This window comes from Eurosta solidaginis, chromosome 1 (genome assembly GCF_040869045.1).
Source record: "Eurosta solidaginis isolate ZX-2024a chromosome 1, ASM4086904v1, whole genome shotgun sequence".
Taxonomy (NCBI): Eukaryota; Metazoa; Arthropoda; class Insecta; order Diptera; family Tephritidae; genus Eurosta; species Eurosta solidaginis.
The window spans coordinates 360,604,944-360,709,209 of NC_090319.1; the positions used below are offsets into that span (position 1 = coordinate 360,604,944).

General features: G+C 35.6%; 1 protein-coding gene across 6 annotated transcripts; it reads left to right on the top strand.

Moving 5' to 3' along the window:
* Nucleotides 1-7,119: 7,119 nt before the first annotated feature.
* Nucleotides 7,120-95,529, top strand: LOC137238143 (mucin-4). Of its 6 annotated transcripts, none has more exons than XM_067762800.1 (4): nucleotides 7,120-7,200; nucleotides 8,882-9,067; nucleotides 86,997-89,376; nucleotides 91,140-95,529. In XM_067762800.1, exons 3-4 carry the CDS (start codon nucleotides 87,028-87,030, stop codon nucleotides 93,360-93,362), a joined length of 4,572 nt encoding a protein of 1,523 aa, XP_067618901.1. In that variant the 5' UTR covers nucleotides 7,120-7,200; nucleotides 8,882-9,067; nucleotides 86,997-87,027; the 3' UTR covers nucleotides 93,363-95,529. The 6 variants fall into 6 exon arrangements, with proteins under 6 accessions (XP_067618901.1, XP_067618900.1, XP_067618896.1 ...); XM_067762799.1 differs by having other exon boundaries at nucleotides 7,120-7,167; XM_067762795.1 differs by having other exon boundaries at nucleotides 7,126-7,687.
* Nucleotides 95,530-104,266: the final 8,737 nt, after the last annotated feature.

Consider the following 104,266-nt stretch of genomic DNA (forward strand, 5'->3'; position numbering starts at 1 on the left):
ATCAGTCGCGTTGGCCCCACAATCAGCTATTTTCCTAAATGTTAATCTTTTACTTTTTAACCGTACAAATCAGAAAAGTGTATCTTCAAATTAGCACATTTTTATACCTTTCATGAAATGGTATATTAACTTTGTCACGAATCTCAAAATTGTAAGTCCCTAAGGGAAAATAGATAGATCCACCAATAAGTATACCGAAATGATCAGGATGGAGAGCTGAGTTGATTTAGCCATATCCGTATGTCCGTCTGCCTGTTTGTATGCAAACCAGTCCCTAAATTTTTGAGATATCTTGATAACATTTGGTGAGCGGGTATATTTAGGTGTCCGACTAGACATTTGTCGGAACCGGCCGGATCGGACCACAAAGCATATATCCCCCATACAACCGATTTTTCAGAAAAGAGGGTTTTTGTCATATCTTCCTTAATTTATCAGACTGAAGCTTCAAACTTCACCGAATGCTTTCGTATATAGCAAGTATTTTTGTCTAAGAAAGTCAAAGAGATCGGTAGTATATATAACATATGTCCCCTACAACCGATTGTCCAGATAAAAAACTTTTCGTAATTTCTGCCGCATTTTAACAGCTAGAACCTTAAAATTTCACCATGCCTTCGTATATAGCATATATGATGTCTGAAAAAATCATAGAGATCAGTGGGATATATATTATATACATATAAATTGTAATTTCTGCCTCCTTTTTAATGGCTAGAAGATTTAAATTTCATCAAAACAGTATGTTTATGTCATGGTCAAAGATATTTAATGCAGACCACAAAAAACGTTAAACTTTGCATCCTCACACAAAGTACCTACCTATTTTTATACTCAGTTGAGCAGAGCTCACAGAGTATATTAACTTTGATTGGATAACGGTTGGTTGTACAGGTATAAAGGAATCGAGATAGATATAGACTTCCATATATCAAAATCATCAGTATCGAAAAAAAAATCGATTGAGCCATGTCCGTCCGTCCGTCCGTCCGTTAACACGATAACTTGAGTAAATTTTGAGGTATCTTGATGAAATTTGGTATGTAGGTTCCTGGGCGCTCATCTCAGATCGCTATTTAAAATGAACGATATCGGACTGTAACCACGCCCACTTTTTCGATATCGAAAATTTCGAAAAATTGGAAAAGTGCGATTATTCATTACCAAAGACGGTTAAAGCGATAAAACTTGGTAGGTGGGTTGATCTTATGACGCAGAATAGAAAACTAGTAAAATTTTGGACAATGAGCGTGGCACCGCCCACTTTAAAAAGAAGGTAATTTAAAAGTTTTGCAAGCTGTAATTTGGCAGTCGTTGAAGATATTATGAAGAAATTTGCCAGGAACGTTACTCCTATGTGTTTTAAATACAAATTAGCAAAATCTGATGACGCACACGCTCACTTTTTAAACAAAAAATTTTAAAAGTTAAATTTTAACAAAAAATTTAATATCTTTACAGTATATAAGTAAATTATGACAACATTCAACTCCAGTAATTATATGGTGCAACAAAATACAAAAATAAAAGAAAATTCAAAAATGGGCGCGGCTCAGCCACTAAACTTAGTTCAAGTACTTATCTGAACTCACTTTGTATTGGTGTAAAAAATGGCCGAAATCCGACTATGACCACGCCCACTCTTTCGATATCGAAAATTACGAAAAATGAAAAAATGCCATAATTATATACTAGATACGAAAAAAGGGATGAAACATGGTAATTGTATTGGTCTATTGACGCAAAATATAACTTTAGAAAAAAACTTTGTAAAATGGGTGTGACACCTACCATATTAAGTAGCAGAAAATGAAAAAGTTTTGCAGGGCGAAAGCAAAAGCCCTTGGAATCTTGGAAGGAATACTGTCCGTGGTACTAAATATATAAATAAATTAGCGGTACCCGACAGATGATGTTCCGGATCACCCTGGTCCACATTTTGGTCGATATCTCGAAAACGCCTTGACATATACAACAACGGGCCACTCCCTTTTAAAACCCTCATTAATACCTTTAATTTGATACCCATATCGTACAAAAAAATTCTAGAGTCACCCCTGGCCCACCTTTATGGCGATATCTCGAAAAGGCGTCCACCTATAGAACTAAGGCCCACTCCCTTTTAAAATAATCATTAACACCTTTCATTTGATACCAATATGGTACAAACAAATTCTGGAGTCACCCCTGGTCCACCTTTATGGCGATATCTCGAAAATGCGTCCACCTGTGGAACTTAGGCCCACTTCCTTTTAAAATACTCATTAACACCTTTCATTTGATACCCATATCGTACAAACAAATTCTAAGGTCAGCCTTGGTCCACCTTTATGGCGATATCCCTAAATGGCGTCCATCTATCGAACTATGGCCCACTTCCTCTTAAAATAATCCTTAATACCTTCCATTTGATACACATGTCATACAAACACATTCCAGGGTTACCCTAGGTTCTTTTTACTACATGGTGATTTCCCTTATTTTGTCTCCACAGCTCTCAACTGAGTATGTAATGTTCGGTTACACCCGAACTTAGCCTTCCTTACTTGTTTATTTTATATTTATATTAAAATCGCTTAGGTAAGTACATTTGCTCACTATTTATTTCTTATCTTATACAGCCGATTATTTGGATATTACGAGCGGGATAAGATTATTGTTCAACCCCATTCATGAAAGGTATGAAGTCTTCGGCACAGCCGAAGACAGTCCCCTCCTTATTTGTTTTTTTATTTAAACTAGCCAATTGCACGCAAACATAATCGTATCACCTGAAAGTAGGGATAGCGGTGCATAAACGTAATTTTTTCTTTACTAATTTATTTTAAAGAGTTGTGTACATACAGCAATATAAGCATATAAATAAATACATTTGCTTCAACGATAATTGTAAAAGAAAAATTTGTTTATTACCAAACCTCTACACAAATAAACAGAAAATATAAACTTCTTAAGGACTACCTTTACATGAGTTGATCAGAAAAACGAAAAATGTCTCTTGAAACAAAGACATAATCTTGTTCAGAACTGCTCAACCTCAATACACTTATAGCACTTTTGTTTTTGTTTTGCTCTGAAGAATAGACACCTTGTATCTGTGCACACTTTCAATATAAAAAAACTTTCCATAGCCCTCCCATATGCCCTCATATATAAATTCGATTAATATGAAAGTCCCTGAATTTCATATGGAAGTGTAAAGAAAAAGCACTTCCATATGAAGTCAAAGCACTTCGGTATGGTATTCATATTTACACTAGCAAACTGGCGTCAAATATTTTTTTCAAAACTATTGTAACACTAAGAAAATGTTTAATTCAAAATTTATTTATTAAGAGGACCATCGAAATTCTTTAAACATTCAAAATTATTTGTTTTTTTTCATTTTAAGTTTTGTACTTCAATATTTAAGTTTTTGAACAGCCCTGATCTTTTTGAATTTTGATATTCAAATCTTAGCATAAAAAGTTTTTATGAGGAACCAAAATATAAAGTTGAAGTGCAGTAAATAGACTTTCGATATAATCTTTATCTAAGTTCGGTAATGTGCTACACTTTTATATTTTTGTTCCTCATACATATTTTTACAGTTGTTGCGCTAAAGTTTGAATATCAATGTTCAATAAGATTATGTCCGTTGGTCCATTTATATAAAGGAAGTATTTAAAAATTATTTATCTTGTTTTTACTTTCTAATTTTCTTACATTGTCAAGGTGACCTGAACTATGTGTAAGGTTTCATGTTTTTAGCTCAATGAGTAGTTACTTAAAAATGGATCGCAAGATTCCAGAATTCTAAATGGATTTTTTAATACCTCTAAATATCTCGATGCAGAGTTTAACCGCTCTGGAACAATATTGTATAAAAGCATTCAGTTACTGGCGCATGTTGATGACATTCACATCAATGGCCTGAATTCCAACGCCGTAAGTTCTGCCTGCTCCAAACTGGAAAGAGAATCGAAAATATGAACTTGATGGTGAATGAGGACAAAACGCTACTGTTGGTAGCCATATTTTCGAAATAGTAAAAGACTGCGTTTATCTAGGAACCAGCATTAATACCAACAACAACATCAGTTCCGAAATCCAGTGAAGAATCACTCTTGCAAACAAACGCTACTTCGTCAAGGTAGGCAATTGAAAAGTAAATTCCTCTCTCGGCAAACGAAAATCATGCTCTAAAAGTCACTTATCGTACCCATCCTGCTATATGGCACAGAAGCATGGATCATGATAACATCGGATGAAGCGGCTCTTGGAGTGAGTGAAAGAGAAGTTCTCCGAAAGAATTACGCTGATGATGCTCCGGCTAAGACAGTATTTTCTTCGGAGGCCACCTATAGAAGCAGAGGAAGAGGGCGGCCTCCTGGAAGAACCAGATACAAAGCGATTTAAATTCCCTTTGTGTGCCTAATTGGCGCCGGTTAATCCAGAGAAGAAGCAACTGGCGCGCCTTGTTGGACGGCCATAGACGATTAAACGGTCAAGCGCCAATGAAGTAAGTAAGTAAATATCTCGAAACCTCTTTTATGCTTAATATTACAACCTAATAAAGCCCGAAATTTCGTTCAAAGTTTCAGGTTAGTTTCAGATTACCGAGAAGTTCCTTATAACTTAAAAACAAAATTCCCAAGTTCGCGCGCTTTTTTGAGCTTTCACTGTCCCTGAGCCAACTAGCGAAACACTTTTTCCCTGATATTGCATTGTAATGGCGTACTGAAATATGTTCTTAGGTTGAAGAATTTAGCTCTACGGGAAGTTACTCAAATAATAATCAAAAGATTCCACATGTTGTAAATATACTTTATAAATACTTATCTCGATAACTGTCCCATCGAGAAAACTTTTGTATCCTCAATATTATAACGTTATAAGTTTACCTAATGCTAATCCATCACAATAAAAGCAGCTATATCGTTGCATTCCTATTTGCTTAAACTGCTCATGCAATTTTTTGCTGGGTATGTGCAAAAAAAGAGTTCATGAATAGCGAAACATTTAGACCGTCATGCCCAATTGTATAAACTATTCTGTTTTACAAATTATGGAATTAGGTTTCAATTATGGTATTCAGAAAGTGGGTGATTGCACTTTCGTTACACCTAAGAAAGGGTTATTCGTCCGCTTAGAGAGTAAGAGGCAAGAAGAAAACATTGCGCGACAGTAATAATAATATGATAAATGTATAAAACTTAACCTAATTAAGTTGAGTGAGGAACGAAAGAATACTTTCACTTTTCTTAAGAACTCACTGAGCTCTGGTAAAGAAAAATATGACATCGAACTTGTCAGGTATCAAAGTAAATTTACATTCGCTTAATTTCAATGCTTTACAACAAACAAAAAAAAAAAATAAAATTTTCAAATATCACAAAAAGGATGGAAACCTTATTCAGCTAGATAAAATTCTTCTTGGCTTGCGAAAAATTTTAATGAGTCCTATTCTTGGTTCGGCGGAACATACACTAAAATTGGTCAGCAACCAATTCCTTAAGCGACACAACATTGTACTCAGAAGTTGATGATATCCCCAAAGAGAGAACACTTAAGGCTCTTAATGGGCAAACCAATCGCACGGTGCCTTCTGACGCCACATGCTTATGAGTAAGACCTCATCTGTAACAGCAGATGTGGGAAGTGCCAGTTGCAGGAGGAGCAGTGGAGCACATTCTGTGTTCGTGACTTGCGCCATCCAGGTCAAGGCTGCAGCTACTAGGGGCGGTAGAGTTGCTAGATCTTGAGGCAGTAATTAAGCTAGGTCCTAGAAAACTTCTAGCATTTGCCAAGAGTCGGAGTTATTCTATAAGATAATTTCTGGTGCCCAATTGGGGTTTTAAAACAAATTCTGGTGACATTGTGGACATATTCGTTCTATGTGAGGTATTTATTGCCCCGCAAATTCAATTTAACCTAAGTTTTACTCAATTCTCAAAAAAGTAGGAAACTGTGTCAAAGCTTTATCAATGCTACTTACATAAACCAGGTACATCAACGAACACAAAACTAGCATTGGCAATTTTTATCGAATTTCGCCAACTAAACTCTTCTTGTTTTCGCGGGTTCTTGTTTTCATTTTCTACAATTTAATAAAAAAACTGCTATGGACTGGATTTCATTGCCGAAATTGCGTTTTTCATTTTAGCTACTGTGAATCTACCATCTAGCAAATTTCCATTCTGCGCGAAATCTTGGAAAAGGCTGTAGAAACAGAATTGAAAAATCACCTGTTCGTCAATTGGAAAGCATCTGCAGCCGTTTGGCGGCGACATAAAACATGTAGGTCCTGTCCCACCAATTTTTAGGAAAAATTAAAAAGTAAATAACGAAAATTGAAAGAGAAGCTCGGACAAATCTTGCGCCTTGTATTTACTTATTATTTTTAATTTTTAATTTAGTAGTTCGAAAATGGCTCTGAAGATGGCACAACACCAAAATAAATCGGGTTTCGTTCAAAGCAAATTGTGCAAGTAAAATCTTTGCAGTACACGGCAGGTAGGAAATCAAGAAAACAAGTCAATTAAAGAATGAGCTGTATAAGCTTAAGGAAGCAGATGAAGGAGGACGCCTTAGCTCCGTCCATCTATTGGTTTGAAAAATCGGTTATTTCAGGAAAGAAATAAAAATTACTACATAACTAAACCTCTGTTAACACTTAACAGTGAATGCAGAGCATTAAAATAAAGATATAAAATGTTGCAGTAAAAGCTTTACAAAATTTCTCACAATCAACACCTCAAAGCTCTTTGCAAACGCTCAATGACTTTTTGTGCAGACTGAGCGCAACTTCTACAAAGCACGACTGACAAGCAACGAAAGTCAAAACATCATTTAACTAAACGATCAATAATGAGGGGGGCAACTGCAATAGCAGCTACAGCAATACTCCCAAAAGCCCATAACAATAACAACAAATATATCTAGCAAGAGTGGTAGTGGCGCTAATGTCACGTTGCTGTTGAGCTTTGAATATCTTTACGAAGATAAGGAAGCGAGGAAGTGCTGCTCTGTAATGATTGCTTTCTTTTCCTTGATTTTCGTTTACTTTTTCTTTGCTTTATTTATTTGTAATCATAAAAATTTCTTTTGTCGCAATGCAAGTTTCATTCAGTGGTAGACCAGCCAACGAGGAGGTCGTAGAAAAACGTTTAACGCTGGTTTTAGTTGGTAAAATGAAAGAACAAAAATAATCGTAGACGTGTGCGTTGTTTGCTTTTTTTTGTTAAGTAGCGGAAAACGGAAGGAAACGCGGGCACGTGCATTGCATGCAACTTGAAATTGTTGCAAAAAGACAGAAATTGAAAATTTCGATACGGTGAAAAACAACCCAACAACAACGAAACAAATAAGCTAAGCGTTAAATAAGAACAAAGTTAATATGGAAATAGTTATTGTGTAGCAAAGAAAATAAAACAGAAAAATAAAAAAAAGTGCAAGCATTGAGGTTAATTGAATTTAAATACAACTGTACATATGTGTGAGCAAAGGAAGACGGTTACGCACGGTTATTCGCTGATTTTACTATTTATCAGCGGATTGTAATTGCATGTGTGCACCCCACTGTAAGACGAAAGGGCTAATATGAAATTTGTGGCACACTTAAAAGATTGTGTTCAAAGTAATTTAAAAAAACTACCTATGGAATAAAACTTATAAAAAAAAAAATGTTTAAAGAAAATTGTCAATGGTATTGTTTTCGTCCAGCACAATAAATAAAAACATCAAAAAAGAAATAAAAAAAGTTAACTAAATTCTAATAATGCACAAATAATTACTTCGCAATATTTGTACTTAACTTCACGGATGTTTTCTAAACAATGGCTCACGTTTTTCTTACCAATAAAAAAAGTTAAACAATTAAATTAAATAAAAATATTGATTACTTCAATATGATTTATACATTTGTTTGTTAAATTTCTCCGAAATAGCTAACGAGCTATACAAATCCTTATACTTAGACTACGTTTCCACCAAGTCCAAATTCTATATTTGCCAACGAGATGAAAGATTTCTTCCGACAATTTTGGATGTGTTTTAGTAATAGGTCGAAGCTGGCCAACAGAGGGTTTGGGCTTGATGGAAACGTAGTACTAGGTTTTTGGGGTTAATGTCTCTACAATTCGTTAAAATAATTCAATAAATACTGAAACAAACGCTAGAACTGGGCTTCAAATTTGAAATGCGAAGCATTTTCCCGTAAATTGACAAATAAAAACAATAATTTAAACAAAAAAACAAATAATTTACTCAAACTTTTTATTTATTTGTTATATTGCTTATTTCGAACTTGAAGAGTTTTTTTGCAGTTTCACTAAAATGAATTTAAAAATTAAAGCAACTTTATTTATATAATGTCATTTTATGATTTCAATTTTATATGAAACTAGAAGACCCGGCAGACGTTGTCCTGCCCTAAATTTGGCTTATCTGCATACATTTTAATAAGCTGTTTCCGTATCTCGAGACCCTAGAGACCTATCCTATATTTCAAGTTAGATCAAAATACACACGGGGTGCAAAACAAATTCAAAATGGGTTCAGTAGTTTAGGAGTCCATTGGCCTCAATTGTGTGACACGTGTTTTTTATATATTAAGATAAATATAAATATAACAAACAAAAAAGAAAATCATAAAATTAATAAATATTCTATAATAAAAAAAAATTACTGCGAGCCTATTGCAATTTTGAAGTTTCAATGTACTTTCTTAATTGAAAAAAAAAAAACAAAAAAAAAAATAAAAATGTAGGCAGAATTTAAAGAATACTAAAAATATAATAAAAATATGTTAAAAATCAATGTCACAACGTTTTAAATAGACACAAAAGCGCACAAAGTCACTACAAATATTTTTTAATTTTTTTTTTTAATTCTTAAAAAGTTAAAATACAAGATTTTTTAACTCATTCACTTATAAAGAAGTGTTCAAACAGAAAGCGAAATATAACGAATTTGCGGTATTCAAGCAACTCTTCCCCGCTCTACAGGGACAACAAAAAAAAAACACATTATTGTTTCAACTTTGACTTGGAGTAAGCAGCAAACGAAAAACAAAATATCTCAAAAGGTAAGCAGCAGCGGTGTTAATACTTTTGCTTATCGATTATCTACAACTTTCTTTTAGTTTTTACTATGCAATATTTGCTCTGCAGCATATTTGCTAAGTTACTCACATTACGGTTGCAACGGTCCAACAACAGTTTTCTAATTAGGGTCAGCTTGCTATACATAACCATGCACATATATATCAGTTAGTATGTGGTCATACTTACTCAAATGTTGTTTACATATACATACAGTAGCGAGCATAGTTAAGCAGTGCAAACTTTTAGCAAATTTTATTAATTTTATTCTTCTTTTATACATGCAAACAAATCTCAAGAAAAATCGGAAATTCGAAAAGTGTGCATGAAAATATCGATTTTTTCATTTAGAAATTTCATAATTTTTTTGTTTGAGTATGCAGTTTGGTAGTCAATTTAAGTCCAACAAAGTGGGTTCAGGTTCTCTAAGCTCGCATTGATTCTTGACAATTGTTTCCCGTAGGGTGTTTAAGATTTTGTTCCATATATAAAATGAAATTATGCGTACTTCGTATGGAAGGAAATCAAAAAAACAAAAATTGCATACACATCACTTCTTCGCCGGTTTTAAAACCGATTTCGACAGCACAAAAAAGAGCTGTACGAGCTTTACACAACCATCAGCATAGTCCAGCGAATTAAAGCACATGCAAGATGAAGGTATTCTTATCGGAACCCTCTTACGGAAGAGATGAAGGGGGCGGTTGTATAGTCTCATTTACACAATTAATCGAACTTTTTTCTCAAATTAACGAATACAAAAGAAGAAACAAATTTATACAATGTGCTCAACATTTTTCCTGCTATTTGCGTATTCGCAGCTGTACATACGCATGTTTAATATACGCAGCCCACAGTACACATTAACATTGTTGTCTATAATTAACATTTCTTTTGAATATACAAACAAACATAAACATCTTTTTTACTTTTCACTTTTTTGGTTATTATTTGTTTACCATTTATACATTTTGCCACGGGGCACTCACATTTCTATTGTCATCATTTTGCAAGCCAAACTAAAAATAGTCTGTAGTCTGTAGTCTGTTAATGTGTAACATTGGTCAAGCTTGAGTTATTTGCCACAAGCAAGTTCGTTGCTTAAGTCTATTGTTTTTTTTTTACTTGCAGCGACCGTGGCGAGTTTGTGTCTTAAGTCTATTGTTTGTTCAAAGTGCAATTTTGCTTTCTTTTAAGCAGCGATCGCTTATCTCACGTCATAAAATAAATATGTTCGCACGAGTATTTCAGAATCATTCAAATCGCTCATTGCATTTTTTGGAATTTTTCTTAATAAATTTTTTTTTGTTTCAAATATATGTATGCTTTTTTATATTTTTACTGAAATGTTAGTCGTACATTTAGTTGGCAGCAACTTCACATACTCACATGTAGTGTGCATGTGAGATCCACATATTCTTATGTACGTACATTCTTCTTCGATTTTTTAAAAATATTTTTATTTCTCTTCATGTCGATAATTTCTTCAATACACACAACTACTTTGCTGCCAGGCATGTAAATTCTTTTACTCTATCTCTACCTCCTTTTTGCATACTTCGTTGTACACTGTGTATTGGTCTCATACCAAATAAAAAAATTAATATATATATGAATATGCGGCAACTGACCTAGAAACTCAGCCAACAATCAGCGCAAGCGTCCAGTTTCAGTTACCTGACAGCTGTTGCTACGGTTAATGAATGCGCTAATAATGATTGAAAAGATTTTATGATTTCACAAATTTTATGTCTAACTATTACTACTGTTACTAAAAATTGCTGTGGGCTTTCAGTCTTAAGTCGGCTAAATTTTTCTGTAATACACAGAGCTAAAGATTTGATATTTTTTATTCATTTTTATTTCGGAATTCAAAAAATTATTATAAAATAAAAATAAAATAAAAAAAGCACTTCCTTTATATGAATGGACAAAAATCAGCGAAAAATTTCTCCTTCTATAAAGACATATTCTTGCTAAACTTTGATTTTTAAATTTATAAAAAAATTATAAAAATATAAAAGTGGAGCGCACATTACTTGGATTGGAAAGTTGGTAGGAAAGGAGATATTATTAGTCAATCAATTGCGCTCCACCTTTATATTTTTACTTCTCTTAATCCTTAATACCTATTTAGAATAGAGTTTAAATCAGAGATTATTGGCAATAGCTTCAACTCCAATTCCGATACGTTGGAGCTTCCGGTTGATTTAGACCGTCCATTTCAATTTCGATCCCGACTATTTGGAATCGGATGAATAACGCAAGTCGATTAATGGAAAAGTTAATGGAAACGATGCATATACAAGTGAGTCTTTTGATTTATGACCTGTAAATATTTAATCTTTCATTTAACTATTAAAAGTCAAAATCGAAAAAAATTTTAACTCCTTTTCTCTACTTATAAAAATTCAAATAGTATAATTAATTAAATAAATGTAAGGCGCGACAACCTCCGAACAGATTTTAGGCAGAGCTTCTCTTCCAATTTGCGTAGTGATCCTTTTAGTTTTTCCTACAAATAGTTTTCACTGAGAAGCTTTTCATGACAGAAATACACTCGGTATGCTTGCCAAACACTGCCGAGGAGCGATCCCGCTTAGAAAAATTTTCTTCTAATTAAAAAAACTTGTTTCTATTTGATGTTGCTTTGCCCGGGGCGTGAACCCAGGATCTGCGGTGTGGTAGGCGGGGCACGCCACCATAACACTACGGTGGCCGCCTGGTATAAAAGAGCGCTGCGTACATACAACGTACACGTAAAGCTAGTACCATTTCTTGATAAATCATGTTATATTTATATTTGGTTCCTATTATTTTATTCGTCATATTCTAAATCTTTACTATGTAGATATTTGCCTCTTGTGTCCTGCTTCCCTTTTCAAGTTCGGTTTTGATTCCGAAAAAGCAAATTGGTTTTGGTTTAATTGCGGTTTCGGTAAACCCAATTCCGTTGCATCTATTGTGTGTCTAAAATCGTACCTTAAATTGTGCAACTTAGCATAGCATATGACCTTCTTTTTCAAATTATTTTGTTGTAGTTCTTCTTCTTCTTCTTAGTAATCAGTGTTCACTCTGGCATTAAATACTATTCTAAATATAAGTACCACCGATTGACTAAGAAGTGGACTATATCCTTACATTTTGAAATCACAATCAAAGAAGAAATCTGTAGAATATTTCATTTTATGTCATGGACTGGTTAACTCATTTTGAAAGAAGCCTAAGTTTAATAGTTATTGTGTGTTGTCGGTCATAAGTCCAAGAATGACGAAACGCGTTATAATCGGAAGCAGTTGGCATTAAGGAAGCTATGAAACCTTTCCTATGGGACTTCAGTTGGCCACTTACTGTGGCTTACGTATGAGCATTTGCATCAGTTGTGCAAGAATCGGCCGCTTCCAGCGTGGTCAGAAGCTTCTAGATAAGTGTGAAGTATGTGAAAATCTTAGGGGCAGTAAAGGTGCACTTATAGTGGAGCCTCGATGTTAGCATAGATACTTAGTGGAGCTGTGAGTCAAGCTACGACTCAGGCGTAGAGTCATCCCAGATGTTTATATTGAAGCTGTTTCTTCGAGTCCCCAAAGACCTACTAAAATATCAACGCCAGATTCAGTTAAACAAGATCTTTGGTATTTAAAATCGAAGGCCTATGTGGTAGCATAAAACTGTGGTGTCATATGGAAAGATTTTTATATTAAAGTGAGCTCCTCTAAGTAATTAAAATTTATTTAGATATCGGATTATACAATAACAAGAGCATATTTGCTTTCCCAAAATAAATTGAAAATGGTCCCTGTGCTTGGGTCCATCCAACTATGAATCAGTATTTCATCACGTTATTACATAACTTCCTTTCTAAGTGAAATATTCATTAGCTTAAATGATAAACACAGGTGCGCGCTTCAATGAAAACAGTTCAGATATCAAAAAGCAAACTACCTTACAAGAAACTAAACCGAATGCTTGGGAGTCTCATTTTATCGGTTAAGCGTCAATTAAATAAGAGTATCTTGTACCAGAGGCTGCTAAATTTGCATTTATTTTGCGAAATACGATGTTATTCTACGACATGTTAAGTGGCCGCCACTCAAGAGACACATCACAGATACGTAAATGGCTACACTGCAGCAGTAAGCTGCAGTGCTCATATCAGAGGCACTTCTGCTCTACAACTTAAAGACTCTAGAAGTTATGCTTAACCTTCGCCCGAAAAATACTTTACAAACTTTGGGTGAATTGTATATCAATTGCCCTGAATGCAGTCCTACTCTAAAGTACGTCAATTAGATTATACTATTTCGGCCCTCTCTCTTGACAGTAAGTTTTACATATGTATCATAGAGAGACAAAATCGGACGATATCTCTACTTTATACCGTTCACTGATGGCATCAAACCTAACAGAGTTGTAGGCAGTATTATTTCCTGAAAATGTCTTTCGCTTTTCTTAAGTATCGGGTTGCTATTGCAGCGTGGTTAAAGTGGACAGTAGCAGCCATGTCACGTGACAATTTAATTATACAGTCCAGGAGCCACCAAAGCTCTTCAGAGCAGGCACACTTGATTAAACGTGACTAAAGATTGCAGACAGTTTCTAAACGAACTCACCTCTAGGTGTGTCACATATATATATGAATTGTTAATACATTTTCACCAATACAGCATGTATTTCAAAAATAATGAATTTTTCGTTTTCATTCGTATAGCATACATGTCTACACTTTTTCAGTTTATATTCACAAAATTTCAATTCATTTTCAGAAAATTACAAATTATATTCAGAAAGTTACAATTCATATTCAGAATTTCCAATTCATATTCAGAAAATTACAATTCATATTCAGAATTCCATTTCATATTCAGAAAGTAACAATTCATATTCAGAATTCCATTTCATATTCAGAAAGTCACAATTCATATTCAGAATTTCCATTTAATATTTAGAAAATTGTAATTCATATTCAGAAAGTTTCAATTGATATTCAGAAAGTTACAATTGATATTCAGAAAGTAATTCATATTCAGAATTTAAATTTCATATTCAGAATATTACAATTAATATTCAGAAAATTACAATTCATATTCAGAAAATTTCACTGTTCGCTTGCAATTTTTATGTTGCATACATACATAGTAGTTTATGCATAGATTTTATTTCAACTGCTTATAGTTGTGAAGAGCAAAATATATTTTTGAAGAAAATTTAACTAAAAAAGAAATATTATTTTAATAGCTCACTCCAATGTATGTATACATATGTATCTTCCAAAGCACTTTTTTGACTCTAGGTGTATAACTGTTATTTGAAAAATATAATTTGCCTCGGTCGTGGACAAGTCCCACCCAACTAAATCGACTGTATCATATCAAAGTAACGGTACCGTCTTGATTGCCAATAATACCACCATTTTTTTTAATGTTCCTCTGACCATTTTAGTATGACTTGCTGTGACGAAGCATTACCAAAGCAAATATCTATAAGAGATTTTCTACATAAAAGTGCATGCAAGGTGTAAAGACGTGGAAATTGGTATTGATGCAGAGATGACTTCATATTTTAGAAGCTCTTAATGCATTGTCTGTCACTTCACACCCAAAATCAGTAACGCAACATTTCCTGCGGTGTAATTGCTAGCAAAGGGTGTTGCTTTTCGTATAAATTGGTGAACTTCAAAAGTTTATGTAGCCTTAGAATGGAGTCTGCTAAGGCATATGAACTCTTTTGGTGATAAGCTTTTCGTGACACAAATACACTTCGAGTGCTTGTTAAACCATCCCATATAAGAAAAATGTTCAACTTTATTTTGCTAGAAGCGAGTGATGATGAGTAAAGACTTAATGAGAGGGTTCCAAATCCTACAACAACTCTATCAAAACTGTTCATTAAGTTTGAATCTTCCGGCAGTTGCGGTAAACTCTGCACCTGAATTAGTAATTTGAGAAAATTGATTAAACTTCTACATTGATAGCATCAAAAAAGGAGGCGGAGGGTTTAGTAATTAGAGTCTACAAGAGGCTTACTCAACTTCGAAAAGCTTTACCGCCCTGCTAATTTGTCTAATTTATTTAATTTGAAGATAACAGGCTTTAATAGCAACTTAATTGTAACCAAAAAAAAAAAATATAAAATTTTACAAGAGAACGTTTTTAAGTTGCCAGCCAGCCCATGTCTCCAAGTAAAAAATTTTGGGACCCTCTCACAGCATGTATAGTAACATGATATTAACTGTTTTCTTTGCAATAACTCATCTAATGCTGTGCACCTAAAACAGCTTTCTCTGAAATTTTTATTGATCTTTACACTAAAATTGATGTAAAGGCTCAATATAATGGTCTGAGAGCAAAAGTGACGAGTGAGTATAACTGACGGTGAAAGAAAACATTCCCTTAAGATCATTTCTGAAGCTCAATCCAATATAAAGGAACTATTTAACATAGGGACCCATTTCAATAGTAATTTTTCTTATTCGATAAAATCCGGGTTTGAAAGCTGTTCTGGGTGAAATTTTATGGGATGCCCATAGCATTTTCACGACGAATCATTAATCCTTTTTATTTTTCGAACTTTTTGTTTCTTTTTTCAAATCCCCGAATTAAAATAAATCCACAAATAAACGTAAAATTATTTCCTGAATTCAAATTTTTAAGTCCGCAAAAATTTATTATATCCTGACTTATTTTTTAAGGACAAAATAAAAGTCTGTCTTCACAGCTAAGGAACGGCTCATCAAATGAAAAGAATTGCTAAAAATCGCTTCTCTCAAATATTTGGATATGAAACATGTAGGGACATTTCAAAATATTTGTTACTAAGACTAGAAATTTGTCATTGAAAAATCCATAAGAAACTCTCATAGTGCTATTCTTATACATTTCCATAGTAAACTTGCACCTGTTTTTTTGTGAGAAAGTTTGTTCCAATTGAGATACGAGTATTGCCTTCAAATTTATATACTGCTTTTGATTGAAACAAGAAGCATTATGTATTACAATAAAAGCGTTTCAATTGGATGAGGACTTCCATAGATACAGGGCCAGACTCTTATTCTGTCCCTTAAAAATAAAAGTCCAGATTTCACTTTTATTTTGGGCTTATAAAATAAAAGTCCTTATCTAATAATATCTTTCGGACTAAAAAATAAAAGTCCGGAAACAGTTTTTTCTGAAGGGCTTTATGGCAAAAGAATAACAGTTTGGGTGCCTGATTAAAGTAAAATACCAAGCATTGCAAAATATTTGTGCGTTGAGTGACCAGATGGTTCTCATACCAGGTAAATTGCTGATATTCAGCTCGATCGAGTGGCTTATATGTTGGGCGTTATATTTGCCTGTGTCCTATTGCTGACAAAAACGTCCTATGTAAGATCTCATACATCGCAACCAGCTGAAAAAACAACCAAAAAAGAGCTAAACAGCCGAGAGCTACAATATTAACTGCTCAGAGTAACACAACTTTTTACCCCTTCTATTTAAAAATAGTTTGTGGGTCTTTTGTATTGTAACGATTTTACTTGCAATTCCTCTTATTTGCAACCTTCTGCTAAGTTCGAATCACTAAACTGTTGAATAAATAACTCCAATATTTAATAATGCAAAATGGCCTTCAAGTACTTCACAATAAATAACTCTAATATTGCCCGACAGATAGCGTGCTTAATCGAAACTGATTTCAGCGCCTCTACTGTTCATGACTTTTATATTCTTTGATTTCCTCGTTTCATCTTCTACGCGCTTCTGTTCTGGAATCTACTAGTTGGTTATCTGCTATAATTATAACTACAGATGTACATGTATAGGTCTCATATGTGCGTGTGTTTGTGAGCGACACTTCCCCAATTATAATTGCATATCTCAGATAAGATATCTGCATGTGTTTGTACGTTGCTTCTCTGCTGCGTGTACGTACATATGTGTAGTCATAATGATTGAATTATTGATGTGACTTGAATCACTGCTTAGCATCGGTTTAGAGATGATAGAATTCCTTAGTGATGCTAATATTCGTTACAGTATACTTTTACACAACAATTAATATAACTTTACAAGCCTAAATGTAACACCCTTAAAATATATTTTTCAATACTCTTGCTTGCTTGCGTGTATCTATTAAGCGAAAATGTTTATGGCACACATTTTCGAAGTGCACTTGAATTTGTGATTATGGCTTCCGCTAAAGCAAACCTTTATGGAAAATTGTGCTACGAAGCATTTCAATAATTTGATGAACTCAAATGAGAATTTTTTGGTAATAGGAAATTTTTTCACGCCACTTTCTTTGTAGCACTTTTGGGCTGTAATTGGAAATTTTGTTATGTTTTTTTGTTGCAATACTTTTATTTTTATTATTTTTTTCTTGAGCATAAGTTTGGCCTTCCTTGATGACATGAACCCTTGCATAGTTGCTGTCATTTAAAGTTTTCTTATTGTTGTTGTAATACACTTTATATACATACACGTCAATAGAAATTTCAGTCACGTGCTATGCTTTTTAATTCAGAATTTTCTTGCTTTACTACAAAATTGTGGTGGTATGTACAGCAGCGAACACGAAAATTGCAGTGGAAATTTTTATCAAATTATCGTCAATAAAATATTAATTTTTTATTTTTGGTAGTTTGAGAAAAAACATTCGAGTATGTTGTAACTGAAACTATGCAAACTTTTAAAAAATCCAAAATTGGATAAAATTTTGATTCAAGTTTTCTGAATTTTTTTCGTGTATGTAGTTTAAAAGGCTAATCAATTTTAGTCTAAACAAGTAAAGGTGTCTAAGTTCGGGTGTAATCGAACATTATATACTCAGCGTGAGCTTCAATTGTACATTTCATTTCAGATAAATTACTTTTCTACATAACACGTGGCACCGTCCGTTTAAAAAATATGTCTCCCCATTTCCTTTTACAATAAAACTTGATAAGTGAAATATCATTGATTCAAAACTATTTTTTGCTAAGTTATATCTTATTATTCTAGCCTACGACTCTTTTAAACTTGTTTTGTATCTAAGTTGCCGTGGTCTTTAACCGATCCCGTCCATTTTTTCTAGAAATATTTCCTGGTAAAGGGAAAACTTTTGTACCCAATTTTATTACGATCCGTTAATTTTTATGAGTTATGGCTCCCGAAATATAGAAAATTGCTTAGTCGTAAAAGGGGCGGTGCCACGCCCATTTTTTTAGATTTGAAATTTTCCCTATTTATTGTTATAAATCCAGTTGGGAAATGAAATACCGTTGATATAAAGCATTTTTTGCAAAGATATAGCTTATTTGATTCGTCCACGACCCTTTTAAAAATCTTTTATATACAAGTGAGCGTGGTCCTTAACCAATTTCGTTAATTTTTGTTAAAATCATTCCTTATGGTAAAGGCAACCTCTCTGCCGAATTTTGTTACGATAGGTTTAACGATTTTTGCTTTATGATTAATAATATTTACAAAATTGATTTTATCACAAGTGGGTGTTGCCACGCCCATTTTAAAAAATGTTTTCAAATTTTTATCAAGAATCTCAATATTAGTCCACACGTCAAATTTCAAGATTCTAGGTGTATTATTTACTAAATAATCAGGTTTTTGTGTTTTCCAAAATGTTACATATATAAAAAGTGGGCGTGGTTTTCATCCGATTTTGCTCCAATTTCCACACCAATCTATTCTGGATTCATATAAGCTCGTGTACCAAATTTTGTGGAGATATCTCAATATTTACTCAAGTTATCGTGTTAACGGACAGACGGACGGACGGAATCAAATTTTTTTCGATACTGATGATTTTGATATATGGAAGTCTATATCTAGCTCGATTCCTTTATACCTGTACAACCAACCGTTATCCAATCAAATTTAATATACTCTGTGTGCAAAGCACGCTGAGTATAAAAATAAGATTTAGGTAACGAGATTTGATTAAAATTGCCACTGCTGTTTTCGTGATCGCTGCTGTATGTATGCATGTTTGTATTATATATACATATAATAGTGCATATACGATACATACTACACCTTACTTGCTTGCATTCTTTTCGCTCTAGCCTAAATATCTTGGTGCTTAGACAGCCTAATTTTTTAGCCAACTATGTATACATATAATTGAAATTGAGTGTCTGCCCATCTATGTAACATATTGTCGTGCTTAAATTTGTTCATTTTTTATGCGCTTGCTTGTCCGTCCGTCCACCTGATTGATTGAGTTATTGGCCTATTTTTGGTTTTTGTTTTCAGTGAAATCTTTTTATAATTATGGCATTCTTTCTAATGCACTTATCGCTTTCTTATTCATAATTCACTTTTTATTTTTCAAATAATTTTCAACTTTAATTGCTTTCCACTTATGCTGTCTAAATGCTATATTTCTTTATAAGGCTTTACTTTTCTAGAATATACAATCGATACTTAGATATAGTTATGCACACACTCATACATATGTACGTATCTATTTTATGTGCTGTAAAAATGTAAAAGTGAAAGTGTAAAATGTTTAGAAATTAATTAAACTATTTTATGTAGATTAATAAAAGTTATACAAGTCACACAGTATTTAATGAACTCCGCGGTGGATCGTTATTGAATAAATTTCATTAGTTATTTATTAAAATTATTTAAATGGATAAAAAATATCTTAAATATCTATTAATCATACTATGCCAAATTTGTTGTGAACAAATCCAAATGTTTCTGCAGTGTGACATGTAAATGAGGTGGAAGAAAAATATTTTATTGCAGGTTTATTATCGAAAATTATTAATCAGTCCGCATTTTGGTGTGAAACATAAAATGCAAGTCAGCTAACACCACCTGGAGTTAATGCTGACCGGCACGTTACATACTTACTTACTTCATCGGCGCTTTACCGTTTTGACGGTTACGATCGCCCAACAAAACGTATCAGTCGCTTACATCAAAGGAATTTAAATCGTTTTTTCACCTAGTCCCTATAGCGGAGCGTTGCCGCCCTCTTCCTCTGTCATCTTTCATTCGCTTAACATGACCGACCCAGCGTAGGCGCTTTGTTTTTTTAATTTGCTCATCATTAACATTTTTTCGTACTCACCGTCGCCGAGGCGTTTTTTTTTTATTTATTTAGTTAATTTTGTCGTTTTTTCTATTTGCCAATAGTGAAAATGTAGTTGATGGTAGATCTACCAAATCTGAAAACGCATTGATGAGGTCTAACACAATACGCTAAACAGGACCTTATATGCGATATTAAGAAAGCTGATTACGTGATACTTTGCGCAGTTTACAGGATCTCCCTTCTTGTTGACTTGGCAAAGAATACTTAGATTCCAATCGTCGGGCATGCACACGTTCCACCATATTTTGTATCCCCTGGACGCCGGTTACTAGGTCACCGTTTGTCCCAGACTTGAAACCTTTATATAACGGAAATCGTTCGGCAATTTACCGACAAAACGGCCGGTCACCGCTAAGCGTCGTTATTTGAATTTTCATAGGATTTCGATGCAGAAGTTTGCTTATACCAAAATGAAGTTTGACATTTTTGATGTCCATATAACTCTGTCTAGATATTTTTGTTCTTGTTTTAGCAGAAAAACATATTCGCGAAGATATTAAAAAGTCCTGAATGATGGTTTTTTTCGGAATATGGGTTCGTTATATCTTCTCAATTACCAGCACCTTCAGCTACTAATCCGACTGTTGTGCCATTGAGTTTAAATGTCCGTGCTTTGTACGGTATTCCTAGTACTAGATATATTGGCTTTGCGATTGATATGATGAGACGAACACGTGAACCTCTCGACTATTTACAACTTGGGCAGACGTAAAATTGATTAAAAAGACACAGAAATCAGTATAACAAATCTTCGACAGTTTTATACTGCCACCCTAAAAGAGAACTTGAGTAAAAAAATTTTTATTGAAACTGGCGTACTGAACTTAACTTGTTTGTGACTTTCCAAGATATGCTATTTTTTATGAAAATATGTATTTTGGACTGTTTTGGATTTGATCTTTCTATTTATGCAAAAAATGGTCAAATTTGAATTCCTTGTACGCGAAATTTACGCCTTTGTAAATGGCTATCTAATCTTGGAAAAAAATGCAGATACCTACATTCTTTATGCTTAAGTTATTATACAAACTACATACGTTTGCACATATATACTTTCATAACTGTTCATAAATGAAATCAACATTTTAATCTATTATACAGCTTAATAACACCTCAATTTTCAATGTGGACTATAAATAGGAAATCATTATTATGCTGCCAATTATATAATTACATTAAAGCTAATGAAAGTCAAGCTCGTTAATCATACGACAATTGTTAAACCGGAAAATATTTTGAAGAAAGTACACAATTTGAGAAAATTTGCTGGTAAAATAAGCTGGCTAAACTACCAGTTCGCAATATAATGCTAACACAAAACAAAGACTTAAGACACAAACCTCGCCTTACTATGCCTAACTGCAGTTAAAAAATTAAAGGTGTAATTTAAATTATTTTCACAACATTAACGGCACTAATTTGACAACTTTCAATTGTATGGTTGTCAACCGAACTCAACTAACCGTGTTTCATTGGATTTTTCATAGTTTTGTCTTAAGTAAAAGTTCAAAGGAGCATAATAACTTTTACTTTCAAAAAATTCTGCTATTTACTTAAGATAGCTCGTGCGTGAATTGTTATTTGACAAGAAATATTGTAAGTATTGCAGCGAGTGGCCGAAAGGAAAAATGTAGTTAAATGTAATGGTGGGAATATTTTATAGGAAAATAAATCAAATTATACTTTCAATATTATATTTATGTCTACCTAATGTGACGGAAACCATGTCAAATTCACAAGTTCGTTAAATTAGCAGTGACCTTCAGATGAACTTTCGAGAAACTAAGAAATTGTTGTACAAGCATTCAACACTTTTCCTTACGGTGGTCTGCATAGTGAAAGAGACAAATTTTTGCGCCTCCTTTGTGTGAGGCATCTAATGAAAAGTGATGGTATTCAAATGTTTTACGGTGAGCTGAGATGAATTTCTTGTATAGGTTATGTAATAGACTGGTCACATCAGAGTCAAATGAAAGTTGGTAAGATTTGAGTACCCCTGTATCGAATCTCTTGGAGCGGAATCCGTCCTTCTATCCGTGGAATAAAAATCATCTCTTTGCCCCTTTCCATTTAATAAAGCGTGGCTATCAACATTCTAAATAGATATCATTTTTTAAATGCCATCTGCTGTTCCTGCTTTCAGGCCACGCTTTTTTTTCTCAGAGTGTAGTTCCTACAAAGTTGCTAACTTGCTGTCATTCTGGGCCGCTAAACATTTTCTCCGTGACAGTGATTTGGCCTTTGCTCGACCATTTTTCGGTTCTCGTACTATCAGGAGGTTTAGAAAAAGGTGTGCTCATCATTGTCGTCGTCTGACAATGTGGATGGCCATGCAGCTATCCCGCCATGCCGCCGGCCTTAGCGATAGGCTGCAGATGTATACTGGCGGCGATAGACTGGATTATAAGGTGGGTAGCACCTCAACTAGGGTGGAATCTATCATTTAGCCTAACCGATCATTGCAGCGTCTTTCAGGCTATTAATGAGGCCGCTATTAATGAGGCCGCTGATCACCTGGGGAAGGCTGCTCACGGCTATAACCAAATTTGTATTTACTCTGACAGCCAGGCTGCACTAAAAGTACTTGGATCGGTCACACGTAAGTGCAGGACAGTAGAGAAATGCCGCAAATCTCTTAACAATATCGCTGAGCAAACTTCCATCAGTCTGGTATGGCTGCCTAGACACTCGAATATACCGGACAACGAGATGGCTGACGAACTTGCAAGAGGGGGCATATCCGATCCGCTTTCGTCGTCCTGGAAGCGATTGAGCATCCCGCTCGCTACCTGTAAGCTCATTTTGAAAGGGGTTTTCCTTAGGGAAGCGGGTGTAAGATGGAACAATCTTGAATCCTGCTACCATTTCAAGCTCGTGTGGCCTGAATGGGACGCGAGACGCACAAAAAGTCTCCTTCTCCTTGGTAGAGGGGCATATCTCTGTTGGTTGGATTTATAACCGGCCACATAGCAATCGGTAGGCACGCACAACGGCTGGGAGCTCCCTAAATTGATTACTGCAGGAGCTACAAAGAAGAAGAAGAGATAGAAACAGTCAAAAATTTTCTTTGCGATTGTCCCACGCTTTGGCACAAGAGGAAGAAATCTCTGGGATCTCCCTTTTTGACGGTCTTTGTGATCTGGCTAAGTTGGAACCTAAGAAACTCCTGACGTTTGCTGCATCGAGCTGTTGGTTTGAGTAGGTGAGAGATCCACGTGGTATCACAATGGGACCTTTTTGGGCCTAAGTACACTGGTGCTCGCACCGGTGGCCACTCTAACCTAACCATTGTCCCCGTCTGGATATTATGTAGAACTTAAACTCGCAGAGAATCTTTATAGCGTAGTGGTTTACCTTCTTAAAACTTCTGATGCTCCATGTTTTAACATCTATAATTGGTTTCGCTGTGTATCCCTCATTGTATCTTATTGTGAAACTTTCTAGCTACAGTCTAAACCTCTTTTCTCTACTTTCTTGCGCTTTTAATGCGTTTGCTTTTTTACTTCACATAACCTTCTTCAATGCAGCCCTGATAGGACAATAGGGATTGTTGCTGTGATCATTTCGACGACGGCTCTAACAGAGTGCATTAAGCGGAAACTACTCTCGAAGCTGTTCTTCACTTGCTGTGCATCTTACTTTGATGTTTCGCCGGCCCTCTGAAGTTTGTTATATAAGGATGTGATCACTGATAAAGGTCATGCAGACGCACTGTAGGTAGCTTCAGATTCGGAATTGACATTTTTATGCAGTCAGCATGACCTGGCAGAAGCTCACCTCACCTTTTGATGCAGCCTTTTTATAACATTTTTGATATCGGTAATGTGATTATAAGTCCAGCGGTGATTGGCTGAGGCATCTGACATACGTTGTCACCCATATAGTGCATGCGGATTTGCAGACTTCCGCTCTATTTGTAACCCGATATAAGCAAAATCTATGTTTTTTTCTGCGTATTAAGTTCTTTGTTCATTACTATAACAGCAATTTTGACCGCGGAGTCGATGATCTTTGTTTCTTTAGATGACTAAAGCTCGCAGAGTATATCAACTTTGTTGAAATAACGGTAGCTTATAACGACATTAACCAATCAAGATTTATATGAACTACCATAAATGAAAATAGGAGTTCAGCCATCCGTCCGTCAATGAACACGTTAATTTGAGTCAATTTCAAAAATGAGCGTTGAACCTTCCACTACAAAGTCAATTTTTCAAATATTGTTGGTCAAAAATCAAAAATGGTATTTGTCATCACAATATTCGGTAAAATGACTAGTTCGGTCATAAGGAATAACTCCAAAAACAGTGTACCAAACTTAATGAGAACCACGCCCACTTTTACATAAAAGGATATATTACATATTACATTAATGCTAGTTTACTTCTAAAGTGCATTCAAAAAAAGCAAATGAATGGAGGAGACTTTAAATAAATTGGCGCGATAGCGCCCCTTTTCAGCAATAATTTTTATATCTCTTGAAGGCCATAGCTGTAAGGCCAACTGTCCTATCGTGAAAAAACTCAGTGCAATTATTTCCTTAATAAAGAGGAATCTATGTATATATGTATATAAAAATTAAATTCTGTGTGTGTGTGTTCCTTATGGAAACGTATTTTCCACAATTTAATCATCACCAAATTTTGGCTATAGGTTCCTTCGATTTTTTTTATATTTCAAAACTAAGAATTTTAAATTAAACATTTTTTTTTTTCATTTTCATATGCGCCACTGGGTGGTGCGAAAAATTTTGTATGTCAGCAAAAGTTACTCATACGCCATGTACGTACTTAAGTACAGAAATTTTGTTTGGTCATAGCATTGAATTCAGAAAACGCTAAAGTGATTGCATTGAGTGATGTAAAAGTTTTTATTAAATTTAAGCATTCCATTTTAAAAATAACTGTCGATATGAGATGATAGACAAAAATTGTGCAGCTAAAATATTTTGATTAAATTATGAGATTTTGAGAATGAATTGTGTGTGACAAAATAAAATTTGAAAAAATAAAGCAAAGAATGATAAATTAGAGGAATGAGGGGTCTAAGAAAAAAGGAGAGATGTAGAGTGTGTAAAAAAAGAAGATGAAGAGATAAGGAAATTATAAAAGGTAAGATTGTGAAAAATTGGGATTTGAAGAAGATCAATAAAATCTTATATATTGATTGCTTGACTTCGAGTAACAGGAAGGAATGCGTTAAAATACACCTTCTTATTAAGATTAGTATCTGCTCAACTCGAGCAACGTCGGGTACCCCGGTAGTGTCTTTTAAATTAAGAGGTTACAATTTCCCTATTGTCTCCAAGATGTATAGTAATGTCCCATAATTTGTATGTTATAGTTCTTCGGATAAGATGCCAATGCTGAAAAATCCATAGGACTAGGTAAGAGTACTGAGATTTTTCTAACGAAAAAAAAGGCTGGGCGAATATCACAGACACAAGCCGATAGTTTCGCATAATTTTTCCTGCCGAAAACTGGTTTATCTTCTTTTATAAAGTGAACCTCGCTCGCCTCTGCACTCTCTATCACAGTTTCTTCTACTTTATCTTTCCTTTTTATACTCAGCTGAGCAGAGTTCACAGAGTATATTAACTTTGTTCGCATAACGACAATCCGTAACGGCATAAACTAATCGAGATAGATATAGACTTCTATATATCAAAAGAAAAAAGAAATTCATTTAGCCATGTCCGTCCGTCCGTCCGTCCGCCCGTAAACACGATAACTTGAGTAAATTTTAAGGTATCTTCATGAAATTTTCTATGTGGGTTCCTGGGCGCTCATCTCAGATCGCTATTTAAAATGAACGAAATCGGACTACAACCACGCCCACTTTTTCGATATCGAAAATTTCGAAAAACAGAAAAAGTGCGATAATTCACTACCAAAGAAGGATAAAGCGATGAAACTTGGTAGGTTGGTTGAACTTATGACGCAGAATAGAAAACTAGTAAAATTTTGGACAATGGGCGTGGCACCGCCCACTTTTAAAAGAAGGTAATTTAAAAGTTTTGCAAGCTGTAATTTCGCAGTCGTTGAAGATATCATGATGAAATTTGGCAGAGGCGTTACTCCTATTACTGTTTGTGTGCTAAATAAAAATTTGCAAAATCGGATGACGAAAACGTCCACTTAAAAAAAAAATCGGTTGAAGCCACTCCCAGTTTTTATACACTTGCCACCGCCTGTCCTTCCGCTTGGCCGTTAACACGATAACTTGAGCAAAAATCGACATGTCTTTACTAAACTTAGTTCACGTACTTATCTGAACTCACTTTATCTTGGTATAAAAAATGGCTGAAATCGGACTATGACCACGCCCACTTTTTCGATATCGAAAATTACGAAAAATGAAAAAAATCCATAATTCTATATCAAATATGAAGAAAGGGATGGAACATGGTAATTGGATTGGTTTATTGACGCAAAATATAACTTTAGGAAAAACGTTGTAAAATATGTGTGACACCTACCATATTAAGTAGAAGAAAATGAAAAAGTTATGCAGAGCGAAATCAAAAGCACTTGGAATCTTGGCAGGAATACTGTTCGTGGTATTACATATATAAATAAATTAGCGGTACCCAACAGATTATGATCTGGATCACCCTGGTCCAGATTTTGTGCGATATCTCGAAAACGCCTTCATATATTAAACTAAGGGCCACTCCCTTTTAAACCCCTCATTAAAACCTTTAATTTGATACCTATAACGTAGAAACACATTCTAGAATCACCCCTGGTCCACTTTTATGGCGATATCTCGAAAAGGTGTCCACCTATAGAACTAAGGCCCATTCCCTTTTAAAATAATCATTAGCACCTTTCATTTGATACCCATATCGTACAAACACATTCTAGAGTCACCCCCGGTCCACCTTTATGGCGATATCTCGAAAAGGCGTCCACCTATAGAACTAAGGCCCACTCCCTTTTAAAATACTCATTAACACCTTTCATTTGATTCCCATATCGTACAAACACATTCTAGAGTCACCCCTGGTCCACCTTTATGGTGATATCTTGAAAAGGCGTCCACCTATAGAACTATGGCCCACTCCCTTTTAAAATACTCATTAACGCCTTTCATTTGATTCCCACATCGTACAAGCACATTCTAGAGTCACCCCTGGTCCACCTTTGTGGCGATATCCCGAAATGGCGTCCACCTATAAAACTATGGCCCACTCTCTTTTAAAATACCTTTTAACACCTTCCATTTGATAGCCATGTCTTACAAACACATTTCAGGGTTACCTTAGGTTCATTTTCCTACGTGGTGATTTTCCCTTATTTTGCCTCCAAAGCTCTCAGCTGAGTATGTAATGTTCGGTTACACCCGAACTTAGTCTTCCTTACCTGTTTCTTCTTATTACTGTCCATCCTTAATTACACTTATCTCCATACTACGCCCATTCCACTTCCAGTCCGATTCCTCTTTCAAATTTTAAACGTTTTTCCTACTGACGTGATACGACACCGAATATATTAATGTTTTGAATTCAAAATTCATGCAGAAGGGAATACTTTATTCAAATCAAACTAATTTAAAATACTAAAATACCAAAGGCCTTGCTCTAAGTACTTTATAATTTAATTTTATTTACAATCGTTTGCCACATTGCCAGGAACTGGAAAAATCGAGCTACAAAACCAAATGCAAAAAAGTTCAATGAACAATTTATTGATGACAGCCAAGACTCACTAAAAAGAAGACACATTTATTCTTGTGGCAAGTTAAGAAAATGTTTTAGCAATAAACGCGGCTTCTTGAGTATGAGTTTGGTATGCGGCAATCAGATTGTAAACGGAAAATGAAAACAAAATTGAAATCAAAACATAATACCAAAATAGATATATCCAACACATCGCATGCGTGAATGTATTTTAGCGCCAGAATCTTGGCTACTCTCCTGGTAATGAAAATATACATACTTACGTACCTAATGAAGCTATTGAATCAAGTAGGCAAGGCAAGCAAGTATGTGTTGTGCATAGGCATTGAAATCACAAGTAGAGCTCAGCAAGCAGTTCATGTGACTTAAAAATCATTTCTGCTGCAATCATCAGGTAGTCAAGACAGCAGCAGGCAAGAAAGTCACATTTTGCTACTTTCACTTTTGCCAGTTGATCACAAATATTTATGTATACATATTTATATACTGTATGTATGTATTATTTCCTCTTTTGCATCGGATTAACAAACTTCAAAGTGTACGTACATATGTGAATAAGGCTTGGTATATATTGAAAATTTTGAATTTTTTATTGTATATCGATTTCTGATTGTTGTTGTTGCAAGAACCGTTTATGTTCAATCATTTGGCTCATATGCATAAAAAACTCTTTGTTGTATTACTTATAGCCATACGTACTCAAAACTGTTGCTATTATCTTTTTTAAATAAATAAAAAAAAAAAAAACAAAAAATTGCGCATAGCTTTTAATATCGCCTTTTTATAGGTACTAAATTATAAAACCTCTGTCCATATAAAACTTGTATGGAGGAAAATCTAACAACTGTCGGGGAAAAAATCAATCTTAAGAGATCGAAAACTTGTACTTTGTTACAGTTACAAAATTAATGAAAATTTTTTATAAGTATCGAAGAAAAGAACTGAATTGACGAAATTTGAAAAAAATATGTAACTGCTATTTTTTGTACGCTGTTGTAGATATTACACATTTTGTCACATAAAAGCATTGTTTATTTAACTATGATCTCTGGACCCTTCCAAAGGAGTGAAGCGGTCAGTTTACTGCTAGTTTCTTCTTCCTGTAATCCAAAGGGTTTTGGAAGTTTTATCGTTGTTTATGGTCCTCTGTTCGGTATTTATCCGGTACATTCCGGAAAATAGCACCATAAAAGTACTAGCCGAACCGTCGAACGATTTGATATGGCCACATTGAACACTCTTCATCATCCAACCACCTCCCTTCATGCGGGGCAAGTGGTTCACACCCTGGGCTGCTAAATCAACGCTATTCGCCACGAGAAGGTGAGGCTGACAAGGGTTGGAGAAGTTATACGTTGCACCGGCAAGCCATTGAAAGAGTTGCGCTACAGAAAGATTAGCAAAGCTCTATCCATCATGCACTGCACTGTTTGCACTAAGCAATATTGAGAGGCTTCCCATTGGTTGAATTTAAGTTGTATACCTGTAAAAAATATAGAAAATACGTTCTCGGCAACTTGTAAAACCAGCGAAACTAGGCTATGTTTTCTTAAATTAATTTTCAGTTTTAACCCTTGCAGTATGGTAAATACTTAAAAGGTAGTAGCTTACTTACTCAGACTAGAGTTCATCAAGAGGTAAGATTTCAATCATCACATTTAATTTGTTTAATTTTTTTTATTTTATCGTATTATATCTTATTTTATTTGATTTGATTTCATTTTAATTTATTTTACAATTGTTTTTGTTTTATCGGCCTATTGATAAAATATTCGAGGTTCGAAACGAGCTCAAGGCCAGAACAAACATTTTTTGTAATTATTATTGTTTTTTTAATTTTTCTATAATTGAAAAATTTTATTTTATTTTTTGGAATAGTAAGTAGAAAGTTTTTCAGACAACCTGCCATAGCTTCGTAGATAGATCCATTTTGAAGGGTGCTAAGCTTTAATCATCAGTACGCTTTAGGCACGCCACGCTAACCATTTTAGCTATACAGCGGTGGTTTGTTTGACTAACAAATTGCTACTTCTATTCCTTCTTACCAACTATATTTATTCAGCGTTGCGCCATCTGTTGCAAGATACTGATAATGTTGGATTTGTTTATTGTCAATTACTTTGTTTGAGATTTCCCAAGCGCTCATGGTTTATTAACAATTGTTTTTGTTCTATCGGCCTATAGATAAAGGATTCAAGGTTCGTAAAATTATTGTTCTGTCCTTGAGATCGCTTCGAACCTTGAATAATTAATTTATTTTTTATTTTATTTTATTTTATTTTGTTTTGTTTTATTTTGTTTCAATTTATTTTATTTCATTTTATTTTATTTTATTTTAATTTATTTCTTTTTATTTTTTTTATTCTATTTTATTTTGTTTTGTTTTATTTTGTTTCAATTTATTTTATTTCATTTTATTTTATTTTATTTCATTTTGTTTTGTTTTATTTTAATTTATTTCATTTTATTTTAATTTATTCTATTTTATTTTGTTTTGTTTTATTTTGTTTCAATTTATTTTATTTCATTTTATTTCATTTTATTTTATTTTATTTTATTTCATTTTATTTCATTTTATTTTATTTCATTTTATTTCATTTTGTTTTGTTTTATTTTAATTTATTTCATTTTATTTTAATTTATTCTATTTTATTTTGTTTTGTTTTATTTTATTTCATTTTATTTTATTTTATTTTATTTCATTTTATTTTATTTCATTTTATTTTACTTCATTTTATTTCATTTTATTTTATTTTATTTTATTTTAACTTATTTCATTTTATTTTAATTTATTCTATTTTATTTTACTCTGCTTTGTTTTATAACATTTTGCTTTATTTAATTTTAATAAATCTAAATTTTATAATCAACAATAATCGCTGATGTTTCTGAAAACACTTTGAATATCAGCAATGAAAATTACACTTTTCTGATATTTTGTGATTCTAGCGCTAGACATTCAACAAAGAAACTATGTACACGCTCTTCCTGAGCATTTGCTCTGGGACCATTTGCTCGTACGATGAAGTCCTCGTACTAGTTTATTTAAATGGGGCCGACTGGTTTTCTCAATACACCAACATGGTCCCAAGCAAAATCACTTGGCGTTCGTGGTGTGCGTATCAACAGAATATCATAGTTTGACATTTGTAGTGGTGTAATTTTTAATTAAATGTCGATATATTTAACCTTTTTGAAATTTTTTGTAATAGCCTACACTGCTTGTCGAGGTACAGATATAAAGGTTTATACCTTATAATTATAATTAGTTTGTCCGTAAAAGGGGCACAAAGTTTTGAACTTCCCTGTTTATATACAGATAAAGTCATACAATTTATAACTGAATATATTCCTACATTGTGCATTGAGTGAATATACATACATTTACAACAAAGTACCACTCATCGCAACCAATGATTTTTTTTTATTGATACGCTCTTACGTACACCGACCCTTTTCATCTATTCTTGTCAGAATTAAGGACATGACCGTGCAATTCAATTTACGTATACAAAAATCACTCTTACACTATTTAATCGGTTTTTGAAAATAATTTCAGTAAGGTATTTTGCAACCTGGTTGAAAAAATCGTGACTCCTATTAAATTTACATACTCAATGCAGTAAACTTTTTTGGCAGCAAGAAAAAGTGGTCAGACTAGAATATCCAAATACTAAAAAAAATTTAAGCTATTCAAATACAGCTATACAAACAACCACGTGACTATTCAGAAAAAAAATGGCAAACTCTTAAATACAATAGCGGGCTTAGCACAGTTTTATCTGAATATTTTTTTTTTTTTTTGCGCACATATAACGATTCGAGCTTTTGGTATTTCTGTGCTCCATATTTGTTACTGCTGCACTTTTGTTTGTATTCAGATATCTTTTGGGCTGCGATTTTGACTTTACTTTCTTTGCTAACTTTTTGGCTCACTGTCATAATTAAAACCAGTGAAATTGGTTTTGAGTTATAATATGCATGAAAATTTATGGGAACATACAAAACTGCAATTAAGATAAAATTTACAGCTGACTATAATAGATGTCTTATTTGTGAAATTTGTAATTTTACGTTGTGGACCTGATTCAATCGATTAACTCGAGTATTTAAATTTTATTATCAAATGATTTTCTGCGCCAACGAGTCTGCATAAATAAAGATCGATTTATGTGGTCATAAAAACTTACAGTGTGGCCCGCTAAATATACGAGGAACTTTGAAAAATAAGTGACTCATATTGTCGGAGGAGAGTGTGAACCTGCTATTACGATAAAAACCAAAAAGTCACCAATGTAACATGTAGCCCTTGTATATTCTCAAAAACAACTTTTTGATGCAATTTGGCGGAAGAGCAAATGAGACAAACGGCATAAAAACTGCGATGGCTCTAATTTACGTCTACTGTTTGAGGTTGGGTGTTGTTCTGTATCTTGGTAACTGATGCAATTAGCCTTCATCCCAAAAGAGAGGAACATTTCTCTTGTCACTCCCTATGACATTAGATCAATTGCTTGCACTGGTACTCAACTATTTTTAATACAAAATATCCCATCACCAGTACATAAACAATTGAAGTGAGCAAGGCTCCCTGTAGACACTTCACAAAATCACTAGCGGGACTAAAAATGTTGTTAAAGCTTGAGTCTCGAAAAATGGAAACTGATTACCCTTTTGCGTACGCAATGAGAGCACAATTATGCTCTGGAAACCAGACACCTGTTTTAAAGTTTCACGGCTTCCCAAACATCACCAATCTCACCTACGAGCGGCGAATTCTGTTACAAATAAAACAAGTAAGGAAGGCTAAGTTCGGGTGTAAACGAAAATTACATACTCAGCTGAGAGCTTTGGAGAAAAAAAGGGAAAATTACTATGTAGGAAAATGAACCTAGGGTAACCCTGGAATGTGTTTGTATGACATGGGTATCAGATGGAAGGTATTAAAGAGTATTTTAGAAGGGAGTGGGCCATAGTTCTATGGTGGACGCCTTTTCGAAATATCGCCATAAAGGTGAACCAGGGGCGACTCTAGAATGCGTTTGTACGATATGGGTATCAAATTAAAGGTATTAATGAGGGTTTTAAAAGGGAGTGGCCTTTAGTTTTACATGTGAAGGCCTTTTCGAGATATCGAACAAAATGTGGATCAGGGTGACCCAGAATATCATCTGTCGGGTACCGCTATTTTGTTTATAAATGCAATACCACGAACAGTATTCCATGATTCCAAGATCTTATGATTTCGTCCCTTCTTAAAAGTTTTTTCAAAAGTTATATTTTGCGTCAAAAAACCAATGCATTACCATGTTTCATCCCTTTTTTCGTATTTGGTAGAGACTTATGGCATTTTTTTAATTTTTCGAAATTTTTGATATCGAAAAAGTGGGCGTGGTCATAGTCGGATTTCGCCCATTTTTAATACCAAGATAAAGTGAGTTCAGATAAGTACGTGAACTGAATTTAGTAAAGATATATAGATTTTTGCTCAGGTTATCGTTGTAGGGTTCCTTTCAATATATATTATATTATATTTTAACTGTATATACTTTGTGAATTCAATTTGTTAGTTTATGCAATAATTTCATTTTCATTTTTTGATTTGTAAGTTTTCAAAAATTCATTCTTGTCAGAAATTTATATCTCTTCAAATGTTAAAAGAATAATATCTTAATTTTTATAATTACACAAATAAATATTCTATAAACAACTTAAAAGCGAATTAAAATATAAGGATCTACAACTGGCGATCCTGCTAGGAGGCAATTGATAAACCAAGCACTTGCAAATTCGATACTCAATACGATACCATTTATCAAGATCTTGTAACAAAAGGCTGAAGCAAATTGAATTCACAAGGCATATAAAGTTAAATGTAAAATTTATAATACTGTAACGAATTTATTGCAATTCCCCTTATTTGCAATCTTCTGCCAACGTTCGTATCGCTAAATTGTTGAATAAATATCTCCAATATTGAATAATGGAAAAAGGGCCTTTATTAAAGTACTTCACAATAACACTTATACTTTGCAACTAGCTGGCTTAATAACCAAAGTGATAGCTTAAATGAAACTGACTTTCAAAATAATACTGCTATGGCTCGCTAGATACCGTCTTAATCGAAACTGCTTGATAGCTCAAATCAAACTGAATTCCAGCGCCTCTACATTTGCTGCCTTTTATACTCTCTGATTTCAACGTTCGCATCTTCTAGGCGCTTCCATTTCCAGAATCTACTAGATGCCATCAGCTCTCAAACTTCTCAGCTGTAACTACAATTGTAGGATTTTATAGCTTCTCTCATTGCATACTTTCAGGAGTACCTCAGATATATGCATGTGTTTGTGCATTGATTCTCCGCTGCTCGTATACGTACATGGTACATATGTGTAGACGCAATTATTGTTTCGCTTATGTAGATACATAATGATTGATCTATGGATGTGCATGATATCACTGCTTAGTATCGGCTTAGAGATAGCAGCACCCCTTAGTTTTGCTAATATTCGTAACAATACATATATTAAAAGGAACCCTACAATCGTGTTAACGGCCGAGCGGAAGGACAGACGGTCGACTGTGTATAAACAATGGGCGTGGCTTCAACCGATTTCGCTCATTTTTACATAACAGTTATCGACATAGAAGCTATGCCCTAACTAAATTTCACAAGGATTGGTAAATTTTTGTTCGACTTATGGCATTGAAAGTATTCTAAACAAATTAAATGAAAAAGGGGGGCAGCCACGCCCATTTTGGAATTTTCTTTTATTTTTGTATTTTGTTGCACCATATCATTACTGGAGTTGAATGTTGACATAATTGGCTTATCTAATATATAAAATTCTTCTGTCACGGTTTTAAGAGGCTGAACTCGTCCGAAACGGCTGAACCGATTCTCATGAATTTTTGCGAGCATATTGGGTAGGTCTGAGAATCGGCCAACGTCTACCTTTTCTTCGCTATGTGTCTAGGGTCTTGAGATCAAAACGTGGACCCGGGTACCCCTAGAATGTGTTTATACAATATGGATATCAAATGAAAGCTGTTGATGAGTGATATAGTACAGGATAATTTTCATACAACTGGGAGGCTAGGGTCTCGAGATATAGCCCAAAACGTCGACCCGGGTACCCCTAGAATGTGTTATACAATATGCATATCAAATGAAAACCGTTGATGTGTGCTATAGTACAGGATAGCTTTCATACAACTTGGAGGCTAGTGTCTGGAGATATAGCCCAAAACGTGGACCCGGATACCCCTAGAATGTGTTTATACAATATGGACCTCAAATGAAAGCTGTTGATGAGTGCTATAGTACAGGATAATTTTCATACATCTGGGAGGCTAGGGTCTCGAGATATAGCCCAAAACGTGGACCCGGTACACCAAGAATGTCCTTATACAATATGGATATCAAATGAAAACTGTTGATGAGTGCTATAGTACAGGATAATTTTCATACCCCTGGGTGAATAGGGTCTCGAGATATAGGCCAAAACGTGGACCCGGATACCCCTAGAATGTGTTTATACAATATGGATGTCAAATGAAAGCTGTTGATGAGTGCTATAGTACAGGATGGCTTTCATACAACTTGGAGGCTAGCGTCTAGAGATATAGCCCAAAACGTGGACCCGGGTGCCACTAGAATGTGTTATACAATATGGATATCAAATGAAGCCTGTTGATGAGTGCTATAGTACAGGATAATTTTCATACAACTGGGAGGCTAGGGTCTCGAGATATAGCCCAAAACGTGGACCTGGGTACCCCTAGAATGTGTTTGCACAATATGGATATCAAATGAACGCTGTTGATGAGTGCTATAGTACAGGATAATTTTCATACAACTGGGAGGCTAGGGTCTCGAGATATAGCCCAAAACGTGGACACGGGTACCCCTAGAATGTGTTATACAATATGCATATCAAATGAAAACTATTGATGTGTGCTATAGTACAGGATAACTTTCATTCAACTGGGAGGCTAGGGTCTCGAGATATAGCCCAAAACGTGGACCCGGGTGCACCTAGAATGTGTTATACAATTTGGATATCAAATGAAAGCTGTTGATGAGTGCTATAGTACAGGATAATTTTCATACAACTGGGGGCTAGGGTCTCTAGATATAGCCCAAAACGTGGACCCGGGTGCCACTAGAATATGTTATACAATATGGATATCAAATGAAACCTGTTGAGGAGTGCTATAGTACAGGATAATTTTCATTCATCTGGAAGGCTAAGGTCTCGAGATATAACCCAAAACGTGGACCCGGATACACGTAGAATGTGTTTTTACATTATGGGTATCAAATTGAAGCTGTTGATGTATGCCTTAGTACAGAGTAAGTTTTACACCGCTGGGTGACTACGGTCTCAAGATATAGGCCAAAAGATGGACCCGGATATACCTAGAATATGTTCTGATATTATATAATACAGAGTAAGTTTTACACCGCTGAGTGACTAGGGCCTCGAGATATAGGCCAAAACATGGAACCGGATACTCCTAAAATGTGTGTGTATTATGGATATCAAATGAAAGCTGTTGCTGAGAGCTGTAAAGTTCATTGTGATATTCGATTTAGTCGAATCAACCTGGCAAAACTGATAAATATGCATGCGAAGCCGAAATAAAAACAAGAATTAATAATACCCACATACCTATTTACATACGTCCTATTCGATTTGCCGGAAATTTCGTATATAAATTTGCCTATATTAATATTTACGATGCTTTTTTCCGGGAAGTATACCAGAGACGGACTGGGACTGGGATTAGGACTAGGACTGGGACTGAGACTGAGACTGGGGTGGGGCTGGGACTGAGACTCGGAATGGGACTGGAATAAAATACATACCACCCTCTGGGACTGGCAATAAGAGATGAAGAAGAAGGAGAAAAACTTGAGAGAAGAGAAAATAGAGAATTAGACTGAGAAAGAGATAGAATGAGACGAAGATGGAGATGAAGCGAAAAAGACGGAGGGAGGAGTGAATAAAAAGATTAGGAAAAAGTGTAGAGGGGTAGGGCAGAGTTAGACGGAAAAAGCTTATTAAAATTTATGCAGATAAGCTAAATTTAGGGCAGAATAACGTCTGCCGGGTCTGCTAGTATACTGTAAAGATATTCAACTTTTTGTGAAAATTTGACTTTTAAAATTTTTTTTTTTTAAATTGGGCGTATTCCATGATTCAATCACAAGAGGTTTGCTCGACAGACACGTTTTTTGACAATTGCAACCATTTGGCTCCCAAATCGAATTGACATCCGTTAACTGTGTTGTTTCTTTGCGAATTTTCGAAAAATGTTAATAGTAGAAATAAGAAGCAATCAGTTTACAAATACCCGATAAGTACTTAACTGCGTAATTCCTTAGAACATTTATTTTAATTTTATGATGAATTTATTAACTATGCCATTATCTATTAGTGTGGCTAAACATAGGTTTTATGAAAAGTACGGACACCAAGGAATCGTGCACTCTCGTAAACCCACATATGAACATACGAAACCTAAACCAATTCAAAATTCATCGTTCAACGTCAAAACCTCGACTATTAAATCAATTCACGTAAAAATGTCATTAGTAAATAATGGAGATACCATAACGAAATGTACTCATTGGGCATGTTAACTTATTCACGTAAAAGTCTAGAACCGGAGTCTACTGCTAATACGCGTCCAAAAATATCGAGAGAGGGGACCTCGACAACAATAATCCTAAGGCGGAAAAGAAAAATTGCATCTCTGTCCGGAGATATTTGCAGTTGAAGTTGGCAATTTTCATGTGGTTGTTGTAATATTTTTATGCACTGAAAAAGATTTTGTGTACAAAGAGATTTTGCACGCATTTAATTTTGATTCCACCTCAATGGTGGACCGGCCAGGGTGATTTTTTATAAGTTCGGTTGAAGGCCGCCAACGCAACCCGGGGTAATTTTTCGGTTTTTCGTCAATATCTTTTGAATGAGCTAAAATATTTATTTCCGCCTTCGAATTATTGTTATCGAGGTCAATGCGCGTCTTTTGACACTTCTCTCAAAATTTTTTGGCTCGTATTAAAAGTCGACCTTCTGTTCTATTAATTCCGTATGTTCGGAACATTCGTCTCCATTTAAGAATTTGGAGAATCGGTTTATATTTGGACTATTATGCATATTCGGACCTCGTGAGGTAGTATCAAATGAACGTAATCCGAATATTTTAATTAACGGTATATCCGGATCGCTTCTATGAATACTTAACGGAAAAGAGCTTTCCGAAATTTCAGAATAAAAAGGTGAATACTCCCTGACTCCCTGTGTAGCACGACCGCACAAAATCTTAACTCTTCTTTCAAAGTCAGTTCTAAGACAATAAGCTATTTAATTTTATTTTTGTTTTTGTCAGTTCATTGCGGCTGCTGAGTAGCGTATCACCCTATGTCGGCTGCCTGTTCAAAATCATGCTATCTCAAAATATTTTTCAAAAATTTCGCAATTCAGGATTTGTAGCAAAACCGCCCTATATTAGAGTTAGATTGAAGAACGCTTCATCTCAAAATGCTTTTCGTTAACACCCCTTATGACAAAATACATTGAACTTATGCTCATGTAGGGAGTTTTGGAAACAAATTTTGAGATAGTGCATTTTTGAATAAAATTATAACGTACGGCAAACAGTTTCTGAAAGAATGACCAAACGAACATAACTTTATCAATTCACGAAACATTTAGTAGACAATGAATTATTTCCCCAAAAACTTTTGGCATTTACAAATTTGTTATCACTACTAATATACTACCAAAGATATTTGTCTACTACAATTTCACTGAAGGGGATTGAATTATTCCCCGTTTTCCTTACTTCGTAAAGTAACTCGTCCAGATTTTTCAATTTGGGAGTCAAAGATATGTTATCATTGAAGAACAAACCTCTAGTAATTGAATTATGGGCATATTCGTTATCCGATTTTGCTAATTTTTTATTTATTATGCATATAGTAATAGTAGTAACGTTCCTGCCAAATTTCATTATGATATCTTCAACGACTGGAAAATTACAGATTGAAAAACTTTTAAATTACCTTCTTTTAAAAGTAGGCGGTGCCACGCCCATTGTCCAAATTGTTACTAATTTTCTATTCTGCGTCATAAGGTACCAAGTTTCATCGCTTTATTCGTCTTTGGTAATGAATTATCGCACTTTCGGTTTTTCAAAATTTTAGATATCGAAAAAGTGGGCGTGGTTATAGTCCGATTTCGTTCATTTTAAAGAGCGATCTGAGATGAAGGCCCAGGAACTTACATACCAAATTTAATTAATATACCTCAAAATTTACTCAAGTTTTCGTGTCAACGGATAGACGGACGGAAGAAAGGACATACCTTAATGAATTTACTTTTTCGCCCAGATCATTTTGATATATAGAAGTCTATATCTATCTCGATTAGTTTATGCCGTTACGGGGTACCATTATGCGAACAAAATTAATATACTCTGTCAGCTCTGCTCAGCTGAGTATAAAAATACAGGCGAGGCGGGCTCATATTAAAACATTCCCGAAATGGTCGGTATAATACTTTAATGGTGTTTTTGCCGCACGATTTCGATTGTCCCTTACTCTCAACTTCTCCACCATTAAGTCAGCCAAACAAGAGGTAGGGAGTCTAGGTTTATTGCCCACTTCTTAAATTTTAGCGCTCGTTGGAGATATAAGGCTTGACTAAAGCTGATATACCCATGTTAATTAATGCAACAAGGTACTGCCCAAAGCGAGTCCTTGCGGTGCTAATAAACATTCTGAAAAGCCCCAGCTGTATGTCTAGATAACTAATTTTTTCAATTACATCATTAAAGCACAAAAGAGATTACTGTACAACATTGATATCATTGGCCTAAATACTCAAAAGTTCTATTTTGTCTAAACTGGAAAAAGAGGCTGATGAGATGGGTTTGATTGTGAATGACGACAAAACGAAGTACCTGCTGATATCGAGCAAAGAGCCAGCGCATTTGCGCTTTGATAAATTTTCGATAGAAAATCGATAACTTCTCGATAATAAATCGATAAATTTTCGAAAGTTCATGTCTAACAATGCATTTCCCTTGTATCAACTTTACCACGTACATATATTACGGTGAAATGTAGTGACTACACCTACGCTTTCATTCTGTATTTCTCCATATAACATACCACTTCCAAAGGTTACGCCTACACTAACACTTACCATTCGGTTACATTCTGGATTCCCTCGAACGTACATCCCTAAGGAATTGGAAAAAGTAATCAATTCCTTTTCTCACAGCAAAGGAGTTGATTATACTTCAATTCCTCAAAAAAATACCAAAAGCAATCTCCTTTATTTTAGGCTCAAGTACAAAAAATGTTTTCTTTGTAATTGAAAAAAATATTTTGGGCAAATGTAATTTCTGGCCAAGTACTTTCGAAAGGAATTGAAAATTTATTTGAAAGTTTTTTCAATAACTTTACAAGAAATTTCAAAAGTAATATCGAATGTACCATCCCATTCCTCAAAGGAATTGTGAAAGTCATTCAAAAACTACAAGTTAATTCGTGTATAAAAACTTACTCCGGTTGATGTGAGTGATTTTTCGGGTCACACTTTTCATTGTTTAATCAGATTTTTCTTGTGAGCGGCAACTGAAGGCATTTGGAAGTATCAAGGAATATAAAATGAGCATCCTCTTCATTTTCCCAGCTAAATAATGGCGTCCTCTACCCTCCTCTGTTACCGGAGTTTTTCGGCTTGCTACATCTCTTGCTCTGAATATAAATAGAGCATAGAGCAGGGCCATATTAAAAAATGTGATAGCATTCCTCTGGATCTGCTATGCGTTACGTCGTGTTTTAGAGCGGAGCAAATAGCAGAATAAAAACTGCGAGTTCTAACGGACTGCGTGCATAGAAATGGTCTTGGGAACTGTGTAGGGGGCATCTTTGGGTGTCACTTTGGGATGATTTTGGGGACTCTTTCGGGGTACTCCCTGGATCATTTGGGGGGTAATTTCAATATGTTACTGGAGGTTCCTGGCAGCCATTTAGGGATGATTTTGGGGACTGCTTTGGGGTCCCCCGGGTTTATTTGGTGACCACTTTGTTGTTATTTGGAGGTCATATCGAATTATTTTGGTGACTATTTCGGGTATGTTGGTCACTTCGGAAATATTATGGGAAATATTTAAGATATAAAAATTGGGCGTGGTTATCAATGGATAACGCATACTTCCAAAAGAAGTCTTTCTTGTGACGAGAAGAAGAAGTGCGCAGAGCCTGCCCCAACTCATCCCGAACATACTCCGAAGTGATCCGCAACTAATCTTTTAATAAGCCGGAAATGAGCCCGAAATAGCACCAAAAACGATACGAAATGACTCCGAAAGGATCAAGAAATGCCCTCTGAATAATTCACAATACCTTTCCGACACTACCCCGAAATAGCTCCAAAATAATTCCGAAATTAACACGAACGCCCAACAGACGGCCATAACCGCTTAAACGGCTATGGGAAAATTAAGTAAGAAAGTACCTATTTAAGTGAAACACCGTAAATACCCCCGAAAACTTCTTTCCTATAAATTTCCAGGATCATCTTACCAGCTTTTGATAGCAGCCATGCCATAAGAGGCTTACAGAGTTTTAAATTTGGTCGTAGCAAATCTTTACTTTCCCATTTCCTATCCAATCTATAGAACCACTTCTTAAAAGCTCGCTAATTAAATACATATGATTATATTGATATAATAGTAACAGCGGAAGTATTAAAAACAAATACTGTAAAAATCCGAACAAATGTTACTAAGCTTTCAAAAGCGCGCCTAAAAATCATATCCACACCATTAGGAATAAACCACATACAGAGTGTATGTGCCTACATGGTGATCAAAAGGAATATAATCAAAAAGGCAACTCTTAGAGACCAATTGTACAGCGAACAACGGGACATTCATATGGCTTAGCAGCTAAAGGCTTGCACTGATATGAGTGTTGGAGATTCGAGTTCAACGCTCAGCTCCCGAAAAGCTAGCTGATGAAGAAGTGAAATTCAGAAACATGTCCTAGTAACCATCGCCGTTTGTAAACGTAGAATTTTTCTCTAATATCATTTCAAAAACCATTGTATAAAGCAATATGAGCAAAGCCCGCTAATTAAATACATATGATCATTTAAGTAATTTCGCGATAAGCTACAAGCTTGAAACTTGGAATATAGTTCAGAACCTGATGACAATGCAATAATAAAACAAGTAAGGACGGGACTGTCTCAGCTGTGCCGAAGACTTCATACCTTTCATGAATGGGACTGAACAATAATCTTATCCTATTCGTAATCTCCAAATAATCGGCAGTATAAGATAAGAAATATATAGTGAACAGATGTACATACCTAAACGATTTTAAGCTAAATATAAAAAGATGGCAAAATACCCCCTTATCTGAACGATCGGTTGCATGGGATATATATTATATATAGCTCCGATCAAAATGATTTTTACAGGAAATCTTCTATGATATATTAGAATATATATCACCAAGTTTCACGTTTATACTTTCTAAATTGCGGCAGGAATGACCAAAATCGTCTTATCTGAACGATCGGTTGTATGGGAGATATATGTTATAGTGGTCCGATCCTACCGGATCCGACAAATGTCTAATATAATACAAAAATACATCCTTGTGTTAAATTTCATTAAGATATCTCAAAATTTGAGGGACTAGTTTGCGTTCAAACAGACAGACGGACGGACAAACGGACATGGCTATATTAACTCAGTTCATCGCCCTGATTAATTCGGTATACTTGATGGTGAGTCTGTCTTCTATATTTCTCAACGTTGCAAACATCGGACCAAAGTTAATATACCATTTCATGTTCATGAAAGGTATAAAAAAAACAGCGATAGGTGGCGCATGGATCGAAATATTTCAAAAAATCGTATTTTTGGTCCGATTTTGCTCATATTTGAACACATATTACATATATGAATAGAAAGCGACATAGGAAAAAAGTCGCCGCCAGGTGGCGCAAGGATCGAGATATTAAAAAAAATCTTATTTGTGGTCCGATTTGGCTCATATTTGGAACAAATATTGCATACATACAGTGTTAAAATAACCTAAGTTTGTACGGCAGCCATAGTTCTGAAAACTCCCATTTGTAGGGAAGGTGCCATGCCCTTTTTTCCTTATTCCACATTTTACCGGGGGTGTTAGGGTTGACCTCATATAACTCCTTACTGAATTTCAATCTTCTGGCATGTACACCTTCAGAGTTATGCAGTACAAAAGATTCCATTTGTATGGGAGGTGCCACGCCCCTTTTATATATCGAAATTAGTTTTAGCCTAACACCTTTGTGTTGATCGAAGGAACGTATAGCCAAAATTTGGTGATGATTGAAGTGTGGGAAATACGTTTCCATAGCGAACATACACACACACAGAATTTGATTTATATATATATATAGATTAAGTAATAATAATACTAAAGGCTAGAAAATAATTAGGTAAGTCCTAGGTACTAGTCATCATACTCCTCATCAATCTAGGGCGTTGATCAGACAAATAAATAAGAGCATGGGTCGCGTCAAATTTCTATTGATAGTCATAAGTAAGACCAACTGAACCTTAATTAGGTTATGCTCCGCCTCACATTTTTAGAAAGTTCACGCGCCCAACGCTTTTATTTAATTGTCTGTCGACGCCCTAGATTAATGAGGAGTGTAATGACTAGTACCTAGGACTTACCTAATTATTTTCTAGCTTTTAGTATTATTATTACTTCGTGTAAGTATTATTTTCCATAAAACCGTTTAACTTAAATATTTTTTTAAATTATTTTATTTTTTTGAGAAATTGAAATGTAATCAATTCTTTTGCTTTGGAGGAAAGAAATTGATAACTTTCCTCAAGTACATGTACATGGAGAATTGACGGTAATTTTATACCTAAAGTAATCATTACTACCTAGCTCTGAGTGTAACTAACCATTAATGTTACTCATACTCTGCAAAAATCGTTGGATCATGTGGTACACTGGAGTATTTACCATTATACTCCACTGTAATGCAGCAATGGACCAACTCATGTTTCTACACGAACACATTGTAAGCCGATCATTGCTCGTTTTTAATGATTGTAATCACTACACGATGTTTATTGGACTGTGGGTACTCCATGGATTACTCTGATGTAATGCGAAGCTGGAGTATATGGTCCAGTCCTAGGACATCGCAATGTTAATTGGACCATATTTTTTGTATGAATTGTGGTTAATTTTGGAGTACTCGGTTGGTTCATAGCGAGTACTCCATACATGCATGCATGGAGTACTCTCGATTTTTGCAGGGTACGCACTGAGACTCTGTAAGATTTCAGCCATAAATTTAAATTAGGATACGCAAAAACGCATTCGCAGAATTTTAATTTGATGAGTTCATGCATAAATATGTACAACAGCATTTTGTTAAAGTCCAGCTGAGAGCGAAAAACTTTTACTTTCTTTAATTTGAATCATTTAGCTTTAAACTAAAACGCATCATCTTTTAGGCATGCAAAATATGTGAGTTCGTCTCACAAGTCGAAGTAAAAGTAAAAAGAGGCATAAAATTTAAAGAAATATAATGTAAATATTTAACACAAACTTTGTATTTACAAGACGTTTTATGACCACAAAAACCAAACATGACTCAGTAAAATTCCAAAAAAGTCCTAAGAAGTGAATGCGATCTTTTATGGACTTTTTTTTGTGGTGCAAAAAGTGAAATTTTCTGCGTTAACTCTTTAGATGACCAAACTTCATGCAACAACAAATTTGTTATATCTTTTAATGCAAATTTGCTAATTTAAATCATTTCCATGTTTTCGCACTCTTCTACATTTGCTTTCGTTATTTTTTTTTTTAATTTTTGCTTGGCCATACAAATAACACTTTATCTTTTTAAAATGCGGTTGAGCATTTTACCACGGCACGCTTTTGACGTTTCATGTACGTCATCAAACTGCGCTAAAAGTCCCGTCACATATAATTTTTGATGCAGCATCTTGCGCTGACAGATGAATAGATTGCATGTATTTGTTTGGAGGGCGACAAAAAGCGCATCACCAGCGCCATCTGGCGTGAAAATGTAGCCAACTTCCAACATTTGTGGCAAGCAAAGCACAGGAAGAAGAATTTGACATGTGTTTTGGCTATAAGTGCATTCAGATATATTGGAGAAACAATATATTAGCAATTATTTTTCTAGTATAGTGACAATATTTATAGCACTGCTTCGAGTAAATTTTTTTGTGGATAGCCAAGCCGAAATAAGTTTCAACTGCTAGGTCTGAAGCTCTTTTATATTTACAAACACAACATTTTGCGCGATTGTGAAGATGTTCGCTTTGAACATGAGAATTTCTATTGTGACGCGGCCATAAACGTGTAGGTAAATTTTTTTTTTGCAGACGAATTTCTGTGTCTTTCAAAAAACATTCAAATTCATAGTTTACGTGCACTTTCGAATATTTTTCTTTCTCGCATTCAAACGAAGTTTTATGAACTCTGCGTATAGTTAAAATAAACAAATCTCATGGCTTATGTCAATTACCTCAGCAATTGCTGTTAAGCTTTGATAAATGTGCAAATGTCTCGGCATAGCACGCGCGTCAAAATAATGTGTGATCTTCAACTGAGCACAGCGTGACATGGCTAGCATATTCGAGATGTGTTAAATTGTAAATGAGATAAATGAATAATTAATTCTGAATAGTTTTGGTTGTGCAGGTGCAGAGTTTTTAAAATGCTTTCAATGTGCAATATTCGAATAGTTTTATATTTCAAGAAATAAGGTAAATACATAGCTGGGTATGTATAAAGGCTGCGATCCAGGTCGGCCAAGTAGCTAATGAAAAGTCAATTTGATATCGTAACATCCGTTTGAACCTATTGAGTGCAAAATTGGGCATGAAGTAAGCTCCTCCGTGCTGGCGAGACCATACTATCAACATGGAGGAAATTTTCGGAGCTACTACTTTAAGGCTTTTTTTCCTAGGGCTGAGGTTCAGGTACGCCCCCCTGCACAGTAGGTACCTATGCCTACACTAGAAGTCGGAGAGCTAGGGCATGCATTTGGCCTAGTAAGCTCTAAACGGTCACGGGGGGTTGATGGGTTCAACGGAGAGATATGCAAATGCTTGTGGAAGTTGATCCCGGAATACTTGATACTTTGGAAGCCGTTTACGACAAATGCATATGGAAGGGATACTTCCTGTTGAATGAAAGGAAGCTGGCGCTGTCATCCTTCTGAGATCGCCCGAAAAAATAAGGTCTGACTCCAGATCTTATCTGGGAATAATCCTCCTTCCAGTGCTTGGTAAAGTACTGGAGAGGGTTATGGTTAACCCACTTCAGGAGCTTATCGGGTAAAACCATTCGCCTAGGCAGTTTGGGTTTAGGAAAGGAAGTAGCATAGAAAACGCCTGGATGCACGTTTAAGATGTTCATCTCTCCGGAGTGTCAATGAATATGTCCTTGGCATGCTGCAAGCATTTGTGAATATCTGTACCTATATTTCCCTTCTAAATTGAATATGTGGTGGAGCAAAGCCGGAAGTTATTGTTGTGTGAAGCCATACATTCAGCTTTCCAGGATGCTTTTAAATTACTTTGTATATTTCGTTTAAGTTCTTCAAAACTTTTATAGAACTATTGACGATCTCAGAAGCTATGAAAATATGAATAGAATAACTACACCCTCCCTGGATAGCAGAACACATGCACAAATGGATACTTAATGGCAGATATACTTGTAAGATATAGTAAGACTGAGAAGATTCGTACTCAGATAATGCGCCAGTGTATGAAAGGTTGGAACTGCACACACCTTTTAACCCATGAAGTAGCAATGCATGTCTTTGATATGACTAAAAAAAAAATAAGGTAATGGATATATCAAATTCTTTTCTTCTATTATCTTAGTTGGCATATGTTTGGTTTGAAAGTAATTCGTTGACCGCAAAGTTATGTCTTTTTTGAAGTCTTAACTATTTGGCTGTACTAAATTTTCTATTTCTGATTTCATTTTTTTCATGAGGATATTAAGTACATATATAAAAATAAGTTCCACACAAGCTGGTAACTATTTATTCAAATTCCAATTTGGAAATTACTTTCATTCAGCTGTACTCCCTTTTTCGAAGCCGATTAATAAGTGTGTGCGTTACGTAAATACTTAAGAATGCTACGTTTGCTTTTACTTTTGACGAATATCAAAAAAATTTAGGTCAGTAGCAATTTTAATAAATTTAAGGTGCGACAACGCTTTTGAAACGGCACAGAGTCTATTTTCGATTAATTAGCACCTTTTAGCTGTGCACGTAACTGTGTACGTTACTTAGAATTTTTTTTGAGTGGCAGCAGCATAACTTTATGGTTTGTTATTGGGTGCTTATTTATTGGGAGAAATGTGGATGCCATTTGTAAATTTAGTAGAATAAAATGCTAGTATAAATAATGCGTAATGAGTGTGTTTTTATATATTGTGACGAATATTAGCATCTCCAAGCGATATCACCATCACTAAGCCGATCCTAAGCAGCGACTCGTATGTTCGTAAACAAGTCAATCATCATCTACACGCATACATGAAAGGAGAGATACTCATAAACACATGTAATCATCAGCCGAAGTAGTAAGCACATATACACACGCATATGGCTATGCGAGAGACTATAAACTACAAATACACACGCATATAGCTGGTAACCAAGTAGGAGGTTCTAGAAGGAGAAACATCTAGACATTTGCAGAAATTTGCGGACAAGGCAGCAGAGAGTATAAAAGCAGCACAAGCTGAGTAGTCAGTAATCAGTTTGATTTAAACACGCTATTAGTTGCGAAGTGAAGTATTATTGTGAAGTATAATTTTACTACTCCCAAAGTAATCTAACAAAGACCATTTGGCACTACCGAATATTGAAGTTATTTATTCAACAATTTAGCGATTCGAACGTTTGCAGAAGGTGTAAAATAAGCGGAGTTTCCCTAAATTCATTAAAATATTTTAAAAGCTTGAAACTATGCGCTGTGAAACTTCTACAATTTTATAAAAGAGATCATTTTCTCGCTTCCACTCTATCATCGGCTACTTGTTAGCCGTCTTCTGCTGTATTTGAGTTTTTGTTAAATTTTTTTCCTTTTTTTTAATCTGTTTCAAGGGACGATCGAAGCACGATTCCCGAATTTATACAAAAAACATTTCGATAAGAACCCCTAATTTCAATGATTTCGCTACAGTCCCAAAGTAATCTAGGACTAATCACATAACAGAGCTGAATTTAGATATTTAGGCTTAAGTTAAACCTTTCATCCTTTCAAGCGAATTTTAATGTTTAAAAACATTCAACTTACTAAGTTTTTTTGAAAGGCCAAGTAAAAAAAAATGAAAGAGAAAACGAACAAAAATTTCAAAATAATTAGAAAGTGATTTATTATCGATGAGTTATCTGTTTTTTACCGACAGGTTAAGGGCGAGTTATCCACGGGTTATCGTATGGTTATATATGTGCTCTTGCCGAGGTATAGACGAGCTATCGAAGTATAATAAATGTTTTATCGATAACAAAGATTGTCAATGAGTTACCCATGCTCAATCGACTAGCTATCCAATTTTTATCGATTCATTATCAAAAAGTTATCGAATATTTATCAAAAAGATTTCAATATCTTATCAAAAAGCTATCGTTTTCTCAACAAAAAGTTATCGAACTGTCATAAAAAATCATCGATTTGTTTCAAAATAGTAGCGATATCCTATCGGAAAGCTATCGATAATTTAACCAAAAATTGTCGATGATTTATCGAAATGGTATATCTTTGTAATCGAAAGTTGGGAAGAGTTTTATTCCCTTATGTTATATTGACATCGGGTTTTGAAGTATGTTGCAAGTTTCAAGACTCTAGCTCCATGAGAAGAGACATTTTAATACTAAAACAATATTAATGGCCGTTTTCTCATGTGAACTTGCATTGTAAACAAAAATTTTGTTCACAAAAATATTTTTATCGGGCAGATAAACCTTAAAGTTTACTTACTTGCCTTCTTTGCCTATTTCTCCTTTATTTTCCTTTTCACGAACAGACTTCTCGAACAACTGCTTATTTATTTCTTATTTCTGTATCTGAAATTCACGGTTGTGTGTGTGTTATATGCGTGAATATGTGTGAGCAGTAACTTCTACTCTTATCATCACCTAAGAGAAGAAGTTATTACATGACGTGTGACTGTTTATCTTTCTTCTTCGCTCTTAAAAATTGTGCTTGCCTAATAAGCTAAAGGTAAAATGTTAAGTAAAGTGAAGTTGACAATCACCGTTACTGTTGTTCTGTTATGAAAAACTTCTCTGCAAAATACACGTGAATTCCAGATGCTGCTTGGCGTCGACATAAAATATGTAAGTTCCGGCAATTTCTAGAATGAAATCTAAACTAACACACCCCAAGTTGGAACAGTGGCGCGGTTTAAATCACCTCGGAGATAAACAAAATCAAGCCACTATTACTACTATGAATACGGCTCGCAAATCTAACTTCTAAAAGAGTTAAGACAGCGTGGCCCAAATTAAAAGCGTGAGACATTCTTCTTTTTCCCTTCAGTATTAAACATCAAAATATGTGTTAATATAATTTAAGCAAATAAGAGCTATTACTTATAATCTCAATTTGCAAAAGAATGATAAATTGCTCGATTTTATGCCAATTTGCTAAAAGGTTTCTCTGCTTTTCTCTTTTCCATTTACATAATTGCTTCTACAAAATTTCCAATGCATTTTTCACTACTTTGAAATAGAATGAACTCAAACTTAAAAGCATTTAACTAAACATATGCAGTGTGTTCATATATTTGGAAATATGCATAAGCAAGAAGGAATACGGAAGAAATTGCTCTAAAAAGATTTACATATAAAGCAAAAACAAAATCACTTTCAAAAACAACAACAACTATATATGCTTTTACATACTTACTTGCGTTGTTAGTAACATGCCAACTTAACAAAAAAAAAAAAAAAACAAAAACAACTAAAGCAAAACTACTGTCGAAGAATAAGTGCGCCGGCATTAAACAAGTTTATTAAAATGTGACCCAATTACCTACATAAATATTAACCAGCAAGTTTGTTGCTTAAGTCTTTCGTTCATCGTTTTACATACAACACTCATGGTAAGCGTTATTTTCATGTGACAACTGTTCCAACAACAAGTTTATAGCGCATGTATTAACAACAAAATAACATTAGCTAATAACACTATTCATAACAACTACAAGAGGTGAACTGCAGTAATGCAGCAATGAGAAAAGATAATGCAGAAATAAAAGCAAAAATAAAAATAATCTGGAAGTAACATTGATAGAAAATAATGTAAAGAAATTGTAGACGATAGCATGAATTACTTGTTGTATGCAAAATGCAAATATTGTTGTTCTTTTCTTACAGCAAAAACATTTGTGAGTAGATGTGTATATATGCTTTATGTATTTTCGTTTGAAGAGCATGCCGGCAGAAGTTCAACATAAATTTAGTTAATGTGCCGTTAAGCAGAAGTTAAATAAATATTCAGCCCGTAAGGTTGCTATGAACTTCTGATGTTTGGTATTTAGAGTACACATGTTTTTATAAGTGTTTTTGGGTAGATGTAAACAAAAATGTACATGCATACCATGATTTGATCATTGATTTACAATTCAAAGCATGTTACATGAACTTGTTGCAGTCATGTTAACATTTAGAAGTATTGCTGAATAGACACAGTAATAGATACATATAATTAAAGTATTTATAACCTACCTTTGAAAAAAAGAGAGGACTGTAGCCTCATGACGGGTATTTTGACTTAACACTGCCCTCTGGCGTCAAATGCCTTTAAATTAGGCATGGTCAGTGATAGCAGATGTAGGAAGTGCGGGTTAGAGCAGGAAACGATCGAGCACGTTTTGTGCTCGTGATAGGGTAAGACTACAGCTATTAGGAGTGGTACAGCTGTCAGATCTAGAAGCAGCAAGTGGATTATGGCCTAGAAAGCTTCTAGTATTTGCCAAGAGGACGGAATTATTTTATAACATATGTAGGTCCTGGTTTTTGATAGGGTTTTTCAGTTTGGTCGTTAAAGTAGACTTCTGGTAGGTTAGGTTGGACTGGCCGGTCCATAAGGATATCACATAGACCGAATGAGTCCGTTGTGTTACCAGAAGTTTGTTTTAACGACCACTACGGACTCATTCAGTCTATATGAATCTAACCTAACCTCCCTTTGAAACTTTATTTATTATTTTATTATTGGATTACATGCACACTAGCCTCACTAAATTTCTTTGCTTTGTAGAGGAGAGGAAAGGATATAGTGGGAGTCAAAATCGTACCAGAACCGAAATCGAAAACTGATGGAGTCGGGAAATGGGCGTGTTATTCATTTCAAATCGATGAGTTATTGGTTTGTTGTCGATATATTATCGACAAAGCATAAATAAGTTATCGAGTTGTTAACGAAGCATTATAAACTTACTATCGATAACAACGTTTATCTGTGAGTTAACAGTTTTTTATCGACGTACTATCGGTTTTTTAACGAAAAGTTTTTGATTTTCAATCGACTGTGAGACGATAATTGGCGTGCTATCGATTTGTATTCGAAAAGTGTTCAGTTATATATTGATATCGAAATATTGTCGACATGTTATAAAAAATGTATTGACTTGTTATCAAAAGGCTACCGATTTGTTTTAAAAAGTTATCTATTTGCAGTCAGAAAGCTATAAGTTGGCTTTTGATTTGTTATTGAAAGTGTATTGCTATCAAAAATTTTTCGATTCGTTATCAAAAAGCTATCAATTTATTATCGGAATGTTATATATTTGTTATCGAAAAGTTATTGATTTATTATCGATGCACAATTTTTATCGTTGCGTTATCGATTCGCTATTGACGACTCAGTGTTTCTTTTATGACACAAATACTGCTAAGCCAGTAATATAAAATCGATGACACATGTGTAACTCGCTGATAACAATCCGATAAGAAAAATAAGGAGCTTTCAATATTAAAAACAAAGGTAAGACACAATACCTCCGAATAGATCTCAGGCCGAGCTTCTCTTCCAATTTGCGTAGTGCTCCTTTTAAATTTCCCTACCAATTGGCGGTACGGGACGTACATATTTTGTGCTGGCTCCGAACTGCATCTGCAAGGCAGATGAGTTTTCACTGAGAAGCTTTTAATGGCAGGAAAACACTCGGAGGCCTGCCAAATCACTGCCAAGAGGTGACCCCGCTTAGAAAAACTTGTTTCTAATTAAAAAAACTTGTTTATAAATTTTTGATGTTGTTTTGCCTGGAGCTTGAGCCCAGTGTCTTCGGTGTGGTAGGCGGAGCAAGCTACCAGCACACGACGGCGACCGCGATAATAAGTCGATAATAAATAACAATATACAACTTGTCGGTATTGGTAGTTAATGATAAGAAGCCGATGAAGCTCTTCTCATGTAGGGCGAAATTACCTATTGACGGTGAAGTTACCTCTGTTGTGTTGTTGATAACGCTGACTCCATCTGATTGTCCTACACTTTCATGAGTCGAAGTAGTTGCTGAACGCTCAACACCTAGAGTAGCGGAGTGATATTAGGGCCTATTACTATTATGTTATGAATTGGTAGCCTGAGTAATACTCTAATAGCCATGCGTTGATTCGCAGGTTCGTCAAGGCCAAAGAAATTGCCTCCAGAAAATTGTCAAATATGACATCAAAATCACTCAAAATTTCATAGTTTTGGCCCTGTTTATTATTAAGAATTTTATGTTAAGAAAGTACAATGAGAGATGTATTGCATCATTGTATAATCAACTTTCCATAACCAATTAACATAAATCAAATTACCATACTTAGCACGAAACACAGAAAACCAATCAAAATTTTCTCTCTGCAGTAATAAAAAAAATTAATTTGTTCATTATTGCTTTTGTGTTTTTTTTTTTAAATTTATGTGAGAATCTGTGAAAGTGAAGACGACCAAATCATAAACATGAGATATTCCTCATTAAGCCAATGAAAATTATTATAAAATTAATACATTTACATATAGCCAAGTATACATATAGCTCTTTTGGTATTACAGACATACATATCTGCATATCTCTATGTGAGGAGAAAAAAAAAATATGTTTGGTTTTTTTGCTATTCACACAACATTATTATGCCCATGAAATATAATCTACATGCAATAAATTAAAGATATATATGTTTGAGTCTTTGGTGCCATCGGCAGCTTCTTGCATATATGTCTATATGTAATTATATTTTATATGACAAGGCAGGAATAAAGTCGAGAGTGAAAGTGGACATTTGTTACAACATTACTCTTATGATGACATTAGTGAGTCATAAAAATGGCGGACTAAGCTGCTTCACCCACATACTTGAGCAAATGTATCGTCAAGAGTGAGCAACCAAATAACTGAGAAGAAAATTTAGGTTACTATCAATTCCATGGTTTCTAATTATGCCACTTTTTGAACTTTATTTAAAATCAGCTCTATCCGTTAAGATCCAGCAGAGCAGGACTGCATTATAAAAATGGCATGAGTACAAAGTACTCATAAAACTTGATGTGTAAACATAAAGGTGTAAGTCTAGAGAAATAAAATTTTTAAATTAGCTAGAGTTCATCCAGGGGTTGAATTTAAACCACAACAGCGGTAGCTTTCACGGAAACTAATAATTTTGGGCTTTTTAAGAAGAGAGAGAAAGTGATACAGCTATCGGATCTAGAAGCAGAAAGTGGCATAGGTCCCAGAAAGCTTCTAGCATTTGCCAAGACGACGGATTCATTTTATAACTGTAATACCAGATTTTGAAATGAAGAATAAATTACTTTATTGGTACAAATTAATCGTGTGCGATGTATACAAGTTGATTGCTTCAAAAAATCTGAATCTTAAAAATTTTCATTAATGACAAATCGAATTTCAAATTAAATAATATTCAAGGTCAACATAATTTTTTTTTTTTTTTTGAATATATATATTTGCAATCTATTCATAGAACAATAAGCAAATTATTTAACAATTGGAGTTTGACTTGTATTATTGATCTCCAGTGAGGTCAATAATAAAACAGTGACAAATGTACAACGTACATATACATATGATAACATATACATATTTAGATGTAGAGAAAGAAAGAATCAATTAATTAGTAGTTTGATTATTATTGTTTAACTTTTTTTTTTTTTTTTTGGTTAGTTTCGAAACGGTAGGTCTAGAACATGATGTCTTTTAAGCCTTATGATTTCGTTGGTTTCATCTAATAACGTAATAGCCAGCAGGTTGTCATGATAGCTGATTCTGCGTAGGTATGCTGCACTGAATCTATTAATTTCATTTTTTATAAACGGAATATTTAGATCTGAATGGATGGCTTTATTTGTGATGAACCAGGGGGCATTTGTGATCTTAAGGTTTTAGACTGATATCTTTGTAATATTTCTATATTTGAAGTTGATGTTGTACCCCAAAGCTGTATGCCATAAGTCCATACTGGTTTTAATATAGCTTTATATAATAAGAGTTTAGTCTCGAGATATAGAGGTGAATTAGGTCCAAGTAACCAATATAGTTTTTTAGTTTTAGTTTTTAGCTGCGTTCTTTTGGATTGAATATGACATTTCCATGTTAGCCGCTTGTCTAAATGCAAGCCTAAATATTTGACGCTGTCACGTTTTGGAATGGTATTACCATAAATACGACAAGGGGGCAGTCATTTCGCCTTAATGTGAATGTGCATGTGTTGCACAGACTTATTTGAGTTGACCTTCATTTTCCAACTGTCTAACCAGGACTGGATCTCATTTAGTTCCTTATGGACTAGGTTGGAAGCTTCGATTGGAGATACATTGGACGCTAGTACAGCCGTGTCATCGGCATATGTAGCAATAAATACATTTTCAGTTTCTGGCATGTCGGATGTAAAAATTGTGTAAAGGACTGGTCCGAGAACGCTTCCCTGAGGTACGCCTGCTTTAATGTATGTTAAGGTAGAGGTATCATCATTAACTTTTACATAATAGGATCTATTAGCAAGATACGACTTTAGAATCAGATAAATTGGTTAGGGGAATCATTTTTTAATTTTATATAGCAAGCTATAGTGCCAAACTTTATCAAATGCTTGTTGTATATCCAAAAACACAGCTGAACAGTATTCTTTTCGTTCAAAAGAGTCAACAATGAAATTTACAACTCAGTGGCATTGCTCAGGTGTACCATGATATCGTCAACATAATTCGTAGAAATATAACAAGAAAAGTATATCGAAAGACAGTAATATGATAAATTAACCTATATAACTTTTGTTAAGATTTTTCAGTTTGGTCTATGTGAGGTCTTCACGGAGTGGCCAGTACAATCTAACCTAACCTTAAGAAGAGCTTCGTCAGATTCCTATTAGCAACAACCGATACTGACAAGTTATTGTTTTATTATCGATAGCGGCTATTATCGTCGATGTATTCATCATCGGCTTCTTATTGATATCATCGATGTGTCATCAATTTTATGTTGAAATTTTATAGGTATCTATTCGAAAGCATGTGAAACCGATAACACGCCAATAATAAATCAATTTCTTTTTATAACATATCGACAAGTTTTCGATAAATAATCGATAATTTTCGGTAATCAATCAATAACTTTTCGAAAACCACTCGAGATAAGACCAACATTTTGTGATAACAAATCGATAATTTTTGATATTATATCGATAATTTTTCGAAAAATAATCGATAGCTTTTATACAGTAAATCCTTTAAAATTTTTGCATATGCGACCTGTCCTAAAGACGAGGATAAAGGAACGAGAAAAAAATAAGAAACTATTCGGGAACGCTGTTCAAGAATAATCTAGACCTTGGGAGAAGAGTTGTAACGAAACCAGCAGCTCTGCTACAGAATAAAAATCATCAGTTGAGTATTATAAATAACAGTTAGAAATTACATAACAGTTAGAAATTACATATATACATACTACATTGTTAAATAGGTGATCATTTTTGGTTTATTTGATTTTTTTTGTAACGAGTTAAGATAGGATAAGACAGTTTTCTTTATGGCAAAACGTGAATCCGTTATATGAAATGAATTAAAATGAGTGTTAAAATCATGACACAAACATCGAAAAGGTTCACTTAATTCGAAATTAAATCTACACTGCCTCAAAAGAAGAGGTTTGTAAAGAAAGGCTCGATACGCCAACCTGCGCACACGGCGGAGGCGATTTGTTGTTGCAATCAAAAAAATTCAAAATACTTATAAACAATAGACAATTTCAGCGTTGCCAAGGCTGATCAATCGATGAGTGATAATTTCCCGAACGCACCGTTGAGTATTTTGGATTCATCCAAAGGTTGAGATTTGATGTCAAATTAGTGAGCATAAATATTTTTAGCTACGTTTCTCAACGTATTTAAATGGCCATCTGACACTGCTTTGAAATTTTAAAGTATTTGTTATGAATACATTTTTTCCTTTCAAACGTGACAATTTTTATTTATAGGGGCCCATCAAAGGAATTTGCCACGGACCTCTATGGTATAGTTACACCACTGCGAATAGTTAAAAAATTGTTAAGCGAAGCGTCCATACCAATTTACAAACGAAGGACCGAGAAACGTTACATGGTTTCAAATACTAAATAAATATATATTGTAACGATTTTACTGCAAATCCTCTTATTTGCAACCTTATGCTAAGTTCGAATCACTAAATTGTTGAATAAATAACTCCAATATTTAATAATGCAAAATGGCCTTTATTAAAGTACTTCACAATAAATAAATCTACTATTGCCCGACAGATAGCGTGCTTAATCGAAACTGATTCTAGCGCCTCTACCTTTGGTGCTTTTATACTTTGTGATTTCCTCGTTGCATCTTCTAGGCGCTTCCAGAATTTACTTAGTTACTGCCATATAATTATAACTACAGATGCACGTGTTTAGCTTCTCATATGCGCGCGGATTTGTGAGCGACACTTCCACAATTACAATTGCATACTTTCGGGAGCATCTCAGATAAGATATATGCATGTGTTTGTGCACTGTTTCTCCCTACGTGTACGTACATATGTGTAGACATAATTTATTGATTCGTTTGTGTAGATATATAATGATTGATTTATGGATGTGCATGCAAGTCACTGCTTAGCATCAGCTTAGAGATGGCAGTACCCCTTAGTGTTGCTTATATTCGTAACAATATGATCAAAAGTTGCTGTTTGCTTTGGCATAGGGCCTAAATTTTCCATTATATTTGAGAAAAACTCCTATATTTCTGAGGCACATATTTTTCACATATTTCGGGCTCATATTGGATTACTAAATATGAGTGCTGCTTGAATGCTTGGGGAAGGTTTTATTTTTTATGATTTTTAACGATGCAATATATTTTACCTAAACTTTGCTTTTACAATCTTGTGCATGAATTGTCCCTCATGCCATCTGCAATAAAAAGTAAAAAGAGGAGTAGCTGCTACCGCTTCGTCCATGATATGTTCCTTGAAAAAATTCTGATTTTGCAGGGCCCTCATCGTGTGTTACAATCCGTATCGGAATCCATTCTTCACTCAGTTAATAAATATGAAACTGTCAAACTATTTATACAATCTATGATAATCTATGATAAATTATAAATCCAAATATTATGAGAAGTCTCTTGTTCACATATGTCGTTATTCTGACTCAAGATTTCAGAGCTATTTTGATTTAATGTTTGAGTGAAAACATGATTTCGATACGAATCGTAACACACGACACGATATTAAATTTGAGTATAAGAAGTATTAGTATAGCTTTGAAAATGTGTGATTTTTTTTACTTTTGTCGAGTTTCGTACAAAGTTTGAACAATTTTAGTGGAAGTAAATTATTAAATACTAGCTTTATCCGGCGTACGTTGTAACGCCCGAGATCGAATGGATGTTGCGTTATTTTTTCTGTTTTGTTTGTTGATAATTTAATTTATTGTTCTGTAAATTGAATTGAATTTTGTACACATATTTGGTGAAATTTTCTGTTAAGATATTTTTTTCTTGTATCTTATTGTAATGCATGTGGGTACACAATAGTTTTGGTTTATTCGTTCGGTGCAAAGATAAACAAATTTTTTGGTGTTCCAACTCTAGAGCAAGCAACATATAGCTGGCCATGGGAAAAGCACGGACTCTCTAAATTTAAGCCTGCAACAGTAAGCGATTGTCCTTGTGCTTTGATGATTGTAATTGCAAAAGCAAAGCGTACAGGAAACTGTAAGCGCTTAAAATTGAATGGAAAATCTGTAGGAATCATTGGGATTCGTGGTATGAGCACATCTTCACATTTGCTTTTACCGGTGATGATTGTTGCTTTGATTACATTCCATTGCACAATTTTGGTGGTTTAAATTCTGAAGAAGCATGATTGGTGAGCCAATTTTCAAAGTTGATATATGCGCAGGCATTCCTTTTGGTTCTAAGGAGTATAGAAATTCATTTGGATAATTCACAATTTTATGTTCATCTGTAACTGTGTCGATCGATTTATATTTCGTCACTTCACCGGGAAATTGGTTTTGAATGCGATCATTGATTTTGTTAACATGATCATTTTTGGGAGCTAAGATAGTTCGTTCGCATAGCCAAAAATCAAAAACATTTAAGTTTAAAATTCTTAGGGCCTCATTCTCTATTACGAAAAGAACATTCGTGTCGCCTCAGAGACGAATCGATAGTGTATTTGCACTATGTTAAACGATGGTAACATATCATTTGACTATTGATTTCGCCTTCCTGTTTGACATAAAATAATAAACGTAAAGGCCGAACGAAAACGATAAAGAATACCATTGCTAGAGGCAATAATTTGGAGGCCAATCGTTCGTCTGAGCTATGGTTCGCAATACAGAATGAAGCCCTTAATTCTGAATTATAAAAAATCTTCATCTTGATCGAAGGAACCTAGAGCCAAAATTTGGTGATGATCGAGGTATGGCAAACACGTTTTCATAGGGAACACGCACACACACACACACACACATTCACAGAATTAGATTAATATATATATAGATGTGGCGGCCACGGTCGTGTGATGGTAGAGTGCTCCGCCTACCACACCGTATGCCCTGGGTTCACACCCCGAGCAAAGCAACATCAAAATTTTAGAAATAAGGGTTTTCAATTACAAGAAATTTTTTCTAAGCGGGGTCGCCCCTCGGCAGAGTTTGGCAAGCGCTCCGGGTGTATTTCTGCCATGAAAAGCTCTCAGTGAAAAATCATCGGCCTTGCAGATGCCGTTCGGAGTCGGCATAAAAAATGTAGGTCCCGTCCGGCCAATTTGTAGGGAAAATCAAGGCCTTAGATCTCTTCGGAGGTTATCGCGCCATTTTCATATTTCATAATTATTTATTTAAGTCTACAGTACCAAATACCTTACAGACTAGAACAATATATTTAGATAAATCCCAAACAGAGAAGTAAATATTATATAAAATAATACAAAACACAAGTTTTTTACTAAAAAATTGCATTAAGTGTTTTTACAAAGTGTGATTTTGAGGAAGCAAAGTCAACATGGTTTGTGATTGAAAATAAAGCATTCATTTCACGCAATGCCCGAGCAATAGGCGCCATACTCGCATATTTTGTTTTAAAATTTTCTAAATAAAAGGGGAACATTGTACGCAGATTTCTTCGCGGAACATTAAAACTAATACGCTCAAGTAAAACTGGACAATCAATTACGCCATTAATAATGTTAAACAAGAACCCAAGTGAAAGAACTTTCCGTCGCTTTTCAAAGAATCCAAATTTATTACCATACGTCGAGCGTCATACGACGGAACTTGATCTTCAAACCGAAGGGGACGTAATGCGTGTTTCAGAAAAACTTTTTGCACACGCTTGATCCTATTGATCGAGAACTGATCATATGGTCGCCAAATAAAGACTGCATACTCCAAGTGTGACCGGACAAGTGACGAAAAGAGTTGTTTATGGGTATAAGGGTCGGCAAATTCAGACGAGTCGCGACGAATGAAACCCAAAAGAGAATATGATTTTGAAATTATACCATTTAAATGACTGTTGAAATTAAACTTTGCATCAAACACAACTCCTAAATCCTTAAATTCTGCAACGGATTGTAGCACACCAGTACCAATAGCATACGATGTACTCAGATTGTACTGACGCTTGGAAAAAGATAAGTGGAAACATTTTTTAATATTTAAAGAGAGGCGCGATTTCACACACCATCTATAAAGATTGTCGAGATCCTTCTGTAGGTTCATCGCGTCAACTAAGTTTCTAACATTACAAAAAATTTTTAAATCGTCTGCATAAAGCAAAAACTCTGCATGTAAGAAACAATCACTTATGTCGTTAATAAATAGTATAAATAGGAGTGGTCCTAAAATACTACCTTCGGGGACCCCCGAAGAGGCAACAAATTGGTTAGAAGACACACCATCAATCGTAACTACGCAGCATCTATTCATTAAATATGAATTGATCCGCAATAAGAAAGATGAGTGAAAACCTATGCAGGCCAATTTACTAAGTAAAATTTTGTGCGAGACTTTATCGAAAGCCTTAGAAAAAACTGTATAAATACAGCCAACTTGGAGTCCAGAAGAAAATGAAGAAGTGCAGAATTCAGTGAACACAGCTAAATTAGAAACTGTTGACCGACCTGACACAAACCCATGTTGGTTGGGTTTATCAAAGTCTTAACAGCAAAATAGATTTTTTCTTTGACTATGTATTCAAAAAGTTACATGAGAGCTTCGCTATCGGCCTATAGTTGCGAACATCACTCTTGCTTCCATTTTTGAAAAACGGCGTTATGGTAGTCAGTTTCCAATCATTTAGGAATGCACCTGCGGATAGGGATTTATTAAAAATGATGACGAGTGGACTAACTAATGCTGAACAACTTTTAAATAACTTAGCTGGGAAACCATCGATATCTGTCTTAGAAGAAGGGTTAAGGTATGCTAAACCTTCAATAACATCCTTTATTTATTTTATTTATATAGATGTAGATGGACTGAAGCTAAACAATTTTATTAACAGTGGCAGATTACTAAAAGTCCAAAAGGCATAACAGCCAAACTCAACAATGCAGTCAAACTTTAGGTATTAAAATAACTTAAGTTTGTACGGTAGCCATAGTTTTTCCCCATTCCACATTTTACAGGAGGTGTTAGGACTTAACGTCACATAGCTCCTTACCAATTTAAATTATCCTACCATTACGACATCCAGATATATGCAGTATAATATATTCCATTTGTATTGGAGGTGCCACGCCCCCTTTTTCCCAATTCCATATTTTCTTGGTGGTGTTAGGGATTGACCTCATATAACTCCTTACTGAATTTCGATGTTCTGGCATGTATACCCTTAAAGTTATGCAGTACCAAATATTCCATTTGTGTGAGAGGTGCCACGCCCCCTTTTTCCCAATTCCGCATTTTCTTGGTGGTGTTAGGGATTGACCCCATATAACTCCTTACTGAATTTCAAAGTTCTGCCATGTATACATTCAAAGTTATGCAGTACCAAAGATTCCATTTGTATGGGAGGTGCCACGCCCCTTTTATATATCGAAATTATTTTTAGCCTAAAACCTTCCCGTTGATCGAAGGAACCCATAACCAAAATTTGGTAATGATTGAAGTGTGGGAAATACGTTTCCATAGCGAACACACACACACACAGAATTTGATTTTTATATATATAGATTTGCGAAGAAAGTTTTATATGAAAAACGTTTAAAACACTTGAAAAGCTCTTTGAGTGTTGTGATGCCATTCCAAGTACTTTGATATAACAATGGTGTAGACGCTTTCATCATTAATCCGCAAGAATGACACGAGTTACTTTAGTTAAAAAAAAATTTTATATAGATATGTTAATTATAAATTTATTACTCAATTGAACCCTGAATTAAATTGAAGGATTGGCTTGAAATAAGGCCAAAAGTTTTAAAATTGCTAAAAAATTGTGTGTCGGAAAATGTGAAGTTCACTTTCCTTTTATGACATATGGCGCAACAATATTGTATATATATATGTGTATATATGTACTTTCAATTTTATAAGCAGAATTGATTAAGTCCAATTTATTGTTGTTATTCCATTTTACTGCTTCTAGTATTACATATATTCGTAATTGCTGACGGATTGTATTTTATTGATTGCTTTAATGCAGACACCTGTATGTGGCAAATACATATCCAAAACCATATCTTCGTACATACGTATATATGTATATGCACTGCAATTGTCATATCACAAGGTGAACAATATTTACCTTGAGCTATCGCTGCTACGTGTTGACATCTGTGTTGCTGACAGCTTTGTAATGCGTGAAAAAGAATTTCGAATGAAAGTGCGTTTAATAGCCACATTGTTGCAGTATTGTTTTTCTTGTAGTAGCAGCAGCAGCTGTGCTGCATGTTATGTGTTGTTATCTTAACAGATGTTGCACACTGGTAAAGTCACTGCTACATAATCAATGTGCTTGTGCATTCATTATACTCAGCTGAGCAGAGCTCACAATGTATATTAATTTTGTTTGCATAACCGTACTCCGGTACTTCTATATATCAAAATGATCTGGGCGAAGAAAGAAATTAATTTAGCAATGTCCGTCCGTCCGTCCGCCCGTCCGTAAACACAATAACTTGACTAAATTTTGAGGTATCTTTATGAAATTTGGTATGTAAGTTCCTGGGCACTCATCTCAGATCGCTATTTAAAATGAACAGATGTGATCATGATTTAATTGGGCAGAAACGTTACATCTATTACTATATGTGTTCTAAATAAAAATTAGCAAAATCGTATGGCGAACGTCGTATGAGCGTCTTAAAAAAAAATTTTTTTTTCTAAGTAAAATTTTAACAAAAAATTGAATATCTTTACAGTATATAAGTAAATTATGTCAACATTAAACTCCAGTAATGATATGGTGCAACAAAATACAGAAATTAAAAAAATTTCAAATATGTCTAGAATACTTTTAATGCCATAAGTCGAGCAAAAATATACCAATCCTTGTGAAATTTGATAAGGGCATAGCTTTTATGACGATAACTATTTTCTATGAAAAAGGGTGAAATCGGTTGAAGCTACACCCAGTTTTTATACACAGTCGACCGTCTGTCCTTCGGCTCGGCCGCTAACACGATAACTTGAACAAAAATCGATATATCTTTACCAAACCTAGTTCACGCACTTACCTGAACTCACTTTATATTGGTATTAAAAACGGGCGAAATCCGACTATGACCACGCCTACATTTTCGATATCGAAAATTACGAAAAATGAAAAAAATTACATAATTCTATACCAAATACGAAAAAAGGGATGTTGTTGTTGTTGTAGCAATGATCGCCCCACCTAATAGCCGCGACCGATCACAAACTGTCATCAATATCCTCTAACGGGAGTCCAAGGAAACTTGCCGTTTCAACAGGGGTGGTCCATAAGGAAAGGGGTGTTAGAGGCGTTGGTTCCACATTACAATTAAAGAGATGGTTGGTGTCATGTGGGGACACATTGCAAGCGGGGCATACATTTTGTATGTCGGGGTTGATTCTGGATAGGTAAGAGTTTAACCTGTTACAGTATCCAGAACGAAGTTGAGCAAGAGTGACACGCGTTTCCCTGGGGAGTATGCGTTCCTCTTCCGCGAAAAAAGGGATGAAACATGGTGATTGGATTGGTTTTTTGAAGCAAAATATAACATAATAAAAAACTATGTAAAATGGGTGTGACACCTACCATATTAAGTAGAAGAAAATGAAAAAGTTCTGCAGGGCGAAATCAAAAGCCCTTGTAAGCATGGTTAGCGGTACTCGACAGATGATATTCTGGGTCACCCTGTCCACATTTTGGTCGATATCTCGAAAACGCTTTCACACTCGATTTAAAAACCCTCATTAATACCTTCAATTTGGTACCCATTTCGTACAAACACAGATATGGAATTAAAATCCACTTATAAACCATGTACGAAACCAACGCAGCTAAGGTCTCAGCTGAGTATGTATTGTTCGGTTATACCCGAACATAGCCTTCCTTACTTGTTTGTATTGACAGCTGTATGTATGAATATAGTTACGTCTGTATATGTGCAACTGTCACATTTAGCAGGTTGTTTGCAATTATGTTGTTATTGTTGTACGAATATACCACGGAGCTGTCATTATTGTCTATTGGCGCTTCGAATGATATTTGATTGTTTAGTGAAAAATGTAGAAAAAATGGAGATGTTGTTTGGTATTAATAGAAGTAACAAAAAAAAAAGCCTGATGAAGAGATGAAAGCAAATAAAAAGTTACAAAAAAAAAAAAAAAAAAACGGCTCATCCCATTCCATTTCCTTTCGATTTCAATTTTAAAGTTTTCATCTCACCTTTGCCTGCGTTGCTCTTCATTACATTTCTCTCATCATCGTGTCATCTTGTCGCATTTCATCATTTTATTTCGCTGTACATTTGGAATGCTCAAACTTTCATTTTATTTTGTTTAAAGCAAGCAACAACAAATTTCAAGATGTACATTATTATAAAAAAATCATAACAAATACAATAATTGACCACTTATAGAGTATAATATCTAAACATTTAAAATTCCCTGGTCAAATATTCAATTCGATACTAAACTTATAGATAAATCCACTAAAACTTTGTAGGGTAGTTTCCGTCGAGGGCGGACGTAATCAATCCAATGAAGAGAAGGCACCTATTTCTTTTCTAAATGAATACACGCTACTTTGTTGCTCGAATTTGGGTCAGACGTACACACCGCGGAAAAGAACCATATCTAGTCCAGCCGCTGAAACCTACTGCCGGTAGGATGGACAGCTTGCGGTTGCTGGTAGAATTGGTGAACGGTGATCGGCTTTCCGTGAACGGTTTATCTGCTGATAGGGACGGGGCTCGCAGTGGACCCGTGTCTTATCGATCAGTACTGCGGTGGTTGGACAGGCGGTTGACGAATCGGTAGACCAGTTCCCAAGCAACGGTTGTTTGGCAGAATCGATACCCGGCGAGTCGTAGATGACGAATCGGTGAATTATTTCAAATATTTTTAATCATAAATCAAAAATCGTTAAACCTATCGTAAAATTTGTAAAATGAAAAATTTCACTTATCAAGTTTTATTGTAAGAGCAAATGGGGAGACATTTTTTTATAACGGGCTTATGTAGGAAAGTAATTTATCTGAAATGAAATGTAAAATTGAAGCTCACGCTGAGTATATAATGTTCGGTTACACCCGAACTTAGACACCTTTACTTGTTTTATTTGTTTTTGTAATAAATTAAGACTGTACCCGAAGGTTTTTGGACTAGTCAGTAAGCAGTTTGATTTAAACACGCAATAAGGTATGAAGTATAAGTGATATTGTGAAGTACTCTCAAAGTAGTCTAATAAAGACCATTTTACAATACAGGGTATTGGAGTGATTTATTCAACTGTTTAGCGATTCGAACGTTAGCAGAAAGTTTCAAATAAGCGGAAATTTGCTAAATTCGTTACAATTTATACAGAGCAGATATATGTAAGTGACATTTTCCATAAATCTCATACTCAGTTGGAATCCCCACAGTAAACCTGCAGTCTACTTGAAATAGCTATGACCATGAACCTCTTATCTGAAAATTCAGTTGTATGTATTTGTATATGTTACCGATATTGACGATCATGTCACCGACCAAATCATCGACGACCTAATTTACGACATACACAAAGCAAATGCCGATCTTATTGGACATCGACATCGATGGCATTACGCCAACGACTGCCTTACAGCCAAAAATACCGGGTGTGACGTTCGAGCAGGATCTAAATTTTGGCGCGCATGAAGCCGCCATTGTACCAAAGTCTAGAGCTGTAAAAAAAATCCTCTAGTCTCTTGCAGGCAGGATTTGGGGCAAAGATAAAGAATCGGCTGGCTGCTTGTATGCTACGCGTCCCCAATATGGTCGCCGAGCCTAAATGAAACACATTGGAGGATAATGTAGGCCTGTCAAAACTCCGCGCTTAGAACTGCCAGGGAGTGTCTTCTTATGTCTCCAGAACATCATTCAAAATCATTCAAAAGGTTGATAAGCGCAATATAAAGCTTTATAGCTATAGAGCTTCCGCAAACCAATTGTCAACCTCACCTACGCGAGGGGAATCTTGTTACAAATAAGAATGTCTCATACACATATTTAGTAGACGAGGTTTTGGCCGCCCCAAGTTCCTCATGGATCTAGCAGTTGGGACGGGATGGCATAGAAGTTTTAATGTGGTCATATTTATCATTCCCGAGATGGTTGGGCTAGTATGTATGTAGTACTAGGCAAAGAACCATCAATATTGACAAGAACCCCCCCCCCCCCCCCCCCCCCCCCCCCCTCCTCTAACCATCGGGGAAAAATCTTTATCGTTAATACAACAACAACATAAAATACAGAAATAAAACACTGATCAAACAGACAAGACATCTGATGTATAAGGCCCCGCCTCCCAGGAACCTAAGAAGTTATCTCCGTAAGAACTATGAAGAAATCCGGCACCTAAGGGTTCAGATGTAAAAAGAAAAGGGGCATAAAAAGGTCATAAATAGGCGTTGGACTACTATGCCAGAGATTGTCCGGTAAATCCTGTTGTTATAGAATATACATATATAAGAAATACCAGGAACTCGCAGTTGAGGAAATCAACCCCCCCAAGGAGATGCGCGTCACTCAACGCACAACTTCGATCTGAATACTTAACAGTTTCAACTCTTACTTATCCAGAATCAACTCCGATATACTGATTGAATGAAACCCCAAGGAGATGCTCGTCACTCGACGCACAACTTCGATCTGAATACGTAACAGTTTCAACTCTGACTTATCCAGAATCAACTCCGACATACTCATTGAATGAAACATCACCTTTTTAATTGCAAAGTTGGATTAAGGCCTCTAACCTCCTTATTTCTCTATAATACTAGATCGGTTTTTTCTGCGTTCGCGGTTAACCCGACTCCAGATGCCGAGGCACGTACATTTCGAAGCGTCTGATCCATCAGAGTGCTGATTGTTGCGAGGCATCTGTCACTTATGAGGACTGAAACGTCATCTCCATACGCCGTGCCTTTGACTGGTCGTCTGTTGAATCTGAACCTAAGCATTTGTTTGATGACCCCCGTCCACAGCTTTGATGATAATACCCCACCTTGTGGCGTTCCTCTGCTTACAGATGTTGTGGCCTTGCATATACCCTATTGCGACCCTGTCATTCTGCAACTTAACATGGAGCCTAACAAATTTGTTAAGGCCGGATATTCACTTCAACCAAGTAAAGACTGTCGATGATTGCTGGTCTTGTGTCATTGTTGAATGCTCTGGCAATGTCCAAAAAAAAAAACACCTATGGCATATTCCAGGGATTTCTCAATATTCATGGTCACCCCATAAAATGCAGCATCAACTGGCTTGCCTTTGGTGTAAGAGTGATGTGCTGAAGGGAACAATGAGACATTTATCGATTTACGTTTAATTCTAATCGCGGCTTTTTGCATCCGTAAATATTCATGAAAACAATCTCAAAAGTTATTGAAATCCCTTTTAATCGCCGCTACATGAAGGTTGTCATTCCGGAAACATTTCCTAAATGACGCGTTCCTGAAATTACGATTTTACCAACTTTATGCAAAATTTTGTTCTCGGTATGATATAAAGCTAGTTTTTTCTTTAATTTGGTATATTTTTTCGTGACTACCCATCTGGTATATTGGGAATGATACATGATTTCAATATCGATGCCTTCCAAATTAGTGTTACCAGAATGACGCACTAATTTTATACTACATTATGTTATTTTACTTTATTAGATCAGTCAGTTTAATTTCCATATGACTACTGATTCATCGGTCGAAATAATTTTAAGAAACCCCTATTATTGAAATTTGCGCTTTCAGTAAAAGCAGTTTTGTCATGTGTTTTCTGTGTTCACGAAATGACGAATTCACACACGTATACATTTTTAATCATGTCCATACCTCCCTTTTTATGTGTTTTTAACTCAGTTGAAATAAATTTTATGCATTTGAGACTCCCATCCGAAACTATTTGTCGAGCAGTTTTCTTATGTTTAGGGATGAAGCGATACTAGTAAATATGTATAACTAGATGTCGATACTTGTTACCGATACCAAGAAATTTTGTAGTCGATATCTTTCCACCGAGTGGATATCGGAAAAAATAGTTGTACCGAAACACGACTTACTTCGAACTGTTTTACAAATCCGGTGAATATACTCTGGAACAGATTATATCTATTATTATAGTCCTTCACCGTTTTGAGTTTCGCAGATTATTCCAGCTGATGTTACATTCTATTTTTTAAATTACAACCTTAGAATGATATAAAAGAATGGCGGGTAAAGAAACTATAAATGATTCTTAAAAAATTTACACTTTAAACTCGAAGTCGCGCTTTAAAAAATAGCCCTAGGTGGGCCCAACACCGGCAATGCGACTTCGCGAACACCTTTCTGCATGCATGTATGTTATTGCCGGATTTACATAGAATGATTTGCTGCTTTGCTTCGCCTGGCAGAGGTCAGTGTTAACTTAGGGCATATTTACATAAACGCTTTGGTCGCTTTGCTTCCATCGTTTTGCATCGACCAACTAGTTTACTTGAGTCCAGGTTTAAATTAGGAATATCTTTACTTTACACTCTCTTTATATTTCCAAACTTAGTGTAGTAAGATATATGTGCGGAAATATATTAAACGTATCTGTCAGGCGAAGCTTTGCATGTAAGTCCGGCTTAAGTCCGCCTTTATGGTGGTCTCAAAACGCCAAAGCAAAGCCTTTGTATGGTCAATAAAAGCATAAAAAATACAATAACCACACAACAGTGCTCTCTACTGTTTTTTACAAATATATTTTGACAAAAGTAAATTTTTGATTTTCGTCTTCGGGTTAATAGTACCGATAACAAAATGTGTCTTTTAAACTTATCCGGACAAATTTGGACGTGTATAGCAGTCAGCTCCTCTTTTAAAATATGTATTACAAAAAAAGTACTGATATAAGTAAGAATCGATACTATCGGTTCGATACCTAGTAGGCATCGATACTTCTTTTCGATACTACTCCCAAGTAGAAGTATTGATACGTTCATGGTATCGTTTTATCCCCACTTAGGATAAAATTTGAATGGAAATTAATTTAACGAAAATTCTTAAATATCTTGCTGAATAACAGTTCCGTTAATCGGAAAGCGAGATCATACTTACGATCTCCACCTCGAAGATTTTGTTCCTTATACAGTAATTCGTTTGAAAATACTAAAAAATACAATAATATTTCTATTTTAAGTAGCTAACAAATCCAATAATATTCGCCCCGATAAATGTAGGATTTAAATACTGGTACACAACTTCGTATGCGTGAAACTTTGAACTAAAAAATCTTTCATTTTATTTTTGGATTGGACTTTGGTAACATACAGACCGACACGACAACTGCTGATTTGGGCTCAATGGGTCCAATACGAACCTCTTCCATCATTTTTTCTGAAATATCTTCAATGTACAGACATCGACCTGCTAGAATTTTGTTATATGTATATATTAGGCAATTCACAAGGTCTCCTATTCGTCGTATAAGAAATGGTTCAATAAAATTTTATTCAATTTGAATTTGATTGATTTGCCGTGTGATTAACTTATGTGGAATTGTAGTGGACGTTTTTTCCAAATTTAAACTGGCCTTCGGAAAAAGGTCACATCATTTCTATATCCCTAACTTCAATACATGCCGGCGAATGTAGTTTCGAACATAAAAATGTACTCAAATATTGCAAACATTATAATAAAAACTTATTTTAAAGCAGGAAAATAATCAGGAATAACGGAAATCATAGTATTAAGACGGAAGTACTAAAACGGGAAAATGATTGTTAGTGTAAAAACAATAAAAAAGAGGTAAATTAAAAAAAAATATTTAAGTGAACTGGAAGCACAGCTTCCAATAGAAGAGATACATATAAACGTAAAAGCAGGCATATGCACGATGGTGAACTTGTTGAAAATTGATAAATAACAACATCATTTAAGTAATCAAAAGTTTTAATAGTAATTCGATAAATTAAATACACGTATGTAGCTATCCATGATATTTCCTGCATGCAGTTGACAACGAGGATGCTAAATATGTATATATAAACATTTTTAAATAAACGCTTTTTAATTCGATTTTACACATCACAAATCTGACTGACTAATTACGTACAACTGATAAAAAGTTAATTACTTCACGTAAGTAGTTGAACGTTATTGTCAGTAGTAAATGTTGAGTCGCTGTCAAACAAGAAACGTACGCATGCGTGTGTGTCTCTCTCTCAAAAGGGGTTTGAGAAGAATCAATAATATATAAACTCGTCATACATATATCTACATATGTATTTGTATATGATTTCACTTTCGTTAGATTGTGATTACTTTTGTTTTGGGTACACTTTTGTTGTTTGTCACTGAACTCCTCCTAAACGACTGTACCGATTTTGATGAAATGTTGTGTGTCTGTTCAAGAGAGTTTGAGGATGCTTTAGATTCACAATTTGATCCCTGAAGTGGACCAGGGACCGACCTATTATAAAAAATCTTATTAATGGTGCGATTCGGTGAAATTCGTTGCAGGGGTACCTCTTTTACAAATATAATGTATGAGAAGCTTTTCATTCAGGAAAGTGAACCAGGGGTCGACCTATTCTAAATAAAATAGTGTATGGCGCAATGGGCTTGAAATTTATTATGGGGGTACTTCCATGACTTGTTCATTACTTGAGAATTTTTTCTTTCCGGAGAAGTGGACCAGCGCCTCACCTATTGTAAAATCGTATTTATTGTGCGATTTATTGGAAATTTAGTAAAAAAAATTCTTTTCAAAAAGTGTGCGAGTGCTTGACCTTCTGTAATAATTCGTATTCATGTAGTGATTTGCTTAAGATTTGGTACAGGCGTACCTCTTTATCTAGCTTAATATTTGAGAAACTTTTATTTCCGGGAACTAGACAAGTTTTTAAGTTCCTCTTAGGCAAGCTATATACTTTTTTCCGGCATGTGGGCCAGCGGCCTACCTATTCCAAAAAATCTTATTTTTGGGGAAATTTGTTCGATTTTTTGAGTACCTTTAAATACTAAGCTCACACTACTTGATTATTTATTTAATTGGCGCTTAGCCGTCTAAGCGGTTATGACCTTCCAACAAGGCCCGCCAGTAGCTTCTTCGCTGGGCAAACTGGCGTCAATTGGTCACACCAAGGGAATTCATATCATTTTCCACTTGGTATTTCCAGCGGAGTTTGGGACCGCTTTCTTCCTCTGCTTGCATTGGCGGGCTCCGATAAAAATACTTTCATAGCCGGAGCATCATCTTTCATTCACATTACATGGTCTAGCCAGCGTAGTTGCTGCGTTTTATTTTGCTGTATTATGTTGATATCTGCGTAAATCTCGTACAGCGCATTATTAAATCTTCTTCGGTACTAGCTGTCACCAATGCATAGAGGTTCGTAAATCTTTCGAAGAATTTTTCTTCCGAACACTTTCCACTTTCCAACATATAACAGCACGGGTACGATAAGTGATTCGTAGAGCATGATCAATTGGCTACATAGTCCAAAGGGACATATATTGGCAAGAGTGATTCTTCGCTGGATGTCAGAGCTGATTGTGTAAATGTTGGTTCCCAAATAAACGAAGTATTTCACTATTTCAAGATTATGACCGCCAACAGATGCGTGGTTGCCAAGGCGTAAATACGTTGACTCATTTGCTCGATGATAGCAGGTATTTCATTTTGTCCTCATTCTGCATCAAACCCATCTTTTCCGCTTCGTTTTCCAGTGTTGAGTAAGCAGAACTTCAGGCCGATGATATCAATGTCGACAGCATAAGCCAGTCATTGCATGCTTTTATAGGATACTGTTCCAGGGCCGTTAAGTTCTGCAGCTAGTATAATTTTCTCTAGCCTCGAGTCAAAGAAAACCTACGATAGGGAATTATCCTCTATTAAACCTCGTTTAGTTTTGAATAGTTGAGGAAGGTCCTTCCCAATTCTGGCTGAGCTGATAGGCAGCTCCTTCTCGTGCTGTAGAAGGTGGCTTTTAAATCGACGAAGTGGTGATTCTTTTGTCCCAGACTTTTTTCAAGATTTGGAGCAAATTGAAAATCTGCACGATGTTAGATTTACCAGATCTGAAGCCGCACTGATATGGCTCATTCAGCCGATTCACAGTGGACTTCAATCCTTCGCACAATATGCGATATTAAGAAAGCTTATTCCGCGTTATTTGGCACAGTTTGCACCAACTCATGATACGGTACACTTTAATGCAATTGCATAGTTTAACAAGCCATATCAAAATCCTTTTTATCAATAAAATTGGTTTATTGGTTTATTCGAAAAAAATTTAGTAACTACTACCAATTTGTTATAAAATATTAATTTTTTGTCATATTTACTCAGATGAAAGTTTAGCTAATTATTTTAATCAGCTCAATGTCTGAATGTAAACTGCTCTTTTTTGTTTGAGCATTTTCTGCGTATACAAATAAACGGGATGGTTTCCCAACTCGTGAGCCAGTGACGCCGAGTTAGCTGTGTGAGAAACATTGTTATTCCAAATTGATTTCGCAAACTTTTAGCAACTGACCTTGGGGCTTATTAGATTATATGCGATTACAAACGCAATCCGTATCGGAAATTGAATTTGTTTAAAATAAAATGAAATATCTTTTGAAGCCATTGGTATTTGTAGAATAACTATATCTTCGCCTTTATATTTACAATGAAGGACTGTTGATTCCGTGAAATTGTTTAATAGTTTCTTAACCGAGAATCTGGTTCCTCGCAATTCAAGTGAGCTTAGAACTAGGTTGGGTAATTAACGGTATCCTTCTGGTTCATGACTGCATCCACCGATTTTACTTGTAGCTACCACAGCTATTACTACGGCTTCTTCAACTTTTTTGTGGCTCGATCTATCTTACATTTAATCTAATAGGATTATGACTTCGGAGAAAGTATAATAATCATTTTGGAGCGAATATAACTATGAGGGATGTCAGGCCGTACCTCTCTTCAAGTGGTGGAACCCCATTTTTAATTTCCGAATGCGAGACTATCATGCATTTCGTTATAAGTATATGATTGAAGCCTTGAGCCTACATCTTGGATTGTTTTAAATTCTTACTTTTTTTTTAAATAAAATTTCAAATAATAGGAATATATTTTTACTATCTTAAATATCATCTTCATTTCCTTTTCATACTGGAAGCTTGTTATTAAAACTACTGAGAATAAACTGTAGTAAAGTGTTGAACTTAGCTTGGGCAAGTACAAATTTAAGCTTAGATTATGTAAGTTATAGTTTAAACTTGCGTTGATAAAATAAGCCTTGTATATATGTATATTAGAGGGGGGCAAATATTTTTTCCATCACGAGTATAGCAAAAACGTGATCTACAGATGATTCTAAGAAAAATTGTTCAAGACACCATAGCTGTAAGTCCGATTTCGAGCCCCCGACTTTTGTAAAATAGATATTTTGCCATATGAATGTAGGGTTTGGCCAAAAAATCTTCATAGCTTCTGATAGAATGATCTTAATATTCCAATGCATATACAAGGAACAGAAAGATATGTACAGTTGTTAACATCTGTTTCCAAACTTGTTATAGAAAAAAAAAAGGTGAAGGTGTTATGGCTGTTACAGCAGAAAGTCGTGAAAAACAACCACGAATGGAGAGCAAAAAAGATTTAAAAAAATAATAATATAACATTATTTTTATTTTGAAAAATACCTTAAAATGGCTGATTCTAAGTGTGTTTTTTTGCTTATTACTTGAAAATATAGGTTTTTTTTTGAAAATTTTTTCTACTAAAACGAGTTTGAAAAAAGAAAAATTGTCTGAATGAAAGTTGTTGGAAATATTCTGAACTTACTTTAGCTGTAAAGAAAAAAATAATTTTCCATAAGAAATTTGTTAAAAATGATAATATCGTATTTAAAAGTTAATTTTAGGCTAATTTCTCATGATATCTCTACAGAAATTCAAAAGCACTATAGATATTAATACAGATTCTTAAATGTACGTAAAATGCCTTTAAAGTAAGCCTAATATGATATTTTTCCTATAATTCTAGCAGAGGCTATGAAGATTTTTTGGCCAAACCCATTCATATGGCAAAATATATATTTTGCAAAAGTCGGAGACTCGAAATCGTATTTAGAGCTATGGCGTCTTCAACAATTTCTTTTAAAATCATATGTAGATCACGTTTTTCTATGCTCCCGATGAAAAAAAATCCATCCATATAATTCAAAACAATTCAAATATCTAATGTATATATACGACTATACTTTGCTTCATACACAAATACAATAGGGGGACTCATTATAGCATATAAATTTATAAGGTGTAAAATTATATCCATTTACACACGCTGTTATATGAACGCACCTAGTAATATTCTTGATAAACTTAATTGTCGATCAGCGGTATGATTGCCAAAAAAAATGTTTGTTTTGTTATACAAATTAAAAAATGTCAAGATTAAGTAAAAAATCAAAACTAAAATATCTTTACTAAGAAATTCTTGTAAATGACTTGCTGATGTCGGAGATTTCTGATGAAAAGGACGGCAATTATGTTTGCAAAGTTGCATTCCTTTGAGTTTACCGCGTTTACACCATTAAATGATCGCGTAAATTTATACAAATTGAGTAATAGATTTTTCATACAAAATTTGACAGTTCGTTTACGCACTGGATAAATTTATAAGTTTACACACTTTATAAGGCATGTATAAGGTTAAATGAGTCCCCCTAATATTTCTTAGATCAAATTCATAGCTCCACAACAACAAAACTGTAATTATACCAATAATGGTAAAAACAACATGCTACACACAGTTGCAAGAAATAAATGTAACAACAAAATAGTTAAGCTGCCAAAGCATTTCATGCGACTGTTTCTAAATAGTACCAAATTCAGAGCAGAAAAATTATAGTGTAATGTAGTTTTAATAAACTGAACTTGCTGATGACTAAATAAAGTTGAAGTTGTTAATATGGTTAGGAGCAGCCACAGTGGTGTGATGGTAGCGTGCTCCGCCTACCACGCCGTATGCCCTGGGTTCACACCCCGGGCAAAGCAACATCAAAATTTTAGAAATAAGGTTTTTCAATTAGAAGAAACATTTTCTAAGCGGGGTCGCCCCTCGGCAGTGTTTGGCAAGCACTCATATACACACGGTATTTCTGCGATGAAAAGCTCTCAGTGAAAACTCATCTGCCTTGAAGATGCCGTTCGGAGTCGGCATAAAATATGTAGGTCCCGTCCGGCCAATTTGCAGGAAAATCAAGAGGAGCACGACGCAAATTGGAAGAGAAGCTCTTCAAAAGGTAATACCAAGAACGGAGACATCACACAAAAATGTTGGTCCCGATTGGAAGCGTCGAAGGGGTGCCGTATAATAGTTAAAGTTTACATTTAAATATATTGAGTTTTAAAAGCGTAATTGGAAACTGAACCCCTGTACAGCACGACCTAAACATTTCCAAAAGGCATGCTAAAAGTGAATATTAGGTTAAGTGTTTTTGAGTCTCCATTAAAAAATTTATTTTAAATCCTGTGCTATAAACTTTTCCAGTTGGGACCAAAATTTATATGTGACTGAAGTACCCGGCAGATTTGTTCTGCCCGAAAATTGGCCATATTTCAAAAGTGAGCCTCGCTTCCCTTCTTCACTCTCTATCCCATTCTACTCTAATTTATCTTCTGTTCTTTTTCTTATCCAGTTCTTATTCTATTCATCTTCCTCGCATTCCGGAACAAATTTTCACTCCCATCTTCTATTCCACTCCTACCCCTTCTCCCACTCCCTCTACCTGTCCATATATGGATTCTTTTTCCTCTCTCTATTTTTTTTTCTTCCCACTCTTCTCCTTCTTATCGTCTCAACTCCCACTTCCATCTCTTAATTCCATTTCTCTCTTTTTCAACCCTTATCGTTTTGTATAGCTCTCCCTTCACCTCGCACTATTCTTAACCACCACAACTTGTTAAAACCATTATTATCCACATGCAGCGATCGCTCTGGTTCACATTTTGTTCTGCTACTAAGAAATGGGTCCACGTATGGAACTTAAAACCCACTTACAAACAACCACGAAATTTTACGAAACTAACGCAGCTGGCATGCTCAAAATTTGTTCATCCGATCTTGAGTTATAAAGTTACCAACAAATTTTGCGTTCTTTTTTATATACAAGATTAACCTTATTAGAAGACTATCTTAATAATACATTTCAATCACCATCTTGGTTGCCTTTCAGAAAAGAAAAGTTTCGTAAATTTTAACTTAGCCAAAGAGGTACCACAGTAAATTATTTTTGTTTTAGAACAGGTTGGTTTATTTCCGGTAAAGATAAAAGAGAAAACGGACAAAATTGTGTCTAAAGCATCCTCGATTCCCCATGAAAACACACTCAAAATTTCATCAATGCAAGCGAGGACACCCTAATATACATACAAATATGTTTATAATAAGGGGCGTGTCAACGACAAGGTGAATTAATATCGAATTAATAAATATGTTTAAACGATTGGTAAATTAATCGAAAGTGACACGACGGCAATTGTTGTTGGCACGATAACTGATTCAGAAAATAAACAAAAGACTTAAGCCACAAACCCGTGAAAAGAAAATAAAGCAAAGCAAATAAAATGCTTCTTATTGTACAGCTTTTAGTTTAATAGATAATTAAATACAATAATGTTTTACAAGAAGCCTGCATTTGTATATCTATAAGACAAATCTAGCGATCTATAAGACAAAAGTTAACCGAATAATCAAGGTCAAATCAAAAATAGTTATGAAATGAAAACCACAGGTCGCTTTGGTGCATTCAATACTTTCTGAAGATGACTGCAGAATGAAATCGAAATATGGATATTAAAAAACTGACAAAAGTTTGAATGTTTGTATAAAATCATTTTGTGGTTTTCATTTGCATTTGGTTTGGCCTTGATGATTGATTTAATATTACGATTACGATAAAGAAACGATAACATTTAGTTGAGTAAGTAAATAAGATTTATAGAACAATTTAGTGCCTCTAGTTTCTACAAAATCAAAATATAATCATTGTTAGGTTGTTCCCTTTATTTTTTCAACCCTCAAAACCTTCCGCTTTCTTTTTTCTGTTGTTGTTGTAGCAGTGGTGCGACACCTCCCAGTTGAAAAGGTTGACCGCATCCCTTAGTTGTGGCAACACAAGTCTGAAATTACAAAAGGGTTGAAGAGACTGATTGAAATTCTTTTTTCTGTGGTCTTGCTTTGCTCCTACTCTTACTGCTCCTCTTTCATTTTATCTTCCTTTAAATTCTTCTATTGTTTTTATAAGTCCTTTTATTTTGCTTTTTCCTTTTCTTTCCCTCTTCTTAGCTCCCTTACCACGTACTCTCTCACGTCCGCTGTGCGTCAATCTCTATCCTACCCCCCCTTTTCGATTATTCTTCTCCTTTTTTCCACCCGATGATTCAGCTCCCCTTTCTTTTTCCACTCATATTGTTTCCCCCTTTCTTCTCCTTTCCCTTCTTTATTCTCTTCTTCTTTTTCTTGGTCTTTTAAACAGAAGAGGGCCACATCAATCTTTCACCTACACCTTAAGGTATGTCTAGCATATAATCATAGTATAGGTTTACAAGTAGGATATGTGTGAGAAGGAAACAATTCCTTTCTCTTTCTAATAAACTGCCGTTTGACACTTCGGTCAGTGTCAAACTAGCGTGGAACATGAGCTTGACACTGAAAGAAGTGTCAAAATTACCGGTGTTGCTGTCGTCGAAAGCAACGCAGGGAAACAAAAAAAGGAGCGGAAACCATAGCTGATTGCTGTGATGGTAAATTTTTTTTGAACGAATTTAGTATGAAAATATAAAGTGCACCTATATGGGTCCTATAGAAAATTATACAAAAGTCTTCAATTGGGGTATCTGAGGACGCGTAGTTATTCCAGCATTAAGGAGACAAACACGGGTGCTAAGTTTCTCTACCCGTTCAAAAGTTATCCGCGAAAAACTGTTTGAAACCGTGGTCGACTGCAATAAACTGCCCAAAAATGTGGAAAGAGATATGAAAAGACGCGTTTTGTCCTGGTATAAATAATCTAAAGGCGAAAAAGTCATCGAATTATTGGCAGCGAGGCAAAAACGCGTCTAATTATACCTCCCCCGATGGCTTTGGTCGTGTTTTAGTCTCCGGTAATAAAGTATCACTTTTTTTGTACCTATGAAGTACAACAGTGCCAAATCATGCCAAATAGCATCCACAAAAAAACGAACAAAAACAAACATTTTTATCAGGTGAGCGTGGCGGTGTGTGTGCGTGCTGCTACATGTCCTACTTGTAAACCTTTATAATGTATATAATTAAGACGAGCCGGACCCGTGCGCATCTTGCGCAACAAATATAAAGGTCTCATATCAAATGTCAACAGAAATCAGCTGTTCTATCAATCAAAACATCTATAAACTTATATGCGCTTGCGCTGTCATCTGCAGAATGTTAGCAACTGCTGGTAATGCAGTGTTAGTTCTAATCAAATATTCACAATAGTGCCATAGTATAAATAGATTTCTTTGTGTGCTCACAATCGTTTATTTTTAACAAAATATTTTAATAAAATATAGCTAAACAAAAGCACTACGGCCAATAATGCCCAAAGCTCACTAATAGCACGAATCCCCATCTTTACAACCAAAACTTTATTTATAGATTTGGATTCCAAATAAGAGCGAAAAAGGGACCGTACATAAAAACAATAATTAGAAATAACAGTAATAGAAGATACTTAAGTACTTACCAAGTTTATTATTTTCACCATATATATTGTTATCGACTTATTTTTTTACTCTAACTCATACCAATAAGTATGTACTGATTAGTTATTATGGTACTATGTAAACATATGTATATAATGGAAACACATGTTTGCTTATTATAGTGATTAAAAAACTGGCAATACGTGACAACAAAAAAGAGTATAGTAAAAGAAAATCGATAAGGTAATACTCACATGGACCAGTTAAGTGGCAATTGTAAATCATAAAGGCGCTACCAAGTTTCATTGTTGATTGCTGCTTTTGTATTGATGATTTAATCAGTGCATAATTGATGACGAGTAGAAAATGAAATTGAAAGATTGTATCTATTTAAGTTACAAATGATCTATTTCGTCTATGTACATTATAAATTCGCAATTGATGACATAGCGGGTTATAATAATAGGCATGCAAAAAAAGCAAATAAACAAAGTAAAACTAAAAATAAAATTGGAAGAAAATAAATACTGTAACGATTTTTTGGGAATTGCGATTATTTTGCACCTTCTACGAACGTTCGATCCGCTGAGCTATCGAATAAATAACTCCAATATTCAGTATTGCAAAATGGTCTTTATTTGGACTGCTTCGGAGTAGTACTTCACAAATTCAATTATACTTCAATACTAGCGGGTTTAAATCAAACTGATTAGTTGTTCCTCAGCTTGCGCTGCTTTTGTACTTTCTGTTGCCTCGTTCGCATATTTCTCCTAAGGTCTGGACTTTTCACGATCATGAAACAGTTGTATCGCATACTTGCTTATTTAGCTATATGAGTGGTTATTTGTGAGTAACAACTTCTGCTCTTAGCTGAGGACTACATATGTAGTGTATGTGAGATAATTTCTTATACGCCAAATACACGGCTCAAGTATCCTTGTGCCAATTATCAATTTGCACAAGTATTCGCCCGGTGTGTGCACTGGTTGCGTTATTTGCGCAGAGAACTGCGCTAAAATCAAAACGATTTTGATATTTACGCATGTCTGCAAATATTGCACATGCTTTTTTCTTCGTGTGTGGTGAATCTTACACAGTTTACCTGTGGTTCCTGATAATATAACATCAGCAATTATTGGTTAAAAATGTTAATATCGAAGGCGTAAGGACCATCTGTAGCTTGCAACAGGAATTCACACAAATTTAATAATACATAATAATTTTTTATGCAATTAGAACACATGTTTCATTTGTTGCGCTAGTTGAAAAATGAATATTGCTCAGTGCTGCAATGAGTTGAGTTGGTCTTGCAATTAAAATAAATATTTTATAAATACAATGGAAATTAAACGCTTCTGGTGCAAGTTTTTCGACTTATACCATGAATTACCAGCATTGTGGAAAATAAATAGTGATTTTTCATACAATTATTGCCTTTTTTATACAATTAAAACACTTGTTTCATTTGTTGCGCTACTTTAAAAATGAATATTGCGCAGTGTTTTTGAGCCGTGTATGTCAAAATTTTCATTTGTACAAATTCCGTCGTTTTATATTTGCGTATGGCTTTTGTGTCATGTATGGGCCGTCTTAGCTTTAAGCTGCTGGTTATGTGTTTGAAATATTCTTCGTCTCCTTCTATGTACATGTGTAAATGGCTTACTTTGATGTGTTCATGTACACAAGTGTGGCTGCTTGCTTTATTATTGTTGTACATTTATTTAGTAGCAGCATAGTTATGTATAGATAATAACCGACAAAATACGTATCGCAAAGTTGTTATAGGAAGATTTGAAATTTCAACTTACGTTTTGGCTCAACAGAATTAAATTTATTCTTCCGTCAACAAAGTCAGTTTCCTGAGTGGCAGTAAAAACAAAAAAATCAGGAGAGCAGATTGCCGATTGCCGCCACCTCTGAACATGAACAGAGTAAAGAGCATAGCCATAGAATATTAAAAATTTTGTAGTATTTCTTAACTTGTCGAAGCAAATAGCATTGATATGCAGAGCTTTGTCTTTCGCTTTTGTTGTAAGAGTTGTAGCATTGTGATGTTGTGGTTTTTGTACTTTTGGTTAAAATTTTTGGTCTTGAAATTCTTACTGTTGCTTCTTGTTTATGTTGTTATTGTTATTGCATTGGGACACTTACCTCTGCTCCCACGTTTCACTGCAAGTTGTTGTAGATACGTAGTAGCGCGACAAAAAAACCAAGTTCTGTACAACAATGCCCAACAGAGCAAATAGCGTTAATTTTTTTTTTTCTTTATGCTATCGCTTATCTACAAATAGCAAATCCTCCGTAGTTTTTATTCTGTTATTTGCTACGCTCTGCAATACGAAGTAGCTCAAAGCAGAGCCTTAGAAATGCCACCACTTTTTTAAGCTACGGCTCTGCTCGTTGCTCTGTTGGTGCTCAGAGTGGGAGCATTTCAATCATCTTTTTTTCTTTCAAATCGTTCCTTCCCAAATTCGTTTCGGTTAAATCGCTTTTGATGACAAAGAAACCATTTGTGCCTAGAATTCGTGAGCTTCGATGTGTAAACAAACAGATGTACATCTAGGAAACTAATGCGCGAGCTCTAGCGCACAGGGGTTGAAGCTAAATCACAACAGTGTTAACTTTACCAGAAACAAATAGCTTCTGGCTTTTTGAGAAAAACTTCCTCTGCTTCTTATCGGTAAAAACAGAAACCGTTATTTTTTTAATATCGTTAAATTATCGGTTTGTTATCGGCTTCTCGTGGCTGAGTCATTGACTTCTAATTGGCCTGTTAAAGGATATTGCCAAACTGCGATAAGAGATCAATAATTTTTTGTTATCAATCCGATAATTTTTTGGTGACAAATCGATAAAAAAACGAAAACTTTTTGACAATACATCGATAACTTTTCTATAAACAAAGCTTAACTTTTTGGTAATATATTGATATTCTTTCGATAAATTTTCTATAGCAAACTGATAACTTGTCGATAAATTTCCGAAAACTTTTCGATAACGTTTCTATAAATAATCTTTAATTTTTTTATAGTAAATCGATAACGAATCGATAACTTTTTGATAAAAAATCGATAGCTCTTTGCAAACAGCTAGATCTTTTTCTTATAACATAACGGTAAATAATCGACAACTTTTCGACAATTTATGACCAACATAATTCAGCTTTAAACCTCAAAGTCGTCGACAAAAAATCGAAAACATATGTCTTCGATATCAAATAACACTTCGGTAACAAATCGAAAACTTGTATATATTCCGTCGATAAATGACCTGTAAAAATGGATGACATGCATTGCCTTTCCGTAAATTACAGAATTGTTCTCGTATAATCTGTTGTATGTGGAATACAGATTCGAGTACTTTGCTCAATAAACTAGAGTATTCGTATTCGCGCAAGTACTTCTGCAGGAATCGAATCGGCTTTTCAGTATCGGTGCGAGTGTCAGGTTTGATTTAAATTCCGGTTTAAGTATCAGTCACGATTCCGATTCTGTTCTGGGTTAGAATCCTCGTGCCTATTCGTACGTTCCATGATCCTATAACCCGTCACGTATAAACATGGTTTTCGGATTATAACATACGTGGTCGTGCTCCTTGATTCGCATTCGGTACCTATGATGATATAAGTGAACGATTAGTTGAACATAATCGCTTAATTAATAATTTTTTCGTATATTTATAACAAATTCAGAGTTATTATGCCCGCTATGACCCTACAATATGTTTCAATGTACTATTAGTCCTAAAAAGAGCAATTCATTCAATATAAATCGAGATTTTTTGCTATCGTATTCCATCCGTGATCATATCTTACGATTTGACCACTGGTTTTCATTGTTTATAATGGGAAACTCCAGTTTCAATTTTAGTTCGCTTTCGAATTTTCCTCCGGTTTAAGTTACGATTTTGTTTCCAGGGGTTGGATTCTGTATGTGTGAGTTTTATAAGGTGAAACTGTTCTTCATATAATCTGTATGAAAGAAAAATATTAATTTCAAAACTCACCTTACTGAATGTAGCTCCAATTTCCCTTTATTTCGCTTTAAATATGTGTTTCGCTTTAGGTTTCGGTTGCAGTTTTCATGTCTGGTTGTTCTTCTTTCGACGACAAAAGCTCCTACCAAAAGTTTTTGGACTTTTTCCCAATACTAATACAATACGTGACGTAAAGAAAAATCAGCATATCGATAGTGAGAGATGAATCTGGGACCGTATTACGCTTTACGATCCGTGATCACAATAGCTCTAAAATGGTGGATCGAATTAATGGCATATGTGAACTAGCAACAAATGGTACTCGTTAGATTCATAATTCATTATAATTTTTAGAAATATTTTGATAAAATTTAGTAGCCTTGAATGTTGCAATTAATTATATTAGTTGAGCTGAAAGGCCACGGTTAATGAATAAAACTTCCTTTTGGTTTGTTTTATATTCATAAATTTTAATTTTGGTCGATATTTCGACTTCAATCTGAAGTCATCATCAAGGACATATGGATCGATTGTCGATCATACATGTCCATATGTCCCTGATGATGACTTCATATTGAAGTTGAAATATCGCCAAAATTAAAATTTATGAACATAAAACAAACCAAAAGGAAGTTTTATTCATTAACCGCGGCCTTTCAGCTCAACTAATCTAACTAATTTTTAAAAATAGTTTGACAGTTGCGCTAGTTATCATTTGAGTGAAAATGGTTTCTATTCACTAATCGTTAAACGTAATATGGGCCCTGTTATCGATGCGTACTTTTCCTACAAATCGATGAGATGAAGCTTTAATGCTAATTCAGAACTGCCAGAACATATGAATTTTTGATAAGATGCTTTCTTTTATACACTACTAGGCACTGAAGTATCCAGTTTTGCGATAACTGACGCCAATTAGGTGCAGAAAAAGATCAAGTAATCCTCCACCATTTTCTCCCAACTAAGTTTATAGCTCCGCCTTCGACTGCAGACGAACATCTACTCATTTTAAATTTTCACTTTTTACTCTCCAGTCCATATATCACATCTGAAATTTTTTTCGATGTAAATGCTGGTTCCCAGAGAGTGTTCCCGAGAATCAAGTTAAACAAATCTTCCGAAATCTCCGTTGGATATTTGCCTTAGAATATGAACGCAGGAGTGCTGAAGTAACTTAAAGTCTAGCCTAAGGCCGGAACACATACGACTTATGCGTCGTTTTGGAGTTAGGTTGCATCAATAGCTGACTTTGAACCCATTCCGTAATTGATATTTACTCAATTTCTAGGCGACGCTAAAGTAATGCAAAATATATTCAAATCGATATGCGTTGCCAGTCCATTTTTAACACCCTTTTATTAGCTTGGCCTGTATGTAACGGAATCTTTGAGCTAATTTTCACCGGTTTCTAGAAGTCTGATTAATTTGAAACTTTGCATACGTATCAGAGACCGATGACAATGCATTAATGTGGTGGTGTGGTGACATCAGGTCAACGGCCATAAGGTCAATTGGCCTTATTACCACTTTGAATGGCCATAAGTTTGATCGAAACTTTGCACACGTATCAAGGCTCGATGACAATGCATTAATGTGAAAGTGTGGTGACATGAGGTCAACGGCCTTAAGGTCGATTGGCCTTATTACCACTTTGAAAAGCCATATGTTTGATTGAAACTTTGCACACGAATCAAGGCTCGATGACAATGCATTAATGTGATGGTGTGGTGACATAAGGTCAATTGGCGTTATTACCACTTTGAAAGGCCATAAGTTTGATTGAAACTTTGCACACGTATCAAGGCTCGATAACAATGCATTAATCTGATGGTGCGGTGACATAAGGTCAACGGCCATAAGGTCAATTGTCCTTATTACCACTTTGAATGGCCATAAGTTTGATTGAAATTTTGCACACGTATCAAGGCTCGATGACAATGCATTAATGTGATGGTGTGGTGACATAAGGTCAACGGCCATAAGGTCAACGGTCATAAGGTCAATTGGCCTTATTACCACTTTGAATGGCCATAAGTTTGATTGAAACTTTGCACACGTATCAAGTCTCGATGGCAATGCAATAATGTGATGGTGGGGTGACATAAGGTTAACGGACATAAGGTCAATTGAACTTATGACCACCACAAATGACCATAGATTTGAAACCTTGCACTTAATGTGAAAAACGCATTTATTAATGATAGAAGTGGATGCATGGCACATCTACGAAAGAGCATACTGGAGCCCTTTTTAACATGCCGTTTCACCTTTTGAAGGATTTTAAGATAGGTATTTTTAGCTAGTGCAGGCCACCAGACCAAGCACCATAAAGAATAATCGGGCGCACAATGGCTGTGTAAATCCAGTAGGTCACCTTAGGGGAGAATCTCCAGGAGGTGCCAATTGCCCTCTTGCAGGTGAACAGCTCTGCTGCTGCCTTCTTGGATCGCTCCACTACATGACCACTCCATAATAGCTTCCTATCCAGAATGACTCCCAAATACTTGACTTGATCTCTAAACGCTAAGAACGTACCCCCAATTCTTGGCGGTGTAAGATTTGGTAATTTCTACCTCCTCGTGAAGAGGACAAGCTCGGTTTTATCCGGGTTGACTTTCAAACCTGTGGCGGGTTGTATTCCTGGAGCAGGTCCAGGATGTCAGCTGGGTCCGTTAGCTTCACGGGAACCCAGGCTCTAGCCCTTGGTCGTGAGGGGATATCACGCACCTCCACCTTGAGGCGCGCGCCCGGATATACCACCCCTATCAGCGTGACGGCGGCCCTATAGAGGTTTACCGACCTGGCGTCGTCACAGGCAATGGTATTGCCCTGGAAGCACCCTGCATCGGTGTAAGATGGCGGTGGACCAGGGTTGTCTTTCTTAATCTTAACGGCCACCGTAGCGAGCGCGGCCTCGATCCACTTCCACTGTTATTTCGGGATCCTGCTATCTTCGCTGCTCTCGTCTATAATGCCAATGATCTGCCATGGGGTGCTTGATATTGAATGTTACAATTATTCTATTGGTAGCTATCTAAGAGGAAAGATATGAAATGTAGTCAAATGCACCCCACGCTTTTTACTGTGAATTAAATTATTCTGTTAATAACTTAAATTTTATTATAATTTTATTTTGAGGTGGTTAACTATAAACGATTGTTTGACCTTCTACTACTGTTATATAAACTCTTTTTAATTGAAAATTATTTTCTATTTTTTAGTTCGGTTTGCTATGAAAGCGTGTTTTTTTAGTTTTTTAAACTATTATTTATTTAGGATGTCTTCCAACTGATAACAAATTTTAGTTTTCTATCTGAAAAAAAAATGTTATTCTAATTTTTACTTCACTGAAAAAAATCAAAATGTGAATAAGGCAGAAAAACTTTCAACGTGCGTTATTTCAAGATCAAATGTGTTCGGGGCATTAGTTGCAAAGTTCTTAATCAGCAAGCAACGCCAAAGCATACAAAATGATTTCGTATCGGCCTTAAGGCCCAAACACATTCGACTTCTACGTCGTTTTGGCACTTGCGTTGCTTAAACAGCTGACTTTGAACACAAATAGGTAATGCAACGGCTACGTCAAAGTAACGCAAAATAAATTCAAAAACTTTCGTTATGCTGGCGTTGTCAATTCATTTCTTTGCAGCTCCTCCATTTTACCGAATTTAATTTTTTATTTTTTTTTTTCAGTTAAATTTATTCAATACATAAAAATAGTTTCTTACTTGACCTAAAAAATTAGTTATCTACATTTGTTGAATGACCAAAAATCAAAATTGGAGCTTTCCTTTGAGTTCATTATGGAAGGAAAACTTTCATCGTGCGTTCATTCACAGTTACGCCAGCGCCAAAACGATGCAAAAGTGGAATGTGTTTGGGCCTTAAGTTATTTTGCATTCGCGCTGTAAGGCATTGTGAAGGTTCACAATGCTGAAAGGTTAAGGCGGTCCTTAAAATGTTTGCAGAAACATTTTGCAATTTCGCTGCTTTATACTTTAAATATATAAGTATATTCATCAACAATTATTTGCATACTACCCCTTTCTGGAAAATTATGAATCTCCATGTTAACGTAAAATACTAAAAATTTGTTTACGGTGTTATAACGCTTAACTTTTTTATAGTTAAGTAATTATTATTTTCGTTTACAAAAAATCCATAAATGTACTAATTTTGGTCCTCTCCTCTTTTTTATTTCATAGTTGCAACAGCTGCAGGTGCCCTCCTCCAAAAATGGCTAATTATCATTTACGGCTAATGTTCATAATTGCGCTTGCCGCCACAATCTTTGGAAACATCAATGCGGCGCCTGAAATAGCTTCCGCTGACTTACCGCTAGAAGCAAGAAACGGCGGCGACTCACTTGAAGATGAAGATCTAATTGCAACCACTTATGTCTTACCCAATCAGATTTTTAACGATGGCAAACCATATTATGCAAGTAAAGATCCAATTTCGGGTCAGTTGGATTTTAGCGCTAAGAAATTAGCAGGTATTGAAACGGCTGCAAACGAGGTAATCGACCCCAAGGAAAAGATTGTGCTTAGCAGTAATGCGCCAAATATTCACGATTATTTAAATTTGCCTACGAAATACTCTTCCTCAAAATTTGTCTATCCATTGGTATCAAGCTCATATGCGAATTTGAAATATCAAGGCAGTAATAAAAACTATATAACAAACAAGAAACCCACATCGGTAGTGGCCACACCAGTCACACCTTTACCGAGCCATAACTATTATACAGTGCCGACAACTAAGCTGATAGCGGTGCCACCAACGGCTCCAGGACTTGAAAGTAGCGTCGTATCTACTGCAGGTACGACCTCGACTTCTACGACTACAACTACGACAACAACAACTTCAAAAAAGCCCACAACTTCATTTAAACCAAGCACCACTCCTACACCATTGCCTATCAGCACAACTACCACAACAACCAGAAGCTCTACTGCAGCCACTGTCCCATCCAGTTCATCTAAATATTCCGCTGGTACGCGAAAGCCGTACGCGCCTTTTGGTCCAACAAGCATTCCCACGCAAGTAACTGACAGCACCACGCGTAAGAAGTTCATACCTACAAAAAAATATACACCAACAACATCAATTACCACTGCTACTGCTCCTACAACTATGCGTTTTCCGGATCAAGCGGGGTCTCCAAATACCACAACCGCATCAAGGCCAACAACGGCCGATACTACTTCGGTTTACACAACACGTCCTACAACCATTAGTTCTTCGACAAACAATGTGAACTTCATACCAAGCACTAAACAACCCATACTTTTTACTGAGGACCCCAATGGCCAATTAACATCCGCTTTGCCATTACCAGTTAGCTCAAACGTACCTGAACTCGACATTGCCGATGTATATCAGACTCTTGGACAAAAGAATACAGAGCAGAAAATCGAACAGAAACCCTCAATGTCACTTGCCGATATATTCAACAGCCTTGCAGAGGAAGAATCCGCTGTAGCTTCACAATCACAGGCGGGCCAGGGTTTTGATGCTCAAGGCAATTATATGAAACCGATTTCGCTCTCCAAACCAGCACCATTTGCTACACAGCAACAGCAAGTAACACAGCCCTTAACACGTCCAACATATCCCGCGTACACCACAGCGGGACCAACTACGCCTCTGCCAGGTAACAACAACAGCAATAATGAGCAAAAAGTGATTTCCGGCAGTCAAGAGAATTACAGCGGCGAGTATGTATCGTATCAGGTGCAGCAACCTAATGTTATGCAATATCGTCCAATACCGGGTACCATTAACAATGTTGTCATCTCGCCTGGACAACATTCAGCCTCTTTCGTTTTGGGTAGTCAACAGCAAGTTGGTGCAGCAGCTTATGGAACGGTACAAAAGGAACCGTTATTCTCAAAAGAGCCACCAGTACAATATGGTACAGTCATAAGCGAGAATATCAGTGCACTAAAACGACCAGCTCAACAACAAACTAGCGGTACACAGCCACCCCCACAAAGTATTTCAAATTTCCAACAAAATGAAAATGGTAATTTTGGCATTAGTTCCGTAGGCGCGCCAACACCTCCTTATGCACCACAACGTCCCCAACAGAGTACAAGTGCACCAAGTTCCAATTACCCAGCCGAAGAGCCGCCGGCACCTCCATCGCCATATCAACAATTACCGCTAATCGGTTCTAATATGCGACAACGTAAGCCAGTCAAACCTCACGCACTGCCACAAACGGGTTCAGGAAATTACCATCAAACAGGATTGGCACAAACTCCTGCGACCCAAATTTCAAGCGCATCTACGGAGAAGAGCAATATTCAAGATACGAAAGAAATGTTGGTTTCAACAAATATACGTTTTCCATCAAATGAAGAGCAATTTAATGAAGAAAATTCTGCACCAGTAATCTCAGGTCCACCGGTTGGACCACAAATTAATGGCCACGCACAACCATTGAGCTTGCAACAGATACAAGGTTCCAATAATGTTGTATTCCCGAAGGCAGGCGAAGACGATGGCACTCACTCTAGGGGCGATATACAGATTCAAAAGCATGAAGTACTCACTATGAATCAGCATAAGCAGAAATTGGTAAGTCATTTTTTTACGCTCTTCTTCCTATCTGTATTTTCATTCATTCGTTCATACTTCTTTCCGCACATATTTTTGTGCAACAGCCCATACTTTCGCCATTTTGTTTGGTAAAGGGGCAGCTAAACCAGAGCAAGCGAAGCTCACTTGGACAACAGATAACATAAAGGTCCATTGTGGTACCACATAAGATAACGGTATCGTGTGCAGAAAATCGTGTCTTAGAAAATCGTTGTTTAGCAACGATATATTTTCGAATAAGACTGATCAAGCATCAAGTGACTCGAAGATTCCACCCCATTATCCTCCATGTAGCAGAAGCAGGAGGTGCTTTCTATCACTTCCGGCCATCCGAATAGATGTTGAATGAATCTAACGGTAATAACAATGAACATCAGCACATCCCCCACATCCTTAATCACGAAAGCTTTCTCTTGTAAAACATTACATTGATCGGACTACTTAAACTTGCGGTTTGCATCAAAATTCAGACGGCAAATCCACCTTCCTTTTCGGCATTCCTTCAGCCTTCATTCACAAAACCCATCGTTCATTCCTCGATTGGAGACACACACCCCACCTCCCTTACTCTCGTTTTTCCGTTCGTTTATCAGGGTGCACATCGTTCCGCCCATGTGCATATATGCTCCTCAGTTCGTTGTTTCATCCGCGTTAGCTTACGCCTATTAAATCTTCTCGAAATTTTTTTCTAAGCTCATTTTTTACTTCTCTCTATGTTCATCCACCTTCTCAAATTTTCATCAGTTTCATCTATTGGTCGGAGTGCCACCCCGATCTCTTTCCACCCTAGCATAATGTTCTTCTCTTTCGGTCAATCATTCTTTAATCCATAAGTTGTTCTTTTTTTCGCTTCTCCCTTTGTTAGTCGGTTCGTTGATATTTCCTTCAATTCCGTCCATTCTTAAGCATGTTTTTTCTTCCGCCGATTCATCTGGACCCCTGTAAGCTGAGCAGAGCTCACAGAGTATATTAATTTTGTTCGCATAACGATACCCCGTAATGACATAAACTAATCGAGATAGATATAGACTTCTATATATCAAAATGATCTGGGCGAAAAAAGAAATTCATTTAGCCTTGTTCGTCCGTCCGTTTGTCCGTAAACACGATAACTTGAGTAAATTTTGAGGTAACTTAATGAAATTTGGTATTTAAGTTTCTGGGCACTCATCTCAGATCGCTATTTAAAACAAACGAAATCGGACCATAACCACGCCCACTTTTTCGAAAGCGAAAATTTCGAAAAACCGAAAAAGTGCGATAATTCATTACCAAATACGGACAAAACGATGAAAATTTGTAGGTGGGTTGACCTTATGACGCAGAAGAGAAAACTAGTAAAATTTTGGACAATGGGCGTGGCACCTCCCACTTTTAGAAGAAGATAATTTAATCGTTTTGCAGCTGTAATTTGGCCGCTGAGTATGTAATGTTCGGTTACACCTGAACTTAGCCTTCCTTACTTGTTTTTTTTCGTTCATTGATTCTCGAATCCATAAGTACATTGTTCATTGGTGTTATAATCTTGATACGGATATAAATTCAGGTCGTACCAAACCTTCCTTTTTTCGCACCTCCCCCTGTTAGTCCAACTTATCATATTTTCTTCACTTCCGTCCATTTTTAATAATATTTTTCAATCACTATTTATTTATTCCATAAGTCCTAAAGCAGTTTTGTCGTGCCCCAATCATCGTTCCGTTCATTTTACCAAACAAATAATCCCCTTCCTTTCTTTACAGACTTTCCCATCAACTCAACAGGATCAGATTACACCATCACAACATATGGAACCACCACCACGCTATCCTCCTACAATTTCCAATGCTATAACCGAAAACACTGAGATTAACAAGCGTCCTCAGCCACCTAACCGTTTACTTGGTGGCGGTCCTCAATCTTCATTTGCGTACAATGAATTCACACGTAAGCCATTACCTGGTATATCCCGCCCGGGCTCAGACAGGCATTTACCTAATATATTGCCGCAATTCCGCCCGAATGCTAAGATTTCATCAGGGCATCCAACAGCACAGAACTATAATCAAGAACCAGGCAATATACGAATACCTCCTGGACATACCTTAAAACGACCGAATAACTCACCACAATTTGCACATCGACGTCAACCACTATTAAAACAGCAACCCCATCGTTACCCACTTCAAAGGGGGGCAGACTTTGGACCCCAAGGCGCACCTCTAGCTTCTGATGCCAATCGTCGCCACTATCGCTTACCACCCTACGGTGGTCAAGGTGTCCAATATATTGACCGTATGTATCCGCGACGTCCACTACCAACAGCATCAGCTCAACGAGTGGTCGATAATTATGAAAGACATGCCGCTGCCTCAAACACAGATACATACAAAAGTATTATGGCTCCTGAGCGTTTGGCTGCATTTGGAGAGGATGATCTTGTTATAAATGATCCACCACAGCCAGTTGCTGCTGTACAAGAAGAACAACCATTGTTTGATAAAACGAAACTCGAACCTGTTGTAACTTTGCAAATGCTTCAGTCACAGAAAAAACAGCTGTCTCTGCCAACGGATGATACAGGGGCTGGCGAAATTCAGGTACCAGCTGCGTCAGAGCAATTCGGACCACAAATCGAGAGCGCTGCAGCACAAAACGGAATCTACTTAGTCTATCCTTCAAGAGGTGATGTAGCGAGTGCCCCCCATAAAATAGAAGACGAACTTCGAAATGAGCAACCATCGATTGCACATGTGGAGGCACCAACTGGCAGCGAATATCAAAATACACCATTCACGGTGGTGCGCGATGAACCGCAGGAACCCATATTGAAAAATAAGAAACCACAATCTCTGCAACAACAGACTAAGACTCAACTGGCCAAAGATAAATTTCCATATCCCATTGAGAAACCAGATCTCAGTTATATGAAACACAGCGCACCTGCGCGCAATGTTGTCATAGGACCACGCATCATTAACGGAGCTTATGGAGTTGGCTCCCCGGACAAACCTATAGCGATAGCCTACAGTCCTACTGAACCCAGCCCTTATCGTCGTATGGGCTCAAGTAGTGCACAACAATTTTCAAACGTTAATCTCGCTTCATCCGTTATTGGTGAAATACGTACAGACACACAAACCGAAGAAGGGCTAAGTAATGATTTCGATATGCGCGCACAAAATTTAGAAAAAAACTTCATGGCACCATTCTATCCTAGCGTAAGTCTGGGTACGGCTACTAATGCGCCATCGAATGGTTGGAATATATTGCCTTCGACCACAGAAGCCGCGTACATTTATCGCAAAAATAACATTAATCGCGCAGATGTTATGGCAGATACTGGCCCAGGTGAGCTTTCTGCGGAATTGACTACAACAAAAACGAATTTCGAAACTGATAATTTTCAACCGGAGATGCAAGGCGGCTTCAAACCGATCTATCCACCCGGTTATACGGTAGAAGATGAGGCCGATGAGCATCCAAAGGAAATTAGCAGAAATGAAAATGAGAGTAGCGTAGAAACGGACAAACCATTAGCACTGGCTAGTTTTATGCGTCCAGCGGGTGAAGAGTCTATTGCTTTGCCACCTATAGCAACAACTACTGCAACACCAAGTGCTTCACAATCATTAACATTAACCAGCACAACACCAGACGCCGTTACAAAGAAGGATAGTGAGACGAAAAATTCATCAGAACCTAATACTTCCACAGCTAGTACGAGCTCTACGCCTCAATCCAATATCTCATTAAAGGCTCCCACTACAAAAGCGCCTGCGGTTGATTCAACACCAACGAAAAAGAAGTCTACTTTCGAAACAAGTTTAGCCGATTTATTATTCGGGGATGATGAGGAGTTCGAAGATGGCGATGAAGGTAGAAAACAACAGACGATTATGGCGACAGTGGAAACCAAAGCGATTAGTGCTGGACCACGTCAAGGTGCGCCACGTATGGGCCCAAGAAATTTGAAGGTTAGATAGACAGATCGAGTAGGGTGGGAGCGGTGAAGGGGAGACAAAAGTAAAAGGAGATTGAAGAGTGCAAACAAGTACAGAGAAGAATAGCGACTTACAGAGAACAAACGAAGTGTCACTGAAATGCTTTTTGTAAAACCCTGAGCCTTTTTTGACTGTGAAAGTGAAGATTGTGAGAAATGAAGAAACCGCTCAACAAAGAAAAAGTTTGCGATTATTCCTTTCATATGTTTTTGTTTTTTAACGCTAATAATTTTATGTTCAAAACTTCAAAGAACTTCTAAACAGTTATCGACATAGTGGTAATTGTTTTCTCGGGTCTGAAAGAACCTACTCTGTGTGAATTTTTGAAAACTTTTTTGAAAAGTTACAGTTATAGCTACTAAGAAGTGTCAATCAATTTTAGCTAGTTTTTTCCTTTTCAATTTCAAGAATACGCAAGGTCAAATTTACTTGAACCGAACCGATTCACATTCCCGATATAAAAGAACAAAAAGTCAGCTTCCTATAAATTCGCCTTAAAACGAGTTCTCTCTTACGCTTGACGTGGCAACTAGGGATACAAACGATACATTGATGTTTTCGAAATATTGATCTTTTGTTTTTAAATTATGCTGTAGCATCGATATTACGCCTCTAAGAACATCGATAAATCGTTTTCTGAGGTCTTTCCAACGATAAGCCACGCTACGAACCGTTTACTGGGAACATCTTACACTCTGAAAATTATGAGCTATTTGGCAATAAGAAAATAAATTTAATTTTAATTTTTCCGGTGTATCGTTCACAAATATCCATGTTTTTGATATCGATACTTTACTATTTAAAGGCCGATGCCTGAGGCCCGATTTTTTGACAACGCGACATTGCTCTCACAATTTCCTCTCAAATTGCACAATCTGGTTTTACTCGCATATATGAATACACCCTTTAATCCTCTCATCTGTTAAAGTAAAACTAATTAGAGTATTTCGACTGCTGAATGGAATATTACTCTATCCCGGCTGCCGTTTCACAATTCGGTTGAAAAATCGAATCAGAATCTGTTTGGAAAACGCCCTATCTAAGCTCAAATTCAATATATTGTGGCGAATATTCACATCACTAAGTGATACTAGCATCCCTAATTCGATACTAAGCAGCCACTTGTATGTACGTAAACAAATCAATCATCATTTACACATGTACATATAAGGCAACAGAAAGATACTCACCGTCATCCGAAGTAGTACTCACATATACACACGCATATGCCTATGCGAGAGGCTATAAACTACAAATACACACGAATATAGCTTGTAACCAAGTAGAAGATTCTAGAAGGAGAAACGTCTAGACATTTGGAGAAATATGCGGACAAGGCAACAGAGAGTATAAAAGCAGAGCAAGCTGAGTAGTCAGTATTCAGTTTTGATTTAAACACGCTATTGGTTGTGTAGTATAATTGTGAAGTACTACTCTTGAAGTAATCTAGATAACGACCTATTTGCAATACTAAATAGTGGAGTGATTTATTCGACAATTTAGCGATTCGAACGTTTGCAGAAGGGGTAAAATAAGGGGAGTTTCCCTAAATTCGTTACAATATTTTGACATTGGTAGGGGCGTTTATAAAAAAAATCGGAGATAGGACGTTTTTCAACCGAGTTCTGAGATAGGGCGTTCTCGAAATGGCAGCCGAAATAGGATAATATTCCACTCAGCAGTCTATTTAGACATGCGTTTCATCGAATTGTAATGTTGTGGTAATCTAGTTTAGTTTGTAATTTGTCAAAGCTTAAAAAATTCGAGCAAATTTTTTACAAATTCATAAGTTTTGTTTTTATAATTAAGACTTGTGATCCACTCTAACAACACGCATAATTTAACTATCACACATCGATAATCTAAATTTCCCAAAAACAATAATTTTATGTATACCCACGAAGGTTCCGTCAGCGGACCGAACAATAGCATTTAAAATGGTATGACTTTTGCGAGTCTAATTCGAAAATTTTAGGTTTAAGAATATAATATTTTTATTAGCAAAATCCCAGATAATTTTTTCTTATTAGACTCCCGAATCGTCAAACAATAATTTTTATAAATGTATGCTAATGAAATTTAATAAAAGTTGTGTCGAGAAAGAAGAACAAATACGAATAAAAATAAAAATAAATAATTAACTTAAACGCAATAATGCTCAATTTCATTCAAATGATGTATTTATTAAGTTACTTTAATTAAGTGAGAAGCTAATTAGAAAAAATAATAATACTTAATACTTATATTTTATTTAAAACGAACCTGTATTTAATGTATAATTTAAATATGTAATTATATTTATATATAAATTTAATAAACTTAAAAAACTTACAGTGTTATGACTTTGTGGGAGTTGAAGTTAAAAAATACTAATTAAGCAAACACCAAACAATGGACCCAAAATCTTCCAAATGTGAAACTTGGAAGACTTCTTTGCAAGTTGGAGAATTATAAATTTTCCCTTTTATTTAATAATTTGGGGAAAATTTAAACAACGTGACATCAGGACGGACAAGGCAACAGCTGTTTCGATTATACCTTGTAAATCTCTTCAAAGCCTTTTCTCCCCGGAGTTGGATTTGAACCCGCACTCCTACGACGGGTGAAGTGTTACAAACGCATTCAGCCACGTCATTATTCCCATTTTGATGGTGATTAAAACATTCGAGCAACAGTTTTTATTACTTTCTTTATATTAGGTCGGGTTCATGTTTGTCCGCAAATTTTAGTGCGAAATAGGGGAGTGCAATACTTGAATTTTTAGTAACTCCCTTTCGAGTTAGAAACTTGAAACTTGATAAAATTGAGTTACACATGATTCGAGAAAACAAGGTCATTCCACTTTGAATAACCTAGAATAAACTATATTAGTTGTCAGAGATACAATTTGTGCAAAGATGAAAAGGCATTACCACCTCAACAAATTTATGTTTCTCAAATTTAAATTTTTTTATGGAGTATTTTTAATCAACCTCCAAATACTTAAAAAATAAATGTTTACAGACCTGTTAATCTGTATACTCTGTATACTCCTTTAAGCATCAGATCTCGAAATCGCGATAGATACATATCTGTCCACAGGAATTTCTGCGATCTATTAGGCCCGGTTTTTCAGTACAAGTTCAACTCAGTTTGGCAGTTAAACTACGCTTAAACTTATTCTGCAGTTTTTCAGTCTATTTTAATTGAAGTTTAAGTTGAGCTTAAGCGGCCGATCTGACAGGGTTAAACTCTAGTTAACCTATTAGTTATTTGCGTTCGTTGGCAATGGCGTCGAATATACCCAACAAGCATTTGAGCTTGAGTACCATTAGTGCTCATGTTGATAACAAGGCATACATCTAAAATCTCAAAAGTGACTCAACTTGAGAATTATAACGTTCTGAGTAAAAAGGAAATTTTTTATAAAGCAAAAAAATGCTATTACTTAAGTTGAAAAAAAAAGATAGGTCCCTACTTGTACTTTTGTGTGCTTCTCTAACTGCACTCAAATGTAAGTTTCCAATCCTGCACTATTTTCGCGAAAATAAAATATAACATCTATAACTTATTTTTAATTAATAACGGTTCTTTACTGCTATCAACCAGGTGTTTATTTCTCGCAATAAACAGCTGGTGGCTTTGGGGTACGACTTTTTTTCAACCCACCTCAACTCGATTTCCAATGTAGGATAAACAGGAGAAATATGTTGGATATGCAATGAAATCTGTACATTTCTCAAAATCTCTCAAAGATCGGAAAATAATTTGAGAATGACGTTGGAGATAAACTCGAGAATTATACATTTCACAAAATTTCTCAAAGGTTGGATATTGATTGTAAAATGAAGTTGGATATCAACTTGATAGCTATCTGGTTTAAGAGTAATTAGAGCATGCTGTTGGATATCTGCTCCGAAACAAGATTTATATTTCTCTAAGGCTGAATAAATATTTTTTCCATATTTGTTGGGTAAACAAAATCCAACCGTTGCCGTATCTACAAATTATCTGTTTGTTTCCGTGCAAAAAGGATTACCCCAAATGCGGGCTTACACTGTGACTGGAAAACTGCTCAGTATTTTAACTGGAGTTTAAATTTGACCAGAGTTTAAGCAAACTTATGATACTCCACTCAGTAGTCGACATGATCTCACAAAACAAATCAAAACGGCTGATTTTTTAGAGCCTTAAGTTCAGGCTTTCGCCTTGACAGACATATTCATGGAATCGTTATAGACTAAGTGTTCGTTTGGAATATTCAGAGTACGTACGGTCAGTACTACTTCACGCGATCCGAAAGTTGCAAATGTACCGAACATCCTCAATGAGTGCAACATTTAGTTATATGATTTCTAGTATTAACTAACATGAGTCGATTTTCAAGTCGATTTTTTCACATTAAACCACATAATTAATTTCACTATAAAATTTAGTAAAAGGGAAAGAAGGGACATTTTTTTGTCTTCCATATAAAGAAAGTGATTTTCTCGAATGAAAAGCCGATAATAATATAATTAAAATTAACCAGCGCTCTTAACAATACTGTAAAATGATGCGGTGATTTTCATTCGTACTGTACGTTTTTTACACAATTTCACTAAATAATACATCATTGTGAATGATAACTAAGTGTGATATTTTCTGCATAGACGTCAAAATTCCAAAGTGATTGGATCACCTGATTTGTAATTGACTATCGCTGTCTCATTCTGTATCTCTTTCTATCACCCGCTGAAGATAGGCGCCGCCATATTGAACACCCTGTGAAAACGCTAAAAAGAAGCCATATTGAACATCCTGTCAGGCAGTTGCCAGATAAGATATCACACTTAGTCATAATTCACAATGTAATACATTTGTAATTCTGGCCATTGTGGATACGACAAGTGTGACGTTTTATTTATTATATTTTATTGACGTAAAAATGACAAATAGAATGGATCACCTGATTTTCAAAGTGACTGCCGTGCTCTCATCCTGTATCTCTTTCTATCACCCGCTGAAGATAGGCGACCGTACGCGCCGCTATATTGAACATGCTGTCAAAACGCTGCTGAAACGCCAAAAAGTAGCCATCTTGAACATCTTGTCAGGCAGTTGACGGATAAGATAACACACTTTCTTATCCACAATGATTCTGGCAACTTAAGAAATAATAGTCATTAGCCGGGTTTTTTTTTACACGCGTATACGTTTCGTTTGCGCGTGAAAAAAACGCCTATCCTCGCTTAGATAATGCTTAGGAGACCCATCTAGCGGCTGTGGTTAAACAACTAGCTACAGCAGCAGGGTGTACCGAAAAGCGGAGACACAACGCTCTGATGGCCATAGGGTATAACATATAGCTGAATCAGTTACGATGAATTGTGGACACACATAGAATACATAGAATTAGTGTAGAGGGTGAAACAAAGACACATATTTCAGTTACATCTGAGTATAATGCGTATTGAAATTTAGTAGGACACAATTTATGCGCAGCAATTTCAGAGATGTATTTAAAGTTTGTCGCTTAGCAGTCCATATAAAGTTTAAGCGTAAACGGATATACAAAATAAAAAATAAAAAAAAAAAAAACACGGCTATTATTGGTCTGGCTTAGCCTGTCATTCGTATTTGAATAATTCACAACATCATACATTTATTTAGTGCCCATAAATTTTACTTTCTTCATAGGATATAATTTCGAATATTTCCCCACATTCTTATGTTCGCTGCGTTTTCATGAGGAGGACGTACTCGTCTCGTGGCTGGTTGGAATTTTTGCCGGACGATCCATTCAAGGCATTTTGTATGGCCAGGCAATGCATCGTTTCAACACTCACTTAAACACATTTCATAGCTCGGATTCCCCCTTTTATGTAAAAAATACTGTAGTCAGTCGTATTGCTCTTTACGATCTTTTATGTAAAAAATACTGGAATCAGTCGTATCACTCTTTACGATCACTGATTGAAAACTATTTTCACTAAACGATGATGCCTAGTTAACTGTAAAACTATTTCTTAAATTTATAGTAAGTTATGGATCTAACGAGCACTGTTTGTCGTTAAATCACATAAGTGATTAATCTGATCCACCATTTCAGAGCGATTGTAATTTAAAAAATGAACTTCGATCATGGATAGCAAAATGTAATACGGGCCCTGTTCTCATCTCTCTTAAGAATTAATGTAGTATAAGTATGTTGTTATTCTTTTAATTTAATAACACCCTTGACAACAAATACTACTTTGGACTAGGTAGGCAACTAAAAAGTTGCCTACGAAGATCTACGAGTCACTTATCGTAGCCGTTCTGTGATATTGTGATATGGTGTAGAAAGATGGACACTGACAATATCAGGCAGCTCATATAACTTCATAGCCCTAACAATATTCGACGCAAAAAATTATGTACACTTACACATATATGCGTTTTGCCCGGAACTTATGGTGCAACGTGTTCGTATTATTCTGGTACGCCTAAAGGTATGCAATAAATATTACGCACAATTTCATTTTCGATCTGATTGGAGTAAGAGTATGTATAGTAGACCGTTTTAATAAAACCAAAAAGTGCTTCTGCTTAAGATTTACTCAAATGTTAAATTTTTGTTAATAAAAATGTATGTCAAATACACAAAAAATTCACCAAACGCAATTTTAATTTTTTTGTTTGATATATTTAAAATGTATAGTAAAATAGGTTTATAGTTCTTATACATGAATTTTTTTCATGGAAATGACATTTTAAAAAACTTTATAAACCATTTGTATTTTTTACGAATAAGAGGATAGTCTCTATATACACAATAAAACACGCTTTACTTCAACTTTCGACATTGTATAGTTATATTTATATAATTTAACTTACATATGTACGTACTTGTCACTACTGTGCCTTATATTTTAATCTTATCGAACTTAAATTCAGTTTAAATACAATTGCTTTTCCCCGAACAACTCTCATATGGAATTAGGATGTTTTAAAATATATTTAAATAAATATTCTAATAGTTATTAAGTAAATTAAAAATTTTATGAAACATTTAGTTGAAACTCTCATATACATACATATAATTGATGTTTCATACACTTACATATTTACATATGCATGTAAATAGGAGTATCTCATTTCCTATAATTCTCAATTACTATGCAATGCTTTATGATTATTCCACCATTAACAAATTAATTAATGATTGCATTTTTTTTAGGTATTTATGTATGAAGTGTCTCTGACTTGGCATCGATGAGATGAATATGATGATTAATGACTTATTTTTATACAGATATAAATATATTTTTTTAAAATAAATTAATAGTATCACAAGCAATGTGATTGAATTTGGCTGTTCTCTCATACAGAATTGGCCTATAATGCCAAAAAAAAACACATTTAAATTTTTTTTTTTAACTTAATCATATATATTATATCTAATTGCTGTTTTTATGTACGGGTCCCTTTTTCGCTCTTATTTGGAATCCAAATCTATGAATAAAGTTTTAGTTGTAAAGATGGAGAGAAGAAGCGGTAAAGATGGGTTTGATAGTGAATGAGGACAAAACGAAGTACCTGCTGTCATCGAGCAAAGAGTCAGCGCATACGCGCCTTGCCAATCACGCTACTGTTGGCAGCTATAACTTCGAAATAGTAAGACTTCGTTTAATTGGGAACCAGCATCAACACTAGCAACATCAGCACTGAAATCCAGCGAAGAATCAATCTTGCCAATAAATGCTACTTTGGACTAGGTAGGCAATTGAAAAGTAAAGTCCTCTCTCGGCGAACGAAAATCATACTCTACGAGTCATTTATGGTACCCGTCCTGCTATATGGGGCAGAAGCATGGACCATGACAACAGCAGATGAAGCGGCTTTGGGAGTGTTCAAGAGAACACGTTGGCGATGGCGAGTACCGAAGAAGATTTAATGATGAGCTGTACGAGCCATACGCAGACATCCACATAGTCCAGCGAATTAAAATGCAGCCGCTGTGCTGGCTAGGCCATGTTATGCGAATGAAAGATGATGCTCAGGCCAAGAAAGTGTTTCTATCGGCACCCGCCTATGGAAGCAGAGGTAGAGGGCGGCCCCACTCCGTTGGAAGGACTAGGTGGAAAATGATTTAAACTCCCTTCGTGTGACCAATTGGCGCCTGTTGGCAGAGCGAAGGAGCGACTGGCGCGCCTTGTTGGACGACCATAACCGTTTAGATGGTTAAGCGCCAATTAAATAAGTAAGTAAGTAAGCTTTTGTTTAGCTATATTTTATTAAAATAATTTGTCAAAAATAAACGATTGTGAGCACACAAAGAAACCTATTTGTACTATGGCACTATTGTGAATATTTGCACTGCATTACCGGCAGTTGCTACCATACGCCAGATACCAGCTCAAGCTGTAACTTTTAACTGATTGATATAACAGCTGATTTCTGCTGATATTTGATAAGAGACTTTTATATTGGTTGCGCAAGATGCGCTCGGGCCCGGCTCGTCATTTCAAGTGCGTGATGTTGTAACGATAAAGACACTCCTCCAAGGTTTTTGGGATTGTTATGTTGTTAGTAATGTTAATGATCCTTTGGCGAACATCAATCTGGTAAGGTCTGATAACAAGCATCATTAAGATACATCTCGGGAAGAATTGTATATGACCACATGAACCTTCTAGGCCATAACGCCCCGCACCGCCTAGTTCCATGAGCAACTAGGGGTGGCCAGAGCCTGTCCTGCTACTGCTATTTGTATGATATATTTGTATTTGTAACATGATTCCTGCGCTTATCAATCTCCTGAATTCTCTTATAAGTCTATCATACAAGGTAGAAGTAGATGGTGCAGAATGTATGAAAATTTGCGGTGCATTTAACAACAACGAAGACAGCAAACAAGTTCGTTTTTTCAACACGCCAGGTTGCAAACTAAGACGGAAGCTACGGAAAGAAAGTTATAGTGTTGTATAAATAAATTTATCTCGGGTTTGGAGAATAATTTTAAGGAAACTGACTTAATCAGCTGACTGTGAGATCTGAGTCTTTTCAAACGCGCTCGGTGGTATCCAGGAGCTGTGCTCATGCCAATTGAAGCGAGTCGTTCAAGTGTAAGCACAAACAAGCAAAAGATCATATATGTTTCCGCTTTAGAAACTAAAGCAGAAATCAGAAAACGCAGTTTTCGAAAGGAGAAAATAGGAAGCGTGTATAGAAGCAGGGCTCTAGGAGTTAAGGTGTGAAAAAAAATAGTTCCGGAAGTGGGAAGTTAATTAATGTAGAAAATTAATTTACGTGCAATTAAATACAAAAAAATGGCTAAAACGCTTTTATAAACATATATGTGACCTGGAATCATGAAAGGGGCCTATTGTGCGAAAACAAGTTTTCGAGAAAAACAGGTTTAAATTTTTGTTTAGCTTGAGTCTGTGTAGCGGCCGGCCGTTGTGAACGAATTTTGTAATTAAAATTTAAATTACTTCCCGATAAGCTACAAGCTTGAAACTTGGAATATAGTTCAGCACCCAATGACAATGCAATAATAAGAAGAAACAAGTAAAGAAGGTTAAGTTCGGGTGTAACCGAACATTACATACTCAGTTGAGAGCTATGGTGACAACATAAGGGAAAATAACCATGTAGGAAAATGAACCGAGGGAAACCCTGGAATGTGTTTGCATGACATGTCTATCACATGAAAGGCACTAAAGAGTATTTTAAGAGGGAGTGGGCCATAGTTCTATAGGTGGACGCCATTTAGGGATATCGCCATAAAGGTGGATCAGGGTTGACTCTAGAATTTGTTTGCACGATATGGGTATCAAAATAAAGGTATTAATGAGGGTTTTAAAAGGGAGTAATCCTTAGTTCCATAGGTGGACGCCGTTTCGAGATATCGCCATAAAGGTGGACCAGGGGTGACCCTAGAATTTGTTTGTACAATATGGGTATCAAAAGAAAGGTGTTAATGAGTATTTTAAACGGAGTGATCCTTAGTTCCATAGGTGGACGCCGTTTCGAGATATCGCCATAAAGGTGGACCAGGAGTGACCCTAGAATTTGTTTGTACGATATGGGTATCAAATTAAAGGTATTAATGAGGGTTTTAAAAGGGAGTGGTGGTAGTTGTATAGGTGGTCGCCTTTTCAGAGATATCGCCATAAAGGTGGACCAGGGGTGATTCTAGAATGAGTTTGTTTGATATTGGTATCAAATTAAAGGTATTAATGAGAGTTTTAAAAGGGAGTGGCGGTAGTTGTATAAGTGAAGGCGTTTTCTATATATCGACCAAAATGTGGACCAGGGTGACCCAGAACATCATCTGTTGGATACCGCTAAAATATTTATATATGTAATACCTGCCAAGATTTCAAGGGTTTTTTATTTCGCACTGCAGAACTTTTTCATTTTCTTGTACCTAATATGGTAGGTGTCACAAACATTTTACAAATTTTTTTCTAAAGTTATATTTCGCGTCAATAAACCAATCTAATTACCATGTTTCATCCCTTTTTTCGTATTTGGTATAAAATTATGGCATTTTGCGTAATTTTCGATATCGAAAAAGTGGGCGTGGTCATAGTCGGATTTCGTTCATTTTTGATACCAAGATAAAGTTAGTTCAGATAAGTACGTGAACTAAGTTCAGTAAAGATATGTCGATTTTTGCTCAAGTTATCGTGTTAAGGGCCATGCGGAAGGACAGACGGACGACCGCGTATAAAAACTGGGCGTGGCTTCAACCGATTTCGCCCATTTTCACAGAAAAGAGTTAGCATCATAAAATCTACGCCCCTACCAAATTCCAAAAGGATTGGTAAATTTTTGTTCGACTTATGACATTAAAAGTATCCTAGACAAATTAAATGAAAAAGGGCGGAGCCACGCCCATTTTGAAATTTTCTTTTATTTTTGTATTTTGTTGCACC

Coding starts and splice junctions, on each gene's coding strand:
- LOC137238143 (XM_067762800.1), top strand. CDS start 87,028: ATGGCTAATTATCATTTACGGCTAATGTTCATAATTGCGCTTGCCGCC. Junction 89,377..91,139: donor ATCAGCATAAGCAGAAATTG/GTAAGTCATTTT, acceptor CTTTCTTTACAG/ACTTTCCCATCAACTCAACA.